The sequence below is a fragment of the Xiphophorus couchianus genome, chromosome 11 (assembly GCF_001444195.1).
Source record: "Xiphophorus couchianus chromosome 11, X_couchianus-1.0, whole genome shotgun sequence".
Lineage (NCBI taxonomy): Eukaryota > Metazoa > Chordata > Actinopteri > Cyprinodontiformes > Poeciliidae > Xiphophorus > Xiphophorus couchianus.
In genome coordinates, this window is record NC_040238.1 from 31,015,913 (window position 1) to 31,146,910 (window position 130,998).

At 37.1% G+C, this 130,998-nt stretch overlaps 5 protein-coding genes across 8 annotated transcripts; 3 read left to right on the forward strand and 2 right to left on the reverse strand.

Moving 5' to 3' along the window:
• Nucleotides 1-5,857: 5,857 nt before the first annotated feature.
• On the forward strand, nt 5,858-49,446 carry LOC114153481 (actin-binding LIM protein 3-like). 2 transcript variants are annotated; one of them, XM_028032057.1, is made up of 22 exons: nt 5,858-6,314; nt 8,793-8,960; nt 17,878-18,061; nt 20,169-20,281; nt 21,326-21,452; nt 21,605-21,698; nt 23,199-23,286; nt 29,291-29,349; nt 31,357-31,440; nt 31,985-32,014; nt 33,193-33,304; nt 33,554-33,658; nt 35,843-35,893; nt 39,282-39,416; nt 39,927-39,991; nt 40,291-40,432; nt 43,443-43,472; nt 45,724-45,782; nt 46,726-46,792; nt 46,898-46,905; nt 47,162-47,242; nt 47,845-49,446. In XM_028032057.1, the coding sequence occupies exons 1-22, from the start codon at nt 6,296-6,298 to the stop codon at nt 47,956-47,958; spliced, it is 1,935 nt and encodes a 644-aa protein (XP_027887858.1). In that variant the 5' UTR covers nt 5,858-6,295; the 3' UTR covers nt 47,959-49,446. The 2 variants fall into 2 exon arrangements, with proteins under 2 accessions (XP_027887858.1, XP_027887860.1); XM_028032059.1 differs by lacking the exon at nt 33,554-33,658 and having other exon boundaries at nt 5,861-6,314.
• Nucleotides 49,447-50,928: 1,482 nt separating this feature from the next.
• Nucleotides 50,929-73,379, forward strand: LOC114153601 (actin filament-associated protein 1-like 1). Its single transcript, XM_028032264.1, has 19 exons — nt 50,929-51,086; nt 62,066-62,194; nt 64,175-64,237; nt 64,352-64,437; nt 64,529-64,637; nt 64,747-64,836; nt 64,963-65,174; nt 65,279-65,458; nt 65,602-65,694; nt 66,008-66,110; nt 68,061-68,216; nt 68,549-68,763; nt 69,847-69,992; nt 70,098-70,179; nt 71,035-71,143; nt 71,315-71,482; nt 71,565-71,731; nt 72,241-72,366; nt 72,567-73,379. Exons 1-19 carry the CDS (start codon nt 51,065-51,067, stop codon nt 72,591-72,593), a joined length of 2,283 nt encoding a protein of 760 aa, XP_027888065.1. The 5' UTR covers nt 50,929-51,064; the 3' UTR covers nt 72,594-73,379.
• A 960-nt stretch (nt 73,380-74,339) lies between these two features.
• Nucleotides 74,340-99,059, reverse strand: fgf13b (fibroblast growth factor 13b). Of its 2 annotated transcripts, none has more exons than XM_028032431.1 (5): nt 98,887-99,059; nt 88,241-88,351; nt 82,209-82,312; nt 80,851-81,049; nt 74,340-76,359 (listed from the first exon to the last, which is right to left on the reverse strand). In XM_028032431.1, exons 1-5 carry the CDS (start codon nt 98,927-98,929, stop codon nt 76,220-76,222), a joined length of 597 nt encoding a protein of 198 aa, XP_027888232.1. In that variant the 5' UTR covers nt 98,930-99,059; the 3' UTR covers nt 74,340-76,219. The 2 variants fall into 2 exon arrangements, with proteins under 2 accessions (XP_027888232.1, XP_027888231.1); XM_028032430.1 differs by lacking the exon at nt 98,887-99,059 and adding an exon at nt 88,744-89,648.
• Nucleotides 99,060-103,550: 4,491 nt separating this feature from the next.
• Nucleotides 103,551-113,488, forward strand: LOC114153445 (coagulation factor VII-like). Its single transcript, XM_028031998.1, has 8 exons — nt 103,551-103,699; nt 104,158-104,330; nt 104,428-104,452; nt 104,541-104,654; nt 104,749-104,880; nt 106,653-107,053; nt 108,536-108,680; nt 110,344-113,488. The coding sequence occupies exons 1-8, from the start codon at nt 103,585-103,587 to the stop codon at nt 110,901-110,903; spliced, it is 1,665 nt and encodes a 554-aa protein (XP_027887799.1). The 5' UTR covers nt 103,551-103,584; the 3' UTR covers nt 110,904-113,488.
• Nucleotides 113,489-114,939: 1,451 nt separating this feature from the next.
• On the reverse strand, nt 114,940-129,487 carry mcf2b (MCF.2 cell line derived transforming sequence b). 2 transcript variants are annotated; one of them, XM_028031996.1, is made up of 26 exons: nt 129,212-129,487; nt 126,643-126,777; nt 126,390-126,506; nt 126,146-126,295; nt 125,899-126,023; nt 125,652-125,766; nt 125,445-125,564; nt 124,022-124,213; nt 123,688-123,879; nt 123,441-123,621; nt 123,087-123,175; nt 122,397-122,497; nt 122,209-122,275; nt 121,957-122,072; nt 121,758-121,827; nt 121,576-121,668; nt 121,383-121,475; nt 120,613-120,738; nt 120,271-120,480; nt 119,802-119,894; nt 119,626-119,704; nt 119,339-119,384; nt 117,439-117,611; nt 116,751-116,863; nt 116,486-116,598; nt 114,940-116,374 (listed from the first exon to the last, which is right to left on the reverse strand). In XM_028031996.1, exons 1-26 carry the CDS (start codon nt 129,260-129,262, stop codon nt 116,293-116,295), a joined length of 3,042 nt encoding a protein of 1,013 aa, XP_027887797.1. In that variant the 5' UTR covers nt 129,263-129,487; the 3' UTR covers nt 114,940-116,292. The 2 variants fall into 2 exon arrangements, with proteins under 2 accessions (XP_027887797.1, XP_027887798.1); XM_028031997.1 differs by having other exon boundaries at nt 116,223-116,374; nt 117,439-117,536.
• Nucleotides 129,488-130,998: the final 1,511 nt, after the last annotated feature.

A 130,998-nucleotide genomic window follows, 5' to 3' on the forward strand; every position in this document is an offset into this window, starting at 1 on the left:
GTGAGGCCCACCTAGAGATAAGAGTCACATAGGGGAGTTTAAATTTACAGTTTGGCTCCTTATCTTAACCTGAGGGTGAGAAAAGGGTTTAAATAACTCCAGAACTTTTTAAAAACTCCCTGACAAGAACATAAACAGTATAAAACAGTAAATACCCATCATGTTACTGAAAACTTCAACTGCAGGTTGAAGAAAGGTTATGTAGCTATGAGAGCTTGTTCTATCTGAATGTGTTAGGAAACCTTTTGAAAATAGCACCACCCTTCCTGACCTGGTACAGGGGGCTCCAGGGTGGACGAGGTTAAGGCTTGCAGAGGTCAGCTTGAGAATATACAGCTGACATTCTGACCTCTCCTGAGCCCAAACGCAACTCGAGATCTTCAAACAGGGCCCTCTAGTACTGTTGCTGCTGGTCAACCCTCATTATAACTTTAAAAACCTGACCTTCTCTAGTCAGAGGTCCCTCCTCTGTGGGATGATGCAGTGGGACATTTCGCAGGAATTCAGTTCATTTTAATTTATCTTATTTATGTTGTCTCAGTTTATGCAATTAATTATGTAATTTTTGCTTTCTATTGATTTTGTGCTTCTTATTTTTTTTTACATTTCTATGTTTGGTGTCTTCATCTTTACAGGATCAGAATGTAGTTGCTCACTGTACACTCTGTCTGTTTTGGTTAGCATTAGACGTTCGTCCCTCCATGTTGTCATCAGGGTTGTTTCCAAACAGTTTTAACCAGGAAACCTTTGAGCTCCCATCGGAAACTGTCTGTCCAGGAACACATGCCATCTCTGAGTGACTCACTGTGGAATAAAGTGAATAAGGAAGCAATCTAGACGCCATGAATTTCAGCTGGCAAAAGATTTAAGAATATAATGATCATCAGACTGTAAAAATACATTTTGGAGGGTACTCAAAATTGGCCATTTAAATTTTTAAAATTTCAATTAAGCACATGTTTTTCCTAATATAAAGACTAATAATAGTAGAATTCTTACAATCTGGGATAGCTCAATTAAACGTGGACATGTAGATATTATTAATTTCGTGCTATACTCCACAGCTATGCAGCTACGAGCAGGCTCGTTGCTATAGCAACTTACCCCCCTTGCCCCCCCTCCCAAAAAATACTAAAATATTTACCACACAAAGAGCAGAACATTCAGTCTGTTGCAGTAGTATGGTTTTAGGCTTAATGTTTATTTTTCGATTATTAATAATCTGTGGTAAGAGGAGAAAACTATAAATATATCGCTGCACTTGACTTTGTTACTGTCTCTTACTCTGCAGTTGTGGAGTCACAATGTCTGGGATCATGAGCGCCCCCTGCCATGAGGCAAGGGAACTGCCTGCCTCACCTGGAATCTGTTCTCTGCCGTTTCTGATCGAAAACAGTCTTTTTTTAAGCATCTAGTGTTTGTAGAAGCAGTTTAGACCCAAACGGAAAAAACAAGCAGAGAAAGGCCTCCTTTCTCTGAGGATGATGACACACTTTTACCAGCGTCAGCAAACATTTTCATAAGGAATTTTGCTTTTTGATTTACGCATTTCTCATAATTGGAAAACGGAACATGTCTCCTTCCTGAACATTATGTCGACTGGACATTCCCATGCTATTTAGACTTGCCTATAATTGCTAGAGCAGATGAACCTGGTGCCCACAGACATCTGGAAATGATACCCAGCGATAAACCAGGCATGTGGAGGTCCACAGTTTTCTTCCTGCTATGATTTATTTTTATGATGTCACACAAGAAAAAGGTATTATGTTAAACCAAATCCTCAGGTCTGTCTTTATTTAGTACACATGTAAATTAAAAGTAAATTGGCCTCTCTCAAGTTTTATGTCAATTTCTGAATTTAAAGTAATTGATACATTAGCAAAAAAAAATTGTCTCCTTAATTTGGACTTATACATATAATTAGACTTTGTGCCATAAAATGGAATTATGTTGAGAACCACTATATTCTTTATGTTCTAATCACAAATAAACCAGATGAGAAAAATTATCATAATTAGTCAGTTCACAACTGAACTACTTTTCTTGTGCAAGAAAATTTTGCAATCAACTGGAAGTTATCTAAATTATCTAAGTGTTTTGTAGTTGCTAAACTTGGATCATTTATAGCCAGAAATATTGATTAAATTTACCTGAATGAAATGTCTGCAGATTGTTTAGTCAAACTGAATGGGCTAATTTGTTTTGTTTCTCAATAAATTGCATGTTAACAGCTCCCTTCCTGCTTTAATTAAAAGGTTAAATGCATTTATTTAAGTTGTATTGATTTTTATTGCTATCTTGAGATGGCTACAAAAAGAATAACCATAGGTCCTTGTGTTTGGGAGGCACATTGCTGTTTTGTTTACAACCTGGTGCTGGGCCACATTTCCTTTACTGTGTCCTTTCCAAGAGGATGTGGCTACTTTCTGCTCAGGCAAAACGCCTTTTGTATTTGTAGTATCTATTGTGTTAGTCTGAACATCTTTCAGATGTTCTAACATATCAACATTTTTCACTTTGTGCCGGAACAAGGGTTTAAGTACGTCACAGTAGTCTTTTTCTCTTTCTTCAACCAGCTTATTTTATCTTTCTCAAACCACAGTTTTAGGTTTAAATGTAGGAACTAATCGCCCGGATTGCTTGTTTAACTTACCCCTTGTTTGGTTTGTTTGAAGCACAACATTGCTTAATCTTTCCCAAGACATAACCAGATTGCACCTGCAGAACATTTTGCTCTGCAAAAGAACAACCCTCCTAAAAACCGACTGAAGTTGGACATCATCTGGGAGATGTACAGTGATCAGACAAGCCATGAGAGCCATGGGAGTGAACATTGCTCTTTATCCTGAATTTACCATAATCTTGAAACATGGTGGTAGCAGCATCATGCTTAGAGGATTCTTTTATTTAGCCTGGATTGGGTTAATCTCCAAATGAGAAGATACTGTAGATGGAGCTACATACAGGGTAACTGTAGAAGAAAACCTCTTCTGCAAAAGCCTTGAGATTGGAGTAAAAACGAATGCACACTACACTTGTTTTTGCCTTGTAAATTTTTTTAACTATTCATCCTTTCTCTTTCACCTACCTACCTTGTGTTTGGTGCTTATATCCACCAACGTTTGTGGTTGTAAATGTAAAAAAGCATCAATAAGTGTATGTAGTATATTTAAAATCCCTATTATTGTAGTGTGGCTGACAGACAGTTCCTCTAAACCAGTGCTTCTCAATTCTGGTCCTCAGGCCCCCCTGCCCTGCATGTTTTAGGTGTTTCCCTGCTGCCACACACCTGGATTAAATCTATGGGTGATTAACGGGCTTCTGCAGTACTTGATGCCTGCAGAAGAAGTCATGCAATCATTTGAATCAGAGAGGCACATCTAAAACATGCAGAGCAGGGGGGGCCTGAGGACTGGAATTGAGAAGCACTGCTCTAAACTGAGTTACTTGGGTTGCTGTTTTTAAAAAACAGGTAGACACGTTCTCTGTGTTACATTGTTTTTCTGACCCCAGACAGACATTACGTTGCATGCTTCCGTCAGGACTCATAGTTTTGACTCTGCACTTCTCTGTTTCTATCTGAGGCAAAATAGGCCACAGAGATAAGAGATGGATTCAGCCCTGCTGCAGCTGATGTTTGCAGAAAAAGCAGCTCAGATCTATGACACACAACAGTGAGGGCAGAGTTCAAAACTCTGCTGTTTGATGCAGCTTCATTCTTCCAGCTTAATTTGGCAGATTTGTTTTTCTTCTCCTGTGGAGGAAGAATTTATACGTTTAATTTTGTTCCACAGAAACGTCGGCAGCAGGCATTGGGAAATATCACCGGTTGGTTTGCCAGTGTTTGCAGGAAGTGTCCTGCACATTGTTTCTCAATTACAGGGAAGTGAGCCAGCATGGACTAGAAGTTGACTCTATAAACATGTTTTGTTGTTGAAGGCTTTTGCATGCAAAGAAAGAACCATGCTGAATGTCCAACTTATGAATTACAGATTTTCCCAGACATAACTTGATAACTGAAAGAGCATATGAGTTTACACTTGTCTGAAAAACATTTCAACAGACTACAGTTTGGAATAAAACACAAATCACCATCAGACCTTTTCATGGAAAATAAAAACAAGTTAAATTTACGTTTTCCTCAAGGGAACTCTAACTGTACTACCAAGACACTGTGGTACCTCTTTGAATTGAAAGGTTTGGACTTCTGTTTTTTAGACATATACTGCCCTCTATTGATGTTTCTATGTACTTGCAGATGGGGTCCTGTCACCTGGCCTGATTTGTCTGAAATTTCCTACTGTTTCATTTTATACAACCATCTGTAACTTAATTTAAAAATACAGATTAAGATGTCTACAAATTTGCTTAACAGTTTCAACTACTAAAGCTATAACGATCAGTCACCTCATCTGGTTGGTGCTGCATTACCTGTAAAACAACCTGAAAATGTGTAATTTTCTTTGTGAACATGTCTTGATATACATCTTTTATGTCCCATGATTGATAACACTTTGATGACTGACTGACAGGTTATGTTTCAAACTACAAACTTGATAATGTCAAAACATATTTTAATTTGTAAGAATAAAACAGCAGATAGCTGATGGTCTCTTTAATTTAAGTCCATTCTTCTCATTCTAACTACAGAGATATCATGAGCTATTGCTGTAGTTATGCTGCTATTGGCTCAGTCTACTGGATGAAAAACTCACCACTTTTCTGCACTAATTTCTTCTTTCATTACTCTCTAATTTGCATTATTTTATGTTATTTCATCTGCTAACTTTATATTTTCTCTGTTTTTTTTCTCTCCTTGGCATTCTGTTTAGCTGTGATATCTTCTGGGAGGAGCCATCAGCTAAAATGAACATAGAAAGTGCTCCTACATCAGTCCTACTGTTTGTGTGTGTGTGTTTTTGGTGGGGGGTGGGGTGGGGTGCTCTGTCTTCTCAAAGCCCCAGTCGGTCAAGGTAGATGGCCGAGTTCTGCTGGACGTTTCTTTCTGTTAAAGAAACTGTCGCTTCATGGATGCTTGGTATCAGGGATTGTTTGAGGGGTCTCAAACTCCAGTCCTCGAGGGCCACTGTCCTGCAACTTTTAGATGTGCCTCTGCTGCACCACACCTGAATAGAATAATTACGGCATTAAGGCGCTGGAGAACTGATCTACACAAGGAGGATGCAATTAAGCCATTTCATTCCAGTGTTTTGTACCTGTGGCACATCTAAAAATTGCAGAACAGCGGCCCTCAAGGACTGGAATTTGAGACCCCTACTGTAAAGTCAACAACATAATGACAAACAACTAAACTTAAAATGTGTGTTTGGACTGTGTGAAGAAGTCAGAGTACCTGGAGATAATCCCACACTTGCATATGGAGAAAATGCAAACTTCATGCAAAAAATGAAAAATAAAAATGCACACACAGGACCTTCTTAGTGCAATAGTGCTAACACCCTAGTCTTTAATCATTAGTCATTCACCAAAATGCAAGTTGTGAAGGAGGACAACAAATATTCTGGACGAACATGTTGGATTTAATCTAGCTTTTTCGTGGGTCCCCCAATATGTAATTTCATTCAAGAAGAGCAAAATGGTTCTTCGCTGGTGCCCATCCGCTTTAAAGTCAGAATTCTGAAAAAAAAGTCAGAATTTTGAGATTAAATTCAGAATTCTAAGATTAAATTCAAATGTCTTGTTTTTCAGTGGCCATAATCCTCTTCGTGGATATAAGCTTCGTACAATTTAAAATAAAAATAATGGCACAGAGTTGACTTGCTTTGCATGGCTGCAGTATGTTTTTCTGACGCGGTGCGGCGCTCTAGCACCGTATGGACAGAGGATCTTCGCTGACCGGGCGCTCTGACAACTCCCGAGCCTTGAAGCGAGTCACCATCCAGCACTGAGCCTGGATGCGGGAGCGCACGCTCGGCCACGCATGCGGTGGTACAGGCAAGCTGATCGGTCAGAGCGGGATGGACATCTCGGCTCAACCGAAAGCTGCTGGAGGTTGTCCTTTTTGGGAGGCGCTGGAGCTGAGGGCGTGATGAGGAGCGAACCGTCAGTTTCCATTTAATTTGCTGTCTTTACGCAGGGTGGAGAGGTGCGCTCTGCCGCCAATAATCCGCTTGGCGGGGAGGAGCAGGGGAAAGCTCTCTCCAGACTGAAGCAGAGTGAGAGGGGAGGGACAGCAGGTTAAGTCGGATACGGACCCACAGAGTTAAACAGCGTGTGGTCATAAGGACCGACTGTAGTTGGCAGGCAGGCTGCTGGGATTCCTCTTGGCACGATGAGCGGACCAACAAAAGGTGAGCGATGTGTAATATTCTCATAACAGAAATATTTTTCTCAAGCTAATGTTAAAATATGCATTTTATGCCATGTAATGTTTAGAAACAGCTTTATCATTTGTGTGGACTGAACTATTAGAGATCAGAAATGATTTGGCCCAATTAGCTGATTAGAGTTTAATTTTATTAGGTAATCCTCAGTGTCGTGGTGGAAGTTACTATCAAGGTCCAGAATGTTTGATACCAGAATTAGATTCGACTCACTGCTCCTCAGATGATTTGTTGTCCTCCTCCACAAATACTGTTGAAATTGCTGAAAAAAGAGAAAATCTATTGACACAATTATTAACCTCATAAGAGAAGCAACCAAGAAGCTCATTGTGTCGCTGCAGAAGCTGCAGTGACTCAGACTAAACAATCTGTTGACTGAATAACTGAGTTGCTCCCTCCACAAGTCTGGCTTTAATGGCAGCATCATGCTGCGGGGAGGCTTTTCAACAGAGAAGAGAGAAACTGGTCAGATTTAATGGAAATCGATAAAGAGCAGCATTTATCCACATTAGAAGGGTCTTAAAACTTAGGATCTGGTGAGGATTCAGTGGTTGAAATTCAAAAGTACTTTATTGATCCCAAAGCGAAATTAAATGTTTTTATAACTCATATTAATTAGGATTCTTCAAGCTGCTGCTTTGACAGAAAAGCAGAGGAACCCAAACTGGAAGCCATCGAATCTACTGAAAGCATTAGAGTTATGTTCCAACTGACTGCTCTGGCTCATATTACAATAGAGCTTATTGGTTTTTATTCCAGGCTTTGCAGTCATGAGGTCAAAGATCAGAGTCGTGTTGTCAAAAGATTCACAATTAACAGCCTTGTGTGAACGTGTGCTTCTGTACAGAAGCATCTGTACAGAAAGCAGTAGTGTTTTAACTGCATCCCGTTAAAAATCACAAATCAGAAAACCGTGAATCACCTCCACTGTACATTTATCAGTTCCAGAAACTAGAACAACATTTAAAACTACTAATAATAAACATATAAAAATACTGCATTCCTTTTGCAGCCGATCACAGGTGGCTCAGATCTTTCTCTGTCTGTTGTTCCAACTCTCGTGCTACCATCTGGCTGCACAACCAAAGCCAGCGTCTGTAATACACACCCACAGCCTCACACATTCTGGAGGAAACATTTTTGTCCTACTTTTTACCTTTTTTTCTTCCCCATCCTGTAAACATGCACACACCCACAGCTTGTGCTCTGTGTACCCCTTTCCTGCTGTCATCAGCTTAACCTGCCTCCATGTTGTGTTTACTGCGATTGCATAATGCAGCAGCATTAAGTGTAATGGAATTGAATGGAGCTTAATTTCTATCTCAGACTGTTGCACAGTGATTCATGCACTACTACAAGTGTGCATCTTGAACTTTCTGTGATATTGCAGTAATAGGCTTTAAGATATTTCACTGAGATTTTCCAATAGGCCAACACAAAAGTGGAAGTGTTGAAACACTGTTAAAAAAAACAATCACCAAACTAAACTCTATGGGCATCATTTTGAAACATGGAGGTCATGCTTTGGGGATGCGTCTCTTCGGGAAGGAAAGAAGCACAAATCTAGAACAAAACCTGTTAGTCTGCAAAAGAATGGGAGCAGAGATGCACCTTCCAGAAGGACAGCAACCCTAAACGTACAACCAGGAAGTTTAAATCAAATCATAGTCAAGTGCAAGAATGGCCAAGTCAAAGTCCAGACCTAAATCCAACTGACAATATTGATTCAGAAGGACTGAAAACAATTCCAAATTTATTTGTTAAACATTTTTAAAGCATATGTCTATTTCCCTCTACCTTACAATTTTGTCTTATTGTTACATCAATTCATCACATGGAATTAATTTGCTGCTTTCTCTTTAATTTGCTGTTACTTTACTTGGCAGAGACAGACATAACCTCTTATGTTGGCTTTAATTCTGACATAAAGAATTAACACTTTTCACCCCTTAATTTCTCTCAGTCAGGCTGCTACATGGTGATTAAAGCTTGGAAGTCTTGCTGATCTCCTGTTTACAGTAACAGACTTTTCGGTTGATACCGTTAGTTAAGAAGCCGATCACTAAGCTGTCTGTGCAAACTTGCAGCCAGCCATGCACTGGATTATTTCATGACTGCTCGTCACGCTGCAGATTTTGTTTCCTCTGTCATTTTGATGGCAGGCTTGTTAAGCCTGCTGAGCACTATACAATGCTTTTGTAAAAATTTCTTTTATTCTTTGAATTACTCTATTCCTTGCAGTTTAATCTTGAATGTGAACCAAATGAACTATTTCCTAATTTATTAGCTACAGGTTTCGTAATCAAACAACTACACCCTCTTTTTATAAGCTCTACATTTCTTTATTGCACTGTGAGTTGTTTAAGATCAGTTAAACAAAGAAAAATGGAGGAGCATGAAAATTATAATAAGTTGCATGTTTTTACTCTTTCCCTCTCCCTCCAGTTAAGTTCCAGTCAGGCCTCTATGGAGGAAACCACAACAGTAGCAGCTCTACTCTCTCCAGCAGAGCAAATTCACCAATCACGTGTGAGCGTTGTCGGGAGGCTTGTCGTGGAGAGGTGGTGCGTGTGAAAAACATGCACTTCCATGTTCACTGCTTCACCTGCCAAGGTAAAACATCCGGATCTTCTGTACATATGTTGCTTCTCTCTCACTGACTGAAAGGTTTCATACTTGCTTACTTTCTCTGTTGGACTGGTTCATGGCTTTCCATTTGTAAAATCACACCCCAACTCAGTTTGCATGATTAAATATTAAATTATTGCCAGTACTCAGACAAGAAGGAACCACCATAATTAGATCCATATTAATGTCTGTGCTCAATAAAATACAGTGCATATCTAACTGCAACTATGCCAGAGTTGAAACTTGGCATTCAAAACAATGTGAAAGGTAAAAAGAAGCATCAAGAACCATAAAACGTACCTATTATGGGCCAAGGTTTCTGGTGGATATTCCAGTAAAGTACAGTAGGGCGAAAAACATTTTACCTTTGATGTTTTTATTTCTATCTAGAAAAGTTTTTTGTAGAGCTGAATGCAACAATAATTTTATGAAACTAAGAATTCAAGTTATTCACAAGCAGAAAAAAAGGTTGCACAAATCAAACCTGTTCCTTCAGAACCAGAGAATGATTGAATCCAGATTTGATCAGTCGTGGTTCTGTCCCCTTAGGAAATGACGCTCTGGGTGCTGAGCCATATCAAAGAGCTTCTGGATGCATTCCAAAGCATTTCTTCTGAGGAAACCCATCACCTCAACCATTACAGGCTGTTGTTGCACAAGAAGTTGATTAATTAAAGGGACAGAAGCTGCCTCAGGAATCACCGTGCTTTTTGTTTATGATTGCAGTTTTTCTCTTTTACTGCAATACGCAGTAAAAGTAGCAAAATAAAAGGCAATCTTTGAAGATAACCTGTTAGATTCTTTAAAAGACTTCAGACTAGAGTGGAGATTCACCACTCCACCAGATTCGCCTGTTTCAGGCTCAGTTCTTGTGGGACAATTAATGAAAACTGATGCTCACAGAGTGTTTTCATTTAATCTACCAATTGAACTATCTTTCAAACTAGAATGTGAAAAATTTTCAATCTATTGTTACCACAAGAGTCATAATTATACAAAATATTAACTCAGTGAGGTAAAATACATGTGTACACTACACTTTCCAATTTTTGTTTCAAAAACCATGTATCATTTTCTTTACTCTTTACAGTTATGTTCTTCATTTTCTGTGTCTATTGTATGAAACCCAAGTAAAATATATTAAAGCTTGTAACATGGTAAAATGTGAAAAAAATCAAGGGGTATGAAATTTTTTGATGTCATAAGACATTACCGTAATTCTTTATTTTCATTGCACTACCCTCCAATGAAATCTCTTATTCAGTTACTGTAAAGGTTCCCAAAAGACTCATATGAGATATTATGAATATAATTTACCAATAATGTTATAATAAAAATATAATACAGATCGATAACCCCCACAAAAAAATCAAATTTGTGAGTGTAATTGTATTTTTCATGCTTGTTTTTCCTTGGTTAAGCTAAACAGATGGGGCCAAATCCAGTAAAAGAGGTCTGGAGTCAGCAGCCAGCTTTGCAGTGCAGTCAGCAGGTTTTCACCCAGTAGTCAGACTCCAACCAGCTAACCTTCTTTCTAAAGGCTGGGACCTTCGCAGTCCCAAAGCGAGCTGCAAGACAACACAGCTTTCTCCATTTGATCTGCAGCGAACATCGCCTCATTGCCCTGGTTACAAAGCACCAAAGAAGGGGGGAGTTTCTATTTTTACATAAAACACCAGATTTCATCTCAAGCAGCGTTGCTCACTGGGGTTTTTAAAAAATAATCAGAGCTGAATATGATTCCTTTGGTTGTTTGTTTGGAGTAGGCATGGACTAATTGAGTGTTTGCTCATAGAACACTCACGGTTCCTTGTGATAGGAAATAGAGCAGATTTATTGACGGAAGTGGCCTTCTTTTGATATTAAAGTGTTTATCTTTATGGACACTTGATCTTGTAGAGTAAGCGTAATGACAACAGGCTAATGGAGTTGGCTGAGTGGGAATCAACTGATGAAATGGACCTGAATGAAATTGTCAATACACAGACGTCTCTGTTTTTGTTCCTTCTTATTATATTTTCCTCTTCTTTGTCTCTTTTTTGTCTCACATTTTCAGCTTTTGCTTTGGGTTTCAGTCACAATGGTCTTTGTTTTCTTTTTGTCATAAACAGCATGATTATATTTTACACTATTTTGCCAACAAAGAGGGAGGAATGGTGTTAAAGTGGAATTTTAGAGGATTTATATATTTGTTAATTTTGCGACTGAACTGTTTATTGGACAAATACTGAAACAGGCTCAAGCCGTCCTGACAGCTGCTGGCATCTCACTGATTTTATTTTTTTTGCTCCAAGATTTTCTGTCAGATTTAAGTGCTCTATAAATTAAGCTGATATGGTAAATTAAAAAACATAGCTATACAAGGATGGCTTAGCATTTTTTTAGGTGGGGTTTTGCGAAGCTGTAATTAGTAGTCAGTATCCTACCTGCAAAAAACAGCTATCTGAATACCAATGGAAAACGCCAGTTCAACTGCTCTTCACGGTTGGAACAGGGTTTGGATCCCAGTTTGGGATCTTTCTGCATGTAGTTTGCATGTTGCCTGCATAGCTTCTCTCTGGGTACTCCAGGTTTCCACCCATCGTTCAACAACATCACTTTAGTTACCTCTAGTTGCAAAGCGCTGTACTGTATGTTCAGTGAAATCTAAACAGTACCTCTTTTTCCACGTTTGATCAACTAAAAATGTTAAATTGACTCTGAAGATTAGTTCATCTGTTTAGGCTTCTTCTTTCATTCATTCATCCAGATAATGTGAATTGACTGGAGGGCATAAAAGTATTCTCCTCTGCGTTGATGTTGCTAGTAAAGGAAGAGAGAGTGACAGGAAGGCAGACGTGTGTTAGATGAACAGATCGATAACCTCATTGATACCTCCCTTGGGTTCTTCTGTCTGATCCCTTTACTTTGCTGTCTGCTTCTCTTTCACATCACATTTGATGCCCTTTTACCATTCTGATCACTTTAATCTCTCCCCTGACTCCCATCTTCCTTTTCTTATCTTTTATGTTCCACTTGTACCTCATCCTCATGTCTGCAATAATCCTGCCTTCTTATGTTGAAATACAGATAACTGCTCAGTTATCTCAGTCTGCTGTGTATGGAGTTGTTTTATAGTGCAAAGTATGGGTTTAGGAGAAGATGGAACCCCACCCCAGTGTTTAAGCTGCAAAACCCCTGCATTATCAGGAAAAGATACATCAAATGCTTATTTTCTTTTAGGTTGTTCAAAATATAACCAATTTTTAGCACAAAAATACCTTTTTATATTAATGTTGGTTTCTAAGCCATATGGACAAACAAGAGACTCCAATAGTAAACTGTAAAGCATTGACTGTTTGAGTCAGCCCTGTTTTGCACAGTGGTTCAGTGTTTGTGTACAGTTTTATTTTGATCTTGATAATAAATTAGATAAAATTAGAGTGACTAAACATTTATAATCAGTAATTTAGGAGTCCTTAAGTTTGCCAGACAAATTTTCTGCCACATTTCGTTCATTCATGACTCAAATTATGTGTGAGGTCACCAAAAGCATGGAAATATTTTTTAATTTTGATATAGGGTTTCATAAATCACATTAACATTATCCTATGACCATTTTTGCAACCATATTTGCAACAGGTTTTGCTATGTGTCCAGTCTGTTTTCTTTTAAATTTTTTAAAATAACTCCAGTGACTCTTCTTTCTGTAAGAGCTGATTTTCTGCCTCAGCCAATGTGTTTTGGCGATAAACCAATGAAATTGATGTACTGTCTTCGAAATCAGTTTTGCATTGACCTAACTGAGGCACTTACGCCTAATAAGCTAATCTTTACTGGTAACAAATACCAAAGTATTCAGATATTTTGCTGCTTTTGGTAAGTGAAGTGAAAACATCAGCGAGAAAATGGCAGAATGTTGTGAAAACATTTTTAACTAAAGGGAAAACAGGAAAACATTCAGAAAGATTCTTAGACTGTTGGGTCTACTCATATATAGAGTTACTTGAATTTAGTAATTCTGAATAGTAACACATCTGAGGCTGGTTCGATATTCAGTATTGGAGGGTCAGTCAATCCTAGTTGTCAGAATTTTTCATTAATAAATGGATTTTAGTGGGTGAGGGCCGGTCTGGAGAAGAAAACCAAATATACCAGAGATCCCTCCAGAGAGGCCAAGTCTGAACAGTTCCCCTTTTTTCCTGCACATTTTAATCGTTTTCCACTTAGACAATGATGTGTGAAAGCTTTGAGTTGGATGAGAAATGATGATGTGGATTTAGCCTCAATTCTCAAGTGAGCATTGACTGCAGTAGGAGGAAATAGACCTTATAGTACACTTAGACTTGTTTACATCAGGTTTAATAAAAATACATCATCATGCATTATGTTTGAAGTCCACTGAAGCTAGAACTGTTGACTTTCTTGCATATCACGCTTGTCTCGTGGTGAGACAGTATAAGAATTATTTTGCGCACACGAGCATGAAACATTGTTTTAGAAGCTGAGAGAGCTTTAGTCCCAAGCAAGCAAATAAAGGTCAGACTGGCATTTCAAAGTTGTGTGGAAGCAGTTGTTCTATGTTTGGGATGTTGTCCTAGTTTTTATTGCCCGTTAAAAACATTTGATATGAAAGTATATAGCATATAGATATCAATAAGTTTATTTTAGATTAAATTGCACAACTAAATATTGAGTAAACCATAAGGCTAAAGTTACAAAATGTTCTATACAAGTGACTCATATTTTTAAATATAAATAAGTTCACATGGAATTGTCTTTTTGATGGTCAGCAATTTAAGTTAATAGACTTTTAACTCTTTTTGAAGTCATCTTAATGTGACTCCCTGGTGAGTGTCCCAGAACTTGTTGGAATTAGCCGCAATAGAGCTGTATTTTGACAACTAAAAGAAATAAAATTGAAAATTAACGCTAGTGAAGGACATGAATGTACAATGCATGGTTATACAATGTTTTTTTTCTTTTTTCTTAATGTGCTTTAAACCATATATTTATGGTAACGTAACCCATTTAAAATGAGGGTGCCTCTTTAAGAGAGGTTAGGAAAGCCGGATAGTCTGCATAACTAATCAGAATTTTTATATCCCAGTGTGTTTGGCCAATCAGAATGCAGAATGTCGCTGTAAGCCCCGCCTTTCTTCTCCGTGTTTGCAGCATTGTTGTGTGTGTAGTTGACTTGTAGTTGATGGTGTGACCGTCTGTGTAGTTTAAGATGGAAAATGTTCTGGATATAAACTTGTGACAAGGTTTTTCAAATAGTTTTGCCGTTTATCAGCCGACTTACGAGATGGAAGAAGCTAAAGTGAGTAGACCGACCGGAGTTTCAGTTTTTCTGCCGACTTTAAAGAGCACCGCTAAAGCAACACCGCTTGCTTTAGCACTTAGCCTTGTTAGCTTTTATTTGCTACTGGTTCCCTGAAAGTTGATCCTGTATTTCTTTCAGCTGAAGGCGATGCCTAAAAATATAGAAAATTGTTATTTTATTCACGGTGAAATCATATTAGTGTGGTAAAAAAAAAAAATGCGTTGTTAGGTTGTCTAGCGCCCCTAGTGTTCGGAGCCACCATGCTGATGTCACATTGAGATCAGAAAGCATATTCTTTCATTTAGGTTTTTATTCTGTTAAACACATTGTTGTTGAATAATAATCTGAATTATTTAGTTGTTTAAATATAAACCTTTACTGAGTTTTTGTAAAATTTTATCTTTAATGTTAATGTTTATCAAAAAGTGAATTGACAATACAGTTAAATACTTTAATAATTTAACAAATCAATGTCAAATATGATGTCTACAAAAACCTAATGGATTCTAGGTAGAACTGCTTCATAGAAAATGTATGTATATACTTTTTGGTATGCTGAATTGTTCTTGAGGTGGATTCCTCCTGTGTGTTTGATGGTGAATTGGAACTAAATTTGATGCATCTGTTTTTCTATCATGGTTTAGATCTCAGGTTAACAGGGTTCACCCAAAAGATTTAAAACTGAGAGCTAGCACTTGGCTATACGGAAGAGGATTAGGGCCACTGAAAAAAAAGTCAGAATTCTGAGATTAAAGTCATTAATTGTGTGACTTTTTAATGACTCACACTAAGATGTGAGTAGTAAAACACAACCAGGATGATGTGGCTTTTCATTCAGGATTAGTGGGATAAGACACCTTAGCTGTACAATCTTAATGCGTAAACACAGTTAAACTTAGCATCATGTCCTACCTAGCTGTGTGAAATTGTATTTAATGGGTTTTCAGCTATAACTCTTAATTTTTAGGAGTAATAACCCTTCAGAAAATGGGGGATGTGCCGTAACCTGGAATAAAGAGCCTTATGTTTCTCAACTTTTATTCGTAGCTTTAAGTAATTTAATTTTATTTGAATATGTTCTTTTGTCGCTATGTCATTCTATCCAAGTTTTTATATTCCCGTTTTGTATGCAGTCTTATTGATTTTTATGCCTTAATCATCTGAACTACTATATGGTATTAAAGCTTTGTTCTAAGAAAGTTGCCTTCCTGCAAATCCATACAAATTCAGATACATTGTCTACTGTTATTCAAGTCTTTTTGACTTTTTACATGTATCAGCTTACGAAGCCATTAAATGTTTTTATTAGGATTGTGAAACTGTTTCTATTTAATATATATTCCATAATTGTTTTGGCCCCAGGCTTGAGTCAAGCTACTCTCGGCTTTACTGTGCAGTATTTCTCCTGTAGTCTCACCCTCTGTCTCAGCCTCTTAACACTCCGGCTTGGATCAGCTCAGATCCATTCACTCCACTGGGTTTAGAGCACATTAGCTTAATTACAGAGTGGACACTCAATTCACTGCCAGACATCTTGAGCCGTTGGCTGCCTTTCATATGTCTAACCTATAGTTTAATTCAGGTCGTATCATCGTCCTGCCGTTTATACTGATGCATAGGCCTTAATTTCCTGTGCCTGCATGCTGCTGATTATGTTACTCTGACAGATAAATGGTGTGCTGACTTCTGCAGAGCTCAAGGGGAAAACGATGATAGAGATTTTATTCATTCACATTATGATTACTGTTGAATTAATATGCATAAAACTAATACAGAGCGTCGGAAAAATATTCACACCCTTAAACTTTTCCTCATATCGCGTTCCATTCAATAATTTAAGTTTTTTATTTGGATTTTATGAAATAGATAAACACAAAGCACAGCATAATTGTGAAGTGGAAGGAAATTAATGCAAAACTTTTAAAAAAATCTGAAAACAGTGGCATACATTTGTAATGAGGTTGTATTAGAAATGGCATACAAGCTGGGTTTTATTTCAGAATAAAACGAGCTCATTTAGAGCCAGCTGCATTTAGACATCACCTAATTCTGAAATGCTGTTTAATTCATCATCCAAAATGGAAAGATTATTCACAATTCTCAGCCTACTAAAACATGACAATCCATCCGAAATGACAGAAAGGAGAAAATAAATCTGAGAAGCAGCCTAGATTATCATGGTAACTCTGGAGTAGCTGCAGAGATTCACAACTTAGTTAGGAGAATGAGTCACCACAAACCACTAGCTTTTATAGAAGAGTACCAAGAAGAATGCCTAAAAAATGTATATAAACTCCCATTTGCAAGTTATCATAGTTTTTTGCAGGGGCCACAGCTAATATGTGGAAAAATATATTCTCATTAGATGAAGCCAAAATTGATCTTTTCAGTCTACATTTGAAAAACTTCTGATAGAAAACTTACAAAGTTTTAATATATCCTGCCTATCCTTGTTTTTTTGTTTTTTTTACACATCCCACCATGGTCTATGGCGGTGGCATCATCATGCTGTGTGAATGCTTTTCTTTAATAGGGACAGGAAGTACGTTCAAAGTTGATGGGGAAGATGAATAATATGAAACATTGGGAGGTAGTCATAGCAACCTGTTGGAGGCTGCATATTTTTCCAAAGAAAAATTTCATAAACCATTAACCCTTTTGGATGTGCAAAGCTGGTAGAAATATATTTTGGTGCAAAGATAAGTGCAGATCAAATACTCTTTGTCTTTCACATAAAATCCCAATAAAATACATAATATTTTGTGGCTGCACCATGAAAGAATGTGAACAAATTCAAGTCATATGAAGACTGTGAATACTTGGTTTCCATAAAATACAGCTAATTTCAGGAGATGGGCTAAGCTCCCTCTAACTTGACCACATATTGGTTTGGATCAATTTAAACTGCTTAACCATCCAGCAGCCCTGAGGCAATCCCAATGTTCACACAACTGGACCAGAAACAATCATTTGGCTGAGGGATCCTGTTTTTGCTAAATAAAAGTCATAAATCATGCTGTCACTAGACCGTAAACACACAGTGTGCACTTTCCTCCTAAACTGTCACACAACACTGCCTGCACTAAGGCATAAATGTATGTACTTTTTGTAAACACAATCTGACTGTTGTGGTGGTCACACTTTATATAAAATGCTAGAAAGTGGACATCTTCTGGAGTTTTTGTCATTTCTGCCTGTTGATCACCTAATCCTGCATATCGTACCAGTCAGCAGTTTTTATGATATTACACATTAAATGACAATCTCACCATCTAAGGTGTATAAAATGTTTTAATCTTTCCATTCTTCTATGACAGCCAGAGTTTATTTTTTTATTTTAGATCAAATGGATGGGAAAAGAGGAAGAACAAAATGCAATCAGATCAATATTATTGCTGATTTAGTGTAAAACTGAAGCTTTTAGATCAATTAATTTACAAAAATGTTGATGTCACACATGCACATTTTTAATCCCTTCAAGTCATCTTTCATTTGATGCCCTGATTAATTAATTGCATTTATTTCTGCCTTTGCTTCCCATCAATGTTTCTGGAAAATAAAACAAACCACTGGAGTTTTCTGTTTTTGTTTGGTCAGTGTGCGGCTGTGACTTGGTGCGCTCTGGTTTCTTCCATCATTCTGGTGAGTACATCTGTACTGAGGACTACCAGCGCCTGTATGGGACCCAGTGCGACAGCTGTGACCAGTACATCACCGGAGAGGTGGTCTCTGCCATGGGGAGGACGTATCACCCACACTGTTTTGTCTGCAGTGTCTGCAGGTAGGACCAAGCTACTGTTTTACAAAGCAGACAAGCAAGAACCAGTGAAAACATAAGCCTTACCATCTTGAAAAAAGTATAATTTTGTATTACAAAACCTAGTCTTATCTTGCAAATCACCTCTTTAAAGAAATGCAACAGGAAAGATCTGAAAAGAAATGGTGGTGTCAAGAATTTTCATTTTACTTGGTGAAGTGAAATGTTGCTTTACACACATTTCTGCATTTCCTAGAACTGTTACCTAATCAGATATATTCCTAGTGTCATGTGCAACTTGTTAGTATGAAACAACAGCAACGGATAAGCATAACAAAGATGACAACAGTGTGAAAAGATCCTTTTAGATCTTTCTTTATGCTCTGGGTTATGTCGTAACAGTAAAGTAAATTAAAGCTTTCTGCTGTGAAAAAGTAACTCCTGACATTTTTATCCCTGCTTTAACTGAGTTTTTCAAAACAAATCATTAAAAACTGTCTTACTGTTTCTCACTGTCAGCAACAGTAAGAGACAATGACACACTTTCACTGGAACAATCACAACCAAGTAGTTTTCAAAGTAATTGTAAAGAAAATGTGTTTTTGTTATAAAAATTAGATCAAGGAGAAAGATAAAACTACACTCATAAAAATACATTTTTGTATACTTGGTTCTTACAAAGACAAAACAACAGACTGATAACTGAAATAGCTTAACTATTTCAGTTTTTTAAACATCTAAATTATCATTAGATCGTATTATAAACTGACTAAACATTAACTGTCCAACATTGTAGTAACATTGTTCCCTTGCAGCATAAAAGTCCTGGGTTAGAAGCCCAATTTGGGGTGTTCTTACATGAAGTTTGCATTGTGAGGTCCTTCCAAACTCCAAATAACTTCTGTCGGGTTAATTGGTCTGATTTTTTTTTTTAGGTTTTTATGTCCTCTGTGTCTTTGTGTTGCCGTGTAATTGGCAAACTATCTAGGGTGAAAGTTGGCTCTCCCCCATCGACCGCTGGAAATACCAGCCCCCCTGCGAACGTGCAAGGACAAGTTGATACAATTGATGGATGGATGGAACGAGCCAAACGAACCCTAAAAAACGAATATATAACTGACAGTCACATAATGGTCGGATGCTTCTTTGTTTCTTAATGAGCTGGATGACTTGCTACTGATGAAACTACATAATGCTCCAGAAAATCTGAAGGAGAAACTGCACAACTGCACTTATGCAGCTGCAACAATCGTAAGCACATCAGCAAGGTTCAAAAAAAGAGACAAAAACGCAAAGTAAAGGTTTTTGAGTGGCTCAGCCTAGACTTTCTTTTTTTTTTAAAACAATTGAGATGATGTGGCATCACGTCTAATTCAGACTCAAGTCACCAGTGTTACTTAATTACATCAATTCTGCAAAGAAAGGTGACCGAAATTATGTGACTTGAAGAAGTCCTAGAAAGCTATGATTAACATTTAATGGCAACTCAAGATTTTGTCAAGAGTGTGAATAGTTAATAATGATTTATTTATTTTTTTAGTGTCACATTGGTTTGGATTAATTTTTTTTTTGCCTTAATAGGTATTTGAAAACTGCCTTTTGTCTTTTCTCAGAAAATGTTTCCTTCATCACAATTAGTTTTTAAATCTGAAACTTTTATTGCACTTCATTTCATACATAGTGGAGCAGTTTATAACAATGCTGTTAAAAACTACTCCACTGACGAGTTAAAATCTGAACACACTTTAAATGTTTTTGTGTATGATTCAATTATGTGTCTGCATTTTTGCTTAACATATATTCAACTACTGAAGTTCTGTCTGTTCTGCAACAGATCTTAGACATTGCTGTTTTTGTTGCCCATGTGTCTTAACTTCTTCAAAAAGATAGTTCATCTGTATGGATGCTTTATTATGAATTTATCCTCAAATGTTGCCACTAAGATTAAACTTTTATGCCAAAACAAGGCATTTAACTAGAGAAATGCTTTTAGCTGTTATTCATAGTTGATTTGATTTGAATTGGTACATAAAACATCAGATTTGTTTTTTTGAATGATTATTGCTAAATGGATGCAATTTTTGTGCTTGGGTTGAAACCTATATAATTTCCTTTGTGTGTGTGTTCTCAGGCTTCCATTCCCAATTGGAGACAGAGTGACCTTCTGTGGGAAAAAGTGTGTGTGTCAGCAGTGCTCACACTCTCTGAAAAAGGACAAGCCTGTTAAGATTCTTGGACCGAGCTGTAAGAAGCAAACATGCACACATAAACACTTCTCAGTCATACTCATGGATTTAATGTGAGAATTTGACACAGTGGAAATGAATAACTATAAAACGCAGAACAATTAAAAGCAAAACAAAACAATAGTCAAGCTATTGGCTCATATTTTAAAACAATGGAATAATCAAATGCTGTTTGGCTCACATTAAATTATTTTTTTGGCATCCTATTCCAATCAGTAAAGTGCTTCAGGCTAATTGTTGTCTTTTTTATTCCAATAAATTGAGAAAAGAATAACCCTAATAATTACTTGTGTTTGTGCAGTTTTTATTGTATTTTTCTTGGTTACTTGTTTCTGGCCCAAGTTGATTTATTTCTACACAGATAGAAAATATTAGCTGCAGAATTTTAAAGACAATATGAAGCACACCAGTGAAGTTATCTCTGAATGACTCAAAATAAACCAAGATGGTTTTGGTAGTTTTTAACATCCACAGACTTTGTTTGATGTCCCAATCAAAGATGTTGTGGCATGACCTTAAACAGAGTCTCCAATGTGTCTGAATTCAAGCACTTTTGTAAAGATTTATGGATTTAAGTTCCTGCACAGCAATGTAAAAACTTGCCAATTACCACAAATGCCTAGTAGTTATTAAGTTTTGGTTTGTAAAACTTTTTTACATAAGACAAGGATTGAAATTAGCATTTAACTGTGACAAAAAGGGAAAAAAACAAAAAGACAGTCTGTCAGGGAGCAAATATTATTTCACAGCACTATTTGGCTTAGTCTTCTTACAGATATTTTAAAAGCATTTATGGCTATTTTCCCACCAGAGTCAACCCACCTAAAAGCATATCTACACACCTTCAAACAGGGACACACACTCAGAAGGTGGCCTGTGCTCCAGGTAGTTTTACAGCCTTATTTTGGTCGCTCCATCTGTCAGAAACGGTGCGACAATCTCAACAGGAGTGGGGGAGAACCACAGCAGAAAGACAAGTGCTTGAAGGCATTATGTCCTTTCTCAGTGCTTGACTTCTCGCCTCTCCTGTCCTGCTGTCCAGACTGTGCAGGCTGCAGCCAAGAGATCAAACAGGGCCAGTCTCTGCTGGCTTTGGAGAGGCAGTGGCATATCACTTGTTTCAAATGTAGGACGTGTGGCTGTGCTCTCACTGGAGAATACATCAGCAAGTGAGTGGCTTAATTAACCCTTTATACATTCCCATTACTAGACCATGCAGAAATGCTCTGACAATTAGAGACACATTATATTTTTGACGGTGAAAAGCAGCACAATTGCAACGAGCATTGAGTTAAATGAAATTCATATGTGTTGCTGGCAGAGACGGGATTCCTTACTGTGAGGATGACTACCACACTCAGTTTGGAATCAGGTGTGAGGGCTGCAGCAGGTACATCAGCGGCAGAGTGCTTGAGGTGAGCCTTTCTTCCTGTACTTGTGTTGATCAGCTCTAACATCCAGTAGTTTTTAGCAGCTTCTCCCCTTTTAGGCCCAAAGCAGCCCAGACCTTTGATATAGACTCACTGTGGAGTTAGGTACTGAGGACTTATTTGTCCAGCACACAGAATAAAACTAATAAATATTTTTTCTCAACTCATTTTTGATCCATATTTGACCTAGGACAGGTTTTAATATTTGTGGCCATCAGATAAAAATATTTATTCTAAATGTGTTGTTATTTGAGATGTAGATGCACCAGTTTCACCCATCTGGTTTTTGAGAAGCTACTATTATTTATTCTACTCACTTCAGATGTCTCCTTGATAAAGTAATTAAAACAGTTTAGAATATTTTTCTTGCTTTAATGTCCTGATCTGTAGTCAGTTATCTGTATCAGTCACAGTAAACTTAGAACAGCTATTATAGAATAGAATAGAATAGAAGTAGTTTATTCATCCCAGCAGGGAAATTACTTCGCAGTTACAGCATAGAGACAAGACACAATAACAACTACCACTGAGTAGTAGTTGTCTATAAATTGTAAAAATATGAAATGCTGTTAATATAAAAAGCAGCTTAAGAGCAGTCCTCGCAAAGATATAAAAAAATGCAGATATGTATATGTAAATATATGTACAGCAAGTGTACAGTGAGATGGCATGTGGCAAGAAGGATTTCCTGTATCTGTCCCTACGACAGCGGAGCTGGAGCAGTCTATGTGAGAAGGTGCTCCGCTGTCTGTCCACTATGTGGTGGAGAGGGTGCTGTTTATTGTCCATAATAGACAGTTGTCCATAATAGACAGTATTATTCTCCTTACCCATTTTGTATCTTTGCAGTTTTGATCATTTTAGTGAACTTATTTGGTTACGATGGTGTGTATTGTAGGTCATATAGACGTGTTTTAGTTTGATCAGGAATTATAATTTGTCACATTTTATAAGTCACCTGACCTCGAGGTAGATAAAAACTAAAATAAATACAAGGTTTTTAGATGATAATGTGCTATTATGTTAAAATACATATGAGATTTGGGTATTTTGCAACACGTTATTGTCATAATTTATTTCAATTCAATGCAGAAATTTAATTATACTGTATTAATTAGCAGAAATTAATGTCGCAGCGCACAGAACCTTTGTTATATAGCCATTTTTGTCAAGCCAACAATGTTGTTCCTAAATATGTGGATTATATGCACATTTGATTAGATATGTAAACACATCTGTCCAAGATCTTTATGTTTTTGTGTTTTATATTTAAAAGAAAATGTTCAGCTTTCTCTCTAAGTTTTGATTTAAGATCATACATCTTTGGAAACCCAACACAACTGCACTCATCTCCTCTTTTTATCTCTACATGTTGTCTCTATTCGCCACGTGATGCTTCCTGTTTTCTATCATGTCTCTTATAATTTTCTTAATTTGTTTCTTATCTTTTGTCTCTACCTTCCTGCTCCTTGATTATATCTGCAGGCTGGAGGGAAGCATTACCACCCGAGTTGTGCCAGGTGTGCCCGCTGTCACATGATGTTTCAGGAAGGAGAGGAAATGTACCTAACAGGTAAGGAAACTGTTTACTTATTGATAACAGGCAATACTGCTCTGAATTACAATGTTGTCAAGAAAATTTAAACATGCTTCTTGATTTGTACAGTTAATAGACATTATAATACAATCTATTAAATTTGATTTCAGCAAAGATGCAGATGCCCAAGTGTGATTCTACAAATATGGAACTGATTGTGTGTTTGCAGCTTAGCAAACACACAATCATGCAATTTATATAGTTGCATGAAAATGTTTGCTGACTGGAAACATACCTATCAGATCCAGCTTAAACTGGCTTAAATATCCACAGAACCTGTATATTTGTTTTGGATTTGTTCGGATTCCTTTCTGCTTGAGTTATTGTAAGATTAGAAAGGAGCATCTTGCTAACACGGGATAGCCTGAAAAAATATTCACTACGATTTATGTGTGAGCCCAATGTATTCTGACCCTGCTGGACCTTCGGTAAACCTGATATAAAAGAAGATATTCTTTTTGTCTTGTTAGAACATACAGAAGAGACTGTGAGCGCTTCTGGTAGAGTGAAAATCACCAATCTCTGCTTAGTAACTAAAAGTGACAAATAACTAACAGAATTTCCTTTTTCTAATATTTCTCAGTCATTTAGAATGGCATCAAAAACTTAATTTATTTCAATAATCAAATTCAAGCCTGAAACACATTAAATGAACTAAAACTAAAATATTATAAAAGACCAATAAAAACTTATTTTAATGCAGAAAAGTTATGTAATTTCCAGCATTGAACCAAATTTAATTGAAATACATCAATCAATACAAATACATAATTAAGCATTAGTGTGTTACTATTGGTAATTGATTTCGCAATTACAATTTTGATTTGATATTTTGTGCAGCTCTATAAATTACAGTGCATGAATATACCTTTCAGTATGCTGATATTTTTATATGAAAATATTTTCCTATTTGCTCAGAAATATTTCACAGAAATAAAGGAAGCTGTGCAGAACGTTAGCAAATGAGAGTAAATACAGTGACTAGGTAAAAGGCAAATCGCTGTATAGATGACTATTGATCTCACATGAACCCTGGATCTGGAATGAACGACAAAGTTGCACAAAAGCACATGTACACACTCCAACATTAGACCCTCAAGGACTGAAGTCAATTACCTTTTATCCTTCACTTGTGCTGCTGGCTTCATTAATCTGGCTTGTCTGTTGTGCCAGGATAATTCAGCGTCTGATTGCATTACAGGTCTTATTTGAATCAGTCTGGAGTTTCTGCTGAAATAGAAGAGCGTTTGATTCTTTGACTAAAAAAGCAGAACAGATTTTATCAGGTAGGAAACTTTAAGTAGTAAATGGACTTATAAAGTGCTTTACTGGTCAGGAAGACCAGTGAAGCACTTTTACACCACATTCAACCAGAGCACTCAGAAGCAGCACACATTCATACACTAATACACACCTTAACAGACACATTGAGGTTAAGTGTGCTGCCCAAGGGCACATCAACGTGTTGGGTGAAGAATCTGGAAGTGCTTTGTAACTGACTTCATGGGGGCTGTTCCTCCCGCTCAGCGGCAGATGGACCCTGCTCTCGATCAATCTTGAGACTTAATTTTTTTTTGCACAAATGTCACAAAAGTTGTAGTGACAAGCAGCTATATGAAAATATAATTTTCTTGCAAGGACAAAAAAGTATTTATGTTGTGAATGTTTATGCTTAATGAGTCTCTTTTGTAATTTTTTGATAAAAGAAAGCAAAAAGCTAGGAGATTGAGCATTTCTGGACTGATATTCTATTAATTAACATTGACCTTATCAGTTGGAGTTTAAATCCAGTACAAATATGTTTCCTATTTTCTTAAACTACAGATACATAAATAACAGATTTCTCATTTCACTAGATTTAAAGAGGCATCAGCTCTTATGAAGAAACTAAGAGGCCTTAATTTAAATACGTATCATTTCAGTTTACAAATAATATGCAAATAATATCAAAATGGGGTAGAACATGGTGTATAGTTTGTAAACCTTAAGTCACAAGACTTGCAATACCTTGAGCTTTTTCGGATAAACTTGACTGAAAATTTACATTTAAACTCCAGAAAATAAACAGAACATCCAGAACAATTTGAAAATGAAAAAGGCCATTGTACTTCCCAGATAAGCGGGATCGAAGCAGCTGGGATTAAATGTGGAGCTACTGTACCGTAACATGTGGCTGACACACACTCAGAGTCGCCATGCAGGTTGACACCTCCTGTTTCGCCTCATTGACATTCTGCTGGCCTCCCTCTGAGGCGGCAGTAAAACTAAGCATTTGCATATTGCACTTTAAGTCTGTTAGTGTCTCTAAGAGTTGTACAGTATGTGTGTGTGTGTATATCTGATTCAAAGCACGTTGAACCATTTGTGTGTGTATATATGTGAATATATGTGTTGAAGTGTAGCTTTGGTTATCTGTGTGCGTTTCTGCTCAGCTACAGTGAGCTGCCCCAAGGTTACATTTGCTCCTTTTGATTACTTCAGCCATGTCGGAGGACTGAACAATCACCCTCATGAGACAAGTGTAATTAGGACACACACACGCAGACACACACATGCCCTTGCAATCAATCCTTCGATGCGTATCTGAAGTAGTCAGTGATTTCTATACATGAATGGACATATTTATTTATGTGTTTGAAGGAGTTGCACAACTATTTCAAGAAATTGTTTTTTTCATAGCTCTGAAAATATTATTTCTAAGGTTTTAGGGTAACTTTTAAGTAGTGGTGGGATGTGCAAAACATTTTTTAGCTTATTTAATCAAAACTTTTTAAATATGTAGTCTTGATTAAACTGATGTTGTTAATCAAATACTTATATTTAAAACAATAGGCACTATTTTTACTGCCAATAAATTTTACTAAATGAACCAATAAATAGACTTTGGATTATGAAAACATAGATCAATTTTTACCTACCATTTGTGGAAACTGGAATGTCGCTTCCATGCTGTGGTCTAATAAACAATGATTTGTCAGAGAGGTGATGGCTTAGGGTGACAGGAGACTGATCTGTGATTACAAAAAAGAATGTTTGTTTTTCACTGACTCATTTTTGCCTCTTGCAAAAATTGTCAGCATTTATTCTGCTAATTTTGACTTCCTGAAGTGCAGCTTACATTCCTTACATTCCATTCAGCAAAATAAAATTCATTTTAACCTGATTTACATATCTCCTGGTTTATATATTACCATTAGAATTTCAAATGACACAAACAGAAATGTCAATGATGCTGCCTGAGTTTAACAGTGGATGTTCTCATCCAATCGTTTTTGAATATCTCTGAGAGTCACACTGCTGGCATCTCTGACTGTTTTCTCTTGTTTTGCATAAAGGTAGAAGGATCTAAATGCAGCAGAGGCCTCATTCCATGATATCTCCCTGTAGGAAAACAAGCAGGGCATATTTTGTGTTGGACATACTTAGGCAGACAGTTTCCCGGTAAAGGAATGACTTTCTTTGTAAAAATGGAGATTCTTTTCATCCAGAAGATAAAGGTTCTCAAGGCCTGCTTGGAGCTTGGAGCAGAGTTGAGGAGTGTGGGAGGGATGGGGGTGCACTGAATCACCACGCATGGTTTCTGTCTGCAGTATTGATTTTGTGTGCAGGTTTGTGTGTGCGTGTACTTACATGCAGGTTAGATTTATGGTGTTGATGGTGGTTGTATATCAGACTCAGGATCAGCTCAGAGTCCGTTCTGCCGGCCTGCATTGCCCCCAGACCCGAGGAAATGATAAATACTGATGTGGGTGTGTTACTGCTTTCGGGGGTGTGTGCCTGCGTGCGTTGGTGTGTGTGTGTGTGTGTGTGTGTGTGTGTGTGTGTGTGTGTGTGTGTGTGCGTGCGCGCAGGGCGGATGTATTAACATCATTATCACTATCAGATCCTCATGCATATAACATCCTGACATTAGTAGTTTATTGTTATGTATAATCTGTAATAGCCTCCATTCATTTCCTCTTTCCTCTGCTGCTCTCTCCACCAATCTCTCCTCCTGCTGCCTCTGCCTTCTTTCCCGCAGGTTCCACAGTGCTGCAACTTTCAGAGCAAGAGTTTGCCAGATCCGGTTTTATGTAATGCACCATGCTGAATTGGAAACTGCAAAAATCACTTGTGTCTATAATGATTACTTTTGTCTCAAATTTCACTGTGATGGTGAAGGCTGTGAATGTAAAGCATTTTAGCTTGAAGTAAATGAGGGACATGAGTTTGTTTTGCATTCAATGTACAACAGAAGTTCAATCTCAGAAAGTCAAGTTGGCTGCGTTTCAGTTGCAAGTTGGAAAGCCAATGGAAGTTTGGAAATGGATCAATATAATAGTATACAAGCAGTCATCATAATGATCAGTGGGGGCTGTAATAGTTCACTTAAGTCCTGGTTTGTTATGTGCCTTGGTTTTAAAGACACATTTGCGCTTTAGTGGAGACAAACAAACAAAAGTATCTAAATATTTGTTTTACTTTATGCAATAGTGAACAATCATTGTTAAAAGTGGCTGTAATAGAATTGACTGGAAATTTGATTTAATTTTGTCAATAATCTGTCAAAAGTCTAGTGAGAAACCCCCACGAGATAGTTGGATGGAGTCACCTCAATATTGTGTCATTGCCTGGTGCTTAAGCTGAGCTACTAAACTCATCACTGTTGCAAATCCATTCTGCTAAGCTTTGTTTAGGTCCAACATTCTATCTCCATCATCACTGTAGCTCCATAAGAAACCATAATCCTTATAAATAGCAGATTTTAGTGTTGGTGGGGTCCTCATATTCTTAGAGTTGCACATTTTAGTTTAGCACATAAACATCCTGCAGGTACACAGGGTAGGAGAAACACTTCGTTTGGTACATGGGCGTACTGCGCTGTGCTGATAAATTAGGTATGAGTGCTTGTGCTGAGACACCCCTAATGACCAGGATAATCACTACTAGCATTTAGATGATAATAACAATTTCTTATTCTCTGTCTCCAAAGGGGCATCCTTGCAGAGACTATACAGTACTATTTTTTACCTTTTTTTTATAGGATCAACTTTGCTAACATTTTGTACACATTGAAAATGGAAGCAATAATAATATGACCAACATATCAAAACATATAAACAATTTGTGAGCAATGTAAAAAAAAAAATATGTTCAACGTTGAGGCTCATTATGATCAATTCCAATACCTTTACTAGACAAGACCAGAAAAATTAGTTTTCTCTCTCAGCTACAATAAAAACATAATTATTTGCTTGCAGTTCTGGTTTGGAAGTTCTTGAAACTTGTTTTTGATGCATCTTCATTGCTGAGAAATTTGAAGTGGGTGTTGTCACTTCATTGATTTATGCACCATGGGAAGGCTTCTATCGGAGGGTTATATTAAAGCACTAAACTTGTCAAGTAGAAAATCTTTTTGTCAGAAGTAACTTGCTAATTCTTTCCCTCAGGTTCCACTTTGACCTAAAGAAGAAATTCCTTTTTGGGATAATGTGGCCTTTACTTGTACAAGACTATATGTGAAAACTATAAAAGTATGGTTTCAAATTTTCCAAAGAATATTGACAACATTTTGTGTATGGTTTTTCTGAGCTGGATGTTACATTTAGCCAATAGTAGCAACTAGTTTCCATTCTAATAGTTTAGAAAAAAATTCTGATTTTGATGAAGAATCAGTGAGGAATTAAACAAATTAAAGTGAGTTAACAAGAAAAAAATTTGTCCAAACCAAGTTACACTGATTTGTGCATATATAGCTATAAATAGCTGAAGATTATTTTCCTCTTTGTCTGTGTGCAAGTGAACCAGAAGGGCTACAAGAGCCTGTCTTCAGTGTGTGTGTGTGTGTGTGTGTGTGTGTGTGTGTGTATGATGATTGATGTTGATGCACTTGAGAGAGAGAGTCAGAGAGAGAGAGGCTGATCTGCTCCTTATATCCCATAAAGCCACACACAATAAACAAAGCTAACTGAGGTAGAATTGTGTGTTTATGTGTCTGTAGGTTCGGAGGTTTGGCACCCGATGTGTAAAGAAGCAGCTCGGCTGGAAAGAAAACTTAGGGTGAGTTATGCTCAAAATACCTGTAGACCCCTGCAGTTCCTCTCTCTGATTTTCTCTAAATAAATGTGTTATTGCTTTATAAGCCACAAACTAATAATAACCTAATACTAATAACAAAAACTCTGAATCCTGAAATAGATCCTAATAATTACGTGTTGCTCAGACAAAAGAGTCAGAAATATACATACTGTACAAAACAAACATAAACCAAAATGAGAAAAGATAAAGAAGGTTTTAAACAAGCCACATAACATTGTAGTTAAATTCTGAGCCATACGCTAAACTCAAACTAAACTAATTAATCAAAGCTGAAAACAAGACTACTGGTTTCTCCCAGCCCAATTAACAACTGAAGGAAATTAGAAAATAACAAATCAACATGAATCAGAAGCTCGTGGTAAGGAGGGACCCCTCTGTTGCTCCCTCTTGTACAATGTTGACACACATTTACTAGTTGGAGAGAAATTACAGATTCTGTGTTTAATGAGGAGAGATAAACAATAGGAGTCTAATGGTACATAAGAATCACTGTATTATGTACCCTGATTTTGAGGATCTGTAGGATGGAGCAGAATGCCTTTCTTATGTTACAACTGCACTGTTCAAATAATATTTTAAAAATTACACCCCTGTTATTAAAGGATACATTTTAAATTAAATTGAAATTGGAAAAGAATATATATTTTTTCTCATTTTTTTAACACCAAGCATGACAAACATCCACTTTTAGAGGAGGCTTTTCAAACCTAGGCTCCACTGCTGCATTCTCATTAAATAGAGAAGGTTTTCTCCTCCAGTGCAGCATTTCTCTTAGTTTACCAGTTAAAACTTTTGTATTTGCCTGGCTAGATGTACAGTAGCTTTTGAGTTATTGTAATCCCCAGAGTATTACTAACGTTGCATGATCTGACCTCAAGCTTAACTTGCTCGAATGTCCATTCTAGGAAAGATTAGAAACTGCCATGAATGTTGTCCAGTTGTCAAATAGTCTGTAAAGTGATGTAAACTAAGCTTTTTAACCCTTACCAGACTGAAAAGCAACAGACTGTTACTCCTGATGTCTTTCCTACTTGGCATTGTGTTAGCAGACACCTGAATGCAAAGTGATTAAACCCCAGAGTTTACTGAGCTGCTCAAAATATTATCCATTCAGTTGTCCATTCTCTTTCTTCCTCAATCTTCCTCCCCCTCTCTTTCCTTCTGTTTTTCCTTTAATAATTTATAGATTGTGTTTTATTTGAGTGGCCATATGTGTAAATAAAAATGTAGGTATTGATTAGTGGATATTTTTAATAATTAAACAATTTCTAAAATATCTTTGGGAATCTTGTGTGTTTCATTCCCCCTTGAGGCACCAGGTCTAAAAATTTACTCATTTACTTTTTAGAAAATAATGCCTTTGTTACCTTAACCCTTTCATGCATGAATTATGATCCTTTGTGTCAAAATTCTTTTTTCCATTTTTTAAAATTTTTTTCTTAAGGCATAAAAAAGGTAGGACATTTTTTTTGTAAAAAATGTTTTTATTTTTATGTGATCAATTGTAATTTTGTCCAAATAACAAAGTTTTTATTTGAAAAATACATCAGTAGTATTGTTCCTTAGGGGTTATCTGATGTCACAATATTTTTTTACCTGCAAGAGTCGTCTACAGTAGAAGGAGGGACCGGGTCGGTTCTCATGCTTTTTTGTCTGTCGGCCATATTGTATTTAACAAAAATAATTTCTTGCATTTGCAGCTGATGGCCAGTAGTTGATGGTATATTTTATGATGCATTAGTGTCCACTTCAGTGGTCTGTGTGCATTTATAACATAAAAATCCACAGGAAGCACAAGAAAATGGCTTTTAGATAGCTGTCCACTGTAGTGCCCACTATGCATGAAAGGGTTAACATACTAAGGACCAAGTGATTTGAAAAAAAAAAAAATCAAACCTTACAGATGTATTTGTCCTTGATTAGGTTAAATTCCTCATGTTCTTGCTCTTGCTCTTTTGTTTGACCCAGCATCTGAGGCGAACCTCTGAGACTGCATCCATTTCTCCTTCAGGTTCCTCTCCCCTCCTCGGCTCTCCTCACCGGCTCATCTGTGTGAGTAACTGCAACCACTGTTGCACCAAAGCTGCAGTACTTACACAGTACCTTCTGTCTCTGTCAGTGCTGCCAGTCAAATGCCACTCACACTGACAGAATGGTCTCCCACTCTGTCCAACTACCTGTCTCTGTATGCAGAGCTTATGTGAGAGCTATTTAAATAAAATCCTCAGCTCCAGGTTTTCTATTCAGGACTCCATCTATATTAAGTGTCCATGTGTGAAGGGGTGTGTGCGCATCCTTCTGTTTCTCTTAAGGCTGACAATGATGTTTAAGGCTATAAGCAGCTGGAGGCTCTGCCCAGGGTCAAAACCATATATGACATCCAGCAGCCACATATCATCCCTTATCAGGCTGAACATGCACACACTCGGTTCTTAGAAGATGCTGTGCAGAGAAACAGCTGTGGACCAGTACACACATTCACACACAGAATAAATAAAACTGTCAATTCTAAGTTATATTGTAGTTAACATAAAGGAAAATGACTAATTCTGATTAAGGATAACAATATTTATAACTCTCTATCCTCCTCCTGCAGTCTTTGGGTTCCTTATCGCCATACGCTCATGTGAGTACTTCAACCATTTGTCCTCCATCATTTCAAATGACCACTTTATTTTTTTATTGACTGCAATAGTAAGCAATGTTTGAATCTTGTATGTCAGAAAAGTAAAATCACCAAACCTCTTCAGCTATTTACCCAAAAAGTCTTTTGTTATTTACTGTTATCAATTCTTTTTTGTATTGTTTCTTTGTTTCACATAAACTATTTTTATTACACGTATCATTTTTGTAAATTTGTAAGTAAATTCAATACATTTGCAATTTTCATGTTTACATCTAATTTAAGGCTTCTAGTAGTAGTGTACTATTATACCCAGAAAGGTGTTTTCATTTACTTGTGTAATATTTATATTATGAATAATTTTCAATATTTTTGTAACCCCAAGCATTTTTCAATTTCTAAGTATAGGATTTGTATGATTTTGATTCATTGATGGGATGGCTAAGTTAAACAACTGTTTTACTGATGCTATGTCTGTTGTAACCTTATCCAAAAGCTGCATATTTTTATCTTTTTCAAAGAATGCTGTTTTCTAACGGCGTTCTTTGGACGCATTTCTTTACCTCCCTCAACATCCTTCTCACTGTCAGTGGTATGATAAACTCATCCCACCTTGTCTGTTACAGTTTGAAGTGTTTTTTTAAACATTATGATTACTCTGAAAGTAAATGCAGTTTAACCATGGAGGTATTTCCTCATAGAAAGTTCCTTACTTAAAAAGATATACAGTAAATACATCTGCATGCACCAGATACAAAGTCAAAATACAACACTTATTATGAATGGTATGTTTTCTTATCTTTCCGTTGTGAAAAATGGCTCGGAGAAATCAATGTTAGATCATATTTACACCTAAAGGGAACAGGAAATCGAGCTTTTATAAATTAAGTGTTTTTGACACCCGAGTCAATTTATAAAAGTAACGTTTATATTTTAAAAGTGAATTTTTTTAAATAGTGGGTGTTATTTGATATTTATCTCTTATTGCTGTCTTTCCCCCCTCTAAAAAGATGTGATCTTTCAAAATAATTATATTTCATATCATATGTTTAGTATTATAATATTTTGTTGTGACAATGAAGGAGAAATGGGTTTGAAGGTTTTTACAGTTCTTTAGATTGACAGCTGGAGGAAGCTGTAGAATTTGTTTTTAAAGGAAACATTTCTCTGTTTGCGTTCAGGACCTCTTGGACAGCATTGAGTTGAGAAAGAGACTTTCTTCCAGCTCTGCATTCTCGGAGTCTCCTGCACATGGTCACCACAGAGGATCCCCGCTGCATTATTATGTCCCCGGTAACAAACCCACTTAAGCAAAGACTCACATACACAGAGAAAGTATGGTGTCTCTACCTGACAATAAAAGCTATAACACAGTAAGTAGGTGTACTGTTATTTCAAGTGAGCAGTACATCAGGGAAGGACACATATGACTTTACACACTCATCAGATTGTGAGTCCTTTTCGTCTCTCATTAGTCTCTGTCTTTCTGTTTGGCCCATTAATGTTGTGGGTTCTGTCACTGCTTGCCTGCGCTGACTGCAGGCAGTGAGAGTGGCAGGAGTTCACCATATTACACTCAACCAGAGCCCAGGTGTACCACACCCACCTCCTCCACCTTCCAAGTTCCCAAGCATTTCCATGTCCCAGGTAGGCTCTGATACATTACCCTGACCTCTGACCCTGTTCACAGACCAGAATGGGCCCATTTGCATTTCAAACTACAGTTGAAGTATTTGTGAAAAGGAGCTTTAGGTTGTGGAAATGTCAAATTGTTATTTTCTGACCATTTATCATAAGATGATGCATTCTGATATACAGTGATGCCGCTAATTTGACCACTTTTTTGGCAACTAATAATCTAACACGTTACTATCTCATTCAAGTCCTTGTGCGTTACTATTTTTGTAATTTTTCTTTGTAAAAATCAAAATGGTCATTTTGCTGAATGGTTGTGCATAGGTGCGGCACACTGCTCTGCTGTGGAGACAGTATGAACACTCTCGTTGACTATAACGGGTGTGTAATAACTGCGGCGGCAGAGCTGAGACACATGCAGTGTAAGACCAAGAACACGACTTTTCACACGCGGATCAAATTTTTACCCAAGACATGGACTTCATCACTCTACAGTCTGTCAGTGCACCATTGGACACAGTCAGACTTGGAGAAAGTTCCAGTCAGACTGCAGAAAATAGCAGCTGACTTACAAAAGTTGGAGTTTTTTGCAAATAAGTGAATGTTTTTTCTTTTTTCTTTATAAAAACATGTATTTATGTTTGGTTAACTTAAGAGAGAGATGGTCTTTATTTCATTTTTCTATAAAAACTACATTTCTCCAGGAGACAGTTTGTAAGTTAAACTTACATTGACATTGAGGCATTATTATGTTAAAAATGCTTCCAGTAGAGTAGGTATCGGACAGTAAGGCTTTGTTGGTTTTTAGGTGTTTTCCTTGTCCTACATGATATTTTAGGGGAATTGTTATGCAATGTGTGTTTGCTTTGGTATCTTACTTTCCATTTTAGTTGATGAACAGACCAGTGCTCCATGAGCAAAGTCCTGAAGTTTGAGATATTTTATAAGTTAAAACTTCTCCATAACCTTGTCTCTGAACCATCACCGTATTCCTTTGACTTCATGACGCTTTATGTTCTCTGAAGTTATATCATAAACCTCATTGAACAACTGCATTTATACTGAGATTAAATTATATACTAATGAGGTCACTTCTTGTACTGGATTTTATGGGTTGTCATAATTTTGGAAGTTAAATCAATATGCACACACCAAATTTCCGATTTTTATTTAGAAAGAGGCAGAATTTTTTCTCTTTTTAGTGGAAAATCATTCTGATTGAAAAGCTTTTAGGTGGCTTGTGGCCACTTTTATCTACCAACTAATGCTAGCTAATTTAATTTCCACTCTCCATTAACCATTTACATACAAATTTAATCATGAACTTTGCCTTTTTACCTTGGCTCATTTCCCTTTAAAGACCGGCATTCTTTCACTGCAATCCTCTCATTTGATTCCTCCTTGTCATTCTCACTTCAGCCCATCTCTGCATGCTACATTTTTTTCTGTTTTTTGTTTGGAGATGCTTGCCAGCCCTGCATTAGCAATTGTTTCTTCCTCCGCAACAAGAACAAGCAAAAAAAAATAAAAAATGTTTTTGGCGCATGCTTTTATCCAAAGTGCTTCACAGTATAACATGCACACATTTACCAGGCATGGTCTGCTGGGGGTTGAAACCTTAGCATTGGATTGGTGGCACTCCTTGTTCAGTGAGTTGAAATGCATACACAAATATTTAGATTTTTTTTTTTTTGCAACAAACCTTTGGAGATTTATTTTGACATGAATGTGGGGATTTCTCTACATCAAATCAATTCAGAAAAATGATCAAGTATATTCCTCTTCCTAATATCTTTTCTTATATTCCTCTGGCTCTTCCTCTCTTGAACTGCTTTCTTCGCTCTTTTATTTTCCTACCTTCCTCTTTTTTTGACTGAGTGCTGTAAAGCTGTTTAAGTCATCCTCTCTGCATGCCAATCAATTTGTCTAGATGCACAGCAGCATCTTTGCTGTACCCAGAGCTCCTACACGCCTCGATATGACTCGACTTTCCAGAGATTTTGACTCTTTATGTTAATTTTAAAACATTTAATGCAATGGTCAACTCTGTATTTATAGAAGATATTTCCAGATAGGAAGGAAGAAAGGACCATGTTTGTTACATCTATGGTAAATGTGTTCAAGATCAAGAAGAAAACTCTTTATCTCAAACTAAGTCTTGCTGTGAGTCACTAACTATCATTTTGTTTTTCTCAGTGTCTGAAGAAAGCAACATTTATAGGAAACCCCCCATTTACAAAAGGCAAGGTTAGTGAATTTTTTGCAGTGTTCTGGATTATATTACCAACGTTAGGTTTCATTTCTGCCGAACCAGCTGATTCATGGATATATTGTATTGTTTTCTCAGCAAAATACTATTTTACTCACCTAATGAAATGGAAAATGCTACTTCTCTAAAGTGGAGTCATCAGGCAAATTAATTTTCTAAAAGCCTCCACAGACTCGACTTAGAAACAAATTGTTATTTTTGCACGTTTACATATATGGAGCCCTACTAAATAATCTGAGTACTAGAAAAGTTTTGAATCATATCTCTCTCCAACCATCACAAAAAAAAAACAACAACATAGCATGTTTATTTATATAAAACTAATTGTATGACAGGCATTTTTGGGAAATTAGTAAGCAAATTTATCTAAACCAGGTCTCAGATTGTCAAAGCTTTTTTTGTTATATCTCTTTTTTATTGAGTTAAGTTAGTAATTAGTAATGCTTTAATTATGGGCCATGTTGATACATAAAACATTTTGAAACTCATTGTTCCAACACTGAAAAAAGAACATGGTGGAATTTACATGTTACCAGCAGCTCATTGGCAAAATTCAACTTTCTATGTTGCAGTAATTGACATAGAAACACAGACTTAGAATTAAATAACGCCACAATTACAATTTACGTTCACAGAGGAAAACGTAGTTTGATTACTGAAAAAAAAAATTCAATCACTGTAAAGAATACAATTAATTTAACTAGTCTTTCTCTGAAGACTAATTAGATTAGGACCAGGCCTTCCCCCTGCTCTGATTGGTTGTTTCTGACTGGGAGCTGTGTATTTCTGCAGATGGAAATAGGAACACGAGGAGGACGTAATCAGCAGTGTTGTATAAAGTACTGAAATCTCAGAGTCAAGTAAAAGTATAAGTACCTCTCCAAAATACGACTTTGGTAAAAGTCGAAGTCACTGACTGAAATGTTACTTGAGTTAAAGTCTTAAAGTATCTGAAACTTCTTGTACTTAAGTATGGAAATTACTGTAAAAATGGATGTACTCAAGTAATGTAATGAAAAGTACAAGTAAAAAGTAAAACAAAGCAAATGCAGTTTGAATGACATTTTTTATATTTTGGTAAACTTGTCAAATACACTTAAAATAATATACCCAACCAAGTGCAGGCAAAATTAAACCTGCTAATAGATATACCTGCAGGCATCATTTAGTTAAGAAAATTAGGTGCTTTACCTATAGCACAAGGTTAACTTAACCTGCTTTACAACTGAACCAGCTTCTTAGTAAACCCTCCAGGACAGAAAATACAAAGTTTTTGTAAGCCTTAAGTTTTCCCTTCAAGTAAGGTCAGTGCTGAAAATGAGAAAAATAAATAGTACAGAAAATGCGGCCAACATGAAGAAAAAGAGCTGTTACGATTACTCTACTTCACAAATCAGTGAATCAGTCAATGCTACAGTCAGTAGGTGGTGCACACAACTGGTCATTATGCAAAAGAAAAAAAGAATTGGGAGGGAAATGCAGCTTATTGGCATCTGTAAACCTGGTTTTGAACTTGCATGCCTTTCCTATATTCGTTAAATTTAGTCTAAATTGCTATCGCTATGGCTTCTGTCCCCCCTTGAACAGAGGAGTCTAGGTAGCCTGATACAGTCAACATTAGGCCTAAGCTAAATACACCACGCGTGGAACTGAAACAATGCCAAACAAAGTTCATTTATGGTCAAGATTTCACAATACAGTAGTGTCTAGTGACCAAGCTATAGTTACTGAAACAGGAGGATTATAACCATTTCATAAGAAGTTACCTCGATGTGTTTCTTCAAGTTGGACGGGGAGTTTTTGTAAGATAGGATTTCCACATCTTCGGGCAGGAATAACATAAACTGCATGCGGTACGACGAATGTTTAACACCCACGAAAGAGTATATTGTGTTTAAATAAGGCCATGGGCTCTCATCACCAGCTGGTGGTTCAGCTGGAGCCGTGTCCGACGTAGTTGCAGTCGTTGTGGTCTCCGTCTCCTCCTCCATGTGGCTGCGGCTGATTGCGAGACTTGCTTTGTGTTTAATGGGAGAAGCGAAACAGGTGTATCCTATTGGTGGTGATGAACAAGCCCAGGCAAGCAGGCTACCGACTTTGTTCGGTAGCCTGCTTGCTACTTGCTAATCAGTAGGTGGGTCAAAACACTTTGCGTTTCTCTCTCTCGCTTTTTTGTAACGAGTAACTAAACCACACATTGAAAATGTATCGGAGTAAAAGTACGCAATTAAGTTCGGAAATATAGTGAAGTAAAAGTGAAAGTCATCAAAAAATTTTCATACTCCAGGAAAGTATGAAGTACTCCAAAATATACTTAAGTAAAGTAGTGAAGTATTTTTACTTCGTTACTATACAACACTGGTAATCAGATCATTTTTTTTCACAGATTATCTGCCTCATGATTTACTGCCACAACAGGGTGACAGTTTTAACAAATATGTAAAAAAAAATCATATTTATAAAAGTTACATACTGCAGCTTTAATAAAACAGTATGTTTTTGTAAATTTTCTTATGAGATTATAACTCCAGATCAAACCAAAATTCTTGTTTTATATTAACAAATATGATATATATCAGAATAAAATCATACAAGAACTGGTTGTTGATGTCTTTGCTTAAAGTACATCATAGAAAAGCAGAGACTTGAAGATGCAGGAAACTGACAGTTGTTGTCAAATCAAAAAACAGATGACTCATTCAGCAGGTGATTTAAGAGGTAAAATCAACTGAGAGAAGCGTTGCCAAACACTGAGTTTGTAGGTGATCCATCAGAGCATGCACAGAAGTCGAGCCTCCAGAGTTACAGTTCCTCAGAAAGATCTCTGCATGATTTACGCCGGGCTCCAAAGTGCTGACAAATCTTTCTCTTGAGTGAACTGGAGGTTTGTGATCTGGGTTAAGTGGATGAATTTAAATTTTACAGCTTGAATCATTTTGCAAAGCGATTTTTGGGTTATGGAAAAATATCATAACGAGACAAGAATACGGCCTATTTGTACTGCACTTCATGTGAGAAGGGATTTATATATTTTTCAACTGCGCAAACACTATAAAGCCAAATTGATGTAACTTAAACCAACACATGACCTTTGCTATCTGTCACAGGCACTTTCTCTCTAATGTTTCTTGTCGTTTCACTGAGACTTGTGAAACGACACAAAAAACAAAATGCCAGTGATCCCCACTCTACCATCCCTTAGCTAGATTTATAGGTTATTCTGATAATAGGATGCGTCATTAGAGAGTGCAAGATGGTTTTATTAAAGTTGTGGCATTTTTTCCCCCTCATCCTCCTTCAGTTTTGCAGGAATGGAAACAATAAATAATAGTTTTAAAGTATGCTTTTTTCCTGTCTTTTTGTCAGACATTCCTGCATCTCCAACCAACAGGAGTAAGATCAATGAGAATCTCATCAATTCCACTCACCTTTCCACTTCCAACTGCAACAGCCTTTATCACACAGACTCCAATTATTTTCCGTATGGTGGCTCTCCAAAAGGTAAATCTCCTTCACTTCAACTATCCTACTTACACCGCTGCAAAAGTCTTCAAACACAAACTAAAGTATATTAAATTGGATTTCATATGAGAGAAATCACAAATCAATGTATGATTGTGAAGAAAAAGTAAAAATGTTACATAGGTCTCAACACTTGATTTCAGAGTGAAAGGGGTTAAATACAAATGTTTATATAATTTTAAGTATTTTATAGTAAGAATTCATTTAAAATTAATTCATGCTGTTATGCACTCACTGCAAGTTGTTGGCATGTCACATAATGTGCTAGTAAAAGACGTTTGTCTGTATAACATGATAAAATGTTACTAACTTCAGAAGTGATTTGCATAGGACCCTGTGTGAGGATACATCGCTTCAAGTACTCACACATCTGAAGGACACATGTTGCATCTAAATGCACATCGTAGCTTTAACTTAGCATTCTGCTGTCTTCTCACTCGCCATCATTTATCCCTTCATTTCCTCATCCTCCCTCCATCTCACCTCCAGTCTCCAGGGTGAGGAGGTTTTCATCTGGAGGAGAAGAGGATGGATGGAATCATAATTTAAACAAGGTAAGAAAGTAAGATTGCTTCCTCTTTTAATAACTGAAATAAGTGTTAATATTTTATGAGTGAGCCAATTAAAAGGTTCTTTCCAATCTCACCCATTGGACACTGAATCAAAGTGAATCTCTCCTCTTTCTTATTGGCTAAATATTCTATCATCTATAACAACAAAAATCCTTTGTTTATCGTCATTTATCACCTCATAAATCAAAATCCTTTATCACTTGAGGTTTTACTTAAATATGAAAGTTTTAACATTATTTATTTTTAAATATTCTGATATTTTGTTTTCTTCCTCCACACAGGGCATTGGCAGGATGATCTTAAAGGAAGAGATGAAGGCACGATCAGGGGTCCAGGACAACAACCACTGGAGGAGTGCGCGCAGTTCCCAGAGTAACAGCAAGGAGACGCTAAACAATCTGGAATACAACTCCCTTAATGGCTGTAAGTCTTTGTGTTTAATAGCTTTACACTGTGAATGTGTCACTGAGGGATTTTAAATCCTCTGCCAAGCAAAGAACCATGATAACTTTGTTTTTGTAAGTGTTTTGTTTGTCTGCCAGCATTTCTGCTGTTTCTTTCCTAAAAGTTACTCAGAAAAGGCCAGATTGGGAAACTGTGTAGAGCAATAAAGGCAGATGTGGTGGGAATGTTTCTTTTTTTAGAAAAAAAGTTTACTCTTCTTTATTTGTCTATATTTTGAGTCAGGTTCCCAATTATGACATTCCTCTCTCTCTTTTATAGTAATTAATTGTTTTGTTTATGTACTGAACTGAGGACTTAAGAGCCTAAACACAGTTAGAGCTAAAAAAAAACAAAACAATATTTTCTTAAGCAATAATATCTGAAAATTAACATTTCTTCTTTTGTCTTTTCTGTGAAATCCAGGCAAAATGTAAACTTATTGTCATAGCTGATGACTAATTCAAATTAAGACGGTAAATATAACACAAGCCTTAAATCCAAATAAAAATCAAATTAAATCTTATTATGCTTTAATTTGATTAGAATATTCTTACACAGCCTTCATAACTAAGAGAGCATGCAAGTTTATGTAAATATTTTTCCCTTATACATAAAAATGAAGAAAGAAAACAGATTATAAAAAATATATTTATTTGTTTCACAAATGCTTAATTGAATTGAAACAGCAGATTTAATACAATAATCTGTATACCTGAGACTGGAAGTTCTTTAATGACCAAAATATCTTGCTTCCTATTTGCATTGAGATCTATTTTTTTATCTTCTAAAAACACAATGACTTCTTAATAATTATAAATTGGAATGTTGAAAAGTATGGAAGCATTTACAATCTCTCTGTGAATGTAAATAGACAAAGTTTTACTCTACTAAACCTCTCCTAAATCTAATAGAAAGATTGGTTAAATATCCTCTTAGAGTCACACTAAAGGTGTGCCAATGCAAAAACATATAATCAAGTTTAGCTAACTGTTGGTGTTCTTTAAGTCATTTGAAGGGGGACTTATGACCTGACTACTGGAGATAGGCACCAGAAGTCAAAGTAAAGTAAATACAAAACATGAATGGACAACAAAAAACAATCATGTTCAACTTTTGTTATTGTAATGAAACAGCACAAACTAGAAAAAACAAGCAAACCCTAAAGCAAAAGGCCTGATTGTGCCAAACTAGTGCACCACTTGGGTTCTAATAATAATGGTAATACTTACGGTACTTACTTATAGATTATGACTAATACAGAACAGTTTCCATGTTTAATTATAAATTGCATGTCCAAGGTCAGTGCAAATGGACTCTGTGACACTTCCCCCACATACCGAAGCATTAGCAGGGGGAGTTTCCCATCTCTTTATTAGCTCCTCCCTCAGCCTCTCTTCCCTCTCTGCCAGCAGCAGCTAAAAGAACGACACAAAGATGGAGTGAGTCATAAAGAAGGAGAAGGTGGGAGTAGATGGAGGCCAGGTGAGGAAAACAGAAACGGCAAGAACGGCTTTAACAGAAGAGGCAGGGGAAACAAATACTACAGGAATTGAATTAGATGTAGTAGACAGAGAAAGAGAGGAGGAAGAGGGTATGAGAAGCTAAAGCAATTTGGAGCTGCTCTAAGAAGATGTACGACGTTCTCCCTGGAGGTAAATCAGGGTCAGAGAGCGAATGAAAGAAATGAACTCTGTGCTCAAGAGGCGTCACAAAGAAATGTCGTACAGATTCACAGTGGGTTTTATGGTGACTGCTGGTATTATACAGATTAGATTAATCCAGACTCTTTTGCACTTGTCTGCTCTGTAGACAGGCCTAATTTATCTGTGAAGTGTAAAAAGTATTTAGAGCAATAGAGAAAATCCAGATTTGTTAAATCGGTTTTAATCAATGGTTATATTTAATAAGAATAAATTCCCCTAATTTTAGTCTTGTCCCTGAACAAAGGGAATCACACAGACCAACAACAGCTTGAGCTTTCTACAGGGACTCTTGATGCCAACAATCTATTAGGAAGGCCCATTTAAACCTTAAAAGGCAAAAAGTCAACAAAAAAATATCTACACGTATCCAAATGAAGTTGAAAATCTCTCAGGAGTTGAAAGAGCCAACCAAGGCTGATTTTATATTTTTGCAAATTTATATTTTGGATTATATTTTGAATATGACACCGGGGTTTCACAAGCAAGCAAACAGTCGAGTATTCAGCTTCTATTTCTGGGCAAAATAATGTCAATGGTCATAAATATTGGTTTCCATTTAAATCTGTGAAGTGCACATATTCTCTACATCAAATCAATAAACAACAAACAGGCTTTGAAAGTTTTGTCAACCAATCTGCATCTGCTATAAGTGGACATTTTATTTTATAGCTGAGGATAATCATTGTAAATATTCTGAATGTAGCAGCAAAGCTTTTTTATTCTGTGCCACTGAGCCCTGGTAATAGATGCCACATCTCCTCCAACCCTGAAGATGAAAATGAAGCTGGTATGGAAGATGGATGGATGGATGGATGGATGGAAGGACATTTTTATTCTTAATCTCTCCACAGATTAATGTCTTTTTGAAGACTTGTCCTTGATTTTCCCCCCCTTATTAAAGAGATATATTTTAGTTGATAACAGTATAAATAACACTTCTCGTCCATAATATTGGATTTTTAATATAGCATGTTGAATAAATTTTCTGCAGTGCAGGCACAGTAAAGATGTCAGGAATGAAATACAGAATTTCTTTAATGTTGTGATTCTTAGTTGATTTTCTTTTCCATCTTTAGTTTGATTCTCCAGATGTCTGGGGAGATTTCTTTCTACTAAATGATTAATGGAAGTACACTTCCTGTTCCAGTTTTCTGAAATTCTGTTCATATTTACAAGGAAGTCTTACTGTTGCAAGTGATAAGCAAAAATTACAGATAGGTTTGTGTCTTAAGAGTGAGAATCTGATGAAAATAAAACATCTAATCTTTGTCTTCTTTCCTTCTCAGCCCCGAGATCTACTTTAAGTGCAGACAACGGTGAGTTCATGGTTCTTCGAGGCATTTTGTTTATCCTCAGCTAGTTGTCTCCCCATCTTATTCATCCTCTTGTTTCTGCTGTGACAGAAGCAGCAGAGCTTTGAGTGGGAGATTGTTATCAACTTGCTGTGCCACACAAGCACAGCTCAGTCTTAAGGGTTACAGGTGGGAGGATGAATGGCGCTTCATCTCAGGTTTATTTTTATCAACTTTTTAAGGAAAGGAAACGGATTCAAAATTCACTGACTTGAAACTCCCCTGCCATCTGTTTTGTAACAGCCCAGTATGTACAACAATAGAGTGGATGTTCACCAGGAAGCACCATGTCACAGCTATGTGAGTTCACTAGTTCACAGGGGAATAAATGGATCACAAGGTTGAGCGGCATCTGGAGAGGCTCATAATAATTGTCTTGCAAGCAGGAGACTCTCCTGTCCCTGTATAATTCCCTTAGGAAAAATAAATGCAAGAACTTTGTGTTGTGAATGGCATTTATAGTGGGTGAATGGGGATGGAAAATATAATTAAGAATTTGTTTCCTAAGCAAATTCTAATGTCACAGAGTAGATTGAGTTTGATTGTGGATATTGTCAAGGATTTTTTTTTTTTACAGAACCCTAGGATACTTCAGGTGGCAAAGCATTTAATAAGTTTCTAAAATGGAATTACATTAAATGGAGCCAAACTATATAGAAGGAGTTTTTACAAAGATTGGGGAAGAAGACTAGGACAAAAGAAGAGCTGGTTAGGATTTTATTTCGTCTAAATAAGGGGAAAAAAGCTTGTAAACAGGACTGAGAAGAATGAGTGGGATAAAAAAATTTGGGTTTTAAACAGGATGAGGAAGACTTACGGACTAAAAAAAGAGGACACAGATGATTGTTTGGGATAAAAATGAGTAAAAAAAAAGGATGAAGAGGATGAATAAAATGAAAAATTGGTCATTAAGAAAGAAAGTGAGCATGAATTGAATGAAATGGTAATAATGAGTGTTGGGGAAAGTAAGGGTGAAAATAAACTGAAAGAGGATGAGGAGGATGAAAAAAGAATTATGAAGATTGATGATGAAAATAAATGTCATCAAAAGAAGTGACATGAAGAGAAATCAATGTGTTTGGAGGTTTAGGGTGAGGAAAGTTGAATGAGTTGAGGCATTACTCCTGGTCTAAGTTAACACATTAACTTATTTTTTTTCTCCTTATTTGGGAAATGTATTCCCAAACCATCTAACAGATCTAATTGAATGACCAAGACGAGTAGTTTCAATGCTTTTCTTGGTGGCAGAACTCACATTCTTTAGGTCGACTCTAAACACCTGTCAGTATTCTGCTGCATCATGCCTTTAGCTCTCTGTGGCATCGCTGTGCAATCCAATTCCTCTGAACATGAAAATGAACAAGGGAGAAAAGATAGACCGAGTGAAGAATGAGTGGGTGGGGGGAGTTAATATCAGGGGAGGAGTCAATGATGAAGACTTGGAAAATGAAATAAATAAATGATAAGGAAGGGAAGAGAGGAAAAACAGTTAATGTGAGACTCTACTGCCCTCTGCTGGCATTTTGCAGCAGTACAGGCAGCAAATCCATCACCTACCTCAAAGATGCTGGAACCATGAGGAACAGAGGAGCATTTATTGTTTCAATATAATAATGTAGAACCAGTAAAAAAATTTAAAAAAAAGAAATCCATGTATTGTGTAGATTTTCTTCATGGCCATGATGATCGTTGTGCCAACTTGAGACTCAAATGTTTCTGAGGGATTTATTATTGAATGCTTTAGGAATGAAGCTGCAGTTTACAGTGTGTGATTAAAAACGCCCCTGCTTTGAATTTTCAGTCCAAATAGTAGGAATTGTTTCACCATCAGGATATTCTTAGAGACTGTGGTACAAAGACGGATTAGAAGTCCTTTTCTAATCTTTCAGCAACATGGCGGCAGGCTCTGTTGAGCTGCTGAGAAGCTGCTTGGATTCTCGTGATTCTGAGCAGCTACCATTCTCTGTCTGCATATAAACTTAGTCAAATGCATAGCAGTGGTAAATAATGGTGGCTTATTGTTGCATGATTTGGAAGCAGGTAATATTTTTAACAGGCTTTGATTCTATTTAAAAGTTTTTTCATATGAATTAAAATGATGTAATAGTTGGCCATCTTGCTCCTCTCAAAACAAACAAAAAGCTCTGATGTCTGGAGTGTGTTAATACTGTGCTTTTGTTGGTTTGATTGTGGTTTTCTGTTTGTTTTTTTCCAGACTCGTACACTGCCAAATCTGCCTCGTTGCCAGGCTACGGCAGGAATGGGCTGAACAGGGTACGGCATCGTGGTTTCTGGAGCATGTGCTCCTCCTGCTTTCATTAGAGTCTGTTTCCTCTGAGAATCTTTGAGAATTATTGAGTTTACCAAGAGTTTCCCCTGGTAAAAAAGTAATTTATGGAGCCTTAATAATTCTATAAATTCCATGTATGCTTTAATTTAATTGCTTATTATTTTTTCTTTGAAGGAACACCAAATTGGTAATGATTAATTAGTAAACTGTTAATTTAATTTTTGCTGTTATTATAATGTTTCTGTTTTTGCTTAGACCCTATAGACTAAGCAAAAACCTTTTATAATTAAACCGCTGAGTATGTCCATTTTTTATTTCTTAACATCGATTCACATAGTCAACGTGTATCTAAATGTCACCTGAAGAAAATGAGTTAATAAATAACAGGAAAGTCCAAAATTTAACATTTTGCTTCACAAAGGTCTGGTTGTTATGAAAAATTTCATGACAAACAGAGAGGGGTACATGAGTTCAGTCCTCATGCTCTACTTTGCTGCTTAATCTATTAATGTAGCACAATATAAATAAAAAACAAAAACAAGCTTTAGTATGACAGCAAAGAAAGCGTTACAACAAAAATAATTAGCCAAGTGCAGAATTTCTCTTTTTTTGTGCTCAAGTTTGCAAGTGTATGAAATGAAGAGGCAAAATGATCAGCACTGACTAGGACAGGTTATAAGAAAACAAAAAAAAGACATTGATAGAAAAAACTGGGCCCAGTCCTTCATTGCCTGCTGAAGCTGAAACTCATTTGTAATAGTTTACTTTTCAAGACCAAGGGAGACAAGTAATGTTATATTATTATGATGAAATTTTGGAAGCAACAATAAGCAGATTTCATGGGTTTCTGCTGCGTTCTGGACAGCTGACCGATCCTAGTTTTCACTCCTTCGTACGGTCTAATCTTCTTTTGCTCTTCTCCCACAGCCTGGAAGTGCGGACACAGATTATTACCAGTACGACAGCAGTAATGCAGTTAACTGGCAGATAAGAGGTAAGCCTGTTAGGCTTAAAGCCTCCTGATGCATATTTTGCTCTGAGTGTTAGTATCTTGGGTTCTCATTCACCATTATCCCCTTTTCTTCTTGTTGTCTTTCAGAATACAAGGTAAAATATATCAGTGTCTACAAGAAACCTGTTAATGAGTCTAGAGGGAAAAGTCTGGACAGGCTATAATGGATGAGAAAGATGTTCAGCCAGTTAATATTGACTGGTCAATGTGCCTCACTCAGACTTATTGACATGTCAGCTATTTTAAATATTCACATTTTTAATAAACAACTCATTTGTAAATGTCAATATGAAACATCTTAATTGATAAAAAACAGACAAGTACTTATGTTTTTTTTGTTATATCTGTTAGATCTACCCATATGAAGCTTTGATGGTGTCAGTAAGAGGGCAGCAACGTCTTCCCAGCGATGTGGATAGAGCCCGACTAGAGGTAAATGGCTTCTGAATTCATGTTTTATTTAAATACTTTTTTCTTTTGCTGACAATATTGGGACTTTGCAGCTTAGCAGATACATGAAACTAATTAATTCATAGTCACATAGCAGCTCATTTTTTTCATTTTACTAAAACAAAAGCTACAATTTCCACTGAAGCAGTGCTTTTACCAGTGCGTTTATCAAAATAACAATGAACATGCTAATATTAATATATGTTAACGTATCCATGCTCCTCACCTGATGGTATATGACAAAGGGAAACACAGTTCATGATGCCAAGAAACGACCTGCAAGATATGGCTGCCTCTTGGTTCAAATATTAAGTAAAATGCATTAAAACTATTTGACCTTTGCAAATACTTAAAGGTACAGGTAAACCACTCATCTCAATAAAAAGAATCCAGAACCAACCAACTTTCTTTCTAATTTCCAATCCTCGTCTTTGCCTTAAAGCTTTGACCTACCAATATTAATTTTAGTCAGTTCTGATTTGGTTTTGTAAATTATACCAGAACACTTACATTTTTTTATAACCTTTCCTTTTTTGCCTGCAGCATTATGAAGACTTTTATTTCTCTCATCTTTCCTTGCACAGCGTCACCTTTCACCAGAAGAGTTTTATCGAGTCTTTGGCATGTCCATGTCTGCCTTTGATCGCCTGGCTCAGTGGAAAAAGAATGAACTGAAGAAACAGGTCCGACTCTTTTAGGAAAAGTCACAAAACCCAGTCGATTCTGCTGCAGTCTAGGTGGAACATCAACAGCTCTCTGAATGCTGCTTCCAAAAAGATTTTACCTAGGACTGTATGCTGAACAGAAAGCATTGGGTCCGACAAATTGCAACTGATAATGCACTAAGGTTTATTTAGCAATAACTGTAAGGGCAGCAAGGGCAAAATTGGATGATAGAAACCTGCAAGAAATGTGGTAATGCTGCAACAGACAGGAAATGGAATGAGTGTGATGCTACTTCTCTGCCTTGTACCAACAGATGGCAGTGTGTTCCAGTCTTAGTCGGAGGTGCTGCCATGCAGAAAGATTCATGTTAAAATGTGATCCTGCTTTTAAAAATCAGCAGATAAGAAGAATAAAGGATCCAACTTTACCCAGAAACGCCCTCAAAGACAAGCAAACGTCATAGCAAAATAAACTCTGTGAGAATCTAAGCATTAAAGTTACTAAATATTAAGGTTTTTATAAATTACAACTACTGGAAACCAAAACTTCTCTAATGTTTTTGTATTGTGTAATTGTGTATTTAATTTCTATTCGAGATTATCTGAAGCCATATCAACATTAGGACTTTTGTACTATTTACTGATATGTGATTTGAAAAAAAAAATTAAATGTGACTTAGCTGTATTGTGGCTTTGAGTGTACAGAACTTTAAAGTTAAGTTTAGGTAAAAAATGGACGTTTATTGCCTAAAATGTTGCTGGGTTTTATTTAAAGAAAGCTAATTTAGTCTCTCTTGAGCACTTGAATCCTGACATAAATCAGGCTGACTGATAATGAATCTGTGTGCGTGGTAATATTATATCTTAATGAAGGATATTTAGTGTAGAGAATTCTGATAAAAATGGAAATGAGAAAAAGAGATGTGACAAAATCCGTATGGGCTGCATAAACAAATGTGTGTGTATGTATTTGGGTTTACAGATTGCAACAATTCATCACTTTTACAATATTATCACACTCAAACTCTTATTTTGTATTTGTTGGAGGTATTTTTTATTATTTATCATCTACAATTCCCTGTCTTTCAGTACTGCTTCAAAATAATTATTATGATTTATAATGATCCATCTATCCATTTGTTATCGAATACAGTCAATACGCTTATCCCTTGAGGGTTTGCGAGAAGTGCTGGTGCCTGTCTCCAGCGATTTATAATGATGCATTTATTTATTTTTCGCCCATTTTAAATGCAAACATACATGCACTGCCCTAATTTGCACAGCTAATAACATATTACTAATATGTAGTAGTACTGTAGTATACAGTAAGTGGTTTTTTTCATTTTTAAATTTAATTTGAATATTTGTATTGACTGGGGGAAAAAATCATCTTTATCTTTTATTTGTTTTTTTTACAAAACTAATTGCCATAATTATTGGCATTCTCAACAACTGTTTTACAACTGTTCATTTATCCTTGTAGAAGTCAGTGAGGAGGATTGTTAGTAAAACAAAAAAAAAGCATCCTCCAAAGCTCATAAAAGAGCAACAGCAAATTTTTCATTGTGAGATTATTCTGCTGTAATAAATCATGAATTCACCTTAACAGCTTTTACACACTTTGCCAGAGGCTTTTTGTAAGGTTACAAAAGGTATTCTGTGGTAATCTTATTTTTATCTTGATATTATGGAATAATTTTCTTTTCATGATTTTGTGAGAAACATTTCTTAAGCTGAAAGCCATAATCATCACAATGAACAGAAATAAAAACATGAAACCACACTGTGTGCAATGAATTTCATTTTTGAATTAACTTGAAAATGTTAATTTGGGGGATATTCCAAATTACTGAGACACACCTGCAGAAGAAACGATAAAACATTATTTAAGTTCTGCTGCTGAAATAATGTTTTAATAGTGCACAGTTTTGGGACACATTTTAATTATGTCCCTGGAGCTATATAGCCTAATATAGTGGCTAAATTATCTCATTATGCAAGAAATGCATCTAAAAGTTGGAGTAATCAAGTGTTTGAATACTTAAGTAAGCCAGTTCTGCTCTAATGGGTTCTTACACTTAAATCATTTGTGCCAAAGTAAATTTTTTAGGGATTTTTTAAAACCTAGAAGTTTACATACACAGATATTTATAGGCCCTGATTACGATGATGATTTATTTCACTTCACAAAATAGATGAGGAAAGCACATCTTAAGACATCAGTCGTAAAGTCAGAGCTCGGACACAAATGGGCCCTATAAAAAAATAAGTATAAAGGTTAATTAGTTGCAAAATGGTTCTTAAACTATTTTGCATCTATTACAAAGCACTGATCTCAGCCCAATAGAAAATTCAGGCAGACTGGAAGAAAACCCAAAATATTTTTTCCCCAACTTGTATAGTAAGGAAACATATGGAAATGTCTAAATTTGCAAGAGAGTAAAAAACCTGACATTTAGCAAAAAGTGTTTTTGTTTTGTGTTGTTTTTTTTCAGAATCCTAGCTGATTCAAACACAGAAAAAGTTTAGTTTGACTTACTGTCAGGCTGTGAGAAAATTTTGTATAAAAGTCATGTGTGTGATTCTAAGTGCAAACATCTGGTTTCAAAATGTGTCCCAGTGCAGAATTATACCATATCAAAGGGAATTTGTAAAATTCATATAACTGCTGACAGCTGCTGAGTGCTAGAAGTTGTATTCCAACACTTCTTGTTTTTATTTTGCACAAAAATGTTAATTATTACGCAGTATTTGAGTGAAGTAAAACCTCTGAATTAATTTAAAGGCAATGGTTTAACTGAAGCGGTAACTGAATGTGGGTTGGGAACCCATCCTACTATATGGAGATAATTAGCTAATCATTTGGCGGGTTTCAGGGATTACATCTCCCCAAATAGGACCAGTGTGGCAGAAATGTGACTCTCCTCCCGTCTGCCTGCGCAGGCGCTAGGACCCAGCGGAGTGCTGAAGGACGCGTCCACTGGAGTCGCGCTGTAAACCACGGCGGTCACTGTGACTCACAGAGATCCGCTGTTTCACCGGAGAAACACGTCTCACATGTTTGAGACAGTTTCAAATAAAATGTCAGAAGGATTATAACTGGGAACCAGTTTGGAGATTTAAGCGTTTTTCAAGCGATATGGACTCCAAACGGCAGAGTGGTGAGTAGCAGCAACTCTTTATCCCAACATGAACGGGAGGAATCATAACTTTTTTTTCAGCCAACAACAATGAGGAGTAATTTTTAACAAATAAAAAAAAAGTAATCAGAACTGGGGAAGTACTTATTAAATATGCGGCAATAGACCGGTGAATTACATATGGTCTGTGAGTGATAAAACAAATAATTTAAAGTGAAGCAATTCTTAACAAAGGAGAATGGACATGCGCATAGTTTTTCAAATGCAGCAAATCGTGCCCTCGTGCCCGGCTCATGATGTTGTAGTAGGTAAGAGTGACGTCATGCAGCCACTCGCCGGTTAGTGAAAGTGTGTGTGTGTGTGTGTACGGAGGAGGTATCCCCAGGTAGAGTGATGCAAGCTGACACCAACAGAGGACTGCCCTGTTGTGCTGTGCGCCGCTGGAGGAGAAGCGGCTGCTGAATGGCTGCTCTGTCTGAGCAGGGATGTGGACAGGAAGCTGCTCTCCGGGACTCCAAGTAGAAATCATCTAAGTTTTAAAGATAAGGACAAGAGTGGTTATTTAAAGTGAATCAATGAGAAATTCTTTATAGAAAGCAATGAAGTAAAAAGTCTCCACACAGTGGTATTCTTACTGGCCAAATGTGTTAATAGGATTTATGACTTATTGAGAATTAAGATTCCAAACATTTAAAACAGAAGTTGCAAAGTTGTTACTAGTGTAACAGTTCTGTGCTACTGTATTAAATAATATTTTGTTATTTTATACAAACCTAGACTAAGAAGGGTGTTGGCTCCTGTTGTATTTATGTCCTTTTGCTCCTAAGATTCTGTGCATGCACAGAATTTACAAGAGATTAACTTTTCAGTTTCATCGCTTATATATAAGTATTAGTGTGTGTGTACTTTGTAAAACGTTCCTTATCAAGGAAGTTGTCTTCGTTTATACAAAAAAACCTTTAAATCTTGCAGTAACTATGGCAGGTCTGTAAATAAATCGGGCTCCACAGCATTCACTGAAAGCTTGTTCTTATTTTCAAGATATTTGTTTTCAAATAGTTGTGCATATATACATAAAAATCGAGCAGGTTAAATACAATACACAAAAGTGAACTTTATAGACAAGGCAGTGTATAAATGTAAAGTGGAATGATGGATTTTTATGATAAACAATCTGAAAAAGGTGAAATGTGTATGTAATCAGTGTCAATTGTCTGGAAGGTGAAGTAGCTTAACTGTGTAACAAAAGAAGGTACCCACAATATGATGCTGCCACCACCATGCTTCACAATGGGGATGGTGTGTTCATGCTGATGTGGAGTGCTAGTTAAGTTATAAAGTTAGATTTAGATGCGCATCATTTCCTTTAATTTCTTATTTGCCGGTTCGTGTTAGTCTTTTACACAAAATCCTTTTAAATACCCAAAATGTTGTGGTTTTAATGTGATTATATGTGTAAAGGTTTACAGAAGATGATTACTTTTGCAAGTCAATGGACCATTAAACTGTAATATCATCTTGTGTAAGTTTAAAAAATGAGCTATACAACAGCAGAACAAACACCAATAATTCCCTTCAATCTCAACACACAGGAATTACTTACAATACAAAATAATAATCTTAAGAATACCCTTTTATAAACATATTACACAGTCATTGGAGTTATGTAATTTCCTCAATTGTAATTTTAAACATAGGTCATCTTAATGCGGCTGTAAGATTTTAAATTATTATATTTCATAATCGGATTCAAAGCATGCATAAAAACTGAGCAATCTGAACACAATCGAAAGAGATTCACTGAGTAAATGATGGAATCTAGAAAGCACAAAACTGCCACAAGAATGTAAATATTGAAATACTGATTGTTTCAATGCTGGAATTTATATTGTCCTATTTGCTTTCTATTTCCAGCGTTTTCATTTGGCTTTTGTGTCACTTTGCTTGATGTTTGACAGGCATGACATTATTCTGGGTGCTTTTGTTTGACACTTGTTATTGAAGAGAAAGTACGAACTGCAGCTATTCTCAACAGAGAATATGAATAAAATGTGGGATTGAATGGAAGCATGCAGAAATTGCAAGATTTTTCTAAGAAAGTTGCAAAAAGTGCATAGAGAAATCAAAATATTGGCTGTTTATTTGTTGAAAACACAGCTCGGTATCAGCGTGGGTTTAAAATTTAGCTTACTTGTTTGGTCTTTGTCATACATTTGTATTTTTCGGGACCCCTTCACCATTTACCATCTTCAGAGTGTGATAAGATACTACAAGAATGTGAAAAAGTGAATTCCTCCACTGTTTTCCCACAGCTGTTTCTCTTTACAGATCTTGCCAGCGTGATTATGGGCTTTTTAAAGTGTCTGTTTAAATGCTAACCCCTAGGCGAACAGTCACAACATGAAAATATGAAAAATGGGACGCTAAATTATTGAAACAGACTTTTGTCTCTTGAGGGAGCTGCTGAGCCTTGAACTCTGACCTCCCTCTGAAGAGGATGGGTGTCAGGGGAAGAGACAAGAATGAGATTGGTGCATAGGAGTTAAAAGGGAAAGATTTAAGAGGGGGCGGCATGGGGGGAAAACAGGCGTGATGGAGAAGGTTTTGAATCTGGAAGAGCTTCTTGAAGCTTTTGACAGTGAGGCAAGCAGGAACAGGTTGATGTTTGTTGACCAAAGCCTCGTAGGCCTTTGATATTTATCTTTACACAAAACATTTCTTTAAATCCTAATCCTCATATCTTCTACAAGCAGCCAAATATTTCATTTCAAATCATTTAATGGTTGTATTTTACTCTGAAGGAAAGTTCTAACAAGGAGGGAGTGTTTTGATATGAGAAGAAAAGTTTCAGTTTACCCTTGGATGCGAGTTGACTGATGGGTTGGACCTGTCATGAATGGGAGTTAAAGCCTAAGGTTAGGAGGACAGAGTGTGTATTTTCTCTGTGGTGAGATAAACAGCAGCAGCAGTAGCTATTTTGTCCTCGGCTATAACCAAACACATTAAATCAGTTCAAATGATAGTCGCATGGCCCAGATCTCATGACCAGCCTCCGTCAGGAAGACTTTCTGGAAACACACAGATCGGTTTTAACTTGCACTGCTGTGACTGTTTGCAATATGCAAACAGATTTGTACTGAATTTTCCTTTTATTTTGTCATGTTACAACCATGAACATCATTAGCTTTGAGCTTTTATCTGATTGACCAACATTACATTGTTTATGTAAAAGAACAGTGAATTTTTTCAAATGACAATCTTAAGTGTTTAAATTCGCATTCAGTGCCAGCAAAGTAATATTCTCTGAAACTACCTTTTACTTCAGTTAAATCTGTGGGTCATTTTGTTATGTTTCTGCCAGCATTGTACATATGAAGATGTGAATGTTTTATAAAAATTTTATAAGATGTATATAAAAAAGCTCAAACTTAGTCTAATTTCATGGAAGCTGTCTGTGAATTTTCAGATTTAGATCTGGGCTTAATTGTCTGTTCTAACATTTAAAAGTATATAAGCATCTTATTGTTGCTCTGGCAACCAGAGGACAAACCTCTGCTTCCAGCTCCTCATCTTTTGCAGTTTCAAACAAGTTCACTATGATTGACTTGTGTTTAGATCCATTTGTCTTCCTTTGAGCATTCACTAGATTTCCCAACTAAAGAAAAACCTCTCAGCTGGTTTGCGGTTTGGCGAAACTCTTCATTTTCAGATCAGTAATGTTCTGTCAAAAAATTCCAAGCTTCATATTTTGTTTTAGAACCTAACTCTTCTGTGGACATATCCATAACTTAATTCCTGATTATAAACAGCATCTTTATGATGCTGTTTGTTTACTAATGTTCTGTAACAAACCTATGAGATTCACAGAACAAGTGGATTAGGTTAAATTACACATGGCATGGGTGGACTTCAAGAGGAAGCTGATTGGAGTAGATTTTATGTAGCGGTGTCAGAGAGCTGGTTTTAGTGCGCATCACACTTTTTTGAATTTTTAGTTGTAGAAGATTTTAAAAATTCCTCCTTTCAACTTCACATCACAATTGTGTAATATGTTTTTTTTTTGTGTGCCTCATAAATTCCCCGCAAAATATTGTTATTTGATGTTGTAACATGATAAAATGCGAAAAGTTCAAGGGGTGTGAACACTTTTGGACAGGACTATAAAAGACAGATTAATGGGGGTGGGAGTGTGCTTCCTCTTAGTGAAATAATTGAGCAGCTAGTAACAAAAAAAGGACTAGAAAAGGAAATGTAAGGCATGTGTGTGTTTGTGTGGATGTGTGTGTCTGAGGAACGGGGGGTAACAAAGATCCCTCTGTGGGTGAGAGCAGCCACAAGCCTGCAGAACAGCTGATTCTCAGCCTCTAAACCCTTCGTTCCCCTGAGAGAACTGGCCTTGACTGCATGGAGTCGGATTCTGACAAACAAAACATAGACCAGAGACTCCGCCATCAGTTTACAGCTGGTTTGTTTACCCGTTGTTGACTGATAACACTGAGTCATTTTAATTGGTGCCCGCCACAGCATTGAATGGAGAGCGGAAGAATAACTTAACTTTTTCATATTTGTTAAAACTGTCACCATGTGGTGATAGTTTAATATTAGACAGATAATCTGTGAAAAGATTGATCTCCTCCACCCGCTCCTTGAACTACTACTGGAGTTTGAAGAAATGTATGACTCCTTGACAAAACCAACCAATCAGAGCCAGCAGGAGGAAAAACTTACCGTTCCATGAAAACCATTTATCTGTCATCATTGGTGACCATGCTAACTAGCCTTAGCATTAGTGGCAAGCTATGCTGTGGTGAACCAGCGGTAGTACAGTGGAGAGCAAGGTGAAGGAGTGAGTGCAGGAGTGATTGACAGCGCTAAGACCCTCCTCTTGGCTCTGATTTTTTTTTCTGACTGCAGTTAGTATTGGGAGCACTGGGAGAAAACAGAGGAGCTTGATTTTTTTTCATATATTATTATGACATAATTATAATTTTAACAAATATGTAAAAATGATATTTTTTATAAAGTATAACACTGCAGCTTTAAGCTAGAAGATACTCTTCAGAATAAGGATGAAACCAAATGTTTACATACAAAGGCATGTAACATTTTTTCCTTACTGTCTGACATCAAATCAGAATAAACTTCTTCTGTTTTACCATTCAGCATGGAAGATGACGTTACTCTAATAGCAACATAATGCAAATGAACACAGGGACAAAGACGTAGTCTGTGGTCTGATTAAACTAAAATTAAAATGTTTGGCCATAATAACTGTTGTTATATTTCCAGGGAAAAGAGGGGAAGCTACCAAGCCAAGCCGCACTACTTGTGAAGTATGGCAGTAGCAGCTTCATGCTGTGTGAATGTTTTGCTGGAGGAAGGCCTGAATAAGGGGATAAAATATCAAACGGAAAGTGGAAGTTTCTACTTTTCAGATGGACACTGACCCTCAACTTACTACCAGATTAGAAAGAAAGTGCCTTATGCAAAATAAAGTCAAAGTTTTGGTGTGACCATCTCAAAGCTCTCATCTCAGTGCAATAGAAAATATCTGGGTGGAGTTAGATAGGTGGCCCACAAACCTTACTCAGTTACAGCAGTTCTGTCTGGAAGAAAGAGACAAAATCCAACAAATTAACAGAAGCTTGTAAAATGTTTGTTTGTTTAAAAGTCAATTCTACCAAGAACTTGGGCAATATGTGAACTTCTGCTTTTCAAAAATAAAATGAAAACGTCTATCTCACTATTCTTGCAATTTTGATCATCCTAACTGATTTAAACCTAAAGAAAGAAATTTATTGTCAGGTAATCTTCTTTTAAAGGGAATAGAAATGTGTGGTTTTACTGTATGCTGAGTTGTTGCCAAATAACCTACTGAAAACTTGAACCTCAACTAACAATCAGAGGTGTTAGTCATTTGGGCTTTTCGGCTAAAGTTTTGCAGATTCTTGCAGAATCTATATTTTGTACATTAGAATATTGCAAAATTACTCATATGCACATTACTGATGGATATAAGGTGTGATAAAAACATGGTTATCTTACTATTTTAAATTACAACTTATCCATTCCCTTCAAAATTAAATTCTCTGTCTCTTTGGTTGGATAACTGCAAAGTCAGGGTCCACATAAAAAAGTACAATGTTGTTGTATGCTGTCCTCCAAGCTGCAGGCATCATTATCATTTTTAAAGGATATTTTCAAGTTCATCATTAGTTTAAATTGTCGTTTGGAAAATACTACCAAATTCAGATCTGTAAGTTTTTGCTTGAAAAGTTCTCAAGTTCATAAGGAAAAAGCTGAGAGAGACCAAAAACAATAGAAGATGTTGAACCAGAAACAGCAAGATGGAGCGAAATGGAAAAGAGGAAAGTGAGACGTACAGAAAGAGGAGGTGAGGAGAGTTCATTGGAGGATCATGGAGAGATTGGAAATCAGGAAGGAGTGGGGAGACGCTTCTGTCGACAACTAAGACAGGAAACCACAGCTGCGCACACACACACGCACACACACACACACACACAACCAAACAGCTGCTGGAGATATATCCTTTAACCCTGAATGCCCGGGAATCGAGACGGCGCAGCTGTGTTGCACCACACCCTCTTACACTGTGTGTGACTGTTTGTTCCTGTTATGTTTTTTGTTACACTCTCTGTCTCTGACAATGTAATTGTGCGCTCTGGTCTTGCAGAGTTCTGTGGTGATCTAATTTTGGCCCTTGCGGAGACAATAGAGTATTGTTGGAGTTGGGGGAGTGGGAGAGGGTTTGGGGAAGAGTGAAGGCTTTTTTCTCACTCTCTGGGAAAATTAAACAAGAATATTTTCAACTCAGATGAGCCTCACTCTTGCAACTGCTTTCTGTCAAAGAATGGCTATATTTTCATTTTATTTAATCTTTTGGTACTACATTTTATCAGACTGAAGTGGCAAACTTTCTAGTTTTCTCACTGTACTGTACATGTAACAAATTATTATTACTGTCAAATGTGTTAAAGTTCCTCAGTGTTGAAACAAATTGAGTCAAAGTTGATATTTGAGTTTCACAACAATGAATCTGAGAATCTGTTTTAGTAAAACAAATATTTAGAATAGATGGGGCCTTTTTGATTTTCCTCCATGTATCCAAAAATGTCATTGAATTTATAAAAATTTTAGTATTAATGCCAAATATTAATTTTTTTTTCTGACGTCGTAAAGTAGGCTAACAGATCTTAAAGGGAAGGTCAGGTCTTAAGACATTAAAGTACAAAGTCTTTTACAGTCTTTTACTCTGGAAAGGGTCACAATGCAATTTGCGTTGAGATTCAACTGAAGCACAGCAAGATCTGTTATCCACAGAGAAAACCAAAATGAAGAGACTGAAGATGATTTTAAAAAATGCCTTAACAGCTAAAACTATGTAAACCTCATATGATTCAGTCATGGACAGTGTCAGCATTCAACAAAAAGAAAAGGACAGGCTGAATCTGAGAGATCCAAGCCCAAAACCACCCCTGACTGAAAAGAACACATTCATCTCACATTTTGCAAAAGAACATCAGGACAAACATCAATCCTCCTGGGAAGTTGTTGCACCTTAATATCTGCTTAAAACAAACAAAGCATCTGAGGAAATTAGCATCATACCTGCAATCAGACATGTTGGTAGCAGAGGTGGGGACTCGAGTCACATGACTTGGACTCGAGTCAGACTCGAGTCGTTAAAATCACGACTTGAGACTTGACTTGAAAAAATGCTCAAAGACTCGGACTTGACTTTGACTTTCATGCCATTGACTTGGGACTTGACTCGACTTGAAGCTGTTTACTTGAAAAGACTTGATATTTTTTACTCAAAGTCTTAAAATTTAAAACACATTATTTATAAAGTGGCGTCATTAATTAATTTCACTCATTCCGTATCAATATGCGCAGACCGTCACTATGGTTTTCTTCTCTCCTTATGTATGTATGTGTACGTAGCTGCAGCACAACCAATCAAATTAACAGGATTTGGACGTTTAAAAAAACGCGGCAAAGCTGCAGAGCTCAGGGAACGAAATACGAAATAACCGCTCGAATATGCTTCCGCGAGTAATTTCTTTTGGCTACGTAGGTTATGAACTTTCGACTAAAAAACGAACTGCAACTTGTAAAACATGCAAGAAGAGAATATCGGATGGAGATGCCACGACGTCCAACTTTGTCCGGCATTTGAAGCTTCACAAAGATCGGTAGGTGGCACTTTTCTTTTGCTGTAAGATAGTTGACTTTAGCTAACTTCGTGTTAGCATGTGTACTCCGGGTTAAATTGGTGATTATTTACCATAAATCCGGTCCTTCAAATGCCTCCACAAATAATGTGCACCGTGTTAGCTCAGGAAGCCGGTGGATAGTGAGCGGGGCTCCGGAACAGAAAGCAGATTCTGGACCTGAACACAGGGAACAGAGTCTCTCTGTCCCATCATGATGATGAGCCGGGTCTAGTATCATCTAAGGATGGTTGGTGTATTTGAAGACATCTACGTTGGGAAATTATATTGACAATATATTGTTTACTGCAGTCAGTGCATTAAGTCAACTGCTTTTGACTTAATGCACTGACCGGCGTGACTGTCACATGTCGCACAGAACCCATTTCTACGGTGGCCGACAGGTGCAAATGCGCAGCAAAAGAGAAAACATGCAAACAAACAAAAAACACGCGCACAAATTAAATGCAGCAAGCAAAAAGCGAATGAAATGCAGCAAACAAAAAGAGAGACGCAAACAAAAAAGAAGACACCCCCGAATGAAATGCAGCAAACAAAAAAGAAGACACCCCCGAATGAAATGCAGCAAACAAAAAGTGTTGAAAACGGAAGTGCTCCAGACCACTAGGGGGAGTCAAAGAAAATAGTATTCATTTCTATGGGACCAGATGCAAGATTCAGAGAAAGAAATTTGAAAGAAAGTAAAGGTACGTATTACTATATTTCTTTTCAGATACGCCGTCTTTTATAATATTATAGAATAACAGAATAATTTATGGGTAGCGTGATAGACTTTGTGTCAGTCATACCGTTCTGGGCTCGGTCTCGACTCTTTGACTCCCCCTAGTGGTCTGGAGCACTTCCGTTTTCAACACTTTTTGTTTGCTGCATTTCATTCGGGGGTGTCTTCTTTTTTGTTTGCGTCTCTCTTTTTGTTTGCTGCATTTCATTCGCTTTTTGCTTGCCGCATTTAATTTGTGCGCGTGTTTTTTGTTTGTTTGCATGTTTTCTCTTTTGCTGCGCATTTGCACCTGTCGGCCACCGTACATTTCCAAGTAGTATAGCTTTGCTGGGAAAAAAAAAAGATCAAATACAGTGACTGTCCCAAATAAATTGTGTGTTTAGAATATCTGTCCCATACTTACGGAGGACTGAAACTAACATACTTAGAAATAAAATCAGAAAAATAAATGCACCAGACCTTCCTGAGTTTACTTGTGATAACTTCATTTATACTTATTTCATTTTTTGAAAACTATGATTGTTGTAGTGTTGATGTTTATTTATGAATAGAAGGAGTAAACTGAAGTCAAATGTAATTCATGAAAGGCTGTAATTTATTTTCTGACATCTGTTTACTTCTGACAGATTTGAAGAATACCAGATGAATAAGAGGATCACAAATGAACCTCAAATACATATTTTAAAAAGAACAAATGGTCTATTATTTGAATTTTATGTATAATTGCAAATTATAAAAATAAAATAAAATAAAAACGACTCGAAATGACTTGAAATTAAAGGTTCCTGACTTGAGACTTGACTCGACTTTTGCCTGTCTTTACTTGAGACTTGACTCGGACTTGAGGACAGAGACTTGAGACTTACTTGAGACTTGCAACACAGTGACTTGGTCACACCTCTGGTTGGTAGTGTGATGTTGTGTTACTATTTTGTTTTTTGGGAACTCGAGGCGGTGCCATAATTGATGGAACCATTCATTCTGCATCAGAAAGCCCTGAAGGAGAAGCCCACTTAGTTTATATGACAGGACAGTGATTCAAAGTACACAGCAACTTCCGGATTTCCAACAAAAATAGGTTTCAGAGTGCCCTAGTCAAAGTCTGGACTTTAATTTAATTTAGATGACATTGCAAAGGCTAACCATGTATGAAAACCCTCTGATGCAGCTGAATTAAAACAGTTCTACAAAGAAAAGTTAAACAAACTTCCTCCACAGTGAAAACTGATTAGAAGTAAGAAGCAAGAGTCATGCCTCAGAGAATCAGAGAAGCTGAGAGAAGAGAAGAAGCTGCTTACTTTTATAAAAATATGTGTCAAATAAGTGATGTGTCACTGAAAAGGGGGGACATTTCATAACTAAAGAACAATCTCAGTTAAACATTATGCACATTTGCTCATTGTTAAGAGTTAGTAGAAAATGCAGACTTTGAGCTTGGATCACAATTACTTCATTGCAGAGTTTACAGACCTAAGGACCATTGTAGATACTTATGAATTTTCTCCTTTTCTCTGGCTCGATTTCCTTCAGGGAAGGAAGCCCGCTGACCTCCCCACCTACCTTCTTTTCTCTCCAAAACTTCTTCCCTCCTCTCCTCTCTTTGTTGTCTCTGAACAGGCAGGATGTGTGAGTGTGTGTCAGGATATTTGGAACAATGTCAAGGTCAACAAATTGCACAAACACATCCACACACACTCGGACTCACACAGGATGTTGGAGCTGAACGTAAAAACTGCTCTCTTTTTTTTAGAGAAAGCGCTAAATATTCCAGGCTGTCTGTTAGTGTGTGATATGTAAGGATGTTTCATATCTCATCCCAGTCAGCTGTTGCAGCAGCCGCTCCTGAGTTCGTGCCCTTTGGTCTGTGCCAGTTTCCATGACTTGCCTTATATCCATGTGTTAAGTTGGTATTTAATGCACTTGGTGCTACATATTTCATCTATGTCAGGAGCCTGGCATACTGGTTTGTTGTAAGCTTCAACTGATTTGAACAAACAATAAAAAATATTTTTGCTGGTTTCCAGTGGTGATGGAGCGTCTTGTGAATGAACTCAACTCTCTGCTGAAGATGTTGGACCAGGAGACGGTTAGTCCAGATACTGCCAACAAGATGGCTTCCGTACGCAACATCCTGGACTCTCTTCAGCTGTCAGGTACTCAATAAAGCCTCAAACTTTGACGCATTTCATATAATATTAACGTACAACAATCCAATAGGCACATCTTTTAAATATGTATAAACTGCATTCAGTTAATGTTTAATGCATATCTTAGACTGAAAATTTGATGAAATCCACCATTAAGCTTGGTTACATTTATTCAGTGGGGAAAACAATCCATGGTTCTTTAAGGAATTCATGTTTTTTACATTGAAATATGTGCCACACAGTTATTATATTCTGTATAGTTTCCTTTTTGCCAATATATAGATTGAAACATGCAAAGAGAGGTATATTTGATATTAGAGAGAGAGAGATACTATTCCATTTGCACAATCTCTCTCTATGATCTACAGTCCAAGGTTCTGTCTTATATAAAAACTGATCATGTGTCTTGTGAACCAATTTCTGGTTATTTTGACTTTAAGAGACCCAATGATGACCCTTTATTCATTTACTTGCAGAGAAAACAGGATTTTTATTTAGAATATCTTGATACCTCAAGCAATGCTTATTTTTGTGAACTGTTGCAAAGTTTCCAGATCATCTGGATTAGAAACAAGCCCATGGCATCATAGATTCTTCTCTTACTTAACAGCTACTATCTGTTGCTTTTCCACATGTTTATCTTTTGTCATGCCAGACCCCTAGGGAAAGCTTGGTGACATAAATGGTACATAACCTGTACTTGTAAAGCACTTTATAAAGTCAGAGAACTCCAAAATGCTTCATAATACAGTCAGACACACACGGATGTTGGTAAGCTACATTGTGGAACCAGCCCTGTAGCATACTGACAGAAGTAGGGCTACCATTCAGTCAGGTGAAGTGCAGATATGTAGTGGCGAGAAAATAGTGTTTTCCAAAACTTTTCTTATAAATATCAGAAATGTTTGGCAGGTTATTTTTACTCACTCATAAATAAATAATGTGTTGACCCACATTTTGCTTCAATTACAACTGAAGAGTTATTTATACGTTTTTCCACAAATTTAGAACTGGACATGTCTATTGTTGTTTGTTTACAGTTTGGGATAGTATTTAACCAAACACTGCTTTAAACCTCTCCACAGCTTTATGCCTGATCTGTGCTGATCTGAGTCTTTATGGAAATATTTGTTTACTAATGGGCTCTAACAAACAGCTGGATTAATATTGAGCTTAATTCACACACATCTGAACTTTACATACGAATTAGGTGATTTTGACATTAGATGTTATTGGGGTTCCAGATTAAAAGGGAATTCACGCCACACTTCCGATTTTATTCAAACAAAACCATATTTGATTTTTTTCTTCTTTCTCTTTACAATTAGGTTTCACTTAGTGTTGGTCTATCACATAAACTCCAATAAAATTCAATAAAGTTTGTGGATGAAATAGGAAAATAACAGGAAAAGTTTAACAAGTAGCAATACTTTAACAGGTAGCAAGACAATGTCAAATCTTTCAACTTATGCAGATTAGGCTTAAAGAATTTAATAGAACAGTGCAGATTGTGGATACTGACTACAAGCAGTTGTTGAAAACACATTTGCAGCAATGAAACTCCCTGTAGTCTCTAAAGCCAGGACGTGTTTATCTAGAAGAGTGCAGGGAATGAGGGAGGATAAAAGGATTGATGTAAGAGGATAATGAAATGCAGAGTTAAAAAAAGAGGATAATGAGACAAGGTCAAAGGAAGGCGATGAACAAAATATCCTGATGGGTGACAAGTACAATAATAATGGGTCTGCTGGGCCTATGCACTATCTGGGTTTTAGTCTTCCACACATATTGTACATCTTTACTTATCTTTGTTTACTGAGAGCTCCACTGCTCTTCCTTGTAATCAGATGTTTCCACATAATTACATTTTTCTGAAATGCAAAGAGTTTTTTCTTCAGATTCAGTTTTCTGTATCCATTAAATCTGGTGATTATGTTCTTGGAAAAAGCTGAAATAATACTTGCTCATGTTTTGTGCTTTCCACAGTCAATGGCTCAGACGTCTACATGAACGGCACGAGTTTTGTCGCGTCTCTGTTTGAAGATTTTGGTTTGTAAATCTTTGAAACATCTTTCAATCAGTTTAGTTAAATTTTAAAAGTCATATTTCATGTTATTGTGTTTAAAAAAATTTTTAATAGCATAACACTTGTTGTTTCTTCAGATTGTGATTTACACATGCTCAGTGCATCTCCAGTGGAGCAGAAAGAACCCAAAGACAAAGAGGAGAAAACACAGCCTAGTAAATCAGTAAGTTTTTTGACACCTTTCTTATTAAACCAGATATTCATCTGACATTCCAAATATAATTCTGTTTGAATTTCCCTTATTTCACCCTTAGACACCCACAGACACACCACCGCCTTTGCCAGCAACACCACTTCCTGATGACTACTATGAAGAAGCTGTTCCTCTTGATCCTGGATCCTCTCCTCAGTATTTCACCACAAGTATGAACACCCATACACATTTAGGCCCGTCTAATATAAATTAACATTAACCAACATATCCTTACAAGGGAGGTTAAAGGTGCAGGATTCTAATAACTCTCCCCTATAGATTCCAGAAACTCTGTTGAAGATGCTTACTATGAAGATGCTGATAATAACTACCCCACTACCAGGATTAATGGGCCCTCTAAAACATCCAGTGAGTCTGCTTATTCAGTCTTTAATCATTCTGGCAGCTATAAAAGTCAATTTCTTTATGACTAAGAGTGTTTCATTAAATCTTTTAGGAATTAATGACTTTGTTTTTTTGTTTTTTTTTGCACAGACAATGACTCAGATGCGCTGAGTAGCTCCTACGAGTCTTATGAAGAGGAGGAGGAGGAGGCCAAGGGACGGAACTCCTCTCAGAGGTGGACCGCTGAGGGAAGCCCGGATGAACCGGTCAGGGATTGCCACATATGTGCCTTCCTGATGCGAAAAAAGCGATTTGGCCAGTGGACAAAGCAGCTAGTAGTTGTTAGAGACACTAAACTCCAGGTAAACAACAATAATAATCTAGGTTATCAAAGGTTGAAACAAAAGCAGATGCTTTACTATTATATTTGAATCTAAAACTTGATTTTTTTTTTGTCTTGTTTTAGTGCTATAAAAGTATAAAGGAGTTGTCACCGACCACGGAGCTCCCCCTGAACCTCTGCAACGTCATCTATGTCCCAAAGGAAGGCCGGAAAAAGAGGCACGAGCTGCGCTTCTCCTTACCTGGAGGTGAAGCTCTGGTCCTGGCCGTTCAGAGTAAAGAGCAGGCCCAGCGGTGGCTCAAGGTACCTTTGCTCTCTGTGTTCGACTGCTTCTGCTTAGACAGATGAGAAAAAGTCAAAGCAAGTAGAAGACAATGATAATGTTATGGGTCCTACACAAGTTTGTGTCCAGAAGTGAATGTTATTTTCTTTTTTAACTGGTCCAGGTGGTTCATGACGTTGGCAGTCAGTGTAATAACACAGAAGGACTGAATGGATCAACATCTCCAATAATACAGAGAAAACTGGAGCTCGATAAGGTTTGTGGTCTTTTGTGTGATTACCTTTCGCTTCAGCCTGTTTAGCTAAAAAAATATTGTCGTCTTAGTGATGACAATTAGGACTTAAATGATATCACCAATAGTAACACAGTTGTTCCTCTGGTTTTTAGTCCACAATAAAGAAGCAATGTTGTGGTTGCTGAGCTGGTCATTTTCCTCAGGTTTCCTATCCTGAGCAAGGCAGGATGATGCATATAGTTCACTCAGAGTTAACTATACATACTGATGTATTGGTTTTCCTTCTCTTTTTTTCTTTCCTCATTATTTTTCTTATTTATTTTATTTTGCCCAGATGCTGCAGTCAGACAGACAAACATCGGACTCAGACAGCGGTCCAATAGGAGACAGTCAGTCCAACGCTTACGGAGCAGGACGAGACATCACCGACTCACTCAGTACGACATCACAAACATAACCTATCTGAGTTAGATTTACCATTCGATTCATAATCTATGTGTGTTTTACTTTAAATGTCTAAAAGATGTTTTTGAGCATCACTTCATGTTGCTTTTACGTTACTAGAAAAGTAGCAGGAATGTAAAGTCTTCACAGCTTATTTTAAAAGAAAAAAGTGCAGCATGTTTTGAGTGATATTTGAGCACGTTTCTGAAAAACAAAATTAGAGGCATACGTTTTATCTAACCTCTGCCACAGAGATGTTGTTAGCAATAAAAAAAAAGCTAAATAAAACGAATTAACCAAATTTTCACACTTTAATTCCAAAGCTTTGCTACTTTCTAATCTTGTTAGTATCTACCTCCTTCTGTTTCTGAAATGTGGTCAAGGATAAAGTTCACTATTCACCAGCATAAATTAGATGTTTGATGGTTAAAGTTGTACTTTTATTGGGAGTTCCTACACTTTGTTCCAGCAGCACAACCATAAATTAATGATCCAATAATAAACATGGACATATGAAAACAAACATCATATTCTGTTTTTGTATCATGGCCAACAAAATGAATATAATTTGTTGAGGAACAGCTTCCTTTAACCATCTGTTGATAAATGTAGATATTGGACGCCATTCACTGTGACTCTATAGGCTGCTTTCTCACTATATTGTCATACATATCACATTTGTGACACATACTAAAAGGTTTTTCCTTTAATTTAATGTAAATCTGAGTGACTTACTTTAGTAGCAATACCAATATTTATTTAAATTCAGCAGTTTAATAGATCCATTGGCATAGTTTTTGTCCCATTCTACCCTTTTTGTAACACAGAGAAATATAAGACAAATAACCCTGCACACACACTCATATCTTAGAGTAATGGCCTGTACTTGTGTGGCACTTTAACTAGTATAGAGGAATCCAAAGCACTTTACATGACATTCAGTCATTTACCCCTACATAAACATCTTCACACACTCCAAGGCAACAGTGCTCATGGCACACAAGATAATAAATTATAATATATCTGTCAAAAAGGACCCTAATTAAGTTTTCTATTGCTTTTATGCTCTAGTCGCATGATTGCAGATAATGAGAAAACAAGGTTACTTGCTTTCTTTGGTAATGTATTTTGGATTTTAATTGGTTGGAGGGCAGCAGAGGGAGGAGCTTGCAGTGAGTGTCCTTCATTCAAGAACGTCCTCTCAATATATTTAACAAAAGTGTGTCACTGAGGGTTTAATTAAATAATTTATATCTAAAAGAAATAAAAAAGTAGTGTATGTCTCATAGCGGTCTATGTTGCTAATAAAAACCTTTTAATATTACAATTTAATTAATACCTTTTAGGATTAAAAGCTACACTATGCTGTAGGAAGTAAAACTTCTTACTTTCTAGGAGTGGAGCAATCAAGTACCTAAAATGTTATAAGGAAACACACATGCTTTCAAGGGATTGATCAACAGCAAAATAAATATTTTTGTTTTTCTGTCCTTTAAATTCGGAAGGAAACACCCAGTATATACACGATGGATAAGTCAAACAAAGTCATGTTGTTTCAGTGTTGTTTACTGATTGCGCAACGCTGAGCCTGAAGAGACATGAGGGAGAGAAAGGGAGAGACAGGAAGCGAGACACGAGCAGATATGACATCCTTCCTGTTCTTTTCCTCTAATTGTCTCTCACTGACATCATAGGAAGCTGGACGAACAGAATGCTGCTGCACCTGGTCCATTCACAATAAACTTGCAAACACACTGGAATTGTCTCAATTCATCAGACATATTCCCAAAATGCTTGATTTAAATTAAACTCTCCTATTAGCTTGATTATTCTTATCAACATTTTATTGTTATCTCTTTGTATTTTTGATGCAGAAAGTTTTGAGTTATATTAATATAAACTGATGACAGTTGATAATCATTGAGTGACATGTTTGTGTTCAGACAGAGGGAAGCGGGGCGTGTTCTCAGAGCTGACGGGGTCGATGAGCCGAGCAGCGGGAAAGAAAATCAATCGGATCATCACTTTCTCCAAAAAGAAGCCTCCTTTACCAGGAGACCCTCCCTCATCTTCTGGGCACCATGACAACCCCCGCTGTGGTGAGGACACAATCTCAGCATGCCAGATGATTGCCTGGTCGATTCTCATTTACTGACGATTTGACTTTACATTTACATTTGTAAAAAAAAAAAATTAATTAAAAGGGGTTTAAGAAATCAAAAATTTTGATTGACTAAACTGTACTGTAATTGAAAAAAATGCATGAGATAAATTAGCCAAAATGTGGCTCAGCACTTTCCGCCAATAGTCTCAGGAACAGCTAGACATTCTTAGAAAGTGCTGAGAATTTTCAATGTGATGCCGTAGGTTAACTGGTAGATGTGGCTTATCTGACACAAAGTCTGCTTGCTTTTCCCCAACCCCTCCACAGGTTATCTCAGTGTGTGTCTCAGTGGCTGCTGGAAGGAGCGCTGGTGTGTTCTCCGAGGTGGAAATCTGTACCTGCAAAAGGATCCCGGGGACCAGCAGCCTCCAGTCATTGTGGTGCCTCTTAAAGGGGCAGAGGTGGTGCCTGGGGGCCTCGGACCCAAACATCCCTTCTCATTTCATATCATGCAAGCGGGCAACGAGCTTGCAGCTTTAGAGGTAAAATGCTTATATTTGGGATATTGATTTTACTTATCTTGTATGTGATGGAATAGGGCTGGCTGATATGGCTGATAAACTTATCATGATATGAGTGTTTCATATCAGTCCATATTGATAATTGTCGATGTCGATAGTTATTGATTCTTTTTTTATATATATCTGAAATACTGCCAAACTGGTGGCCATTTTGTTTTGGTTTTTATTTGTACACACAACAGCATTTACGTATAAACGACTCTTTAAAAATTTACAAACCACTCAAAATGATCAATTTCTCTGATTTTACGTTTTATAGGTATATGTTTGAGTAGAATGAACATTGTTTTTTTATTCTATGAACTACTGACAACATGACTCTGAAATTTCAAGCAAAAAGCAGAAAACAAGAAATGGTCAAAGTAATGAAAAGGGTGCAGGGCTTTCAGACTTCAAATAATGCAAAGAAAACAAGTTCATATTCACTTGGAAACAACGATTCTAATAGTTTAACTTAGGAAGAGTTCAGATATTTGGTGGTATAACCAGGAGGTTTTCAATGGGGTTCAGTGCAGTGGTCTTTTTTCCAGAGCTGTATATTTTTACCTGTTTTATTTTATGAATCTTAAGTGAGAAACTTACCTTATAATTAGTGAATTGTGCACAAGTGACTTATCAGCTTATCTTGGTAGAAAGTCTGCTGCTCTTTTCTAAGTGTGTTTTTATAAACATTTTATATGTAGCATGTTTAATTCATACACATTTATAATGATATCATTTGTTTTGCTATTTTAGGTGCTTTGTTTATGTCATGTTAAAATGGTCTGACATATTTATGCTTTAGGTGCTGGTTGAATCTGGTAAAATTAGTTATAAAATTCTGTTTTCTCTACACTGAAGCAGCTGTTAAACATCTCGAACAGCTTCATCTGGTATAGGAATTTATATGTAGGTGGACTGATGGGTTTTTCACAACTTTCCTCATATCACCAAAGATCCAGATGAGAAATAAAGTTAGTGTGTGTACAGAGCAGCTAAAAACAATTTATTTTTATGTTTGAAAATTATGTCACCTCGTTGGATATTTATATTTCTAACCATTAGGCGAGCTCCTCTGAAGATCTTGGCCGCTGGCTGGGCGTTTTGTTTGCCGAGACCGGTAGCGGCACCCTCCCTGAAGAGCTGCACTACGACTACATCGATGTGGACACACTCACCGACATACGCCAAGCTGCCAGACACTCCTTCTTGTGAGTCACTTCTATCAGTGTGCTACTGCATGCTCTTACCAAGAACTTCCTTTCCTTTGAGTGCAACTTCAGTTTTAACTATTCCTCTATTCTTTCCTCTGGCAGGTGGGCTACTACCACTGCTACTTCCTCCAGCAGTGCTTCAATAGATTCCAGAACGTATGACGAAGTGTACGAAAGCATTGCGGTGAGACAACATGAAATTGTTTTTATGACATAATCTGAACAGGCGATAGAGATTTTTTTTAAACATCTCTCAAACCAACCTGGTCTTTATTGAAAAAGTCCTTTGTAAATAAACTACATTTTTTGGGAAGCTGAGTTTCACTCGCCTTACCCTGACAAAACTGCTGTCAGACTTAAACTGAACGTGTCTGACATCATGATTGGGGACAAAAGACTTTAAAAGAAGTTTAAATACAGATGAAAAACATTGTCACTGACGTATATCTGTCTGGAAAGCATGACAAAGGAATTTCTCAGACTTTGGGACTCCATCAAACCACAGTAAGAGACTTTAACCATAAGTAAAGTAAAGATGCTGAGGCAGCAAAGTCCCAGTTGGAATTGATGGAGCAATGAATTCTGCTCCGTACCATAAAACCCTGAAAGAAAATGTCTGACCATTAGTTAACTTCAACAGCACCTACAGTCTGGAAGCCATCAGCAAGTCCCCCTTTGAATGTCTCAAAGAATGAAACTTGGTTTAATGATAATTACCTCTTTTACGTCTTTTCATACTTATTTAGATAACTTATTTTCTCTTAATAGTTGAAATGGACATCTAAAGATTGCATTTTTATTTTACTCGTATTCTGACTGTCTGATACTAAATTTTATTAATAATAATTTTTTTAAAAACAGAGAAAATCTATAATAGGACAAATGCTGTTGGGTTTATCATACATTTTGATTGCGTCTGTGTTGGGCTTTGTTTCTCTCCAGTTGGTAAAAGTCCTTTGCTTTTGCGCTGTAAGCTAAAAACAATAAAACTCATCATGAAAGGTCACTAAAATTATTTTTCTTTTTTAAAAAAATGCAGGATGAAGATGTCGAGAGCAAAACAGGTCAGGTGAGACGTCATGCCTCCTTCTCCAGCAGGGACTCAGAAAAAACCGAACAACAGGCTACCATCAAGAGGCACGCCTCCAGTGAGTCACCTTTCATTTCATAATTCATTGGCCTTACTGCATAAAAATTTGATGGGAGAAAATGTTGCCACAGCTGGCTCTCTCCTCCAGATCATAAGTTGATTCAGCTGGATGACTGATAACCAGAATTGCTATGTCTATTCAAATGCCTGTTTATTTATTTCCCCTTAGATGTAAATCCGTACGGGCGCTATGGGAAGATGCGTGCAGAGGAAGACGCCAGACGATACCTGAGGCAGAAAGAGGAGCTGGAGAAGCAAAAGGAGGAGCTGAGAAACACCCTGATCTCCCTCCGTAGGGAGAAGAAGGAGGTGAAGGAGCAAATGAAGAGTGACACAGGTCAGACAGACATCAGACAGCACTGCTTAGACTCCTGCTTTGGATTGACTCTAATTCTCAGCGTGTGTGTGTGTGTGTGCAGGTGATGCTTTGGAAAAGCGGTTAGCTGAGATAGAGACGCTGTGCAAACAGAAGGAGGAGGAGAGGGTGGAGCTGGAGCTCCAGCTGACAGAAGTCAAAGAAAATCTGAAGAAATCACTGGCTAGAGGAGCTCTGGGTCCGCCTGTGGACACAAAGGTTAACGTCAAGGTGGGAATCAGCACATCATTTGTACAACTTCAACATTAATTTAGAAATTAAATATTGATTTAAACTAAATAGTCTGAACTGCTTTAAAAAAAGTAGAAGTTAAACTGAGTCATACAATGAGGAAAGTATATCACACATCAACATACTTCTTTTAAAAGAAGTATGTAAGTATGTGTTTTTTAAATGTAGTATTTAAAAAACGCTAACATTTTGAATGTTAGTGCTTTTTATATCTCTCAACATGTAAACGCAAAGAGTAATATTTAAGAAATATACCTCTGCATGTGGAAAACACAGTATTTTATCAGTCACCCTTTCAGACTGCTATATATTTAATATATAGAATTCCAAGTTTTGAATTAGAATTTGAATACTACTGCAATTCCTCTTAAACAATACACAGCTTAGCTTAGCTTAACTTAGCTTCGCTGTCATTCGAAATGCTTGGTGAAACATTGTATTTGCCTCATTGGCGAAGTTTTTGTATGTGGGCTTCTGTTTGATTACAGACTCAGAGAAATAAGGCTGAAAAGGTTTACAACGAGAGCGCTCCCGTCAACTCAGCATCTGAGCTTCGTAAACGCCCCCCGTCTCTTTACGCTTCCTCCAGGGGGAACGTCATGCAGAAAGCAAAGGTAAAGTACGTCCTGCTGAGGCTGTGTGTGTCAGAGGACACCCATGACACTGATCTTTGGTCAAGTTAACATTGTCTAAAGTCTAAATCTGACATTTATGAATAATTCAGATTCATTACATACTAAACGTAATAGCTGGGATGTAGCTGTCATGCCAGTGCAAGGACTGTGTCTGATATTTGCTTTCTCATTGTTTTCAGGAGTGGGAATCAAAGAAGGGGACCTAGACGACACAGACAGACTGACAGGAACTGGAGGAGAAAAGAAAAACTCTTGTTTGGCAGGAGAATGTGTGCCAGATGAAAGCATGAGGCGATCACATATTAAAGAAGATAAAGAAAAGAAAGGAATGAAGAGGGTGATGCACAGCCAGGCTGATGCTAATATCTTAAATGTGACAAACTTGACCGATTAAAACCAGCGCAGTATTAATGTGATCACTCTAACCATGAGCTAAGTCTTGTGTTTATGTGTCTGCATGTTCATTGCACATGTGCAGAAAGTGACCATGTGACCTTTGAACAGAAATGCATAGTAAAGGGAGAGAAGGATGATTCTTTCTGTAGGTTGAAGATACAGACAAGATTTCCTTCCTGTATTCACCCAAATATTTTGGGTCTTTTACACAAAATGTATAAATGAAAGTTAAAGAGTGAAACCAAAAGTTCTTAAATTATCATTGTCTTTAGAGGAAGTATCTCATATTATAAGGATTTTTAAAAAATCATAACTAGTATGACACTGTACCTGAGAGAAATAAACCAATGTTTATTGTTTTAATGTGAAGTGATTACTTTAAACATTGTATGTTTTTATTTTACATATATAAATTTACATTTTTTTTAATTTAATTGTTGCACTTTATGCTGTTGTAATTACCTAAATGTTTCCAGTTATAGCAAAACAAACATACCCTTAGTAGCCAAAGTATTTGTTGAAAATGCCATGTCTGCTCTTCACTGCACAGATGTGAACAAAACACACATGTTGGAGTAAATCATTGTTTCAAGAGACCTTCGTTGCCTTTTTTATTGCTATTTTGTTTTTCTGCAAGACTTATGTAGAAAACTCTGCATAAGTCTTGTAAAGAAGAGACCCAGTCTTAGCTTTAACTGTGGACCTGCAAGCACCATCTAGTGGCAAAACCAAAATAATGCAAGGGCTGGAACCTAATTGGAAAATATTGTACAGAATGAATCTAATACAAACAATATCTGAGTGCTTTTACTTTCTTTTAAAAATAGCTCACAATTAATTATTCTCTTTTTTTTCTGTAAAACAAGTAGATCGTATGTAGAACACTGGTGTTTTTAACAAGTTCTAGTTTATTATAAGTCCTAACCTTTGTGGTTTATTTGCCTTTCTGAAATGTTATAAGTTATAACCAATTTCTCAATATCTGAAGGATACAGTTTGTGTCCGGTGGCTGAAACTTGGACACAGTTTGGTTTTTAGGACAGTTACCCCAAACAAACATTAAAACAGATTTTGGAAATCCTTCCTGAATGGCTGCCAAAAGCCCAGGCCTCTACCCAGTAGAAAATTTATGGATTATGATTTAAAGAAGTAGCAATGAAAACAGACCAACATACTTAAATTAAATATTTTCACTTCTGATTAGAAATATCCAACCAGATTTATGAAAGGACCTCAATGATTGTTACAAAAAGTGTGGCTTCACTACACATTTGGTAAGGGACATTTAACTAAATATTTTTGGGATGTTTATTTAAATTAACATCTTTATAAATATGAACATGAGTGGTTCTTATGGACCTGCTCCTTATTTTTTAAAACCCCTTTTAGCTGTATTATTATTATGAGTACAGCTTGGTAAAACTATTTACATAAATCATTATTTTGAACACAAATGAGGTGTATGTCCCTTTAAATATAAGTAGGATTGTAATATTATAATCACTAACAATATTTAAGTTACATAGATGTGCATGAAAAATAGACAAAACCATTCTCTTTGCTTCTTTACAAAGTTTATTTAGTGCATTTCTAGTTTGTGCACAGCAGGAACCAAAATATGAAGATAATCTGTGCTCCCATTGGTTTACCAAAGTTCTGGTTCAACACTATTGGTCCACAGATGTTCTGGTGCAATACTATTGGTCCAGAAGTGTTCTAACACCCTCACATTGGTTCACTAGTGTTCTGGTATCACACTATTGGCTCACTAGTGTTTTCTTGTGGTCGTTAACATGTAAGACCCAGAGGGGAAAAAAGGCCTGGGGGACCTTCAGCATGCTGCTACTGAGCAGGGGTCCACGAGCTTCCATGCAACAACAAACAAACAAACAACCAAACAGCAAGGGACGACAGCTACCAACGGAAAGATAAACAACAGCGTCGCCCGTAAGAAGTGAGCATGGAAGCATATACAGTAAACCTTAAATGTGACCTGCTGAAGCCCTCAGGAGGTTCGTCTGATATACAACAGATCTTAAAAAGGTAAAAGACACATGCGCGCGCGCTCACACACATCTACTGCAAACTCAGCTTTCCCTCGCGCACGCGCACACACACGCACGCGCACACAGAGGCGCACATGCATGCAAACAAATAAATCCTTATAATTTTACAAGGAATACGTCCTTCATTTTTGAAAATATGACTTAACCCCATGAGCTGTGTGTAAACATAGCATACAGTAGCATACAGGTGCATTTCAATAATTCATCCATCCAAGTAATTCAAGTCATAAAGTGAAACTTATATAGATTCATTGCACATATGGTGAAATATTTCTTACAACTTAAGAAATTCCAAAATTCAGCTATTCTCACAAGATATTGCATGAGACTGATTGGTTATCCTAATTGCACAATCAGGATTTCTCTTTTCATCATCTACACTTTTTTCTTCCACTCAACCTTCTAACTGCTTGGATACAGCATTTTGAACAGCAAAGTTCTTTATCAATAACAATTTATAGGTTTTTGTTATGGAAGAGTTCAAAGACAGACCAAAAAAAATGTTTTTATGCCATGTATATGGCTTACACAATGATGGAGAAGACAATTGACTTCACAGTTATCCAGTACACAGTGACTGATGCCTTCCGCAAGGAAGGAAAGAAATAAAAAGTCATTGTTAAAGAAGCTGTTTGCTTTATTCAAGCATCCTGGAAATCTGAGTGGAAGGAAAAAACAAGGGCTACTTGTTAAAATACTTTTAATTAGTTTTATGTAATATCCTAGTTTATTGAGAAATTGAATTTTGAGATTTTTATGTAAGCTGTAAGTCATAGTCATCTACATTGACTAAATTAAATCCTAAAAATATATAATTTTGTGTTATGAATCAGTTTAATGTACAAGTTTCACTTTTTGGATTGCATTACTGGAAAAAAAACCCTTTAAACTTGTAATTTATCAATATGCACATGTAAGTAAAGACTGCCTTCCTCACTTTGTAACTCCATGTAACTCTCTGGCCCCTTTTTATACCAGGTTAGGTAATACTTTAACTCTTTGGTTCTCTGTAACAGTCTGTTGAACGTACTTTGTGACTGACTGAACTCGTCTGTCCCTTCCTTGTCTCTCTCCCTCCTCTGTAGTATCTTTTTAATGTTGGAGAGAAGCGGTCCACAAGTCACGTTCCCGTCGCCGGGGGCAGCAGAGCCAAAAAGGGTTGATTGTCCTTGATTTATGTACATCACAGTCAGTCACAGTGGGCTCTGAGAAGACGAAGAACTCTTTCTTCTCGGTTTTTGACCTCATCTTCTCCTCCTTCTCAGAAATAATGGGAATGTTGGCCTGAGATTTGTGTGTTTGTGGGTGAGTGTTTGTTCCTATTGGGATGAGTGCTTGTGTTTGAACGCGTCAGTGAGGAAGTGGAGAGGCTAGGACAGGTCGTCGTTGCTGGGTGTCTTCCTTCCGCCGTTGAGCAGGGCTGAAGCGCTGCGGCTCTTGGTCGGCGTGCCGCTGCCGGAACGTGACAGTTCTGTCAGGTCATGGAGGGAGGGCTCCCTGTACATGGCCACTACACAAACAGACACACATGAATTATTAATATAGTTAGAGAACCACTCAGGTTCGATATGGTAAATGCATTTACATAACCTTCTTCTGGTCTTATCGACCACTCAGAGCACTTTACACCTCGAGTCAAATACACACGTGTGAGGCCTTGTTCAGTTGGCGCATTTAATGTGCTTCAGCTCCTCCTTAGTGATCGTTTTGAGCTGTTCAATATGTGTGAGTGCAGTAAATTAGGATTTCCTGTCATTAATTGGGAATAATAAAGGAAATTAACCAAGGAACATTAATTTAATTAAAGAATCAATTAGTTAACAGTCACTCAGTAACAAACAAGCAGATTAGAAACAGCCCCAGCATTTGTTTTGAGTCAGGTTTGTGTCCATTTAATGGATGCAAATCCAATAGCCACTTCGTTCTCAGCTTTGTTTTGCTCTCTGCTGATTCCCAAGGGAAATTTACCACTCTTACGCTAACCTGGTGCATCTGGCAAGTCAAGGAGCTTTTTAGAGGTACTTGACTTACTTTTAGAGCTTTGCCATTAGAAGCTGCTGCCTGCTGCGTACAGATGCAGGCATCCAAACAAATCAGGAGCGTTTGCGAGTCAGACAAGCAAGCAAATGCTAAACACAGAGGTCCTTAGCTCAGTGAGGGTCCATTACTGGCAGAAGTGTTAGTCATTAAATAGTTATTGGATTTGTTGATCACACAGTAATATTGGTTAGAACCTTAGGCCAATACTATGTACTCCCACTGTTTTATTTTGCATTACATAAATCACATATATGACCGGAATATACATTTACATAGTATACTTCATGAATGCCATGAATGATTTTTTTTAAAGGTCCTTTTGTGAAATTTTAAAGCATTTTTTAAATATGGTAGCCTGCACATGAACTGGATGAACCTAAATGATATGATTGCTGACTGTGCTTCTATATATGAATTGACTCTCTTCATCTTCTAAAGTGCCTGGAGATGACATTTGTTGTGAATTGGTGCTGTATGAATAGAACTGAATGGTGCTGAATGATTTCTTAGTGAAGAAAGAGCACTTGCAGACTTTGATGAGCATTTTCAGCCGGCTGATTGACAGGAAACATGGGCCCAAACAGAGAAGCTGTCAGGCGAAGACAATGGAAAAAGGATTATAAAACTCCTTAGAGCAAGTAATTCGAGCGTAGAGAAGGAGCTCCATTTTTACTGCCTCTAAAATCTGGAGCAACAAACAAAACATGTGTCTACATCATATGTGCCTATAGTCATTGTTCTTCACAATGTCCACACAAAAGACAACTGCTACTATATGAGTTTTGACCTGGTCAGAGATCTTTGTGATGAAATATTATGCAAGAAATTTTGTTACTTTAAGAAAAAAGAAAAGCATTAAGAAGAAAGAACAAAACAAGGAAAGCAATGTAAGATGACACTCTGTTTATTCAACTACATGAAGGATATTGAACTAAAAATGATCAAATGCAGGCTGGAGCTTTTAAAAACAGTTAAATAGCAATTTAATTTAAATGGTATTGGAGACTACAAACAAAATGCCTTATTTATTGCTACTACTGGGCCGGGTGCATGTTTTATTTTTGGTTGCCATACAAATGCAGGTGAAAGCAAATGAAAGAAAAGCTCCTTAAAATAAGACAGGAAGCAAACAATCCTTAAGAATACACAACAAAAATAAAGTAAAAATGCAACTGATATACTTAAAACAAAATATCTGAACAAACTGTATCCCATTAAAAGCTAATCAGAAGAAAACAAGGATACAGAGAATCAGTCCTGGACCAAGAATGAAAAGTGATCTGCACTGTGGAAAAAGATAAAAACCTAAGCTTTTCTTTAACGCAGATCCAATTAAATATCGAAGAGTGTCTTCCTCAACAAACTCAAAGATTTTCCACTGTCACTGATGAGGGTGTTGAATGCCAGATAAAAGAGAGTAGATAATAAACACCTCTGCAATTAATGCAAAAATGGATGCAGTTTTTTCAATAATCTCTTTTATTGAGCACTTTTTTTTTTTTTTTTAACAGATTATTGATAACAAATTTTCTGTTCCAACTTGTATGATCTTGCATACATCAGGCCTACGTTTAAGAGGCAGAGCTATCCAATTATGTATGAGAGGATAAAATGCTGATTGAAATGCAAATCTGTATTAAAAGAATTAAAAACAAAATAAGATTCAATACTTTATATTGCCTTGTTGCTGAAAATGTGCTATATAACTAAAATTACGTTTTACTTCTTTTTTTCTTTTTTTTTACCATAGAATGTTTTGTTTATTTTCTATTTTGAACATGTAAATAAATAAACAAATTAATAAGTAAATACAATTCACTTTTATCAATCTTTCCCAACACATATTTAGGTGTTAATTATTTTTAGGTTCTTTATTAAATAAAAATGTGTTAAGAACTATAGTTAATCAGCATTTTCTAAATTTACATATATGCGTTTCAAATCTGTAGACATTGTAGTATATTTGTTCATGAACATTCAAAATATTAAGTGCAGGCCATCTAACGGGCCATGTAAAGGTTAATTACTGTTCTTTGTGTGTCTTCTAAAATATGACGCTTTTCCTTGTTACACTTGAGTAAGCTGCACATTAAATTAAAGCAGAGGAAACATCAAGTGTGTTTCCCTTAATCAGACTTTGGACTATCTTAAAAGGAACAGCAGCAGATTAATGTGAAAAATCACTCTATTATTTTAATTCTCTGCACAAAGCATACAGTGTGCTATACAATACAGCTGAAACATTAAAGTGAAGAAAGCTTCAAAATAATGCAGGTTCAGAGGAATTTTACTTTAGGGAGAAAAGACTTAATTAAAACTTTGTTTTCAGATGTTAGAAGCTCATTTTATAATTTAGAAGTTTATAGCACACCATTCTTTTGGGGTGTTGAGTAGCTTTGGGTATTTTGTAAAAGTTCTGCAAAGTCACAAAGGCCACAGCAAAGGGAGTTATTTTTCTTCCACTCAAGCCTCTGATTCAAAGCTGTGTGAATTGTGCCTTAACAGCACACCAGATTTTTCTTGTCTCTCTTTTAAGCATCAGCATGTGGCTGGCTTGGCACTTCTTAAGCAAGGACTGAACAGCTGCCTATTTTTACATTATATTCTTAACAAATAGCTGGCCGGTCAGTGTAGATTTGTAAGATTGAGGGGCTAAAAATGACCAAAAGGACAACATAACAGAGAATTTAAAACAAGTAGCAATAATAAATGCCCCACTGTGCAGGGTATGTATAATAATATACTTTTTAACTTTTAAATATAGTATAAAATAGTGCCAATAGTGAGAAACTTACTGAACACTCAGTATGGAGGAACGTTTTCTCCAGTGTAAAATGATGAAATACAATCTAAATGTTTTAAAAACAAGGACTGACCCATATTTCAGGGTCAGGATGCTATATGTTGTTTTTATCAAGACATCACAATCTAATGGTCTTTTTTTTACAAATGTAATGCACTGTGTTTTGATGCTCTGAGTTTCCCAAAGTAGTCGGATGAAGCAAAATTTTAAAAATTCCCATTACTTCATAAAATGGGCCATGGCATGATTTTTAGTTTCAAGCATCAGGCACACCAACGTGAGTGAACTCCTATTAGTGCAGACAGTGTCTGTAAGGTATCACTCTGTAATATTACTATTGGATATTTGCTGCAATATTAATAGTAGCAGTTGTGTAGATGCTGTAGAAGTGGGAAATGTGTGATGCAGATGGTATGTGAAAGCAACAGTGCTCATACTGCAAAACCTTCTAACATGGCCAAAGAATCTGTTGCACCCTGTAATAAACTTAGTTTGTAATAAACATTTGTCTGTTTCATTGTTACATAAGTAGGAAGACAATGCTGGAGCATTTGCCTAGAGTAACGTTTCTCTTTCCAGAATTAAAACTCATGCAGATATCAACTTGCTGAGAAACCACACTCTTTTTGTAACCATTTGGCAGAATATTTGCACAATATTAAAAACCTAATTGGTCGAGCTCCCTATAATTGGTTGTCTTTTGTCACAGACCCAAAATTTATGAATGACATCATATCTACATATTTTCAACAGTGTTAAGGATGGAGCCATTCTAGAAATATAATCCTTCCAAAACCAGTTTTGATTTGCCTTTGGCATCACTCCCCTGATGGAAATTTTCAACTTCACCTCCAGTTATCAGCTCTACATTCTTTGATACATGAGCACAATTTAGTGATTCAACATTTCAAAATACAGTTCAAATATGACTTTGGAACAGATAAAGTGGGACAACATTGAGCTTCTGATATGTGGGATAAAACTTGTACACCTAATCATTGGTTTAAAAATCACAGAGGATGCTGTGTCCTCTTATGTCTATAACTAGTTTATGTGAGCTGCTCACTGATAATGTAGACTTGTTATAGATGATTCTAAAATCAAATAATAAACTTTCAAATAAGCAGAACAGCTTTTAAAGAGTTGGTTCAGTCCTACCTTTAAGTGGTTTCGGTATGAAGTGTGCGGCAGCCTTGTTCTTCTTCACGTGGTTTCCCTTCATGATTGCTCCCTCCTTGTTGAGTCCCAGGTACCATGCCCGGCCTGACTGCTGCTGTCTGTACATCATGGACGAGTATGTGACGTAGTAGTTCTCAAACACAGACTCCTTGAACTTACACTCCGGGGTGAAGTGTTCCTGAGAGGAGAACGGGAGGTATATTAGAAGAAATTGCCCAGAAAAGATGCAAACAGGCGGGAGCATTAGCTGCAGGAAGAAAGTGAAGATATGCATGCATGCGTTTTGTAACGGCATCTCTGTTTCAAAACTTTCTAATCAGCCTTTCCTTTCATCCAACAGGCGCTCCGCTCTTAGAATCATTATCTTGGCCGGGCCGTGGTCTCAAAGAAATGAGCTGCACCAACTTAGGACAGCTGACATTTGCATTTCCTTATTCCTGTGTCTCCATAGCAACCAGCTACTCCCTTGAATACCAACCAGCCCACTAGGAAAGATGGTGGCCAGGTTGCTTAGGGAAACAGGAAGATATAGAAAGGATGCTGTTTCTCACTGACATGTGTTAATACAGCAAGAATGTTGATTAGGCCTGTGCTGCACGACGTCTGGCCAGACCTGGTGTGAAAAGCAGAGGGCCGTGCTGTGTTGTTTTTTTTTAATATCAAGTCAGGAGATGGAACAAGTGATATCAGTGTTATGACAGAGGTTAGAAAAACAGCAGAAAGCATCTCAAATATGATGGACCAGATATTGTGGTGGTATATGAAATTGCAAAGGCGGAGGTGGGCATCGTTTTTTTTTTATTTCCTCTTTGTTGGTTTTCATCACTTGGTCTTGTAGCTTTGCTTGTACAGATTGCCAGAAGTGTGTGTGTGTGAGAGAGAGTGTTTGTGTGTGTTATTTTTGTTGGTTCTTGTTGTTATTGCTTCCACACCACCCACCACCAGTGCTGAAGAGCTAAAACGAGGTGCTCGAAGCGCAGCCCTGCAGCCAACTCCAACCTTCTGGCCTGTCTGATTAAATAAATGCAGCAGCGCCGGGTTTTTGTGTGTGCGTGCATGTCAATTTAGAAACGACATGAGGACAAATTTCAGGAGAAATCTTTTTCATCAAGAATGACCAAAGGCAACAACAAAAACAAGAGGGTGAGCAGAAGAAATCAGCCCTTAGACGAATATCAAGAGATGGATAAGTGAGGCTCAGATGGCGTGTCGTTAAAGGTGTTGATGTGACGAGAGCGCAATAATGAGTGTTCTCTCAGTGGAACCTTTTGCTTCATTAGTCAACATGACAGAAATTCATCACATTAGTCACGATGGTGGCGTTTTTAGTGACCTACCGAGGTGTAAACGAAGCCTTCGTTGTTCATTGCCAGGTAGAGTTTAGTCTGGACCCCCTGGATAGCCACGACACGGAGCCCCACAGGGATCAGGTTGAACAGGGCTGCACTCAAACAAACAACACGTTCAGAGAGAGAGAAAACAAATGGATGTTCAGAGGGAGGAAAACAGAGAATGATCCTCATCAATATCACTGACATAATGACAGTTCCATTTTGCCACAGAAAAGCAATTTTAAAAGTTCAGTCAGGCACAAACAACGGCATAAACAATTTAGCTTCCTGCACAATATACTGTCTGCAAGGAAAAAGGTAGGAAATGTCAATAAAATTAGCAAAACATCGTACTAAACAAGAGAGAAAAAGTATTCATGTTAAGCATTGGGTACAAGGTCTTGTAAAAATACTCTTAGACCGTGAACTCTTAGATGTTGTCACATTACATCCACTCCAAAAATGGAGAAGAAGTTCAGAGCTACATCAGGTTGAGAAACTGTATGTGGCACAACTGGAAAATGTGTCTAAAGATGCTCTTGATGCAATCTGACTGAGCTTGAGCTATTTGGTGAAGCTTGGACAAAAATGTCAGTGAAAAAGCCAGTTAAGACACACCCACAGGACTTTGCAGCTGTGAAAGCAACAGAATTTTTCTGATTTTAATTGATAAATAAAAAAATAAAAAACATGTTATTTTTCTTCTTCATATGCGCTGCATTGAAATATCCGGTCAAAGGTAGCACATTTGAACTCAAGAAAAGTCACCAGTTTAAAAGCCGAGACATCAACAGACATAAAATGTTGGTTGGAAAGTAATTTTAATAATCTAACGTTTATCCGTCAGCAGCACCTGACCCAAAGTCGTTGCTTTTTCTCGAACGCTACAGCACAATGTTATTTAAAAGCCGTTTTAGACCTGCTGTAAGTGACTGCAAAGCAATTCACTAAAAAAGTCTCCGGCTTTATTTTAATGTGGGTGCTTATTCCCATCTGTTTAAATTTTCCAAAATATAAGCAATAATAATTCTTTACAAAATCAGTACAAATTTGGGGGTGAGTGGGTGCAGTGTAATTCCATGGGGAAATCATCCATGTCAATGAACACCATTCAGCCATAATGTTACAAACTCCCACCTGTTATTGAGTATGTCCCTATATTTATGAGCATTTGAGATGTCTCTTTTCTGCTTGGTACCAGAAATGAGGCAATACTAACCAAAAGCTTTGTGGATTGGAGGTGGGGGGTCATTGTGTGGGTATTTAAGGAACTTTTGGGGGAACAACAAAACACCACAAGTTCTTTATGTGCTTTGAGCCACTTCTAAGGAGATTATTTAGCGCCACTTCTATCTTTCAGAGTAAGGGGCTGCTTCTGCAAGGGAGTGCTGCTGGTGTGTGGGAGGTGTGATAGGTCTGTAGAAATGTTTAGGTTTAGCGTCAAAGCAAAATGCAAGAGAGAGCTGGGATGCAGCCAATACTCAGCAAATGAAATCTCAGGGCACAATTGAAGATATATCATAACAATAAAAGTGCCAAATGTCTTCAGTTTTTTTGGTTTGGGTGCAGCTCAGTCACAAATCAGAGTATAGCAGTCAGACTAAATCTCAAACACATGCAGTTCATTCAACTCAGGTCATTTTAAAATCAATGTAGTCAGTTCAGCTGAATGCATTCAGGTTCAGTGACTTAGTAGTAGAGATTAGTGAATGGTTATAGTTGAAAAATGTTAATAAAGTCATGCTGGCTGCAATTCACTGTATTGATACTAAATATCACTATGAGGGATAATAGTAATAGTAATAGGAGTAATTAAAGTTAGTTGAAAAATACAAAGCCTGCCTCCACTGTGTACTCAGTTCTCCATAAGATAAGATAACGATACTTTGTGTAGCTTGTTATCTTGTTTGGGAAATCTGAAACCTTGCAGCTGCAAACCATTTTGTCTTATTTGATGTTGCGATATGTCTTCAGCACAAGGAGATAGCGTATGACTGAAAAAACTAATATTTCAGATGGAGTGAAGTAAGATTGAAAATGTGAGCAGAAAATGGCATGCCAGAAGTTTACATACCGTCTTCATTTGGGCTGTTAATTATGCATTTTAAATGCTCTTTCTTCAGAGAACTGATGACACTTTAAAAACAACAATTAGGTGCATAAGACTGAATCTAACACAAGTTTACATTTCAGTGGCACCTGAACAAAATGACACACATGGATAAAATCAAATTGATATATACATCCCTGCTAATATTTGTTTCAGTACCCTTCAACAAGGTGCACCTCCAACATATTAATCTCCATCATGTTTGCCGTAAATAAAGACCTGAATATTTGACTAATCTTCTCGTCAGAAATGGTAGAACTCATTTTAAACTGGTTATTTTCCCTGCATCAACATGGCTTTTAAAAGTAGCCCATTCTCTTTAACAGGATTTGAGGAGGCCATTCAGGAGAAAATTGTTGATTATGTTTAAGGAAAACTCAGGAACAACCGAGTCTCAAACCCATTATAAAACTGGAAGATACTGGAAGACCAGCATCCATGGTGAAGTTAACCTTGTATCAGCCTACACTGATGGGATGCTGACCAAGAAAGAAGAACTGCTGAAAAAAAGCACAAACTAAATTTGTAGCTGCCCACAAGGACAATCCAAATTTATTCTGGTGAAAGGGATTTATCCACAAGAACAGGAAAAACTGAGGGATCAATGCAAGGCTTTCAAGTAGGTGAAGTAACAAAGAAGGATGACCTCCAAAGTATACATTTTTACATAAGATGAAAAGTAAACAATTTAAACTATGAACCCAACAAACATACAGCAAACTGGGTTGCTTTGTCCAGTTTTGGAATGGATAAAGCAATATAACATGAAGCTTCAGGAACGACGTATCAGAAAAGTGGGGATTCTTCTATTCAGTATGGCCTATGGCAGGAAGCCTGCTGTATTGACTGACCCATTTCTGATTAGAAAAGTAATAAAAACATCTAGCCAGAATCGTCAGGAGCTTGTTAATGGTTACAGAACTCTGTGGATTTTTTGCAACTTGATGAGGCTGTCATGACATGCTAGACTTCATTTTAGTCCTAAGTTTTTTAGGATCTTGATTTTAGTTAAGCTATTGTTTCCATGTTCTTTTGTTTATTTACTTAGAGATAAACATCCTCCTGCCTCCAAGCTGCATCTGCTCAGTTAATCAGTCTCACCTGTTCCTTGTTTCAGTAATCAACCTCCCAGCTTTTATAAGCCTCTGATCTCCATCAGATCCTGCCGTTTCTCACTTTTTTGCACCAGCTATGTTTCCTGTTCCCACCGAACATCAGTTGCTTTAACTTTAGTTTTCTTTGCTTTGGTGCACACAGTTTGGTTTAATCAGTCTGCCTGCCTGCTTCCCTGCATTTGAGTCCTCAGCACAACACAACATGGCAAAAGGACAGATCATAATATTTGAGTCTGTATGAATAGTTTAGACTTTGTGCGGAATAGCCTCATTCTTTGGTATTTTCTTCCGATTCATTGATGCTCTCTGCTGTATAATCACCTCACCCTGGTCAAATGTTATATTGAAAGTCTCCAAATAATTTGATATTCATATCCCAGATGAGTGCAGCTAAACTTCTAACGGGCACTATAAATACCGCCGGCGGTCGTTGTTTTCCATTTCCATTCATATGGAAAAGTCACTACAGTAAATTGAGAAGCCGTGGAAAGGATGTGATTATTTGTCCCTGTTTTGTGTGTCGAGCCTTTATTTAATTACAGTCAATCAGCCAACCATGTTCTTTTTAATGACTGTGGTTGTTTGGAGACTTGGATTACAGGGATTATCTTTCCAAACCCCCGACACGGGTGACCAAGTTCATGTAGGTGTTTACATGATGTATGCTGCATGTAATCATTTAATTAAAGAAAACACTTTTATGTGTTTTGCTTTGCGCTCAGTAGCTGGTAGCTGGAGAAGCAGAAGAATACTGCAAGATGCTGCCGAAATCAATTATGCACAAGAAGACTGTTATCTTAAAAACACCAACAGAATTTAAATTATTTGTGTAAATCTAAGTTGTTTTTTACGGATATATACAATTAAGTGAAGGGGGAAGTACAACAAAAGAGATGAAGGAGATCTTTTATCCTCATATCCGTCATTATTTCTGAAATTGGAAAACCGCACAATGTTTTCTGTTGATGTTTAATCAATTCATTTAACCAGCCGACACGGATAGATTCTACAGACAGCGCTGTCACCTGACATTTGGAGGAAAAAACGTGCTCCATCTTACTAATTAAATGAGCACTTGACATGTTGTTGAGTGACTGCCTGAATTAAATGTTCAGGATCAAACGCCTTTCCACACATTGACGTTTATCTTTAAATTGGATTTAACCAGAGGTAGAGACTAACCCCAAAGTGCTTATGAAGGGGCTAAAGTTAATCAGTCATTGCTAGATACCAAACCTTTGCCATGATGAAATACTCTTCAATTTTGTGAAGTTAAACCCACCTTATGAGTAGGGAGAGTACAAAGTAGAGGAAATGTGTTTTAACAACTCTTGATTCTCAAAGCAAAAATAAACTACAGTATTAGTGAAAGTGTTTTATTGAAGCAAGAGTTTGAATTTGAACCTATAGCTTACTTGAAAGCTGAGTTTCAATGTTTCAATTCAATTTCCAGTCATATTTAGCTAAACGTTTAGCTCTGCAACCCAGTCTTTGGTGGAAGGGTGGACGAATGGACAGACAAGCAGCAGATGAATTGACAAATGAATGCCAAAATAATCTAAAAAGCAGAATTTTATTTCTACTTAAAACTGATTTTTCAGTTTCTTGTTTCGTTGTTTACTGACTGGTAGGAAATGATTTTGTTTGTTGGTTTTGTTAAATGTATCCCTATTGAAAAAGTGGATGAAATGCTTTGCTGCTTTCATTTAGTAAAACCTTACAAACTGAGTCCCCAAAGACTCCAATCTCTGGCCTCTTTTATTTAATATCTCTGCTCTCCTCAGCATTATAGAGTATTACAACATATCATATGTAAGATAATGACAACTTTATATTCCTGTGTCAAAATATTACCACAGTTCCTTACGGTTACCAAGTGTAACTCTGGCATCAATAAGTGAAAAAGCCAGAATTGTCTTCCACTTAATGCAAAAGACTGGCAACAGTTTTGTCCCAAAATGTTAAGGTTGGCAATAAGGACTAAACTGGATTCAACAAGGATAAAAATCACAGAAACAGAGACTAATTAATTCAGACAGAGGTCAGAATGTCCAACTGAGAAATGAGACAACATTTCACAAACTATTTATGAAATGTAAAGAAATATGACTCAATGTGACCGCCTGTGTCCTGTGAACAGTTTTCAGTCATACAGCACATACATACACACTCTAAGTGTGTGTTAAAGAAAACAAAAAGTCAAATAAAACAACCAAATGTGCCACAGTAACAATAAATATCTACTTTTACATTTTTTTAAATTTACTTAGATTGTTTTATAATGCATCGGATGTTTTCAATATTGCAATATGAAATGACAGTTCATAGGATTATCTTATATCCCGTCTCCCCCGGCAATCAATTCAGGATGTAGTTAAAATATTTAGCTCAAAAATGCTTCAACAACCACAATCATTTCTTACTAACTTCAATTACATAAACATATATGTTTGTAATGTTATGTAAGTAGTTATCAGTCACACAGCAAACATTATTTGAATGCTTGAGAAGAAAATACATGCATTTTAATGTATTTATATCTAGTAGCTAATGTACTAAAATTTTATACTACTTGGTATATAGTTGTAACCAAATAATACACTTTAATCAGCATACTATTTTTCAAATTTATTTTGGGTACAAACAGTGGTTCATTGTATCAACTATAAATTTCACTTTATTTCCTGTTTTTGTATCTACAAAATATGTTTTAGACAAGTTCTACAATATTCTTTTCTGCTTCTCTTGCTTGGTGAGAATAAAAAACACTGCTAAACCTTACAGCCAAGGGGTGAAACGGGACCCAGCCTTACCATAGGTGCTGTCCTCATCCTTGGTTCCATCGATGGTGCCGTCCTGCTGCATCTGCAGCTGGAAGCCCTGACGACTGGAGAGCCTGGTCACTATGCCCTTTAGCTGGGGCTCTGAAAGAGAAAAGAGAAGATGAAACACATTAAAACGCACTTGCTTATGTCAAAGTCAGGACTCTCCAAGAAGCAGGAAGTGTTTGCATCTCCAGTCTTTTGCTTGTATTAAAACCAGATGGATATGAAGTGATGTCACATGACAGAGCAGCAGTTTTCTGCTTTGCATGATGTTTGCAGACACCTGCTGCTACAGGACTCCACAGTGGGCCGAAATAAAAAGCTAATTAAACGCAACCTGTGCATTCCAACCTCAACAACCTCACAGCAGCCTAGATGATGGGGACAAATGAAGAAATGATGCGCCTGCCTTGGTGATGAAGAAAAATGGTGTTGGATGGTGATGAAGATTTTGATGGCTGGTTCTTTCGCTCCCCTTCCCTCCCTCAAACCTGGTGGTCGCCTTCTCTTCCTCTTCTTCCTCGATCCAAACAATTTGACTCGAGAGAACACATTCAGCTTGCTCGGCTTCTCGTTGGCGCCCTTGCTGTTGCTCGGACTGCTGCTGCCGCGGCAGGCGTTCGCCTTCTCCCGCTCTCTCGCCTGCCGCTTTTGGCGGATCAGGGAGCTGGCGATCGCCGCTGCCCGGGACATGCTGCTCAACCCGGCGGCGTGAAGCGAGGCTGTGCGTCCCGGCTGGAAGAAGTGTTCGCGAACAAGCCGGTAGGGGTGTGTATGTATGTGTAAAAAGTGAGGGATTCTACGCCACCCACGACTCAGTTCGCATCACACGCCCGGCCGATGGAGGCTCGCAGATTGCCGAGGGGTTTTTTCAGGGGAAAACATCCAGAATCCTCCATCGGCGCGTCCGGGCGCCTCATGGAAGTAGGTGCAGAAATGCTCCAGCGCCTGAACCTTAACGACGCCGCCTCCCATCCCCCAGGGAGAGGGGCAAAGGGAGGGGGTTGAGTGGCCAAAGCTGTCTCACTAACCCCTCAGGTGATTTTATTTTTTTTCCAAGTGTCCCAAGAGAGTGTGGAAGGAGAGCAGAGGCTGCGTAAAGATCCACTCCGCGTCCAAGTGGCGAATCAACAGCTTCTGAACTGGTGTGATCGGCGCCGGCTGTTGTTGTTGATGATCACTGCAGCTGCTGCCGTGTCTGCTCCTCTTCTTCTGCTCCTGTCCACGGAGACGCTCCACTCCTCGACGCTGTCCGTGACAGAAATGCAGCAGCCGCAATGTTTATCAATGAAACAACTCGGGGCGCGATCGGCGGAAAGGGGATCATGATGCTGCTGCCGTGCCGTTCATAAAACTGCTGCAGCCCAGCCCGCTCAGACGATGGGGAGCGATGAACAGTGGGGTGGGGGGCGGAGGGGGTGTGCATGCATACAGGGAGCAGGGGGTGCAGGTGGGGAGGGGGTTCTGGAAGCTCAGTCAGATATAGGACACCTGTAGCCCTGCACCCCACGTGGCATGATATTTACATGTTCCACTGATGTGTGATACGCAGGACTAGACAGAAGCGGGAAGGGGAGGAGGAAGGTGGGGGGCGGGGGGGGGGTACTTGGGAAGGAGGGAGTGGGTGTAATATAGGAGGAGGAGAATATACAAGAAAAAAAGAGGAGGGAGAGGCGAGCCTGAATGAATGAGAGGAGAAATAATTTAAGAGGAGGGGTTGAGGGAGAAAATTAGATATTGAGTGTGACTGAGTGAGAAAGAAGTAAAAATGAACCCACAAAAAGGATTAAAAAGAGAAGGATGGATGAAAGGAAAGAAAAAGAGATGGACTGGATAAGGAAGAATAATATAAATGTGAAGGCACATTTAAAATAAAGAAAACTGTAAGGAATTATGGAAAACAAATAAACCACTCAGCCAGAGATTGACATCTATTTCCTATAATTGGCTCTGATCAGCGACCATCTGTCCATTCTTAATGGACAAGAGGGGAGGTACACCCTGGACAGCTCCCTAGTGATCAGTGACCATTAGTTCCAATAAAAAAATAAACATTTATCTTGTTAATAAACACGTAAAAGCTAAAAGCTTCCTGGGTCAATTTATTCTGCCCAGGAGCATCTACTAGCTATAGAATATGTAGTTATTTCTTTTGATGCAGAGGAGCAGCAGCTCAGTTGATGGAGGCCTCCACCCTATAGCTATGGTGGAGGCCAGCCATACTGCAGAGAAAGATCATTTCATTCCATTGGAGGATCTGATTATTTCAACCAGGCTCTACATACCAGGATCTTATGTAACGATTTGAACATTATTACAAGTGAATCAAGAACTTTTCTTCTTGGCCAACTTCATCTGGTGCAAAATATTTCAATAGAACAAAAACTTAAAAGGATGAACATTTCTGCAGTTTCAGAACCTAAATAAATAAATTCTATGTCTGATATGTATTTGTTTACATTAGTTACAAGAAGCTTAGTTTATTTGGACAAATATGTCTACTTGATAATGTGCTTAACTGAGACAAATGTATGTATAAATACATGTTTTCACTTGATCCTCGTCACTAAATAAACCCTGCAGGCATAGTTAGTGAAGACGAACAGGATGGCCAGATTTCATTACTGAGGTTCTTCAGGAATCCAGTCCAGGTTTTTATAAAAACTTAACCCTCAGATAGAAAAATGGGAAAATGATCTTAAGCAGATTTATGCTAACTCAAACACTGAAAATCATCCTCAGCTCTCTCCAAATTTGAACTATGAATTGGAGTTTTCTGAATTAAAGCTTTGACTCAAACACATAAAGTTGAACCTAATGCCAGCTGACCAACTGTGTTACTTCTTCTGATGTCAATTACCAAATTACACAAAAGTCTGAATAGTTTTTTCATTCTCATTCTTTAAAAATCTTCTGAATTCAATGAAATCCTGCATTGAAAATCCACACTTCATTACCCAGTCTGTTCTTGATGGCAGTGTACATTTGTTAGTTTAAAAAAAAGCAGACCACTGGATAATATCATTAAAACAAAGAGGAGGGGCCTCTGACTGCCCTGTGGTGCAGAGGTTCACCACGGCTGAAAGGCAGCAGCTTGAGGAGGAGGTTAATAACAGAGTGAACAGTTCAGATTAGACGAGGTGTGTCATTTTTCTAGACATTTTCTTTGCATTAGCACTTGAATGGAGACAAGCACAGAGCAGCAATGAGCCACTTCACGCATGCCTGCTGCCTACAGGCGGCCCCCACAGGAAAACAAATGCACAGCTGTTCTAACCGGATACAGCTAGGATGGAGCAGAGCAAGAAACCCAAAAGATGAAGAGGAGGTGGTCAGAAAGGGGGCGGACAGTCTGATGCCCGCTAACCCTAGTCAAGGGTTAGGGGGGCAAAATAGAAACCAGTGCATGTTGTTCTTTTAAGAAGCAGATGCCAGAAATTATTAAGCACAGATTGTGAGACATGTCTTATTACCTTCTGTGAGAAAGAATTTCAAGTTGAGAAAAGGGACAGGCAATAGAGTGTTAAGTAAATGTTATAAGTCTTTTAAATCAGAAAGTAAAAAAGAAATTTTCAGTTTAGTTTCACATTCAAATTTGGAAACAACTAATGTTTCCTAACCAATCTAAACACAGAGTACATCTGGTTTGGGGTTTTTGGTCATTGTCAAAGCTAATGTAAAAGTTGGTAGACATTTGAAAGTCTCTGAAACTAGACATATTTTTTTATTGCCATTTTCTTTATGATGATAGGATACATGTGGTCAGTAACCAAGACCACACATCACAAATGGTTCTTAAAGCAGTCTCTCTCCAACCACTGAGCACAGTATATTAAGAACTAAAACATCTAATGGGGTTATAGAAAGGAGGAAACATGCTTATGTCATCTGCTACATAATGCTAATTCATTCCAGGGTTTATATTTCAGTGGTCACATTACTGTTGTTGTATCATGTCTGACCTTACATCTACAGAAGTAAACATTCATACTTCTCTTCTTCAATTTATCACTTTGCTAAAGCCACAAACATCAATGTAATTTCTGGTGGATACACATAATGGAGCAACAAAAAGAAGCACATCATTGTGAAGTGAACAAAAATTATGTTAGGTCATATTAACATCATGAAGACAAAGTGACACATCAGACAGGTTAGCAATAACATTGTGAAGAAGTTTATCCAAAGCCTTGAACATTTCATAGACTGTTTTCTATCTATCAATAAAAATGGAAACAGCTGCACAAAATATGGAAAGTGTACGGGACAACTGCAGTCCTACCATGAAATAGATATTCACTTGAACTGACAGTCCTGGCAAAAAGATCAGTTGTTAGGAGCTCATTGAAACTTTGAAGGAGCTGCTGAATTCCCTTTCTCAAGTGGGGATAATCAATTAATGGTCATGCACTCTACAAATTCACCCTTTAAGATATGATATGGCAATTTGTTTTAGTTAAAAGAAAGTCATAGGTCCACTTTGCCATAAACCATGTCGGGATCACAGCAAACAGGTGGGAAAGGACAATGAGCCAAAGCACACAACCACAGATACAATGGAGTAACTAAATAAAATCCTATGTATGTGTTAAATTGTGTCAGTTACTATTTGAGAATCTGTGGCTATACTTAGCTAAAAACCAATTACACTCATTATCCAATTTCAAAAGACGCGGTGTAATAGTGGTGAAAAATGTTTCTGCAATGTATTCAGGGGGCTGAATACAAATACTTAGTACAATTTTTTGAAAAGTTGATTTGTTTGAAACTTTTAAAGACATGTATCTTTGTCCTTGCATTGATAATTTGCCCTTATCTTTCAATAATCTAGCACAAATACTTGAATAAAATGATTCTTAAGTTGTGTTTTGTGGGAAATTGTGAATGATTTTGTGAAGCTCTGGAAATGTCTTAAATTTAGATTAATGTTAACACATCAGATATAAGCATTAACACCAACCAGTCAATCAGTTTTGTCTCCAAAAAATGTGAAATGTTGCTGTAAAAGGAAATCAATAAGTTAATCAATAGACAAGCAGTTAAACAGAAGCAAAAAAGAAGTACTGATCACCAAATGATAACATGATAAAACAAAATCAACCAATTAATTGTACCAAAGTATATACACAGCTAGCTTCACTAGCAAGTCACATATTTTCATTCTTGTTTGGAGTTTCACAGTGCCTCCTACTGATGGTTTTAATAGTTTGACCAAGGAGGATGGTTATGGTCCTTACATGGAGCTGACCGTGGAGCCCCGAGAACATTTCACACTTTATAAAAATCCAGATTAAAATATTAACGCATAATAACAGTAATTTATCAGTTAATAAACAGCATTCTCTTAAACCATGATGAAATGATTTTGAGATTTCACTTATTTGATGTCTATAAGTCATTAAATAACCGATATTTAATATTTAATCTCTATAAGTCTTCTGCTAGCTTCTCTCTGACCTTGGGCTCTGTAAATTGTTCATGCAAAATAAAAGCTTATGTTGAAGAGTTTTAAACCAAAGTTTTAATTGTTGGCTCAACAATTTCAACTTTAATTCAAGCAGAATGCCAAACAAATGAAGATGGTATAAAACAGTAGCGGTTCCTTGGTTGCTGATGGACAATGATCTCCTAATTAAACTGTGAAAAGGCCCTTTTACTACCTTGGGCTCTGCTTTATTTCATATGGTTGGAACTTCATAACTGATTGATTGGTCAAATAATTTATTGAATGATAGACTTAGGATTATAGATCCAAGGTACTTTGGGGTAATAGATGTATAGACGAAAGAAACCACCCAGCAGGTCAACTATGAAAGCAAAGAGATTAGTCCTAGGGAGAAAAGCTGAGGCTTTTGAGTGAAATTGTAGCAAAAGTCAACAGATAATTCATTTAATCGCTAATTTATTTTTTAAATTACTGGACTTGAATTATTTTAATTCTATAATATGTTCTGTAGCAGTGAAAGGTTTCCCCTGTGAGCCTAGAGGAAACACAGATTTATGATTAAATTCCAAAATTGAAAAACAACCATTAAAGCAATATTGAGAACAGCTTCAAAATGCATGTAATTCACAGTTCCCGTGTTTACATGAGTGTTTTTATATGCTCATGATCCTGTGCAGCAGATCCCATCACAGTCAGAAGGGTGCGCCCTGCGCAATTTTCAGCACCAAGGACAGCTCTTCCATTCTTTTTCTGAGCAAAAACAAGTTTTATCCCTTTTAGACCGCCGATAGATGAATGCTCAACTATGACAGTTAAAATTCAAGTTAAGTATTTAAGAACAGTACAATAATAATAAATCACAAACAATAACAAAGCCTCAAACTTAATTGAATTGACTTTATATCTTTACATATTGTCAAGACTTTTGTAGTAAAATAACTAATTCTTGACATTCAGATTATATCCATGCATCTTTGTGGCTACATTTCTAATTTCTCAGTAAAGGTTTTCCCTTCTGGCCCTACCTGAGGTCGATCGACGGAGAGGGAAAGCCATGCTGCGCCCGTGGAGCTCCTCCGCGGCCGTGTGCTCATGACTTTCGCACTTCCTGTTGTACGGCGCTCCACGCACAGAGGCCGAGCTATCGGAGTCCAAACCACAGAAGTCCCCACGGCATTGGATCCATTAAGGCCATGCACGTGACGTTGAGGGGGGGATCATTAGCAAACATTAGAGGCCATTAAGCTGTTGGAACCGGTCATCAATGATTCATTGCCAGATCCCGCTGATCTGGCACAGTCAGAGAGGGATGGAGCCAGCAGGTCATTCCCAAATCCAAGGATCTATTGACAAGACTCACTGCTTTGTTTCTCAAGAGTTTCTGTGTTGTGTGTAGGAGAAACTATATTTGTAGGGATTCCATCGATCACTTCACCTTTTACTTCTAAAACCATGAGAATAAAAATAACAACCCAACACAACATATTGTTTCAACAGTTCATTTAGTTGTGTACTTGTTTGAATTTTGCATTATTGCATTATTTTGCATTATTTTCTCCCTTTATATGCAAATTATTTTCTATTAGCTGTCTTAATATCAATAAGTTAGGATTCAGCATGAATGTTTTCTGCCTTTAACTGTTATTCCAGTCAAAACCAGTTCAAGTGATACTAACTTACTCACATATACTAAGAGCTGAAATTGTCTTAGAAAATGAGATAAAAGCACATTACTTTGTCCTGCTGACGACAGCAACTTTCTGTAGCCCCATAAAGGAGTCTAGATCAATACTTTTATTTTTTTATCTGTCTTTGTACCTGACCATGATAGAACATCATGTAGTGCTTGATTAAAAAAGAAGAAACTTGAAAAATGGACAGAAATGAATAAAATCTATAATAAATAAATCTCAGCAGAGCAGCAACACCTAAAGTCATATTTTTAAGAAAATGGGGGAAATTGAGCAACGACAGGGCCTGACAGGGTTAATCATATAGAATGAGCCAAACTCTCTGAGAATCACTTTCCAGGTGCTAAGCTCATCTGTCAAACTGCCAAAATATAACAAAATGAATGAGTGTGACACAATGCTTGAAACAAAATGCCAAAAGTCAAACAATGACTATTAGTGAAAAAGCAGCAACAGTATAATAAACAAAAAAACCTTCAGAGGACTAATTTAAAAAGATAAGATAATGTGGCTGCTTGGAAGGAAAATAGAAAGAAGTAGAGGATGACTCAAGATTTTTCCAGAGTACTATATGTCTACCTGTGGCTCTGATGTTTTTTTTCTCAATGCTTACATCACATCATATTACACAACATAAAACTGAAATACACACCACTAACACTGTCTCCTCTGAAGCAATACAACAAAACAACTTCAAATGCTTTGAGTTTGTCAAAAAATCTTTAAAATGTTACATTTTTAAAGGTTAAAACACAACAGTGAGCACATTTCTATGCCGATATTCTGGATTGAAGAGTGTCTGGTGCAGCACAGTCTGCAGCACAAACATAAAAGCTGTTGAAGGCAGTGAAGCAGGATGTTGCAGGAGAATGTGGAAACTCAGCAGCTTTTACAGTAAAGCTGATAGACGAGAAAAAAAAACATGTTATCTGAGACAACATCTTTGAAATAACTGTAGCTCTCTTCATAAGGAGCAGCAGCTCCAGAGTAGCAGTTGTTGCATAACTAATATTACAGCTCTAAAATATGAACACATAGCTTTGTTTTGGTTGAAGCAGATTGTTCATTTAAGTTCAGATTTCAAATTTTGTTTTCTGTTTTGTGTCTCTACAGATGCGATTTGAACTCTTCTTCAAAAACAGATAATTTCTCCAAAAATAGCTCTTTCCCTTGGCAAACAGTCGCAAACAGTAACAATGCCAGCAAGTACATTTTGGCTATAAACAGTCCAGATCTGGGCAGATGGCCAACAAACACTCACTGTAGCCTCTTCCAGAAAAAGGTCGCTCCAGCTGATGTTCTACATCAGATTTCTCACAATCACGCTGTCAATAGAAACGTTTATACACATGTTCAGCCATTAGATGGCGCCGAATTATTAAGTACCGTACAAGTAAATTATAAGGCAGAGTTTGTAAAAGTTTATATAAAGAAACCCTAAAGCTTTTAGAGGAAGAATATGCCAAGCTATTGTTCCTCCAAATGCTTTGGCTCTGATCAGAGATTAACTGGTATATTTACGATTATCTCTTCCTTTCAGAGAGAAATCTTATTATCTGATCGAACAAATAACTCAACTCTACATAGGAACAATATGAGGTATTAGGCATAAACAAATGCGGTATGAGGCAAAACAAAATAAATAGCAGTTTTACAGGTTTAGGAGTTATAACGTTTCCTTTTAAAGGAATTCATATGGCTTTAACTTTTTTCATTTTATATTGCAGACAAACACAAAGTAATGTGTATTGATGAAGTAGTAAAAAATCAACTTGTTCCACAAACAGAAATCAGAAAACTGTGTCATGCATTTGTGGTAAACAATCAATACTTTGCAGAACCATCTTCCATTATAAGTACAGCTTCAAGTCTTTGGGGATTCGTCTCTAACAGCTTTGCACAACAAGTAAATTAAATATTTGTTCTTAGAAAATAGCTCAAGCTCAGTAAGATCAGATTTAGAACATTGTTGAACATTGTTTTTTATTTTTTAGGTTTTTCCATAAATTCTTAGGTGGACTTACATTTTGTAATGTTGTAACTTTCAAAAAGCCACAGTCACACTGGTACTGGGAATTTCCTGCCTGTCCTTTATTAAACACACAATTCATCAATTTGGGTTGGAGAACTGCTGACAGAGTTTCCACAACCTGTAACTTTACCTCTGACTAATTAATTAATAGATTAATTAATAGATTAATATAAAAGTGAATCTCATGGCCTCAGTCCACTCTTCAATCAGTCCCTACATACTATTGGAGCATATTGCAAATAAGAATTTGTTCTTAATAACTCAGCTGGTTAAAAAAGAAGGCCCAGAGGAGGCTGAACATAAATACATGGCAATGTTTTTTGAATTCTTATTTGTGAAAATATTTGAAAACAATGTGTTTCTTCCATTCCACCACACAATTATACACCTCTTTGTGTTGGTCTATTGAAGAAAATCCATGTAAAAATATCAGTTATCGTTGTAAAGTGAGAGAAAGTGAAAAAGTTCAAGAGGTATTAATAATATTGTGATGCTTTGTTTCTTTCTTCCTTTTACTAGTATTCAATTGAAGCAGACAAACAACCCTGAGTCCAACCAAAGCTTTTAAAAACAGAAGTAAGGATTACTGGAGTCCTCTTTAAGTGTTAAAAATGTGAAACCCCCCCGAGATTTATCAAGTTCTAAATTGTCACTGCTGAAGCTTCCTTAGTTACTATTTCTGCTCTCTGACTTCATTTCCTCTGCATTACGTCTATCTCTCACTCACTGTTCTTCCTGTGAGTCTACTCTAATTTATATATTGATGCAAACTTAATTATGTAAGCTTTTTAAACAATAACAAAAAATGAATTGTGAGCTCATGTGTGTTTTATCCAAATCTATTCTCAATGACCACTAGTGACCACTAGATGATATTTCCTTTTTTTATTTATTTTTTATTTTTTTGTGACAGGCGCACGGAGTTGAGAACTGGTGCAACGAAATTAAACCAGATTAATTTGCATGAATGAAGAAGCTCGAGTTGCTGGAAACTCCCTTCTGTTTCCATGGCGATGATAGCTTCCCAGTTTCCACTGCGGGTGGATCCCGCGTTGATGTTTCTGGTGAATGACTGAAGGTGTGTTCACTATGATAATGAGATACTTTAGAGAGGCAGCACTTCATTTTACAGGAGGTAATCGATAGAGAATATTAATTCCTCAATGATATAGTAAAATTTGAGAACGTGCGTCCCACCGTCCTATTTGTATTGTAAAGTAATCCATCATAAGCTTACAGAATACACAGAAACAAACAAACAAAAAAAAAAAATCAAGGTTCAATATTTTTATCATTTAGCAATAAAACTTTCAAGAAGGTTTTTATCAATTTAATCTCAAATACTTGCACCATGTTGTAGATGGTAGAACAAAGAAATAAGCAGAATGCTGAGCTCAGCAGTGTGCAAAAGCATTATCTCATGATCCCCTCTTCTCCAAATAATGCATACTAATTTACCACTCACCTTTGTTGGCATTATCCTCCTTAACTTTCGATTTTCCGCTCATGGAGCTCCACTTTTCCTGCTCGTAGAATAAAACTTCGGAGAAAAGGTGCAGCAACGCAGTTTTATTTCTTTATGTTCGCTTTGTATCCCTCGGCTGAAAATACCCAACTCCTCCCGTCCTCCTCCGTCCCTGCTGTCCCCTCTCTGGCTCCGTCCCCTCAGACAGACAGACAGACAGACAGACTCATCTCTGGATGTCACCATGTGGCTGCAGACACACCAACATGCGCGAGCTCTAAATCTGCACGCAGGGAGGGACAAAGAAAGATGGCACGAAACTGTTCAGGGATGCAGATGCAGTTAATGGTTTTAATGCTGTTTCCAATATGACAGCTCATTCACTGAGGGGAAAATGGGCAGGTTATTGTGTCACCATTACCGTTACTGTCTTTTCTATCTGTTTATTGCTTAGTGAATAAACACATAATTTCTTTGTATTACAATTAATATAATTGCACACCACGCTAAAACTCAACCAATCCAATTTCCATTTGCAGAAATTATCTCCATATGTGCACTGTAAAACACACATTTCGCACTGTACTGCATAGACATCATTAAAAATCATTAGTTTGCAATGTTCTAATCAATTCAAACAACTTGTGTTATTGTTATGTTATTGTGTTATTGGTAACAGAATCACGCCAGATAATTTTAATTAAAACTTGACTGAAGATATTGAACCAGTTCTTAAGGTGACTGTTATGATGTAGAGAAAATCTTAGCTGTGTTAGAGAAAAGATTTACATGATTCCACCAGTAAACATTTTAAGTGTATTACTATTTCAGTGACGTTTTATGACTTACACAGATCAGAGATTCTTTTTTGTTTTCTTTTTAATATGTAGAGTAAGTTGTAAGTATAATTTGACTTTCTTACATAAGTAAGTATATGTTATAGATTTATTTGAATCTTACTATAAGTATCTCTTAACTGTTAAATATTCAGAATTTAAATTAAGATAACTTTATTTAAATTATTAAAATAAAGAAAACTTGAAAATTGTTCAACAGCTGTTTTACCCAGATAAACTCAGACTAGTAAATGTGATCTTAGTGCAAAATGTGCATAAAGTGAATGCTGAAGAACCTAGTATTTGCCCCTTTCTTGAGGTCATTGGTGGCAGCTCTAACATGTTTACAAAAATTATCCATAGCTTTGGACTGAGAGAGGAAAACACCTGTATCTCTGAGGTTGTCCAGTTAATGCAGATTTACTTGCAAATTCAGCAAACCGAATGCAAATTAATTAGTTCATCGATCATTGAAATCAATTTGTGCTGGAAATTTCTCAACTCTTTCACAAGGCAAAAACAAGAACATAAATGTATCTGCTGAACCTGGATTTTCAGTGATGAACATCAGCCATGATTGTTAGTCCCTGTGTATATGCATACATTAAAAACTATTAGTAGAATAATTTTAAGAATAGTGTTACTGATGAAAAATAACACTTCACATATTTTGCTTTTCTTTCAAGACCAATTTTCAGAACTGATTTTTTGTCAGATTAATGCAATTATATTTTAAACATGCACATACATTATTTCAGACTCGGGACAACATTAATAATAAATTATCAAGTGCATTTTTCTGCCTGGTGCTCAGTTAACTCAAACCTATCCAGTAAAAACGTAATGGTTATTGTGCATTTACGCAAATTTATGATCTAAACCAAAGAATTTCGCTCAGAAAAAAATAATAATAATAAAATTGTCTGTTGGGGTCTAACTCACAGCAACCAAAATGTAAGTATAATATTGGTTTGTATCCAGAAATTGAAAAATGTCAACATGTACTTTAATTTTCTCAGCTATTCAGTCGTCTTGCAGCTTATTGTCGCCATTGTACCTTTTATTGGTAGATTTTGATGCAAATAAAACACAAAACACAGATTGCAAAAATTAACGGTTTGATGCAGTTTTACTAAAATACTGCATCAAAACAGAAAGCCAAAGAATGACAAACTTATCGTGTTTTGAAATAGGTACTTAGTAGCATTGGCTTCAATTATAGAAGAAATTTTGTGAAATTGATTACATTTGGTTCAAATATGCATTCCAATATGTAACGAGTGGAGAAAAACATTTAGCAAAACTACTACTATTATTTAAAACAATGGTGTCATGTCCTTTAAAGAACTTGACACACATAAATATTCATCTCAGTTAAGTAATTAGGCTGTTATTTTCCCACTTTGTTGGTGAGGTCCACATGCTATTTAAATGAATCCCTCTAAGTGGTGAAAACAAGACTGATGCATCAAGTCATCTCTGAATTTGACTCATGGTAACCAACTGTGTGCCAGCAGAGCAGCTGGTCCTCTGCAAGAGTCTCCTTCTGTGGATTAAAAATCCTGGACCATCTTCATGGTTACAACAAAAAGTGTCACAACAATCAGCTCCCTGTTCCATCTATCAGAAGATACTTTGGTAAAGTTCGGTTGGAAATTAGAATTTGTAAAAATGTTGTCTGGTGTGTTTTGATTTACGCTGCAATACTACGATATTTACTACAGAATTTGGTACAAAGAACATTTAAAAAATGGATTTGGTGGTGGTGTAGTGGTGTAGATGTTAGTTGTAGTTATTTGAGTAAATTTGAATGAAACCAGTGAGCAAAAAAAAAAAGAAGTTTGATTTAGTTTATTTGAACAAGTATTTCATCTAAATCCATTCATCTCAAGATTTTTTAAATCATATTTTAATTTTATTTGTTTTTGTTGGCTCTTTTAATATAATATATAACTACATTCTTATGGGTTTCATTGAATCCAACAAGCAGATTTCACAGCAGAGATGCAGTGCTCATAAAATTGTGTAGTCTGGAAGAGATTAGGATCACTGCAGTGATTTTTCAGCTTTTAACCCACTTTTCTCAGCCTCTGTTGGTGTGTTTACATCCGATATGGCATCAGCAGTCCATTCCCCTGCAGCTGAGATATTGTGGACATCATTGAATAATCAGATCTCAGGGGGCAGTTGAATCATTACATAATAATTTAAAGGGGTCCACTTGATCTTCCCAAAAAGTTTCCAGCTTGCAGGATTAATGAATCCATAAACTGGCCTGAGTTGTAATATACAGATAGATAAAATCCTTACTCATCCCACATGACGGAATAAATCACAACAAGGCCGCTGTGGCTGAGGAGCTGCCAGCCCCTGACATTCAGTGATTTGTCTACAGCCGCACCTCGTGTAACTCAAACTGTAATCGGACGGCTGTCAGTCGTCGTCTCTGAGCCTGGAGATCGGCTGCCCTTAAATCTCCTCGAGTGAACAGCAGCTGCAGCAGAGGAGTTTGAAACCAGCGGTTTCTTTCCTGCTGTATTTAAATGGCTCTAAGCTGATTTGCCTGCTCAGATTTACAGCAACATTTGGCTGCTCAGTTTGTGATGCAAAGATGCATTAGTGGAGCTTATGATTGTTTGTGTATGTACTGAGTGCTTTGTAATTCTAGGTTTTATAGTTTAATTTAACAGTGGATTTAGTGAGTATTTATGGAACCAGTAAAATGCAGAAAAAAATTTGCTTCAACTAACAACAATTATTTAGATTGCATTTTCATTAGTAGTTTATGCACAGTATCTGTGATAGTAATCAAAACAGTAATCCATAATGATGAGCACAAAGCAAAAATAGTGTTTCCTTTATTTCTTTTAATACAGTTTTCCATTTATTTTACAAAGTGATTTAAATCAGAAGTTGTCCAAATGTGTGTCAGTATTCTTAATTCGTAATGCTTTATACTTTTCATTGTATATAATGTAGGCCTTCTTTTTTGTTGGCACAGTTGTTTTCCAGGAAGCAACCTATCACACAATTTATTATTTAAACACAAAATGATGCAAACATGATTGTAATTTTACTAATTTCTACTGATTTTTTAATTACCTGGTGATCATTCTGAGTCTTCTTACAGTCTAAAGCACATCTATTAGCTTAACTTAGGGGTTTTCCAATGCTGGTCCTCCAGGTACATGCCCTGCATGCTTTAATCACGTGTCAAACTCAAGTGTAAACATTATTGTGTGTAAACATGCTGGTATCCCTTACCATACTGCTTTCAACATGTTGTTGAACATATTTAATTGAGAAATATTTTTATTTTTTTATTGGCGCTCAGTCTATTTCTGCTTACAGTAGGTCTCAGGCAACATGTACATGAAAGTATACATTTTGTTTAGGTTGTCCTCCAAAGGCTCAGACGTTATATATTCAAATTTGCCTTTTAACCTTCTCTTAAAGGTTTTTGCAGTTTGTTTCACTTTTTCTATGTGTGATGTGTAAAGATGCTCATCACAAAAAGGACCAACAACATTACAAATAGTTGAGCACAAACATGCACACACAAAACATTTTCAACTGTCATGAACTGTCAATATTAGACAATGTTTGACTTGAAGGCAACATGATCACCACCTTCACATTAAGCGCTTCTATAAATCTCTTTTTCTCATGAAATTGGTGTTTAATTCCAGAATAATTAGGTATATTATTTTACTTCACACTTTCTTTCTAATGTCTAAATCTAAGCAAATGTGAAAGAACAAACACTCACAGATTGTGACCACACAGGTGAGTAAACAGAGTGTTCCCTGTACTTTGGAGTGGTGAGTTAGTCTAAGCACACTGCTTGAGTCTGTGTGTCATAATGAGCCAGATCACTAACAGCAGTAAAATGGCCAGAGTTTGTCTGCTGGTTTTCATTGTTGGTCTTCAACTGGGGATTCCTGGAGCGAGTGCTGAGATCACAGAAGACAACACAGGTAAACCGCAGCTTTTTGGACTTGATTGTATTGGAAAAAACAGACAAAGATTTAGAAAGCATAGGAGCTGAAAAATCTGCTCTCATTAAGCATCGTCACCTCTGAAAGCATATCAAAGTAAATACAGAATAGAAAAGTTAGAATTAAGTGAAAAAAAAGATTTTTTGTTCTTTTGATAGTTACTGCACATTTTCATCAAAATACTATGTTATTCCGATTGTGAAATGTAATTTTATTGAATATTTTGTTGAGATTAGTTAAAATTTATCACCGAATATGTTATTCACATTTGGTTTAACGTTATCTTTTATCATCAGTTCAATATACCTCTGTTACTTTAATCAGAATATATAGCAGACAATTTTACTATAAACTGAAACTGTGATAAGAGCTGAAATGAAATAATCTCACAGTGTGAGATCAGGTTTGATCAGGTTTTCCCCCTGTTTTCTTTTCAGAAACCGTGTTTATCTCTCAGCAGAAGGCACATGTGGTGCTGAAACGACAGCGGAGATTCAACAGTGGGCGTCTCGAGGAAGTGCTACAGAAAGCCAACCTGGAGCGAGAATGTAGAGAGGAGCAATGCACCATGGAGGAGGCCAGGGAGTGGTTCGAGGATAATGAAAAAACTGTAGGTTGAACACAAGCACCAGAAGGACCAAACCTTCTGCTTTAAATGTTAAAAGAAAAAACTGAAACCTTCTCTTTAACTTACGTTTCACTTCTAGATGCAATTCTGGTCCCTCTACACTGGTAAGTCAAATATTTGTCATCTTCCCACACTGACAAGTTAAATCAGCTCTGACCCCCTACTGTGTTTGTTTTTATTGCTTGTGCATAGATGGTGACCAGTGTGAGTCAAAGCCCTGTCAGAATGGAGGAGTTTGTGAGGATGAATTAAGCTCCTATAAATGCTGGTGCAAAAAAGGCTTTATTGGTAAAAACTGTGAGATTGGTAAGTGGTAACAGCAAGCAATGATGTTTTCTTTTAAGACCTGGCGTTCTGATGTGTTAGTTTACAGTTTAACATTTGATTTTATTTTTTACAGAAACGGCCAAACAGTGTTCGATCAACAATGGTGGATGTGCACATTTCTGCAAAATGGAAGGACGCCAACGTGTGTGTCACTGTGCAGCTGGTTACAAAGTTGGGACAGATAGAAAAAGCTGTGAACCGACAGGTAAGTTAAAAACAGACCACCTATAAGTACACATGCACTGTAAAACAATTGTTAAAATCTTGTTTAGAGTGTTTAATGTCTGCTCCATAGACCATCAGGTACCTGTAATCTAAAAAATCAGCAAGATTTTTCAGATGTTTAGTGTGTATAATTCATATTCTGGAAAAGTCAACAAAAATATAAAACTCTATCTCACCTCAATGTGGCTAAAAACTATTGATGCATTTATTTGTGTTTTGTTCTTCAAGTGAAAACTCTCCTGATTGTTTCATGATGTCTCTATTCCTTTAGTTCCTATTCCACAATGATAAACTTTTAACAAAACCACATGGAACAAAAATGATCACATAAAAGCAGAAATATAAGAATATGCACAGTATACTGAACGTTATTAATTTGTTATTTTACTAAAAAAGTAACACATGGTAGTGCAATTTAATATGACGCAACAACAGTAAAGTTGTCAAGCTCAACAAGTTACAACCAGCACATCATGAATATGTAAATCATTCCATAAATTAGATGCAGCAGCAGAGAAGGTTATGCTCATTTGCAGACTTCTGTATTAAAATCGCAACAGCCTAATCATGATGATAGAAAGGTATAACTTTGTTTCCAAATCTTTGGGAAAGAAGAAGGTGTTCACACTGGCTTTTAAAAATCACACAGTTTTGAAATGAAAATTTACTGTATGCTGTAAAAAAAATCTCAGGAATGCTGTCTGGATTAACAATCACATTTCATAAAAAAACAAAAAACAAAACAAGATTAGATTAAATTAAGATTAACTTAATTTACTTGTATTAATGCCTCCATCCATGTTAGACAGTGCAATAAAGACTTCAGAGTTGAAAATATGTTAAGAATAATTAGCAAAGAAGGTATAACACAGATCATGTTGCCAAAAATACTAAAATTATAAAAGCAGGAAAATCAACAGATAAATTCAACTAATTTGAACCTTTCAAATTATTTCAAATTTATGTGGTTTTCATAAAGCTGGAATGAAACTTCCCATAAAATCAATGTGTATCTGCAACGTTAAGTCTTTTTTTTTTAAGTCAATCTGAAAATGTTTGAGTTTCTCATTTGGAAATGTTGACAGCTGGTTGTTATACAGTAAAAAGACAGAAAGCTGGACCCGTCATGTTTGACATCCTCCATCCTTTAAGGCATAACAAGCTGACGTTTCAGTTCGCAGCTGTCAAATAAAAGACATTGCTACTGAGTGAGGCTGACAGGGTGAAGATGCTTAGAGCCAAGTAGTGAGCAGACAATAATGATCAGATAATCACACTACTGACATGGAAAAAAGGACAGCAGATCTCACAGCCCCAATTCCAAGAAAAAATACTAAAACCATTCTTACCAATAAGCCACAAGGTAAGCATACACTGAGCAAACCTGAAGTCTACCAACTCATAATTTTTGCAACAATGTTGCATGAAAATATATTACCAAATATATTTTGGTATATATATATACCAATATATATATATATATACTTTATATATATATATATATATATATATATATATATATATATATATATATATATATAAAGTGAAAATATATTACCAAATATATTTTGGTATATATATATACCAATATATATATACTTTATATATATATATATATATATATAAAGTGAAAATATATTACCAATAAAAACATTGGAAAACAGAATTAAACAGAAGCTGTTAAGTTTACAGATGATCTTTAAGTGATAGAACTAACTAATCTCCCCTTTTGTTGCCTTATTTTCCCCTCAGGGCCGTTCAGTTGTGGTATCGTAAGCCTGTCCTCTGGCCTGGTTGCCAGATCTTTCAGGTGGACACAATCCTCCAACTCAACTAACTCCACCAGACAGGATTACGACTATGATTACACTGAAGAAATTGAGGATTACCTCAACTCTCCAATGAACGAATCAAAACTGTTCAACAACTCAGCAGATTCTGTATTAAATGTCAGATCAGTTGGGTTGGATTCAAGTTCCTCCTTAAATCAAGCCGAGACTATCAACTCTACAGCAGAGCTAGATGACAGCAAAAGTCCCAGGCAAAAGCGTTCCTGGGATTTGCCTGTGCTCCCCACCATCGTAGCCCAAAAGAACGTGGACGAGAGGATTGTTGGAGGAAATGAAGCCACACCTGGCGAGATACCTTGGCAGGTAGTGTTACTGAAGGCATAAAGAGAATGATTATTTTTGACGGATAACTTATTTTGTTTTGTATGGAATCAAAGCTATTGGTTTATCTTTACATTGGATTAAAAACAATGTATTAACATGTCGGAAAACTGTGATTAATCTTTTTCTTGCTTCTTTTCCAACTATTACATGACACAAATACTACCTCACAATGTTTCCTTGCATATGAGATGTTTCTTTATCTCCACCATTAATTTTAGCCTAATCTTTCCAGATTCTCACAATAATATTCCATATATTAGACTATTTTTGACATGTCAATTTATTTCATTAATTTAAGTTACAAATGAAACACCTGTAGATTAATTACACTGAAGTTTCCAAGCCTTTATTTCTGTTTTTAGCTGACATTTAAGATTAAAATATTACATCAGACAATAAATGTACTACAAAAATGTGGGCTCAAGAAAAGCTATGTGTAATACTTGCTTAAAGGTTGCTGTTTTTAAAAGGCTCTTTTATTTTAAAAAATTAGCCTTATCAGAATGCATATTCTAGTTTATTGAAGATAACTTGTATAGTTGGAAATACACTTTATTTTTTAGGCATGCCAGAGTCTGTAGGCCCTAAGCAGGCTTTTATTAAGGTTACAGTATGAGCTGAAAAATACTCAGAAATATGTTTTTTTCATGCATCTAATCAGTTCTTGACTGTACAGGACATCACTATTTAAATCGGTGGAAGAGACACAGAAGTTAGCTGCATCTATCACTGAAACATTGGAATGTCATGTATCATAAACAGATTCAATAGATTTATTATGTTCTTTTTTATCTATGTATTTTTGCCACACTTTAGCTTTCTTAGCTTACACTTACACTTTAGTTTTCGGGGGGGTTTTTTGTTTACCAAACAAATTTAAACCTTTTGGGGGGAAAAAAACAACAACATTTTACTTAAACTATGTATGGCAAACCATCCAGGTCCTGCAGCAGCAAAGCAGCCCCAGACCATCACACCACCACGACAATGTTTGACTGTCAGGATGACACTCTTTTTCTGAAATGCTGTGTTTGTTTTGTACCAGATGTAATTGGATCTGCACCTTTCCCAAAGTCTGGAGATTATAAACATGTTTTTTTGTCAAATACGAGATATACTTTATTGTTTTAGACCTGGAACTATCCTATCGAATTGTAAACACTGACCATGTGGCAAGGGAGGGCTGGCGTTATTTAGATGTTTGAACATTGAACATCTCCTTGCTTGTACTTGTGACAGTGCAATGACAATAAAGTTGAATTCTATTCTATTCTATTTTAAAAGTCTACAGCAGAACTGAGACTGGAGAGTAGAAACCTGTCCTGGGACAAAAACAATTGAAAAGACATTGGAAATAGTTATTGCTGTGTTAAAAACCAACACAAGACTGTGGAGAGGTTTATATGTTTACGTTTGATGAACTGATGACTAAAGTACAAGTGTTGCTATGTGTGTTTTCAGGTGGGCCTGATGGCTTTTTCACCCAAGCGAAACAAAACGCTGCCTATCTGTGGAGGCTCTCTGCTAAGTGAATTTTGGGTAATCACTGCAGCCCACTGCCTGGAGGTGGCCAAACATAAAGAATACGCTATCTTCGTAAGACTTGGTAAGACAAAACAAAAGAATATCTAACTGTATACCTTAAAACTGATTAAACTGGGATTAACAGAGCACACAGACCTTCAAATAAAAGGGGTTCTTTATTCTCAAAAAGAAAAATGTTCTCTGAGTTGCAAAAATGAAAAAATAGTCCTTTTTTACATGAATGGTCCATATAACACTAGGATGACGCTCCTAACCAGCAACACTATTAGCACTCAACAGAGTTGCTTCACAGTTTATGACATGGGGTAAAAAAGGACAAACGGAAAAACATGACGTCAGGAATATCACTTCAGCTTTGTACATGGAAAATAATACAGTTCAGACATTAATTACTGAAAATCTGCATTTTTTTACTCATGTGGCCATGAACCTTACCAAGCTCCGCCCACAACCGACCCACGTGACCGCAAGTCTCACAAGCAAAGCCTCGCGGCGCCTTGTTTCTATGTAAACGACTCGATTAGTGCATCATTTCTACCGGATTTTCACAATATATCAGCTAATAATTGGACAGAGGAGCTAACAAGTTCATGTCATCATCTGGGAGGAGGCTACTGGTTTCTCAGTCACAAGCTGGTTGCAAAGGTGTCAGTCAGTTATGGTAGATCTGAACTTTGACCTCAATATGAGAAGCTACAGGCTGACAGGAGGAACCAAAGAGCTCTGTAAAGGTAAAGGTAAATTTCACATAATTATCACTGTAGAAGCCATTTGTTTGTTAAAATTTTATGAAATATATTTGTTCTATTTGATGTTTGTTGTGAATGACGTAAACTCACAAACGAACGAGGTAATTAGTCCAACGTTTAGAAACTACAGCGACTGTAATGCGCCACAGCAAAGGTAAACAAAGGTAAAATAACCTGAACAGGTGATCAACTCAAAACCACTCCTACCTTTTTACTCTCTCTCTCTTTGTAGTTTAAGCACACATGTTACCGTGGCAACCGCCTGCGCCCTGCAAGACGAGCAAAGATTAAGTTAAAAACATAACATTCAGTCCGTTACAATATCAAGTTTCCAGGCTTGATATTTATTTCTCGATTATTAATCAGCGCTTCCCTGAACACAGCAAGGGTTGATTGACTAGCTGTACTTGGTGCTAACGTGGCTAACAGGAGTAACAGTTTAGTCCAAAGCCTTTTCTGCTAAAATAAAAATCTTTAGTGTATGTCAGATACAGACACGTTGCATATTGATCTGTTTAGCTAACGTAAGACTGTGTAGCAGACAGGCGTCAAGGTGTAGAAGTTGTATCAGTTCTGCTATTATGCTGTACTTAGCTAACGGGAAGCTAAGTGTGTTTGTGAGGCCACGCACGTGACCAGGTAGAATGGGCATCAGCCAATGAAACGCGGCTCCTCTGGTAAGGTCCATAAAGTCGTCTTCTCCAATAAGTCTCTGCTCCAAAATGTCATTCACTTCCGTTTTATCAGTTAAGGTGCCAAAGTTCTTAAACAAGAAGTTTTTTCAACTTCCGGTACTTTTAGACCTCTCTATCACAACAGCACCCCATGCTGAGAAAAACAAGAATTACAACCAGTAGATGAAATAAACGTGGTTACATTGAATTTTCTGTATATGCTTGGGAGCTAATCACAGCTAATTTTTAATATTTTATTGTTTCATACAATGTCAAGCTCTCATGTCATCAACATTTCCAGGTGAACATGATGTGAATGTGGTCGAGGCTTCAGAGAGCAACCATGAAGTGGCGGAGGAGCACATCCACCCCCGCTACAACTCGAATCACTCGCAGTTTAATCACGATATCGCCCTGCTGAAGCTCGCCACTCCCGTGGAACTGTCCAATGAGAGACGTCCCATATGCGTGGGCCCAAGCGCCTTCATACAGGACCTCCTGAAAGACTCCAGTAGCTCTGTGGTGAGTGGCTGGGGACGGATAAGGGACAAAGGTCTTGAAGCTGACAAGCTTCAGAAGTTATCGGCTCCTCTTGCGGACCGAACCCTGTGCAAACAGAGTAGCCGGGACCACATCACCCGGTTCATGTTCTGTGCCGGCTTTGCAGACGGACTGAGCGATTCGTGCCAGGGAGACAGCGGCGGCCCGCATGCCACCAACTACAAAGGAACTTGGTTTCTCACCGGCATCGTCAGCTGGGGGGAGGGTTGTGCCGAGAAAGGAAAATACGGCATCTACACCCGTGTTTCACGATACTACTCCTGGATTGTTCAGACAACAGGGATCTTACAGTCCAACTAAAATATGTAGTTCAGCAAATTCAGGATTTCTTTTGACGGTTCCAAGCTGTTGATATCTTACCTAAAGGAAATACTCTTCGTTCCTTTATTTGGACAAAACAGATTAGTTAGTCCAACTGCTAGTCTGAGAAGGACGAACAATAGAGAGGACGTCCACTCTGACATCAAACATGTTTTTATTTTTCCATAAATAAATTATAATAATTATAACGTGTTGCTTGTGAAAAACGGAGCTCTGTAGAATCATACTTTACAACATGCTGTGGTGGAAGAATGAAACGCCCTTCTTGATATTTTTCTGAACATTTCCACCACTAGATTGGGAACAAAACCTCTTCCATGAATCTACAATAAATGTGCATGCAAAATTTAGCCCTGTCTTGTAGCATTTGTATAGATTTAACTCTACTGTGATTTTTCTTCTAAAACGTATATTTATAACTGGTTATATTTGTTTTTCTTTATTTCACAACTTCCCTTTTATCAACAAGCAACACATCAGATGTTCTCAACATTTCTTCGACAAGAAAACAGTTTCTTTGTGTCTGCATTGGCCTGAGGCTCACCATGAAGAAACTGATCCCATCAAGCTTTTCTGCTTTACAATGCTGTCTTCCCAGCTAAATAATTATTTCATATGTGAGAAAAACAGGGGTCTTGTAAGTAAGTAGTGTATTCTGTATATCAGTGATGATGAAAATAGGAAACAGTTTTCTTAATTGGATCAAAGCAGGATGATCACAGGAAACTAAAAATTAGTGAGGTGCAGATGAAGACATGAAAAGTAAACAGTAGGAATAAGGTTTTAAAGATAAGACTAGAAATGAGCTTAACTATAAATCAAAACATAGCAATCCAAAAATCATGTGATGGAGTCAAAAAATAAAACTAAGCATTGACTTAAATAATCTATTTTTTAAGATTGTAGCTGTGGTTGATTCATTAGGCACATTGTGGCCCCAGACCTAGCAGCTCTGACAACAAACCAGTACATCTCAATAAAGGAATTAACAATTCATCACAGGCAACAGACTAAGAATTAATCTAAGTACACGTCAAAAGAACGCTGAGATTATATTTTATTAGGCAATAAGAAATTAAAACATCTTTGTGTGATTTTATGAAGTTCAGTTTTTCTGCAAAGACCCACAACATCAGAAGAGGAGTTGAAATAAACCCCTTAGACACATCAATCAGACAGAATCAAATGAAATAACCATGTGCTTACATTTCAGAAAACAGTTACAGGCATTATGCATTATAATACAAGCTTGTTCAATGTTTCAAAGGATAGAAAAAAAGTGCAAAGTGAGCAAATGCAGCAAACAAGTTCAAGTTCAAGAAGCCTGTCAGAACAAAACCGTTTCTAATGTCTGAGTTGGTTTGAAAAATCTCACAAAGCTGTAGCTACAGTCCTGTAGGTGTTAAATACAGTGAGATTAAATCTAGTTTCACTGGTGAAGTTAATCTTGAATTTGGTATTACTGGAAGGGTTACTTTATTTTTAGGATATCACTAATAGTGTGTATTTTTAGCCTATCTGTTTAAGTCAGTTGATAGTTTTTGACTGCCTAAGTTATCTATTTAGATACATTTTACATACTAAACTAATAATAATCTTTGTATTTACATATTCATATTTGAATTTCGCTGTCTCAAAAAGTGTCATGTTATTATAAGTGGCAGTGTTTTAGTGCCACTTCTTACACTTATTCTGTGAAAAACCATTAGTTAGACAAGATCCGTGATAATATGGAAAAATCAGTCGTGGCAGTTTTTACAGAGGCAGTAAACCGTCTGTCTGTTTCTTCATCATTTCAACTCTCATTAATCTTTGGTCACCTCTTTTTTTTTTTTTTTTTTTTTACAATTATAGCCAACACTAACCACAGTTCTGTGTGTGTAAAACAGCAGAGGAGGCAAAAATAAAGCTAAAGGTAAGTGCAAATCTATAGAGAGGTATTTGTCCACACAGCACTGTGCTTGATAGATGAATGTGAGGAGAACAAGAAACATTTCATGAATAGGTTACATATGTTTTAGCAGCAAAGCCCAAAAGCCCAAACCAGGATCAAATACATTTGTAATTACTCAAAATACTTTAATAAGCAGCAATCAAATAATAAAGATTGAAAATGAACAACAAATGAATTAAAAGGCCTGAAATGGATTTCTTTCTTTGCCACTTTGAGGAGAATAAAGCAGAAACAGAGAATGGATGGAGGACAAATACAAATAGATGGGAGTTACATTAATTTTGAACAGAAGTCTATTTTCTTGTATTCTTTTCCAGTTCTTCTAGATTACTGACCAGTATTGTAGCATTAGGTTTACTTTCCTCCTGCATTTTTTCACATTGTATAATATGAGAAATACCAATGTTGTGTGGTGAATAACGTTTCTCTCTCACAGAATGGTTCCTGATTGGCAGAATGCGTAATATAACGGATTACTAAACAGAACTGAATTAAGTTAAACTTGCCCATCATCATGTCCTTAGACGTTTTACTGTAAATAAATCAATCTTTTCCTCAGAATGCATCTATGTATATGACCATGAATTACAATAAAACATCTGCAAATTGTCTTCATGGTTCATTGTCTTTTTGCATGCGTGATTGCATGCAAGAAGTTATCCTTTTATTTGATATTTTTAAGACGAAAGGAAGAACCACCGACATAGATGCAGATTGTACAAGGATCAAGATATTGCTAATGTGCACCTGTATGAGAACTGACTCTGATAAATTATCTTGTGGCTAGGCCTGTCGCGATAAACGATAAATCGATTAATCGTACGATAAATAAAAACTATCGACCTCGTTTTAATTATCGGCATTATCGTCTCTTCCGGCCTTCTTCTCTTTCTGTTGATGACACCGAATGAAAAAAGGCTCAACTCCGGTGCTCTCCACTGACCCCCCCTTCCTCATTTCCTTAGTGTAAAGCTCAGCGCAGAGGACACGATCTTACAGCTGTCGGCCGATTGTCGGCCCATTTTCAAAACCTGACAGACCACACATTAGTCGACAGAAATCCTAGGTATAACGGTTTGATCGGGTTCGTTCCTGCCGTGTGGTGTCCAACAATGGGCACAAAATAATGGCTACAAGTCCAGTGAACTAATTTTAAAACCAGGCATTAATCAATGCTTTACTGCAATCTACCTGCAATGCATGTTGCTAGTGTCAGCGTAAAGTCCTGACTGAATGAAAATCATTAGAACATATTTATGTCACGTTAACGAAGAACAGCTGAAAAGTTACCGGGTTTATCAACTGCGGTAGCAATTTCGCTCCAACTCCTCCCCTTGTCATTTCTATATTCTTTGCGTGTTGAATAAACATTAATGTTGTTTCCACATGGCTGGACTTCGGGTTGCGCTGTGTCAGCTGTTTGGGATTCCCCGAGGTAATTTCCCCTCAGAAAGCACGAGGAGAATCCGCGCTTTCTGATTGGCTACCTGTCACATTCAACAGGTGTAGTTAAAGCTCCCAGTCGGGAAAACCCCTGATTTGGATCGGAGCGGCAACGACGATCTACCATAACACACCACACAATCTTAGAAAGATCAACGTTTTAAGATTGTCATAAGGGGAAAAATAGGAGCAAAAAATTATGTAGTGTGAATTATTGCATCAGGTAGTCGATGTGCTCATTTTCTCTATTTAAATCTGATTATTACTGAAGGGCAACATAATATACAGACTTCATAATCTGCACTCTTTTGGTTGAATGCAGTATTTATTTCCACTTTGGCTTTATGTTGTTTAGTTTTTATCAAGTACATTTTTTGTTAATGGAGACTGAGAATCCATTTTGTTTTTGGTTGTTTTGTTTATTTTGTTTATCAGCTCCAGTGTTAAATATTCTTTTGAAAATAAAGTGTATCCATCTTTGGCAGGAAATCGCATGCATTATTACGTCATTTCCATTAAATCAGTGTAAAAAGGTCTTCAGACAATATTATCGTTTATCGCAATAGTTTTTTGAGACAATTAATCGCTCAGCAAAATTTGCTATCGTGACAGGCCTACTTGTGGCTTTACTCTGCCAAACCTTTGTCAGATTGTCTTGAATATGTAAAAGTCTAACCTGCAGAAACATAACTCATTGTCTCTCATTATAAACCATTGAGGTGTGAAGATGCAATTTTACATGCAACAAAATGTCAACAAGAAGTGGTAAAGTATAATGTTGCCTGAAAGAAATTAAGACAACTTCTTATTTCTTGTGTCCTCTAAGGTAGGTAAATGCAGGTAAATGCAGCTGGAAGACTATCACTACCTTTTTTTTTAGCTTACTTCCATTGACAAGAGGTTCTGTCACAACAAATTTACAAAACCTCCTCTCAGGTCGACGTCAAACTTGATATTGCTGCATGACTACCTTTCTGGGCAATGATCTGTATGAATATCTAGACATGTACATCTAGAAGGAATCGTAATCACAAAATGCAAACTGAGGTTATGAACTCTGAAGTTCTTCTTTATAAGTTGCACTTTTACAATTAAAAATGAGTAATATGAACCAAACATACAAGCTGCTTGCACCTCAGCCTTACCCTACTCCTTCCTTTCACTTTCCTGAAAACATTTTGAGGTATCAGCACTTCATATTTCACAGGGAACCCAAAGCATACTGATCACTTTGTTCAATGTTGTTAATTTATTGCTATGGAGCAAGCCTAGTCATCTAGATAAAGTCAGAGCAGCGGCAGGACAGACTGCTGGTGTGGATGTGATGAGGTGGTAAGTTTGATTTCTGACCAGCAACATGGAAGATCTACCACAGCTACCTCCACAATCTTGCATTGTATGTTTTGTGAATGGACAGAGAAGTCATAGAGCTTCTCAGATAACACCTATGGCCGAATACAGGGGCAAAGCTAATGTGCCAACTTCTTTGCACTACAAGAAACACATCTCATAATGTTACAGGGTGTGCTTTCTAGAGTAGAAGAAAGCAGGTCTCACTCAAAAACATGTCACAAAAAGAAGCTGCAGTGATCAGCTTTCCTACTTGGCACACAGATGATATGTACATAATTATCTGCTTGTGTTTTTTTAAATATGTCATAAGAAAATATTATTTATACAACATCCAAAATAAAAGTCCATATAGGAAGTATGCGGAGGACCCACCAAACCAGTCCAGTCCAAACATTCTTCTGCATCATTGCTAGAGCAGGTAGATAAAAATGGCTTGTATGTGCTTTCAATTTTTACATTCCTCTGAGATCTGTCCTGCAGTACACAGCTTCTGTCACAGCTCTTTAAAGTCGAATAAGCGGCTGATGGAGTGTTTCAGTCTGACTTGACTGAATCAGATGCCTGCATTTGTTTGGGAAATGAATGGATGATGTGAGTTTTCTGGCTTTTGATTGGCTCTCAGCAGCTCTCTCCCAGAATCCTGTGCAAGTCCTCAGGCTGAACTCGACCTTCTTCACCACGACTGATATTCTTCACCATCCTAAAATTACAAACGACACATCAGAGCACAACAAACATTTAAGATTTCTTTTAGACTATCTATATCCATGAATGCATTATAATTTGAATTTTGTTCCAATCGGTACGTTACCACACTCCTGACGAATCCTCATAAAGCAGCTGGATGACATCACCGCAGTTAAAGATGATGTCATCAGAGCTGGCCATGCTGCTTTCTACCATGACCCTGTACCTGCCTGCCACCTGAACATAAGAAATTACATCTCTAGATTTATTCCTACACCAAAGGGAAGATGGGCTTTGTTGTTTTCTGAATGTAGGAGGTTAAATCATGACATTTTATCCATATAACAAATTATAATTTGTTTGTTCCCAGCCCTTAAGGAAAGGTTTACCAGTGGGGAGGGCTGATCCTCGTCATCCGAGTCGGATAAGGCAGAGAGGTCTGTTGCACCCCAGTCCTCCAGGCCTTCGCAGATCGCCACAGAGTGAGCAGGAGCAGGCCAACCTGAAAAGAGGAAACCCAAACTGCTGCACTTTTAAGCCAGAAACATTGTACAGAAAGTATTTAAACCTCCCAAATTTATAACATCAAAGATCAGAGATGAACTTGACTGAAATGTTGAGCTGAGACAGAAAGAAAGAAGCACTCTTCTTTTTTTATTGAAGTGCTTGTAAGAAGATTTCACAATAATACAAAAGACAGACATTTCAGAGAAAATGATGAAGTTAGTCTTGCTTAGTTGTTAAGCTATTAGAGTGCCTATAAAAAAATCTCCAACCGCGTTGGATTTTTTACCCTTTTTATTGGTTCTACAAATCAATTATGATCAGCAAAATTTGGCTTTTTTGACAAAAATGTTAAGACTGATTTCTACAAAAAGAAAATAATGTAAAAATATGAAACATAAAATAAGTGATTGCATATATATTCCCCACCTTTAAATCAGTACTTGGTAGATGCAACGTTGTTGAATTAGATCTTTCACTTTAAAGAAGGTGATATTCATGCAAAGACTTATTTAGATGTCATTATTTTGTAAAAATAAGTTTTCACTTTGACATTGCAATTTTCCAACTCACTACGTCGAGGCGAGTGAACCACAGGGTCTGAGTGGGCGGGGCTCGAATATGTCGACTCCTCCCCTCTATACCTGTGGGCGTGCCTTGTTGCGGAGGAACTGTGAGGAACAGGAAGACACGCTGAGCAGCCTCCCACCGGCGCGGCGCCCCACGACACACACATCTCTGATGTGCTAAAAGAAGCAACGCATGGCCACAGAAACACAGACACGAGCACCACAAACAGGACAGGCAAACAAACATCCACCGTGTCACAAAAACCAAGGTCAAACCTCGTTTACATTCTGGAGGTTCACACTGCATTCCACTCATTTTGCAACAACATATATTTCAGCCTCTGATTTCGAACTGTGTTCAAACACAGATAACTTAGAGTGCTGCAATATATGGAATTGTTATTTTATTTAAACAAAATTCTACACAAACACATGAGAAAGGTCATGTATATTTATTTCATTTGCAAATAAAGTATAGTTTAACTTGCTTTAAGTAGCAGATGGGTGGGATTGGTCCATTCAAATCCAGTAAATTGAGAAAAATTAAAAAAAACAGTGAGTAGAAAAATACTTCTGATGAATTGAAATTCACCCATTTCCTACATAAAGCACAAAGTATTTAAATATGGTCTCTAATCAAGCCAAAAAGTCTTGCAAGACAGTCTCCTCTAAAAGTCTAGTCTAAAAGACTAGATACTATAGAAATGCATGTGATAGGCTATAGTTTATTATTCTTCATAAGTAATTTCAATCCTGGTCTTTGAGATCCCCAGAATGTTCTAGATGGTTCAATAAATACAGAATTTGGTGTAACTGTCACATCTTTGGAATAAACTGCTAAACATCACATTTTCAGACATCTACCTGTCTTCAAATTTTAAAACTTCTTCTAAAGCTGGCCTGAAGAAAACACATAATCTGTTTTGTTTACCTTTTTACTGATGGCATATTGTGTTGAATTTTAGTTGGAATTGTTTTCTGTGTTCAAAATTTAGCTTGTTTTTACTTGTGTAATTATTTGCATTCCCTAGTTTTGGGATATCACTCACTCACACTTTTACTAGAAACAAATTTAGTTTATCTTCATACCAAAAAATGTCTCTTCTTCACTTTCTGGAAGATGAGAAATTTCTTAACTTAAATAACTTTATGCACAGGACTTTCTTCACGTCACTCAGAGTGCAGGATTAATATAACTAAAGAAGATCTCACAGCACAGATACCATATCTGTTGTAAATTTTCTCCGATTGAGGCCTTTTGGTAAAACATAAATCTATAATGTCATGCATGGAAACAATGCTGTTTATTTTCATCTGTTGGTAAAATATGTTGGAAATTATTAAAAAAAAACAAAAGTTACTCAGACATGAAATAACATGCTGGCATGCAAACACCAATCACTATTATTTTAACATACACAAAAATACAAAACACCTGTAAAGAAATATAGTTAATTATATCCTGATGAGACTGAATTCTCATTAAAAGTCATTTGAAAAATGGCATAAAAAATAAATTAAAAAAATAGTGTGTTTTAATTTTTGTCTCATGTTATGATTCCTGGGAGGTATGACAGAAACTCACTGTTTACAAAAAGCATGCGGTTGAGAAGCAATTTGCTGAAAGACAATTATCCAAATACTAGAGGTAGCAAATGTACATATTTGAGCCTGTAACGTTAACACTGTGTATATTATAGAAAATTAGCATTAAGTCAAACTTGTGCAGTCAAATCTATGTTTTTTAATCACATAGGTTATGTCATAATAGTACTGGAAAATGGATGGATAAAATGTGCTGTTAAAATATCAAAAAAAATATATAATATTGATATCAGTGATGAGTGTACATAAATATCTGACCAGCAGTTTGGATATCACTGAGATCTTTAAAAGCAAGTCACCTGTCAGAGAGAAGGTTGTCTGGGAGAGCAAGAGAAGAATCTTCCTCTGAGGATAGATGAAGACAGACACGCCTGGGTTACATCTAAAGTGAATTTGAATTTATAAACCACATTAAATTAGTAGAGCAGAAAAAAAAAACGCTGTAAGGAAATGACACTAAATAAGTACAGTTCTGCAGTATTCCTTTACATGTACAAATTATAGCATATTGCAAGTTTTATATCATTGGCATTTGCTTTAAACATGTCAAGAGGTGTTTTAACTGAACAATTTAAGTGGTAGAAACCTTGTTGTAGTTTCTGTGGGTTGGCCAGTATTTTTTGAATCTCGTTCAGCCAGGCAACTTTGACCTCCACTGTGGGAGCCTAGGGCAGACAGCATACACACAGACCAAATAAAAACAAGTTTTAGGCTGAAATTATATGTAACTCAACAGAAAATAGCAAACCAATAGCAAAATACCTGAACTAAATAAACAACTTCTCTGCCACTGTAGCAGATTTCAAATTTCTTCACATCTCCTTTCACAGTTTCTGTGATGGCCACAGTGCTCATCTAGAGAAAAACAGAGATGATATAAAACAGCTTTATATACCAAATCTGTATGGTATCAATGCTGCCATACAGATTTGATACTCAACCAGTAAAATAGTGTTGTTACTACCAAGAAGCCAGGCTTTTATGTGCAGTTTACATAAACAATCCACACTACTTTAAAGTCTGGACTGAAAATGAAGGAAATCCACAAAATGATTGCTCAAGATCTAATTAGTAATCGGCTGCACAAAACAAACTACTATGAGCTTCATTTACAATATTAACCCAAGTTTAGAAGAATACGCCCCCCAACTAACTACTTGACTCTCAACATCACCCTCCTTTCTTTGACACATCATTTTACTGCATCCTGGAGTAAGAGCTAGATCTTAACTCGGAGGCAGGACTTGAAGCTGTAGAAGCTGTCCTGGCTGTCCTCGTCTCGTCGCTTACAGAAGAGCAGTGCGTGATCGTAGAGGAAAAGATGTCGCTGCATGGGTTTGAATCTGGCCAGCTCCTTCATTCGCACCGCTGCCCGTTTGTGACTGATCCATACACTGAAGTTCCCCTGGAGGATTATGCGGCCCAGCTGGCTAATATCACCCTGAAAACCAAGACACAAATGCTACTAAGATCAAAAAGATCCTCACTGGAAGAATGTTTTTGCTAGTTTTAGCAGCAGTATACATTAAATCAGATGAACTCGGTTTAATTTATTGGTTTGGTTTGCTGGTACCGGATATCCTGTGATGGCTATCTGATGCATGGAGTCGTTGACAGACTTCAGCAGCTCCAGCATGGAGTCCAGCGCCTCCTGGAGCTCACAGCGGTAGTGCTCCTCCACACAGTGTTTCAAAAGCTCCTGAGTAAAGACAGACACAGCAGGAAATGTCAGCAGCTTCTGCATAATCTAATCTAGTAAAACTGGAAGTCACTGTCAGCCAGTCTGCTGAGCAGCAAATTGATGAAATCAAATCTACATTTTGTACATCTACAGTTTGTATTGTGCCTGTTTAGAAACATCTACAAGAGTCCTAGTCCCTTGTTTTGTTTTGCATGAATATTAAAATGAAGTTTAGAACCATTTTTTCTGATGTGTTCATTGATCTGGAAAAGACCAGATTTTGGGGGGGGGGTTAATTGTTGAGGGCCGGTTAAGTCTGATTTCTGTCAATAGCTGATTTCTTGCTGCATCTAAATTGTAAACTTAGTTTGGATGAGCAGAAAATTACCATTTTGTTACCAAGTGCATGTAACAAGCAGTAACAATTTTGCAAAGAAAAAAGCAGATTCTCTTAACCTTTATTGTCAAACCTTTGAAAATAAGCTCCTGTATATTGCTGAAAAGTTACTTATGAGTTAGTTTTGTGTCATTTCAAGTGTGCTGAGATATTTGCACTAGAAACTAGATACAAATTCTTATTGAGATTTTATGTTTTTGCAGTGTATACCTAAAATGTTTGTTTTTTCATTCATGTGAAACAGATTTCTGTAAGATTCTAAAACCTTAAGCAGCAGCTGGTACTTAGTGAGGCGTTGGATTGGTTTCAGAAGATAAGAATCTAGGCCCAACTTGTGGTCCAACTTTTTCTGGCACTCCTGAGAGTTACAAGAAGAAAAAAATGACAAAGGGACAGAGTTTATTGATGAATACGTAAATGGAGTAGAGAGTTTCCATATGTGTGCTACATGTAACTACCTGGAAAAACGGTGAATCAGAGCATTGTCTCCAAAGCAGCTCAGAGCAGGGTTTGTTTTGGCAGTAACGTTCATACACCTGGAATTTGTCTTTCTACTCAAGCACACATAAGGCTCCACTTAGTTCATGCTTTTTTGATCAACTTTGATTCAGTCCTCACATCCCTCCTCCTGTCTACTCACCCGCTGCAGAAAACAAGCCCCCACCCTCTCTGGTGTTTCAAGGCAAGCCTGCAGATCATGGAGGAAGATCCTAAACAGAAAATTCAAGAGAAGAAAAAGGCAAGGAGATCTGATTAGAGCAAAAAGAAAGGAAAGAAGAAAGCAAGGACGACTCAGTGAGAGCTGGTGAGAGCACGTGTGAATGAGCCTGAAGGCTTGCCTGCTGTGGAACTGGTAAATCTCTGGCATGTTGCCGAACAGAACATCTTTCTGGCAGCGAAGAGCTGAGGGAAGTAGATAAGACGTGGAGGGGTCCTCCATTTCTGCCCTGTAACCCTGATAAATCAGAAATAAAGATCAGAATAAAGATCAAAATAAATGGGAAACTAAGTCAAGAAATATAAAGCATAAGTATTTTTTTCTAATCTTAATGTTTTCTTTGAGCTGCTTTAACTAAAAAATGCAAACTCACCAGAAGAACAGAGAGCAGTTCATCAACATAGATCCTCTCTGTAGCTATCAGTTCCTTCATAATGTGCCTAAAACAGTTCAATAAGGAGACAAACTATCTTGAATTCAAAATAGAAAAAAATACGTAATGCAGAAAAAGACGCAGATTAAACAAATACATGGTTAGAGCAGAGGTCAGGGGTCACTTACCGTGTGACCTGCTCTGGATTGTCCTCTGCTTCTGAATCAGTTTCTGGGTTGGGACCGTACAGGCAGCTGCGGTTACCTTGGTAATCATGCATCACCTCAATCTGACAAAACACGCCCACAGTGAGACGATGAAATTAACACTAATCACAGATAAAGAAGCAGCACATTAAATAGGTTTTGTTTTCATCTGGAGGCTAAGATGGCTGATGTTTCTAGTGATTTGGCCATTTGTTTTGGGTCATTATTAAGTTGAAAGACCCATTTTCAGATTATTGGTAGAATCCACCATGTTGTTATTTAAAATATCCGGATATTTCAAAACGATCATGATGGAGTGCAGGCTTGACAGCTTCCCAGGATCTTTGGATCGCCATGCTATACTGGTGATTTTATTATTTCTTTCAATATCATTAATAATAATAAAAAAAGATGCACAATAAAATAAACATAAATTGTATCTTCCTAATGTTTCTGTGTGTAACTAGGCCACAGCAGTAAAAAAAGCATATTTTTTTCAACATCTTCACATTTGTGGTAAATATTACAGGATACTGCAGATATAGAAACATAATTAGCATATTTACTAAATATAATATATAAGACACATTTCTGGCTTAATATGGGACAAAATCTTAAGTCGAAGATAAAAAAAATATTCCTTATATAGACTATGCCTAAATGAACACACACCTTGCGCGGGCTGTTGTTTCTCCTTGAAGCTCTTTTGCCAGGAAGGAGATCAAATGAGAACTTTGAGTTCAAGACATTGAAGTCCACACCTGTAGGAAGTGCCACACAAATAAACACAGAGGAAACAATCACCAAATAATACTGATGCAAGTGGAAACATCACCATTAAAAAGAAATCGCGTTACACTTAAAATCAGCAGCAGCAGCAGACCAGATCAGATCAAAACGAATTGCGGTGAACCATTTTGTTATTTTTACAATTCAAGAATTATGCTGTCCAGAAGGAAAGTGCCATAAATAAATAAAATATAACAGAAGCTAAACATTTGAAGAGGCAACTTAGGTGGCTTGTACCGTGTTTTGGGGAGAAGAGAAGTGACTTGCAGCGGAGTACGGTCTGATCCGGTTCAGGCCGAGGCGCCACCAGCTGTATGGGTCGAACCTGCACATCTGCAAGCTTCTTCAAACACTGCTCTCTGTTTCTGATCATGCACTGAACTGAGCTCAGCTTCTCTTTCACCATGGTAATCTGAGACTGCGAAGAGACAAAAGTGTGAAATCTTGTAACTGCGACTGAGGCAGCAGCAGAGCAAACAGCTACCTGCAGCTGAGGTGTGAGCACAGCTTCAAACTCAAGGCTCAGCGTGTCCTGGGTGTTTTTTACAACAGATGGCGCCCTCTCCTGGTGGCTGCTCAGGTACTGCAGAGCCTCCTGAGCTCCCTCTTTAGTTTGGAACTTGTCCACCATCTGGCTGGCGAGCAGATAGGCCCCCTCATCACACCAACGGAGAGCCTGTCAAAAAAAGAACAAGACAAAACTATAGACTTTTCTTAAATAACAAAGAAAATATCACAAATTTAAAACAAACATAAATAAATTAAGGATTAAACAAATATTGGCAGATCGAGATAGCTTATGATTGTAATATTTTTACCTCCTCAAGGCGCCGCAGCAGGTCTCGTGTCCGGGTGAGCGAGGCCCGCTTGGTGCGTACGGCAGTGCTGATGACATCACAGTGATGTCGCAGCTCGTTGCAGCGCTGGACGATGAGCGCCAGAGCGTAGTGGTGGTTGGCAGCCAGCTGGTGGCCGTGCAGGATCACAACCTGGGCCCGATTCATCTCCTCCTGATGTACACAAAATTATACACCCAATGTCAGGGTGTGAACATTACATTAAACTTCACTGACATTTATCTTTCTTTTGAGAACCAATGTAGGATGTAAGCCTTGTGGGTCATGTCACTCGAACAAGAAGTTTCTGTTAAAGAACAAAGTACTAACGCTTTCCTGTGTTACTCCTTGTATTTGTTTTTCTGTGGCCCACCAACTCTAGCAATAGTTAGTGTGAAGAAATGTACAATGTAGATGAAGGTAGACTAAAAATAGTCTGGAAAGATGTATGTTGCATGCAGCAGCGTCAGCATATTTTTGTTGTTGTTAGGTTTCTACAGTCAGCAGAGAACAACTGATTCCACTTTGCCCTTGATGAGGAGAGTAGAAAGCTGGAAAAGCAGCTGGTTTCATGCCAGTAGGGTAGTGTATGTGCTGCATGACCTTGGTCACTAAATTGAGTTTCCCAGTGAGCACTAGTTTCTAGGTAGAAATGTTTTGTTTAAATTATGGGAATGCTGGCCTTTGTGTTTCTGGTCTGGTTGGTGAAAGAGCGGCGTTGCTCAGTAGGTGGAGAATGATGTTAGGTGTTTGTCTCCTGCTACTTTATTAGTGGCATTAACACAATTCTAAAAGAAAAACTATTTAAAAAATTTCCCCAACAAATTTCAGAAAACCAAAGCCTTATTTGAAGTCCAATTTTCTACCAATTTGTGTGATGAATCTCATAAATAATCTGAGATATCTCCATTCAAATAACTAGCAATAACAGTTTGTTTACACATTAATGTATTTTTCTAAAGGTTCAAAATCATCTCTCTTTATTCCAAGCTTCATCCCAAGATGCAATATCCACATCTTTTTATTTTAAATGAGACAGGTTTGGTGTAGAATATCAAGTGCCGAATCATCCAACGACTATTGACTATTGACTATTTACTTTTGATTTACAATTTAAAGGCTCAAAATGGAAAACAATATCATCTCATTTTTGATTAAGCCCACATTTCTATATTAAAAACATTTTTATTGATCTGAAATAATATTCTAACTCACAATGTTTCATTAGCTGTGAGTAAAAAAAATAATCACATTTAACATAAATATAGGCTTGAAAACATCATTCTGTTGAATTAATCTGAAAAATGAGTTTCAGCTTTTGAATTCAGTAACTTTTCAATATTGCTGTCATTTATTGAGATACACCTGAACATTGAGTGAAGTGAATCTTTATGTGTTTCATGACCTGAGCTCGTTTATCCAGACTGTCCAGATCTTTAAGTAGCTGTTCTGTCTGAACCACTGTAGTTCCCACACAGGCAATTTCCTTCTCCTGGGCCGAGATCCGCTCCAGCACCTCATCCATCTGCACACAAACCACAGGAGTGTAAACCAAGAGGCCTGACTAAAATGACTTTTATGGGAGTGAGAGCACAAACACCAATTATCCCACCTGCTGGAAGCTGCTTTCATAATGTAGCAGCTGGAGGTACTGTTGCAGCTTCAGGTGGTGTTTTTCAAAGAAACCATCAAATGCCTCCTCCATGTCTCTGAGCTGTGCCAGAAGCCTAAAATACACACGGCAGGCACACTCCTAAACAAACTCTCTGCTTAAATAAAGTTCAAATTTTCAAACTGAATCTAAACACGACTAAAAATTTCCAAGAAATGATCCTGGAACCTTTTCACATGAACAGCACCTCTGAACAGTTTCCATGTCGGCTTGTATTTCCCGCTCTTCCTCAGCTTCTCTCTTTGCGGCTTTAACTGTCTCCAGGTTTGACAACAGCAGGCGTCCTTCTTTCAGCACGCCCCGGATGTCATCCTGACAAAACACGAAAAACACACAAAGCTAAAGCAACATGCACCTAAAATTTAGGGAAAAAAACTGCTATAAAAAGTAGAGGAGAGAAAAAAAGACAAGGATGGACAGTGAGTAAGTGCCACCTTCATCTGTCTGTATCGATGTGAGTGGGAGTGGAGCAGGAATTCAATGGCATTAGCTTCATCTGGGAGTTCGGTCTCAGACAGCTCAGAGCCGAATCCCTGCAGCAGCTGAGCGATCTCTTTCACCGTCACTGCAAAGGTCTCAATGGACTGCATAAACAAACAAATTGTCAAAAGTATAAAAACAGATGACATTTCATAAGCATAACTTGGTGTGGTGGATTAGCATCAGTTAGCTGTTTACCGATCGTAGGAGGACCCAGTCACTTTGGCAATATTCAACCTTTGCAGTAAAGTCTGATGCCAGGTGGTTTTCATCGATGTAGCGCAGCAGGTCACCCACTGAGCGCAGCATCACCACCTGCAAGACACAGAGCAAAAATAAATCCTGAGTCCAACTCGCTAGTTGCTGTCTAACATTTACAAAATTAGAAAATTAACTAAATGCGGTGTTACATGCAAAATATGCTCTGTGATATTCGGTAAAGTCTTTTTACCGGCATCTTTAGGAGGAAGTCATCCTGGCTGAAGCGAAAGCCCAGGTCTGTGCTGGAGGACGGACTGGGGGTGGAGCTCAACAAGCTGGTGGGGCGAAGCACCAAGACCAAGTGAAGGTTGCCAGGAAAAGAAGTCTAAAAGAAATAATTCATTTCTTACTTTCATGAACTCCTGAATTCTGTACAAAAATACAACTTAAAAATGTCATACTGCGCAAAAATCTTTGACATTAGATCTTTTGCTTCCAAAGAAACAAACTTTTTGCCATGATGCAGAAAGTGTTGTTTTGAGAATACTAATAGATATAAATCTTTCTGTCTTTCAACTTGTTTTACAATAAAAAATGCTTTTAATTACAGAACATCAGACTGATTGTGTCAGCCAAATGACAAACATGCAGCACAGATTATTTTTTAATTTCAGATCAAGCATAAAAAAAACAACATAACACAGTTTCATATTCCAAGTATTACAGACATAATTATTCTGGAAATATTATTGTTTTAGCTACAACAAACAGATTTTTGTGGCTTATTCTATTACTTCTGGCAGGCAGGAAACAGAGAGACGGCACTGAAGACGTTAGACTGCCAACTCAGAGAAAGAGTGCGAAGCTTAACACAGCATCAGCATCCTTCAATGTCAGTCTGGCAGATCTTTCAGCTTCGGTAGCATTTCAGCGCCTCTAAAAATCGGCTCTTCTTACTCACTCCGGTGCTTAGTGAAACATCTTCCTTCAGTCTCAGCTGTCAAGCCAAACTCCCAACAAACAGGCACATTTTCTTTGTTGTAATAAACCTTAACAATGTTTTTGTAAAACGTTGTAGTAGCTATTTGGCAGCTGAATGCCGGTTAGTTACTGTCATACTGTGACTTACAGCTGTATTTTCTATGGTAAAATAACTGTATTTTAAATCATAAAAAATCTAAAATGTAGCAGTCTGTGCATTTTAGATTTTGCAGAAATTAAAGCATATTTTTTCTTCAAAATCAACATTTCAGATTTCTGCAGAAGTTGCAGGGTAAACTTTATCTTATCTTCAGGTAGAATTTAATAGCAATTGGAAACTTGATTTTAAAACTCTTTTTGTAAGAATTCACAGTTAGCTTTACTTTAAAAAGACAGTTTGAACAGATGTAAACAGATTATTGTTGCATTTTCTTCACCTAGTTCATCATAATCTATTCTGAAACAAAACAACATTGAGAATTTTCACTACAATTTATGCAGGAGGTTGAGGATTACATCTTAGCCACTTCACATCATGCACTGAATTAAAAATGACTATATCTGGAGTTATTTACTGGTGTTTTAGAAAATATTCTTTCTTTATGGTTGCTATCAATATTTTCATGAAGATGAAACCATTTTAGTCCAGCGGCAAACTAGTAAACATTACTCTGATTTCATTCAGGATATAAATCAACAAATTACAGTTTTAAGTGTAGCATGTATTTGTATTTAGTTAAAAGTTAAAGTTACAGTTGCAACTCTTTTTGGGGTATATTTCTACCCACTTGTACATCTAGAGACTGAAATTTCTGCAGTATTGCCTTTGAAAGTTTTCCTGGATTCGATAGGGGACATTTGTAAACATTAATTTTCAATGAATTTAGCTCCATTCACATTCTGGTTCACTCTAAGCCCCCAATATGATGAGGCCATGCATAATGTTTAGCATGACTACAAAAAGGTTCAGTTCGTCTCGTCTGATCGGAGCATCGTTTTCCACGTTTGCTGTCTCCTCTATATAGGTTGTGTTAAAATCTTGATGCTTTTTGGTCTTTTGTTTCTCTGCTGTAAACGTTTCTGTAACATTATTATCTGCAGAGCTCATTGGTCTTCATTATGCTTTTTGTTTACTTTTGCTCTCTACCGAACCTTTGAGGCCTTCAGAGAAAAGCTGTATTTACACTGAGACAAATACTTGTGCACTATTTACCAATTAGGTGACAACAAAATGTATCATTAGTATTTAATGATATCAGAATGAAGGGGTCTGAATGTTGTAAAAATATTGAAAGCCATGTTAAAAGTGCACTGTCCACCTATAAACACACCTTTACAAATAAAATGTGGACCTGTCGGCAAAATCTACTAAATCTTTCATTCTTATAGGAAAACCAACTTAAGTTCAAATTGTGAATCTTATTTTTGCTCACCCAGCAGCCATGATGATGTAACCAAAACTTGTAAGAACATCAGTATTGCACAACTGTGCAATATATAAAGATCAATGAGGCCGATTTGACTTAATACACAAACAAGGCTTTAACGACACCTTCATTTCTTTGGTCTCCCAGGAAAGCTTTTTGTTTTGCACCTTCAGGACCAATCCAAGCACATTTGTCATTGGCCTGTCCTACACCAAACACAGACTTATTGACAGTGAGCTGCACTCTGCAGCCTCTAGGAGATAGGCGTGTTAAAAATGTATCGCGTCTTAAAAACACATCACGCACTCGGTGTCGCAGTGTAAAACAGTATTATCTCTCTTTGCTGCAGTAGCTATCCTTCACCGCCCAGTCTGAAGCCTCCCACGTTCCCCACCTCCCGGTGGAGCTTACCGCGGCCCGGCGCAGACGGGGAAACCCCCACCGCATGTTAGATTCGGCCATGGCTCCCAGCGGTTTCTCCCCCCTGTTCTGTCCCGGCCCGGACCGGCTGTAGCGGGAAGTAGAGTCGGGAGCGAGCTGCCGCAGCGATGGCTCGGTACCTCCACTGCAGTGTCCGGGCGGGCCGAGCGGCGCGCTCAGTGAGCACCAGACTTCCTCTGCTCTGCACCGGGATGGAGGGGCGTGCGGTGCTGCACTCACCTGACGTCAAAACTAACAGCAGCTACGTTAGTGTTAAAGCAAACAACCTCTCTACTGCTATTACTGCTGCGAACACAACTCTAATCTCTGCCACTTGACTGAATTCATAGAAAGACCTGCCGCACACCATTGTAATTATAAAAAGAAAATGTTTTTAAAAAAAACAAAACAAAAAAAAACACTTTCCCTTTGTTTAAACACGCCTTTTTGAAACATAATTTAAGACAGACCTGGATAAAAACCTTAACATTAAGCTAAGATACAAATAACCTGTAACATAAAAATAATTTAAAGAATTGATTGAACATTTCTAATAGGATCCGCTAGATGGCAGTAAATGCAAGAATTTGTCACCATGTCTGCAGATCAAAACTTAGCCGAACATTAGCATGAGTTTTAATAGACCTTTTAATAGTCCTCAGAGATAAATCGTTACAATGCCTGCGGAATCATTCAAAACGCTGTTCAGCAACGATAAGGGTCTGATTATTAATATATTTTTATACATTTTTTAGAAGGACATACTTTTCTTTCTTGTATTTTTTTTTCTTTGAATGTAAACAATTTTATAAATACGGCCAGAGTTTGTTTTGTTTTTTAAGAAAAATGGTCAAAATGTCATTCTGTATTAAAAAGAGTCAAACTCCAACAGACCTTTGTAAAAAGGTGAGTGCACAAATTTTTTGATTAATTGCGACAGAAAACAAATTCACAACACACAATTTAGGTTTGGTTTTAATCTACCATGTAAAATTTTAAGAAAACACTATTTGTAATGCGACATATATAAAATATAAATGCAAAGCGCTGCAAATGGTTAGTTTTATCTGGAAGTCCTTCATGTAATGTTTGAGATTAAACTGCAGACAGCTTTTTTTTACTTTAGGTTTTATTTGCTCCTAAAGAAAAATAAAATAGTTTAAACTACTGATGACACCTATAAATCATCGGCTCAACTTGGGCTGAGTCCCATGTTTGCCCTAACCTCCAGTTAAACCTTTGATGTAAGGCTGCAGCATTTGGTTTGTGTTGAACCCAGAGGTTTATAGTAGCTAAATTCTAACTTAATTAGCTTTCCTTCATTTTTGAGGAAAAAATTATTTGAAATGTAGTTTTTTTTAAAGAAATACAACCTATTGCATTAAAATTAAAATCACCACTAATAATAATTTCCAACATTTTAAAACTCTGTCAATAGCTTGTCATCATTTCTTTAACTGTGGTATTTTGAGGGCTGAAGGGAAACACCACTGATCCTATCTCACCTTTGACCCTTCACTAAGACAGTGCTGAATAAGGCAGCTTACTCTGATGTTTCTGTCAAGGCTCCATCATCCGTATTGTAACGTGACTGGGAGCTGCTAATCTGCCTCAGTCAGATAGACTTAACTACAGGGAAACCCCACACTGCCCCACAGAAGACTCCAAATTTACAGACTCACTTAAACCTTTAGTTTGACTTTGTTTAATTGCTTTCTTCAGACTTTGATCCCAAACCCAAAGGCTCGGTCCACTTGAGATAGCTGTGACTAATTTTT

Excerpts from the sequence above, each read along its gene's own strand:
- LOC114153601 (XM_028032264.1), top strand. The coding sequence starts at position 51,065 with ATGGACTCCAAACGGCAGAGTG. Across the intron at positions 70,180-71,034 it reads AAGTGTACGAAAGCATTGCG|GATGAAGATGTCGAGAGCAA; the intron begins GTGAGACAACAT and ends AAAAAAATGCAG. Across the intron at positions 72,367-72,566 it reads ACGTCATGCAGAAAGCAAAG|GAGTGGGAATCAAAGAAGGG; the intron begins GTAAAGTACGTC and ends CATTGTTTTCAG.
- fgf13b (XM_028032430.1), bottom strand. The coding sequence starts at position 88,945 with ATGTCCCGGGCAGCGGCGATCGCCAGCTCCCTGATCCGCCAAAAGCGG. Across the intron at positions 82,313-88,240 it reads GGATGAGGACAGCACCTATG|CCCTGTTCAACCTGATCCCT; the intron begins GTAAGGCTGGGT and ends GTTTGAGTGCAG. Across the intron at positions 81,050-82,208 it reads AAGGCTTCGTTTACACCTCG|GAACACTTCACCCCGGAGTG; the intron begins GTAGGTCACTAA and ends TTCTCCTCTCAG.
- LOC114153481 (XM_028032057.1), top strand. Across the intron at positions 20,282-21,325 it reads TAAGATTCTTGGACCGAGCT|ACTGTGCAGGCTGCAGCCAA; the intron begins GTAAGAAGCAAA and ends CCTGCTGTCCAG. Across the intron at positions 32,015-33,192 it reads CCTTATCGCCATACGCTCAT|GACCTCTTGGACAGCATTGA; the intron begins GTGAGTACTTCA and ends GTTTGCGTTCAG.
- LOC114153445 (XM_028031998.1), top strand. The coding sequence starts at position 103,585 with ATGAGCCAGATCACTAACAGCAGTAAAATGGCCAGAGTTTGTCTGCTG. Across the intron at positions 103,700-104,157 it reads GATCACAGAAGACAACACAG|AAACCGTGTTTATCTCTCAG; the intron begins GTAAACCGCAGC and ends TTTTCTTTTCAG. Across the intron at positions 107,054-108,535 it reads CTGGCGAGATACCTTGGCAG|GTGGGCCTGATGGCTTTTTC; the intron begins GTAGTGTTACTG and ends GTGTGTTTTCAG.
- mcf2b (XM_028031996.1), bottom strand. The coding sequence starts at position 129,262 with ATGGCCGAATCTAACATGCGGTGGGGGTTTCCCCGTCTGCGCCGGGCC. Across the intron at positions 124,214-125,444 it reads GTCTGGATAAACGAGCTCAG|GAGGAGATGAATCGGGCCCA; the intron begins GTCATGAAACAC and ends TGTGTACATCAG. Across the intron at positions 119,895-120,270 it reads GCTTCAAGTCCTGCCTCCGA|ATGAGCACTGTGGCCATCAC; the intron begins GTTAAGATCTAG and ends GTTTTTCTCTAG.